The sequence below is a fragment of the Erpetoichthys calabaricus genome, chromosome 4, assembly GCF_900747795.2.
Source record: "Erpetoichthys calabaricus chromosome 4, fErpCal1.3, whole genome shotgun sequence".
In the NCBI taxonomy this organism is placed as follows: domain Eukaryota; kingdom Metazoa; phylum Chordata; class Cladistia; order Polypteriformes; family Polypteridae; genus Erpetoichthys; species Erpetoichthys calabaricus.
In genome coordinates this window covers 62,109,272-62,253,450 of record NC_041397.2, presented here as the reverse complement: position 1 = coordinate 62,253,450, position 144,179 = coordinate 62,109,272, and the positions used below count along the sequence as shown (strand labels likewise).

General features: G+C 38.0%; 2 protein-coding genes and 2 non-coding genes across 5 annotated transcripts; 1 reads left to right on the top strand and 3 right to left on the bottom strand.

The window, feature by feature from the left end:
* Nucleotides 1-23,825: 23,825 nt before the first annotated feature.
* Nucleotides 23,826-105,157, bottom strand: mpzl1l (myelin protein zero-like 1 like). 2 transcript variants are annotated; one of them, XM_028799524.2, is made up of 6 exons: nucleotides 105,034-105,157; nucleotides 52,413-52,579; nucleotides 49,820-50,033; nucleotides 42,984-43,116; nucleotides 32,094-32,199; nucleotides 23,826-26,775 (listed from the first exon to the last, which is right to left on the bottom strand). In XM_028799524.2, exons 1-6 carry the CDS (start codon nucleotides 105,101-105,103, stop codon nucleotides 26,674-26,676), a joined length of 792 nt encoding a protein of 263 aa, XP_028655357.2. In that variant the 5' UTR covers nucleotides 105,104-105,157; the 3' UTR covers nucleotides 23,826-26,673. The 2 variants fall into 2 exon arrangements, with proteins under 2 accessions (XP_028655357.2, XP_028655358.2); XM_028799525.2 differs by lacking the exon at nucleotides 32,094-32,199.
* Nucleotides 105,158-105,632: 475 nt separating this feature from the next.
* On the top strand, nucleotides 105,633-105,704 carry trnap-agg (transfer RNA proline (anticodon AGG)). Its single transcript has one exon. It is a non-coding gene; the product is annotated as a tRNA-Pro (tRNA).
* A 288-nt stretch (nucleotides 105,705-105,992) lies between these two features.
* Nucleotides 105,993-106,064, bottom strand: trnap-cgg (transfer RNA proline (anticodon CGG)). The gene has a single exon. It is a non-coding gene; the product is annotated as a tRNA-Pro (tRNA).
* Nucleotides 106,065-126,222: 20,158 nt separating this feature from the next.
* On the bottom strand, nucleotides 126,223-142,848 carry LOC127527532 (odorant receptor 131-2-like). Its single transcript, XM_051926594.1, has 2 exons — nucleotides 142,736-142,848; nucleotides 126,223-127,216 (listed from the first exon to the last, which is right to left on the bottom strand). Exons 1-2 carry the CDS (start codon nucleotides 142,846-142,848, stop codon nucleotides 126,223-126,225), a joined length of 1,107 nt encoding a protein of 368 aa, XP_051782554.1.
* Between the last annotated feature and the right edge of the window lie 1,331 nt (nucleotides 142,849-144,179).

Sequence of the window (144,179 nt, the reverse complement as noted above, 5' to 3'; positions counted from 1 at the left end):
TCAGCCGCCAAGCATTTTCTAATCGCCTCTTGATAACTGCATGCACCAGACATGATTTATATCACAAACTGGCACAGAGCAAGTAAAAACTTACACCTCGTCATTGACAATCTCCTATCTTCTTTCCAGCATGGCTTTTAAATGGGTAGAAAATTGAAATGAACCAGGACCTCTTCACTATTTTACCACTATGAAAACAACACAGTTTTATTATTCATGTGTCTAGAGTGCAGGCAAATTCAAATACTCACTGAAATCAAGGAAGCCTGGGGTTTGAACAAACACCTCTAGTCACTAATATCTGACTGAACAAATGTTTACTCATCCTGGTGTTTGTTATCAAAACCCTACTGGATACTCATGTAGTTACTGTACACCCATGCATAGTGAGCAGCACGAAGCTGGCCCTGCACCCACAAAAGATACTGATGCAGACCAGATTACGGTTAGGAAGGGTCATTTAATAACAATAAATAATTACAAGGGAATAAAAAAAGGAAGGAGAAAAGATATAAAAAGTACCAAATGGTGCCCCTTGGGCCTTCCTATATTCCTCTGAGCACTTTCCTTTCTACCTCTTTCTATAACTCTGAAAAATGCCAGCTTCCTTTTTCTTCTCTCTAAATCCAAACCCCTCTAACTGAGGAGTTAGGTTATTCCGGGAAGAACTTCTGGTGCCACTGAAACCCCCTGGGGTGCCATCCTGGGTCACTGTAACTCAGACAGAAATTCTGGCAAATACCACAATGGCTAGAAATCTGCAACCTCCTTAAATGCCACAGCAGAGAAGTGCTGCTGCCTGCTGGCATTCAAGGCCATAAAGCATCGCTAGGGCTTGACCCCAGCCAAACACCAGCTGAGATGTGTACTGCCATACATGACCTTCTGTCTGATTATATGGTATCTCACAAAGTGAGTGCACCCCTCACATTTTTGTAAATATTTTATTATATCTTTTCATGGGACAACACTGAAGATATGACACTTTGATACAATGTAAGGTAGTCAGTGTACAGCTTGTATAACAGTGTGAATTTGTTGTCCCCTCAAAATAACTCAACACACAGCCATTAATGTCTAAACCGCTGGCAACAAAAGTGAGTGCACCCCTAAGTGAAAAATGTCCAAATTGTGCATAATTAGCCATTTTCCCTCCCCAGTGTCATGTGACTCGCTAGTGTTACAAGGTCTCAGGTGTGAATGGGGAGCAGGTGTGTTAAATTTGGAGTTCTCGCTCTCACACTCTCTCATACTGGACACTAGAAGTTCAACATGGCACCTCATGGCAAAGAACTCTCTGAGGATCTGAAAAAAAGAATTGTTGCTCTACATAAAGATGGCCTAAGCTATAAGAAGATGGCCAACACCCTGAAACTGAGCTGCAGCACGGTGGACATGACTATACAGAAGTTTAACAGGACAGGTTCCACTCAGAACAGGCCTCGCCATGGTCGACCAAAGAAGTTGAGTGCACGTGCTCAGCGTCATATCCAGAGGTTGTCTTTTGAAAATAGACATAGGAGTGCTGCCAGCATTGCTGCAGAGGTTGAAGGGGTGAGGGGTCAGCCTGTCAGTGCTCAGACCATACGCTGCACACTGCATCAAATTGGTCTGCATGGCTGTCGTCCCAGAAGGAAGCCTCTTCTAAAGAAGATGCACAAGAAAGCCCGCAAACAGTTTGCTGAAGACAAGCAGACTAAGGACATGGATTACTGGAACCATGTCCTGTGGTCTGATGAGACCAAGATAAACTTATTTGGTTCAGATGGTGTCAAGCGTGTGTAGCGGCAACCAGGTGAGGAGTACAAAGACAAGTGTGTCTTGCCTACAGTCAAGCATGGTGGTGGGAGTGTCATGGTTTGGGGCTTCATGAGTGCTGCCGGCACTGGGGAGCTACAGTTCATTGAGGGTCCCTCAAGGCTCTGTCCTCGGTCCTCTGCTTTTCTGTATTTACATGCTTCCCCTTGGCCATATTATCCGTAGCTACGGACTGGGTTATCATTTTTATGCAGATGATACTCAACTCTACTTCAATGTTAAAAGTGGAACTTCATCAGAGCTTTCTCAGCTCACAATCTGCCTTAGTGAAATTAAAACCTGGATGGAGCAGAACTCTTTAAAATTAAATTACAACAAAACTGAACTCCTGCAAATTGGGACTAAAATGCAACTTAATAAAATGAGCTCCTTCCCAGTCCATCTTGGCAGTGATCTCATCAGACCTGCCTCTACTGTAAAAAATCTTGGTGTCATTTTTGATTCCTCCCTCTCTTATTCCGCCCACATAAATCACATTAAGAAACTTTCTTACTTTCACCTCCGTAACATATCCCATGTTCGCTCCTTCCTCTCCTTTTCTAACACTGAAGCATCATCACATGTTTTTATCACATCCCGCATCGATTATTGTAATTCCCTACTGGCAGGTGCCCCTTCTAATCTTATATCACAGCTCCAGCTTATTCAAAACTCAGCTGCAAGAGTCCTTACTCAAACCAGCAGCAGCGAGCACATCACACCCATCCTGCTCCGTCTCCACTGGCTCCCTGTGTCTTACAGAATCGAATATAAAATCCTACTAATAACCTACAAAGCCTTAAATAACCTCGCGCCAAACTACATAACTGACCTTCTCCATCACTATGTGCCTGCCCGCCCACTAAGGTCCTCTGATTCTGGCAATCTTGTTGTGCCCCTCACTAATCTACACTCCATGGGTGACAGGGCCTTCAGCTGTATAGTGCCCACACTCTGGAATGACCTACCGAAATTAATCAGGTCAGCTGACTCCACGAATTCTTTTAAAAAACAACTCAAAACTCATCTGTTCAGGAAGGCTTTTAGCTCTACTTGACTTTATTACCCTTCTCTCAGTTTACTTCTCTATCAAGATGCTAATGTAACCTGTGTGTGTGTATGCGAGAACATCAATTATGTTGTCTGTTTCTTTTGGTTTTTTTTTCTTCAGAATTCACTGTCTTAATCTTCTTTATTTATTTATCTGGTTTGTACAATGCTATATACTGTATACGCTGCCGTTCTTTATTATATTCTGTAAGTGCCTTGAGCATGGGAAAAGCGCTATATAAATAAAATGTATTATTATTATTATTATTATTAACCATGAATGCCAACATATACTGTGACATATTGAAGCAGAGCATGATCCCCTCCCTTCGGAAACTGGGCCACTGGGCAGTATTGCAACATGAATATAATGAATATACATACTTAGGAACTTACCTAGATAACAATCTTAACTGGAATACAAATACAAAAAAATTATTTTCTAAGTGCAACCAGCGCTTATTTCTCCTCCATAAACTCAAACTATTTAAAGTAGACAAGGACCTCATGTTGTCCTTCTATCGTAGTATGATCCAGTCCATGATCACTTTCAGTTTCATTGCCTGGTTTAATAGTCTGACAAACCAAAACTCAAAAAAGCTCCAGCAGATTACGAAGTATGCAGCTAAAGTTATTGGGGCTGATGTAGATGATTTGACTAGTGTGTGTCAGAGGGTAATGCTAAAGAAACTGGAAATCATCTCAACTGATGATAGTTGCTTTGAAAACCCACACAAATCGCTCCAGAAACTCCTTTCTTCCTAGTGCCATACGACTTTTCAATAAGAAATATCGGAGATAATGTTTAAGGTTTTGATATATATCCTGTTACCTTTTTTTTTTTTTTTGGTATAGCTATGTTTTATCTAACTGCCTTACCTTAACCTTTCTTATTTCTATTTGTATGTTTTATTTCATTCTGTCTGTTACTTGTTATTAGATGCAACTGAGAAGGCAAATTTCATGTTTTCCTGTGTAAACATGACCAAATAAAGAAACCTAACCTAAACCTAACCTATGATAATGACCCCAAACACACCTCCAAGATGACCACTGCCTTGCTAAAGAAACTGAGGGTAAAGGTGCTGGACTGGCCAAGCATGTCTTCAGACCTAAACCCTATTGAGCATCTGTGGGGCATCCTCAAATGGAAGGTGGAGGAGGGCAAGGTCTCTAACATCCACCAGCTCCGTGATATTGTCATGGAGGAGTGGAAGAGGATTCCAGTGGCAACCTGTGAAGCTCTAGTGAACTCCATGCCCAAGAGACTTAAGGCAGTGCTGGAAAATAATGGTGGCCACACAAAATATTGACACTTTGGGCACAATTTGGACATTTTTCACTTAGGGGTGTACTCACTTTTGTTGCCAGTGGTTTAGACATTAATGGCTGTGTGTTGAGTTACTTTGAGGGGACAGCAAATTCACACTACTATACAAGCTGTACACTGACTACTTTACATTGTATCAAAGTATCATATCTTCAGTGTTGTCCTATGAAAAGATATAATAAAATATTTACAAAAATGTGAGGGGTGTACTCATTTTTGTGAGATACTGTATATTTATGTATGAATGGAAAAATATCTGGAATGAGACATGAACTGAGCCTTGGCACAGAAAAAGCACTTTTGGCAGAACTGAAAAGAAGCTAGTAATCGGGCCTCCCCAGCTATGTCTTTCCTTCTTTGACATTATCAATTCTTTGATGTAAAGATTAAATAGGAATGTCATCCGATACCACAAATACAAGGGTCAAGCGGTGTTCTGTGGAATCAGGCATGTTTTGTTACTGTATGCAAATCAGCAACAACAAGGAACTGAGAGATTCAAGTGACCGAGGATTCACCTTCAGCAGGATCTGCTCTTACACGCTCACGGAGTCTTGTGACACAGCAGGACACACGCTGGAAAAACTTTAAATAAAACTTACAATCTAGTATTTCAGTGGCCTCTCCACAGTTAGGCACAGTTCATCTGTTTTGTTTTACTTTTCATGTATTGATGGCTGATGTTGTATTATGAAGTGCTGTTCGCAAAAAAAAAACAACATCCAAAGCAGTTCAAGTTTCATTTTGGAACTGTTCACCCTAGTCATGGTTGTGGGCGCCTAAACCAATTCCAAAATCAATGGGATTACGGTGCCGGCCCATTCCAGACTGCACACAAAACACCAGAATAATTTCAAGTTGCTACTCAATGAGATAATGGGATGAAGCTGTCATGATCAGGGCTGAATTTTAGGGTCTTATGGCCTTTTTTGATACTAGACGCCATTTTGTGCAACCGTCATTAGGGTCGCCTCTCGTGTTTCTAGGGGAGTGAACTCTGGTGTTGTGACCTTCAATTCAACAGCACACAGGGATTAAAGGTCAGTGTTTGCACCAAGCTTTATCCAATCTGCAGATGAATCCTTTAAACTTTAAGAGAAACACATTGTTATTGCTCTTCGTGTCTTGTCTGGTCTTGCCTCTCGTCTGGGTTTCACTAACTTTGTTTATATTTTATTTGCTTTGCTTTGCTTTGTCTTTTGCACGCATCTTCTAGTTTGACTCAAAAAATGAGTTACCTGTTTCCTGCCAAGCCCAGTGAGAAGCAGGAGTCCTTAAATGAAACTGATATCAACAAAGGTCAGACAAACAAACTCTACATAAAATATATTCTACCATAAATTCCAAAATGGCCTCAAGAACTGTGAAGTTGCGAAAGGTGAAGGCGGCTACAGTAGTGGACCACCGCTGCTGCACTCACTCTGCACCTCATCCTGTTTCTCCAGTGGTGACTGCTGTTGTTAGGCCATGGCAGCAGAGAAGCCAATATGGCAGTGGAGATGTCAAATCACTTAGTTTAGCATTATAGTGATGATGGAATTCCCCTGACCTGAAGAAAGGTTCCTTTAGCTAAGAAGACTTACATTCTACTGCAACAGAGGAGCTGTGAGTGGAACGACTGGCTCATATTGGTTTAGTCTGAGGCCCCGGTTCAATGCGCTACCTTACGCTCATCAGGCAGGGCCATCTTAACAGCATCACAGGCCCCCGAACAAAGTAGTGCACGGGGGCCCCTCTTTTGATAGCAAAACAGAAACATACATAGGCATCAGAAACGTTGTGTGCTCCTGGGGCCCCCAGCCAGTGCCCATTGTGTCCATACGTTAAGACAGCCCTGTGCTCATGCCAGCTAAAATGATTTAACTCTGATATCCACTGTAGTACTGTATAAAGTACCCAGCAGCCCAACTTGTGTAAAAGTAGACATAAGGCAGGGGACTTGAGTGAAAGTTACAGGTCAGGTCAGGTTGGGGAGCAGGGACTGGTACAGTGCATTGATGCACCCACCGCACGACTAAACAGCTTGGGATCCTGGTTGGCAACCCCCCAAGCAGACACTCAGTCTAGTCCCACCCTCTGGAAATGACCCTCTATCTGCACAAGCCAGGTGTTACGTGGGCATACCCTTGGCCTGGTCCAGCCACTCGGGTCCCCAACAATGAGGATCCTGCGAGCCGGATCACCCTCAGGGAATCGTACCACATGGCCAAAGTGCTAACTGACGCTCCCTCGCAATGCAGGTAATGTGCCTCATTCAGGACTCCATCAGCAACCGCTCATTTGACAAAAGGTCAAACCAGCGATACCCAAGGATTCTTCAAAGAGAGACGGTACTGAAGGAGTCCAATCTTCATCTCAGGTCACTGGATAGCGTCCATGTCTCACAACCATATAGCAAGACAGGAAGCACCAGAACTCTAAAGACTTGGGCCTTCGTCCTTTTGCATAGATATTGGGAGCGTCACACACCCCTTTCCAGCCATCACATGACCACCCCATGCTCTCCCAATCCGTCTACTGACTTAATAGGAAGAATCACCAGAGACATGAATGTCGTTGCTGAGATAAGTAAACCTCTCAACAAGGTTGACATTCTCTCCAAAGACAGACCCATTGCCAATGGCTCTGCCTAAGAGGTCATTAAAGGCCTGGATCTTGGTTTTTATTCAGGACGCTCACAAGCCCAGACACCCAGACTCCTTGCTCAGTCTCTCTTGAGCCCCGATCAGAGCCTTCTTTGACTCCGTGAAGATCACAGCATCATCAGCAAAGTCAAGATCCATGAATCTTTCTTCTCCAACAGATGCCCCACAGCCACTGGACCTCATGACCTTGCCCAACACCCAGTCCATACAAGCATTGAACAGAATTGGAGCAAAATCACACTCCTGACAAACCCCAGAATGAACTAGAAAAAACGCAGAGGTTCTGCCTCCACTCCGCACAGCACTCACAGTACCAGTGTATGGGCCAGCCATGATATCCATCAGCTTTGAAGGGATAACGAGAAGTTTCTTTATGTCTCACAGGGCAGCTCGATCAACTGAGTAGAACGCTCTATGAAAATCAACAAACCTGCAAAGAAACTGCCGATATTCGCATTTGCGCTCCATGAGAACCCCCAGTGCCAGGATGTAGTCGATGGTAGACTTCTTAGGCGTAAAACCAGACTGTTCGGATTGCTGGTAGGTGAACAAGTCATCACGGATCCTATTGAGGACAATCCTAGCAAGGACCTTACCCGGCACCGAGAGCAGTGCTATCCCCCTGTAGTTGCCGCAATCCAGGTGATCACACTTCCCTTTCCAGATAGGGACGACAAGTCCCATTTTTGACTCAGTTGCACTTACCCATAAAACTACTCAAGAAGAAGTTTTAACGTATCTGATATTTATTGTGCTTAAGCATTGAAAGTATACAGTAAGTAAATGCAGGATCTCTCTGTTTTATATATACAGTGATCCCTCGCTATATCGCGCTTCGCCTTTCGCAGCTTCATTCCATCGCGGATTTTATATGTAAGCATATTTAAATATATATCGCGGATTTTTTGCTGGTTCGCGGATTTCTGCGGACAATGGGTCTTTTAATTTGTGGTACATGCTTCCTCAGTTGGTTTGTCCAGTTGATTTCATACAAGGGACGCTATTGGCAGATGGCTGAGAAGCTAGATTGCTTACTTTTCTCTCTTTCTTGCGCTGACTTTCTCTGATCCTGACGTAGGGGGATTGAGCAGGGGGGCTGTTCCCACACCTAGACGATACGGACGCTCGTCTAAAAATGCTGAAAGATTATCTTCACGTTGCTATCTTTTGTCAGCTGCTTCCTGAAACGACATGCTGCACGGTGCTTCACATACTTAAAAGCTCGAAGGGCACGTATTGATTTTTGACTGAAAAACAAACTCTGTCTCTCTCTCTCTCTCTCTCTCTCTCTCCCTGCTCCTGACGGAGGGGGTGTGAACTGCCGCCTTCAACAGCTTTGTCTTTTAAGTATGCGAAGCACCGCGGCACAAACAGCCCTATTGATTTGTTTGCTTTCCTCTCTGTTTCCTTTGAAGAGGAAGATATGTTTGCATTCTTTTAATTGTGAGACAGAACTGTCATCTCTGTCTTGTCATGGAGCACAGTTTAAACTTTTGAAAAAGAGACAAATGTTTGTTTGCAGTGTTTGAATAACGTTCCTGTCTTTCTACAACCTCCTGTGTTTCTGCGCAAATCTGTGACCCAAGCATGACAATATAAAAATAACCATATAAACATATGGTTTCTACTTCGCGGATTTTCTTATTTCGCGGGTGGCTCTGGAACACAACCCCCGCGATGGAGGGATTACTGTACTCAGAAAAAAGTTTGACAGACCAAAGATAATTGAAGTTGTCTCCATTTTGTGTGTGAGTCATATTACAATCACTGAAACATTAGCCCAGTGACTTCAACTTGAAGCAGAGACATTCAGCCTGAGCGGCAATCTTACAGGGTAAGTTTGGTACTTTACAAATCAAAGTTATTTCTTCACAATCACAGCATATATTAGTTTGCCACGTGAAATGACATCATAAAGTGACGCATGTTTCATAAATTAAAAAATCAAAAATTAACCCACTCATTAGAGTACCGGAGTCCCAATACGTCCATTTTTCATGGCAAAGGTGTTTTAAAGTGTTGATCCGTGATCAAGAACATCAACTTCACATAGAAGTGGGAAAAGATGAAGAGGAAGTAGAAGACTTGCCTTTCTATACTCGTTAATTCTTATAGATGGACGAGGGTTGGATTACAAATGCATGCTCTGTTATCATTTAAGTGGAGGCAGCATAGACTTTACCTGCGTTGGACTAAAACTTTGAACTGATCTGCAGGAAAATGAAATGAATGCCTCATGAATTTTATTTCAAACACAGCTAAACACTTGTTTTAATTTGTTAGTCTAAAGTGAAGTTGCAGTGTAATCACTAAGCACCCTGCATGTTAGCACTTTTTCTGCCCAGCTTTTCGTTTGACAGGTATGGATTGTGCAACGCTGTTATTTTGTCTGCAATGCTATTCCCTTTAATTTCAGTCTGGCAGAGGCCAGTTCACGTGTATCATTTGTCTGCTCATGCGTGTATCTTTCATACCACAAACATTTGGCTGTCAGTGGTAGTGAATGCACAGCCTCTCAGAGATAACATTAAAATGTAAACCCTGTTGCTAGGAATGCGTGAACAATGTTATATGTTTGTAACTTTCAAACCAATCAGAAATAACAATTAACATTGGATTAAGTATTTTGTCTCGTTCTGGATGTGTACAAATACATATCAAACATTTAAAGTTTGTATACACTTACTGAGTAAATTATTAGGAACTCCTATATACTATACAATTATCTAATCAGCCAATCTTCTGCAGCAACTCAATGCTTACGTTACATACATACATCGATCAGGAGCTTTACTTAATGTTTACATCAAACACCAGAATGGAGAAAAAATGTGACCTTAGTGATTTCAACCGTGTCATGATTGCTGGTGCCAGAAAGGCTGGTTTGAGTTAGCCTAGAATTTTCCACGCACAACAATCTCTAGAGTTAACTCAGAATGGGACAGAAAACATGAATTGAGCGTCAGTTCTGTGGACAGAAACACCTTGTTGATGAACAAGGTCAGAGGAAAACGAAACAGACTGATCTGAGGTGACAGAAATGCTACAGTAACTCAGATGACCACTCTATACAACTGTGGGGAGGAGAAGAGCATCTCCGAATCTAGGACATGTCAAACCCTGAGGAGTATGGACAACAGTAGCAGAAGACCACGTCGGATTCCATCTCTGTCAGCTTAGAAAATAAAGCTGGACAGATGAAGACTGGGAAAATGCAGCCTGGTCTGATGAATCTCAATTTCTTCTCAGGTGCACAGATGGTAGGGTCATAATTTGTCCCCAACAGCATGAATCCATCCTCCCATCATTAAAAAAATGCTTTAGTTACCTCACATTTTTATGCAATCGTTTTGTTCACCCCACTGAATTAAAGCTGAAAGTCTGCACTTCAGCTGCATCTGAGTTGTTTCATTTAAAATTCATTGTGGTAATGTACAGAACCAAAATTAGAAAAACGTTGTCTCTGTCCAAATATTTATGGACCTAACTGTATACAAATGTGGATGATCCCTCGAATGCTGAAGAGGCTGACTGTGCCTTCATATGAATGAGCGATCAGCCAGTTACCCCATCAACACCCCAGGGCTGACCAGCCTCTCTACCGCATGCACCTCCAAGGGCCTGAGCACAGCATTTTAAATATAAACACCCACTCTGCCACAGACCCCTAAATGCGCTTTACCACGTGCCTGTTTAGTAAAATGGGCACATGGTATGCTGGTAAGTCCATCTGTTTTGATTGCATTGTGCATTTTGGAACCTCCATTCACCGAATATGTTAGCCCTTTTGTCCCTTTTTCTTTGTGCGTCTTTTGCCTTTATTCATCGGAAATTGCAGCCCTTATGTGTTTAACCAAATCTTTGCCTGTATGTCTGCAAGCATTAATCAATGAATAAGTATATGTCCAAGATACTTTCAAACCATAAAGTGAGAGATATTGTAATATCTTAACTCGTAATTTGAAGGTTCAGTATAGCTCGCTGATGTTGACCTTACTGTCAGTAACATGCAGATGTGACTGAGGAACAAAAGAGAAGTGTTGTACAATATTAGAGGGCAGAAGGTATTTGAAAATTTACACCTGTCAATATATGCAGTACAGGCACAAAGCTTCACTCATCCATCCATTTTCCAACCCGCTATATCCTAACACAGGGTCACGGGGGTCTGCTGGAGCCAATCCCAGCCAACACAGGGCACAAGGCAGGAACCAATCCCAGGCAGGGTGCCAACCCACCGCAGGCTTCACTCATCAGAGTGCAAATAGAAGTCCAAACATGGTCAGACTAGTGTGTTGGAAGCAAGCTGAGCAGCATTATCAAGCACTCATGACTGGCAGGAAGAAGCTAAGGCCATTGTTCTCACTAACAGCTGGGCAACGAGAAAGAAAATCACATTAAAATTAGGACAGGGTGTCAATTTGCAAGTGATGATGAAGTGTAAGTGTAGAGTTTAAATAATCCCTTGAGTCTCATTGGGCTATGTGTTGCAATCCAAAATACAAATATAAATCAGGTTAATCAGAGACTCTGAATTGTTTTAGTGAGTGTGACTATGAGAGTAACACAGTCATGGACTACAAAAAGAGCGATGGGGCGAACGGGTTAGGAAAAGGATGGCCCTTTATATCGGTTAGCTGACATGTGAATTTCCCCTTGGGATTAATAAAGTATCTATCTATCTATCTATCTATCTATCTATCTATCTATCTATCTATCTATCTATCTATCTATCTATCTATCTATCTATCTATCTATCTATCTATCTATCTATGCTCATATCTAACATACTAGCTCGCACAAAAAGATGTGGATGTACTGTAAGGTAAACCATGCAGTGTATTGAAATTGTACATTGAAAAAACTTTGTTAATATCATGAAGTTACAATTTCACTAAATGTCATAATTTAAAAGGGTGTTGTTAAATTCCAATTATAACTGCCTACTGTACAAAATAAAAAGCTTTTCCATTACTTTTTGTACTCTAACAGCCAGGCTAAATTCTCACTTGGATCCTGATTTCTACTAATGAAGTCACTTGCCTTTCATGTAGCATTTCCAACACTCCTATAAAAACAAATAATAATAATAAATTGCACCATCCAACTCCTTGTTTAATTTTTAGTAGTTTCTTTTACAGGTTAATCACCAGCATTCAAAACTGTGACAGGAATCTTCCACTCTTCTCCCAAATTCAAATTGCATGTAAAGATGAGGATTCTAATTTCCAATGTGTGAGGTTTATGTTTTTAAGCAACATGGCCAATTAACTCTTTCTATAGAAGAAAGAAAGCCCCAAAATGTACATTCTCAGAGAAAAGAAACTCACATTAAAGACGTCCACAGGGCCTGTCCAGCGCACTTCATTTGGAGCTTCAGTCTTTATGTGTATCAAACATGTAACAGCTTTAGAATCTCTGAACCCTGGCATACAACATATTAAAGAATGGCAGAAAACCAAATATTCAATTCATGCTGTGCATGTTGATACTGAAAAAGCATAGCATGCTAGGGGCTAACATGATTAGAAAGGCAATTATGTGCCTGGTTTCTTTTTTGAAAATGTAAAAAATTCTTGGACAGGAGGATGAGTGGAGCAAACCCACTATATACTACCGAACCACATGCATTTTCAGTTGTTAATCTTGTTTCAGACTACTGTATTAAAGTCGAAGGACAGCATTCGGCTCTGTTTCAGAATATTAAAGTCGAAGGTCGAAGGTCAGCATTCAGCTCTATTTCAGAATATTAAAGTCGAAGGTCAGCATTCGGCTCTATTTCAGAATATTAAAGTCGAAGGTCAGCATTCGGCTCTGTTTCAGAATATTAAAGTCGAAGGTCAGCATTCGGCTCTATTTCAGAATATTAAAGTCGAAGGTCAGCATTCGGCTCTATTTCAGAATATTAAAGTCGAAGGTCAGCATTCGGCTCAATTTCAGAATATTAAAGTCGAAGGTCAGCATTCGGCTCTATTTCAGAATATTAAAGTCGAAGGTCAGCATTCGGCTCAATTTCAGAATATTAAAGTCGAAGGTCAGCATTCGGCTCAATTTCAGAATATTAAAGTCGAAGGTCAGCATTCGGCTCAATTTCAGAATATTAAAGTCGAAGGTCAGCATTCGGCTCTATTTTAGAATATTAAAGTCGAAGGTCAGCATTCGGCTCAATTTCAGAATATTAAAGTCGAAGGTCAGCATTCGGCTCTATTTTAGAATATTAAAGTCGAAGGTCAGCATTCGGCTCAATTTCAGAATATTAAAGTCGAAGGTGAGCATTCGGCTCAATTTCAGAATATTAAAGTCGAAGGTCAGCATTCGGCTCTATTTTAGAATATTAAAGTCGAAGGTCAGCATTCGGCTCTGTTTTAGAATATTAAAGTCGAAGGTGAGCATTCGGCTCTATTTCAGAATATTAAAGTCGAAGGTCAGCATTCGGCTCTGTTTTAGAATATTAAAGTCGAAGGTGAGCATTTGGCTCAATTTCAGAATATTAAAGTCGAAGGTCAGCATTCGGCTCTATTTTAGAATATTAAAGTCGAAGGTCAGCATTCGGCTCTGTTTTAGAATATTAAAGTCGAAGGTCAGCATTCGGCTCTGTTTTAGAATATTAAAGTCGAAGGTGAGCATTCGGCTCAATTTCAGAATATTAAAGTCGAAGGTCAGCATTCGGCTCTATTTTAGAATATTAAAGTCGAAGGTCAGCATTCGGCTCTGTTTTAGAATATTAAAGTCGAAGGTGAGCATTCGGCTCTATTTCAGAATATTACAGTCGAAGGTGAGCATTCAGCTCTATTTCAGAATATTAAAGTCGAAGGTCAGCATTCGGCTCTATTTTAGAATATTAAAGTCGAAGGTCAGCATTCGGCTCTATTTTAGAATATTAAAGTCGAAGGTCAGTATTCAGCTCTATTTTAGAATATTAAAGTCAAAGGTCAGCATTCGGCTCAAGGTCAGCATTCGGCTCTATCTCAGAATATTAAAGTTGAGGGTCAGCATTCGGCTCTATTTCAGAATATTAAAGTTGAGGGTCAGCATTCGACTCTGTTCCAGAATATTAAAGTCAAGGGTCAGTATTCTGTGCCTGAACTTGAGCCTAACAGCAGAAAGGAGCTGAAGGCCATTAAAAACGAGCTGTGTGCTGGACAAACCTGACACCTTGTGGTACATGTGTGAACTGCAGTTCTATATATGGCCTACTGATGGAGCAATGTAATTATTCTTGAATAATAACTGAAACTCTGTAAATTTACTTTTAAACATTAAATGACAATTGAGATGTTTCAAATAAAATAGTAAAAATGTTAAGATCAGTTTTACTGACAACTACCATAAAATTAACAACTGTGAAGTAACAGTACATTTACTCAAAAACTACAAACATTCATTTGAAAGCAAACAAGCAAAATTATTTATTAGTTTTTATAATAAAAAACTGAGATGATTTGTAGCTAAGTATACCTAGTAGCCACAGAAGTACCATAAATAAATGTCAGTTTAATTTAGTTTAAAGAATGCAGAGGCTTCATTGATGTAAATAACAAGAAAGAAATTTTGACAAATGAGAGGACAGCATTCAGTTTATCAAATTCAGCTAATAGCTAAGCTGTCCACCCATCCATGGGGAGTCAGCAGTCTAATCAAAGATGGCCATTCATCCCTTTTCCTTGCTACTTCCTCCAACTCCTCTGGGGAGATACTGAGATGTTCCCAGACAAGCCGAGAAATATCATCTTGCCAGCATGTCTTTAGTTTGCATCAGGACCTCTTGCTGGTTGGACATACCTCCTTAGAGAAGCATCCTTATCAGATTCCTGAGCTACCTCGGCTAGCTCCTGTCAATGCATCCCTACTCTGAGTTCCTCCACAATGTCTGTGCTACTCATCCTATTTCTAAGGCTAAGCCAATGCACTCTGTGAAGAAAACTTATTTTTGATGCTTGTATGATCATAGGTAAGAGGAAGAACGTAGATTGACCAGTAAATTGAGAACTTTTCCTTTTGGCTCTGGTCACTTTTCACCACGACTGACCTGTACAATGTCCACATGACTCCAGAAACTGCTTTGATCCTCCTGTCGATCTCCTTCTCCCTTCTTCCCTCACTCATGAACAAGATCCCAAGATACTTAAACTCATCTGATTGAGACAGCACCTCATCCTTGCATTTCTTTATATTTTTGGAGTGAAGAATGCCAGCCAAATGAGAATCCATGTAAGTCCTTGATATTTTGGCAAGCAGGTGACCTGAGGCTGCCCTTTAATTGGTTGCTTTCAGACTTTTCCAGGTACACAGATATCTCTGCACCCCAGACACTCCCACATTTAGTGGCAGCGAATCAGTATTGTCTAATGTTTTTTAATCTAATGTGATTGAACAACCATCAACGCACTATTTCATGTTAATGTCAATGGTTCACAGTTCACACTCACCTTTAACATTATGTGACTACAGATGAGCAAGCGCGACTTTGATGGCAACTTCAAGTGGAACTTCAGAAATCAAAGGAAATGTGGTTATTTGTTTAACAAAACACCCCTTCATAAATCGTTCACTTGAAGAAAAAAAGAAGATAAAGGAGATTCGAGCAGACAAACCTGACTTAAGAATTCAGCAGCAGGCAAGTGATTAAGGATGAGCTTACACAAGGAACCTTTTCCAGCTGTTGTTATGACAAACGGAGCTGACTAACTGGGTGCCATTTTTTGCTATCCCTGTTTGCTGTTTCAAAGTGTTGGTACTGAAGCGTTGTGGACAACGACAGGGGCGTGAGATCTAAAACATCTTTCTGAAAAATGCAAGAGGCTTGAAAGTAGCCACAGTCATCTAGAGAGCATGAGGCTAATTTTTTTGGCTGGTGTGGTATTGCTGAACACCTTTATGAAGGCTACATGACTGGCATTAGAAGGCACAACGAAGAGGTAACCAAAAATGGAGACATCCTGTCCAAAACAATAGATGATTATATAATGTGTTAGGGGTTAATAGAATAGTGGTGTGTCTTTGGGTGATTTTAGTTACAGAAAGTGAGCCACTACAGGAAATAAGGTTGGGAGACACTGATCGAGACACTCGGATGTGGCTGTCTTTGTTTGGCAGGCTTAGTGAAATGAATCAATTTAATCAAAAAGTAACTGAGAAATTCTCAGGCCTGACGTTTACATTCAAGGAAATATAGGTATCCTGATCGTAAAGGCAGAGTAAGATTTAGGCTGGATTTGTCCTGGGGGTGTAGAACAAGACAGTTTGGGGGGTGATTTATGTGTTAAGATGTGGGGGTCTGTGGATCTTATAATGTGAATTTGTGCCCAGGTGAAGTAAGCCTGTCAGACTTGCATAGGATTGGGCAGACTGGCAGAATAAAATTAGGGTGGGAAAGAGTCTATGGGTGTGGTAAATGATAAACTGGGTTGCAAGACTTGAGAAAAATCAGAGGAGTAGTGGTTACATGACATGGATGTATGGAGTACAGTGGGAATATCCAAGGATTGGACACTCTATTAGTAGAGACAGAGCAAGGTTTGGATTGGACTTACGCTGTGGATGTGTTATAGGACAGACAGACATCCACATTATTGGAAGATGGGGGTGCAGATATTGTGGTGTGGGTTTTGGCAGAATGGGGAACTGGGCAAGTTGGCAGAGGATTGGACAATTTAGAGACATGTGTGGTATAAAATTTGGGTGGCAGGTGCACCTGTTCCTTTCCACATTTATAGAGCAAGTTTTGGGAAGAATGAGGGGACTGTGGATGTCACCGACTGAAGTTTTAGAGCACAATAGAAATGGGAAAGCTGGTATCAGATTGAGCAGCATGGTGCAAAGGGTCTAATACATTTTAGTCTGGATTTGTCCTGTGAGTCTGGTACTGGACAGGCCAAGATGAACAATGACACTATGATGAGGACCACGAGAGCATGTGGAATGACCAGAAAGGTAGATATGTAAAGGCATTATATAATAAATAGATGTAAAAGGCACTATATAATAGATAGATAGATAGATAGATAGATAGATAGATAGATAGATAGATAGATAGATAGATAGATAGATAGATGTGAAAGGCACTATATACAGTATAATAATAGATATGCACTGCTTCAATTTGTCCCACCAAAAGCTATGCCCCCACCCAAATTTTTTTCATCAGATGACACTGGACCACATCATTCACAAAAAAGAAGAGATGTAATCCTGAGGTCACAAAACTGGACCTCATCCCTCCTTGGTTGCACCTAGAAATTCTGCTCATAAAAATTATGAATAGAATTGGTAACAAAGGGCAGTCTTGGTGGAGTCTTACATCCACAAGTAACAAGTCTAACTTACTGCCAGCAATGCAAATCAAGCTTTTGCTCCGGTTGTACAGTACAGGGACTGAACAGCCCACAGCTGGACTTGCTGGGCATACTCCAATGAACCCCCCAAAAAACCCTGATACCTTGTGATGGTACAAAGCTGGTCCTCTGTTAAGTGCCAGAGTTGAAATCCGCATTGTTCCTCCTGAACCTGAGGCTCAACTAACAGCCGGATTCTCCTTTCCAGAACCTTACGATCACTCTAAAGTTGGAACACACTCTCCAGTTCCCTTTCTTAAAGATGGCAACCACCACCCCAGAGGATATGTCCCCGACCTCCACACAATGTTGAAGTGGTGTGTCAAGCAAGACAACCCAAAAACATCCAGAGCCTGTCTTATTATCTCATCCTGATTCTTCTTAAAGGTTGTCAAGGTTTCTACTTCAACTCCATGTCATGGTATTTTATTCCAGAGTCCCATAACTCTTTGTATAAAGAGAGTTTTCAGGCTTCAATCCTATATACACTTCCCCTTAATTACCACTGGTGTCCTCAAATACATCCATCCATCCATCCATTATCCAACCCGCTGAATCCAAACACAGGGTCACGGGGGTCTGCTGGAGCCAATCCCAGCCAACACAGGGCACAAGGCAGGAACCAATCCTGGGCAGGGTGCCAACCCACCGCAGGACACACACCCACACACCAAGCACACACTAGGGCCAATTTAGAATCGCCAATCCACCTAACCTGCATGTCTTTGGACTGTGGGAGGAAACCGGAGCGCCCGGAGGAAACCCACGCAGACACAGGGAGAACATGCAAAGTCCACGCAGGGAGGACCCGGGAAGTGAACCCGGGTCTCCTAACTGCGAGGCAGCAGCGCTACCCACTGCGCCACCGTGCCGCCCCCTCAAATACATGATACCCCTTAAGTAAAAAATCGTTCTGCTGGATCTTTTTTATCAACACCTTTGAGAATTTTGAAGACCTGGATTAGCTTGGCATGAAGCATATTTGATTTAAAATCTGTGAACTTGGTTTTTAAATTCTGCAAGGAGCAATCCATGTGTATCTTCCTTTACAAACACTTGGGTGAAATATTTGTTCAGGTCATTTGCTGTTTTCATTGATATATGATAGCAACAGATATATTTACATACTGATTATGAATATTATAATACTCGGTGGGGCAGTGGTAGCGCTGCTGCCTCGCAGTAAGGAGACCTGAGTTTGCTTCCTGGGTCCTCCCTGTGTAGAATTTGCATGTTCTCCCCGTGTCTTTCCTCCCACACTCCAAAGACATGCAGGTTAGGTTCATTGGTGATCCTAAATTGTCACTAGTGTGTGGGTGTGTACCCTGCGGTGGGCTGGCATCCTGCCCGGGGATTTATTCCTGCCTTACGCCCCGTGATGGCTGGGATTGACTCCAGCAGACCCCCATGACCCTGTGTTAGGATATAGCGGGTTGGATAATGACTGACTGACTATACTTTGTGTCGATTGTCTCCCAATTTAATTTATGGAATTATATAATTTACCATAGTGGGCGGACATTAGTGCTGCCGCATTCTCCATACCTGATCATTGTCCATGTGGGGTTCATCTCAGGTATTCAGCTTAGTAGACTTTAATAAAGAAAACTGACACCTGACATGTGGAACTAAATTCTCTGGCAAGATAGGTGAGCTGGAGGACATGCGAGAGGCCTATATACAGCATTACACAGATATAATCCAGCTCACCTCTTCAAACAATATGACCTCTACAACCACACATGTCGATCAAGGGATTGTCTCTCTGCTTCTCTGGTGGTGTCCCATAAGAGAGGTGCCAGACAAGCATGGGGACACTTGCCACTATCTCCCATCCCCACTGGGTCCCATACACTTGGGGTTTATTCAATCAAGTGAAAGACAGAATCTTCCCAATACGACTTTGAGTTCCTGAATAGAAAGCATTGACTGTTGTTTCAAGTATACACCTAACAACTAGTCAAAGTATTCTGCCTTTTTATGCATATTGGACTCAGACCTTAAGAGCGTTATCATCTATAGACCCTGTACTCCTACTGACAAGCTACAGCACTAACAATGGGAAATCCAGGAGAGCGGAATTGGGGTACCCTGATAAAGTTAGGAATTCACATTCCTTTTGATGACAGCAAGCTGTCCATCCAGGCCCCTAGTCAACAGAGTAGCCCCAAATCCTGATGTTCCCTCCACTGTACTTCACTGTTGGGACAATGTTTTTTTAACAATACTTACATATAATGACATTTCTAATTTTATTTAAGTACATATTGATTTTTTTGTATGTTATTTATTATCTAATCTTGTTTTTCTTTACATGTATCTATAACTTTGACATCTTGTAAAGCATTTTGAACTACATCCTATGTATGCAAATGTGCTATAGAAGTAAATGTTGTTTATATACAGTACACTGCCTTTTTAATGTCATATGTACTGCTGCATATTCTTCCTTAACAATTCAGTCTACAAAACATCTTCCTAATGGCACTTTGAAATGTCAAGATGGTCTTTAGCAAACATTAGGCCACACAGTAATATTTTTTTTTTTTGGAGAGCGGTGGATTCCTTCTTGGTGTCCTGCTATGAATGAACACCATGCCTGATCAATGTTTCGTGTATGGTAGACTCATGAACATAGATGTTCGCCTTTTCCAATGATTCCTTCAAGCCTTTAGCTGTTAGTTGCTTTGCCTTTCAAGATCATCTTGGTAGGGCAGCCACTTCTAGGAAGAACAGCCTCAGTACTAAATCATCTCCATTTATACACCGTTTGTCTAACTGTGAATGGAGGATTATATCTAAACTGTTTCAAATTATTTTGTAACCCTTTCCAGCTTTGCAAATGAACAATTCTTGAGCGTAGTTCTTTTTAGTGAGGCACCAAACAGATGCTCCTTCTAAATAGTAAACTCAATACATTTCAGTTTTTTATAGGTTAATGTAGCTCCAAACTACCACCTCCCATCTCATTTCATTGAATGGCCGCCAGGTTTAATAAGCATTTGCTGAAGTCATCAGTGTATGGGCTCCTGGCCAAGTGATAAAAGGGACTACTAAGGAGGTACCGAGTGATTTAAAAATTGTAGAGGGAGAAGTACTGCTTAGATTACATAGGCTGATCCAAACAAATCTTCAGAACCAGATAATATTTACTCTCGAGTTCTTGAGGTTAACGAGTACATATATAAATCCTTGACACGTATTTTTAGGAAATCACTGCACACTGGGAAAATTCCAAGAACTATAAAATGGCAAATATTACCCCATTATATAAAAAGGGTGACCAGGCAGATCCAAGCAACTATAGACCAGTAAGCTTAACGTGCAGCACTAGAAAATTAATAGAAGGAATTATTAAGGATAAGATTGAGCAGCACATGGCAAGAACAGGAGTTTTACTGGATAGTCAGCATGGGTTCAGAATGCTGGAATTCTATGAGGAAGCAACATGAGGTATGATCAAAGTTGCACATATGAAGTAAAAATGAATACACAATGGGAGGTCTGAAAATCGAAAGTACACCTTATGAGAAGGATTTAGGTGTCACAGTGGACTTACTTCATCCATCCATCCATTATCCAACCCACTATATCATTAACACAGGGTCATGGAGGTCTGCTGGAGCCAATCCCAGCTAACACAGGGCGCAAGGCAGGGACAAATCCCTGGGCAGGGTGCCATCCCACCGCAGGGCTCACACTAGGGACAATTTAGAATCGTCAATGCACCTAACCTGCATGTCTTTGGACCATGGGAGGAAACCGGAGCGCCCGGAGGAAACCCACACAGACACGGGGAGAACATGCAAATTCCACACAGGGAGGACCTGAGAAGCGAACTCGAGTCTCCTGTGATGCAGCAGCGCTACCACTGCGCCACCGTGCCACCCACAGTGGACTTGTCACTGTCAACTTCCAGACACTGTTCAGAAGCCATTAAGAAGGCTAACAGAATGTTAAGTTATATAGCATGATGTGTACAGTACAAGTCCAAGGAGGTTCTGCTCTACCTTTATAATGTACTGGTGAGGTCTCATCTTGAGTACTGTGTGCAGTTTTGGTCTCTAGGCTACAAAAAGGACATAGCAGTGCTAGAAAAGGTCCAGAGAAGAGCAACTAGGCTGATTCCAGGGCTACAGGGGAAGAATTATGAGGAAATATTAAAAGAGCTGAACCTATACAGTTTAAGCAAAAGACAATTAAGAGGTGACATGACTGAAGTGTTTAAAATTATGAAGGAAGTTAGTACAGTGGAACGAGACTGTTATTTGAAAATAAGTTCATCAAGAAGACAGGGACACAGTTAGAAACTTGTTAAGGGTTAATTTCGTACAAACATTAGGAAGTTTTTCTTTACACAGAGAACCACAGACACTTGGAATAAGCTACCAAGTAGTGTAGTAGACAGTAAGACTTTACGGACTTTCAAAACTTGACTTGATGTTATTTTAGAAGAATTAAGTGGATAGGACTGGCGAGCTTTGTTGGGCTGAATGGCCTGTTCTCTAGATCAGGGGTAGGCAACGTCGGTCCTGGAGTGCCAAAGTATGTGCAGGTTTTTGTTCCAACCCAGTTCCTTAACGAGAACTCAATTATTGCTGATGAAGCACATATTGCTTAAGTGACATTTTAATGCTTCATTTTAGTGATCTCACTTGTTAAGGTTCTCCAACCTTAATTGCTTATTTCAATCTTAAACTGCTGCATTCAGTGTTTTAATTGCTCCTTATTAGCAATAAGATGTAAAAGACAAAGCAGCCAGCAGTTCTCCAGCTAGATTTTTTCCAATTACATCTGTGTGTGTTCATCATGCACGGTTTGATTTAATAAAACACTTAATAGAAAAATGTGACAGACTGAAAATGATCTGTTTTAGGCTTCAAATCATTTGGATGATATCCTTGGAAAGGAAAAAAATCTACGATATAAAAGCCTTACATTGCACAGACTAACAAGCCATAAAATTAAATAAGGTCTGAGATTGGCAATGATTGGTTTCTAATTAAGCAATTGGGTTGGAATGAAAACCTGTAGCCACTGCGGCTCACCAGGACCGACATTGCCTACCCCTGTTTTACATCTTATTGCTAATAAGGAGCAATTAAAACACTGAATGCAGCAGTTTAAGATTGAAATAAGCAATTAAGGTTGGAGAACCTTAACAAGTGAGATCACTAAAATGAAGCATTAAAATGTCACTTAAGCAATATGTGCTTCATCAGCAATAATTGAGTTCTCGTTAAGGAACTGGGTTGGAACAAAAACCTGCACATACTGTGGCACTCGAGGACCGACGTTGCCTACCCCTGCTCTAGATTATTCTAATGTCCTAATACACTTCCTCCCAACCTACAACCATGAATGTTTGAATTGTTTATTCAATATGTACAGGTACAATAAAAATGTGTGTTATTGGTTAAAACAGATTGTGTTTGTTCATTACTGAATTTCAGATGAAAATCAGGCCATACTGTATTTATACAAATTTATAAATACAGTAATCCCTCCTCCATCGCGGGGGTTGCATTCCAGAGCCACCCGTGAAATAAGAAAATCCGCGAAGTAGAAACCATATGTTTATATGGTTATTTTTATATTGTCATGCTTGGGTCACAGATTTGCGCAGAAACTCAGGAGGTTGTAGAGAGACAGGAACGTTATTCAAACACTGCAAACAAACATTTGTCTCTTTTTCAAAAGTTTAAACTGTGCTCCATGACAAGACAGAGATGACAGTTCTGTCTTACAATTAAAAGAATGCAAACATATCTTCCTCTTCAAAGGAGTGCGTGTCAGGAGCACAGAATGTCACATAGATAGAGAAAACAATCTCTAGCAAACAAATCAATGGTGCTGTTTGGCTTTTAAGTATGCGAAGCACCGTGGCACAAAGCTGTTGAAGGCGGCAGCTCACACCCCCTCCGTCAGGAGCAGGGAGAGAGATAAAGAGAGACCGAGAAAAACAAACATGCAAAAATCAATACGTGCCCTTCGAGCTTTTAAGTATGTGAAGCACCGTGCAGCATGTCGCGTCACTAAGCAGCTGCACAGAAGGTAGCAACGTGAAGATAATCTTTCAGCATTTTTAGACGAGCGTCCGTATCATCTAGGTGTGCGAACAGCCCCCCTGCTCACAACCCTTACGTCAGGATCAAAGAAAGCGCAAGAGAGAGAAAGAGAAAAGTAAGTTGGGTAGCTTCTCAGCCATCTGCCAATAGCGTCCCTTGTATGAAATCAACTGGGCAAACCAACTGAGGAAGCATGTACCAGAAATTAAAAGACCCATTGTCCTCAGAAATCCGCGAACCAGCAAAAAATCTGCGATATATATTTATATATGCTTACATATAAAATCCGCGATAGAGTGAAGCCGCGAAAGGCGAAGCGCGATATAGCGAGGGATCACTGTATACTTTATCTTGCCACTATACATTAGGCCAATTTTATAATCACCAATTAATCCACCTTAGACCTATTTAGCAAAAGAAAAACGAACAGGAGAAAAATCACACTGACGAGTGGAAATGTGCAACCTCCATGTAGAAATTCAGTCCCTAATAATAACAACAATTTATGTTTTCTTTCTTTTCTGGAAATCACTATAGCTCATATTCATACATATCACCATATTAACCTAAGTCAGAAATACAGAAAAAATGTTTGACACCATTATATACAAGAATGAATTTTAATACATAAAAAAATCATACAGTATTTTGGAGACAAAAGTATAAGAAATTAAAGACAGCATTTTTAGAGTAAAGAATCTGCTATATACAATACACATACAGTCAGAAAACACGGACACTCTGACATTGATGAAAAGAAAATAAAGCACATTATAGCATTCCAGTTTTATCCAAAAGATAACCATCATCAGCATACAGTGGCACAAACTACGGAAGACAAACAACTCCCACTAAGCAGTCAAATGTTATTTCATGTTATACTCAAAAGTAAAACACTGTGCAATGTGATTAGCAAAAAGCCCAGATATATTTTAATAACTTTAGTTAAATGACTGAATGCTACAAGTACGTTCAAATATAATTTTACATAACTTTTTCTTATATGCTTTTTAAAGTTCTTTAACTTTCAAGGCAGCAACAAATTTTTTGTAAGAACTTACTGAGGATTCAAAATCCAGCATTTTTATTCTATCCAACGAGTGTGCTATTTACAGTCAAGACATTAGCCTTTAACAGTTATATTTATGGTTAAAAACAAAATACACTTTTATCTCGGTTAAAATATTCATGTGAAGGATCACCATGACTCACATTCCTTGTCATAAAAACAACAGTGTAAAGAGTGGATAGTACTATTTTAAATTTGTGAAGATATCTGAATATGATTTTCTTTAGGTCAAAACAACCACATTTTAGGCACAAAGAGCAAATGTGTAAACAAATGAACTTAATTAAAAGAAAACCTCATCATGCTAAACAATGTGTGTTCATATTGGAAAAGAACAATTGTTCAAGTGGTAGAACCTGAAAATTCACAGACTGTGACTGGACGCTCGGACGCACAATCTGCTCTCTACCATTGCTTTTTGGTTTTGCACAAAAGTGACAAAGTGGTGACCGACACAAAGACAAAATACAGTATATTAGATGTGACTGTTCTTGCTAACATTTCTGATATCACGTTAGCCTTGGCATTCAACATGCACAAAGGTTTTACATTCTATTATATAAAATAGCGATACATTTAACTAATCATTTAAGGTTATTAAAATATTTCATATCATGTATCATGTTGCACGGAATGACTGTCAAATGCTGCACAAGTCTTATACAATATATAAGTAATATTTTTCTGTTATTGTCAGAATAGAAATGTAACCTCTTTAAAAGAAATGGCCTACTGTACATTTGTGTTTAACGTTGGTTATAGACATAACCCAAAAGCATTTCATTGCAGTAACAAAGAAAGATCTGCAATTATAAAACTGTTGAAATAACATCTCAATAAGGTGTAAAAGAAATTTCAGTTTTTTTACAATATATCAAAGCATTACTTCCAGTTCATGTTTTTAATAAATGTTCAAATAACACTATTTCCAGCAATAAGAAAAAAAATATGTTCAAGACTAAATTGTAATTGAAGTCAAATTTGAAGAGTATCTTCACTGAGCACAACACACAGTAACCTGCAGTCTTTAACAAGTACCACATAGTATTTTGGCAGTATTTTATTATAGTCATTAGTGTTTTATGCACCAGATATTGGGGATCTTGATTGTTCAATAAAATTAGTATAGAACAAGAATTAAAAAATAGATTTCTATTGAATAAGGTTCCTAAAAAAAAAAAAAAAGTCTTTTTAAAAGACATGATGAATACAAAAATGTAAACGAAAAGACAAACATCAGTAAAGCATTCTCACTAGGTAACTTGGAAGTTAACAATTTCATTTAACATTTTGACTTGCTGAATTGTCAATTTAATTTTACCACATGAAAATGCAATGAAAAGGCTAAAGACTCTCCACAAAGAAACTTAATGTACATACAATCAAGGCGCTGCCTTCTATAACATTAAGAGCGAGGCGTTCTTAAGTATGTACAAAATGTCAGATGGCAGATAAGCAGCTATAAGATAAAGAGCCTCTATTTCATGAATGTCAGCACAAAAATGTCTTATTTTCTTTTAAACTCTTGTACATTTACTTTCCAAAACAATGTAGCCAGATGTTAACAATGGTCACCATTCAATGCTTTCAATTTACTAAACAACAAGTGAAACATCTAAACATCCTCAGCAATATTCATTAAAATATTGCTATAAATTACTTCCAAAGAATACAAAGTTGAAACTCAAAATGAATAGCACTAGGGGGAAAATGACAAACAAAAAACAGTTTTAATGAAAGTAATAACTAGACCATTGTTATAAATGACAAGGGTTTTTTATTTCCTTCATTTCTACTTTGTAAACAATATGTATTAGTGGTTCTTGGAAATTGTACTATTCAGGAGATGCCTGCTTGCACCCAAAAACAAACAAGATTCACAAACCATACCCTAATTTTTCAAAGAGCAGGCAGAGTAAAACATTAGGCAGAATTTTTTTCACGGACATACAAAATACACCATAAAATGACATTATGGATTGGTAGCTGCAGAGTCAGCTTCACAACTTTTGAAGACACTTATAATAACCAAAACTTTACTTAGTACCACACTGAAATGAAGCTATGATGTTTGCCACGCAGGATGGTAATATTCAGTACGGATGCTCAACTATGTATTATTTTGGATAATTTATCCTAACATCCTGTACACCATTATAGTAGTAATATGAATAAATTAAGGTGCAACCAGGAAGAAGACTCCCCAAAGAAAGGTCACTTTTCAACATACTTGACATTTCATTACATGCACTATCCTTCTGCAGAAAACTATGCTGTTTTTATTGACACATATTTGCACATGCATTGATTGACCCCAACTTGTTCATACATTAGAAATTATAAATGCATATGGGTTGGTCAGTCTTTTCCAGGTCCTTAATTAGTTCTTTCGGATATCAGCATATACCACTGGTTCAGATTTGTAGATGGCATTGGAGGAGTTGTTCCCTGAATGGTCCAGCTGAGCATATATTACTGGGCCCTGAAGGAAAAATGAAAAGAATTAAAAGTAGAAAACTTGTGAATATTATTTTTATTAATATTACTGAATATATAGAATACTTTGCCAAAATACAGTCACTAAAAAACAAAGTTAATGTATAAAATAAAAATGACCATTTAAAAGTTGTCACAGACTACATAATTTCTTTTATATAACAAGACAATATATAACAATTTTAACCTCCAAACACCCCCCACCCGACAACTTAGTGACCAGCCGAGAGTCATATAATTTATAAAGAAACCATGCTCTGTGCAAGAGAATGGGTCACACTGTGCATATTTTAATAAATACATTTTTCTGTTGATTAAGAATTTGAAAGTATGTTTGTCTGAAACTCCATGTCTAAACATTTTGTCTGAATCTGAAATTGTGCATGTCAAACAAAGAAGCTGATTGGTGAAAACTATAGACAATTTCCGTTTGCTTTTCTAGCATTGGATTAAAACAATGCACACAACAACGAATAGTTCCAAGAAGTACATCAGAAAAAGAGATTATTAATAAAGAAAGAAATTAAAGTACAGAAACTGTAATGTGGAGAGACATGCAACGACAAAGTGTTAAAAAATGTTTATCTTAGCTATGTAGAATAATAGGTACAAAATCTACACACACACACACAAACACACAAATTATGCCTATATTTTGCATCATTTTAATGCTAAATAGTGCTTTAAATGCTATGCAACTAGAAAGGCTTAGTAAAAATCAACATTTGAAATACTGCAAACAAGCAACATGCTTTGGTTATATTGAGACAATCTGCAAATTATGGGTGGAAGAACAGTTTTGACAGTCTGGCATTTGTGACAAATACATTCCTGTTATAGGTTTGCTTTGGAAAATGCAGCTTGAATTTAGATGCACTCTTTTTATGATGACTGCACTTACTGATGATAGAAATGCACTTTGCCAGTCTGCAAACAGCTCCAGCTTCTCTGCACACAATTTGTGGAATACTGCTGTCAGTTTATTTTGATTTAGTGACCTTATTTTGTGGCAAGAAATTCCCGCATAGGAAGGATGTGTGGGAACATATCACATGAGAAATTGTTACAGATACATACTCGATTTGTGTTCCACATAAACAAAGCAAATGGATGAGAAAAACCCTCATGCACCACTGTGATCAATGCAAAGAGAAAAATGGAAAAAGAAAGTTAAGACTGCTTGACATAACGAAAAGTTACATCTGGCCAAGATTAGTATCTCTGACTTCATTTTAGAACAAACAGCTTTAAGAATAAACACCATATTCATTTTAAGGTAACATTTATAAAAAAATTGTTATGGAATGGTCCATACAGTACTTCAGCTGCAAATTTCACTTTAGTTATACTGCAAGATTTTATAATACAATAAAACTAATTATACTGTGCAATAACATAGAATCAAGTACAGTATGTTAATTTTTGTAATATTTAGTATGAACAAAAATAAATGTAGAATAAAATGAACAGAAAATTGAATAAAGTGACCAACTTAAATAATATTTAATTTGAAACTAATCACATTGGGAAAAATTAAATAAACAAGCTGCAAAAACAGATAGATTGGTACAACGGTGGCTTAATGCCTCTACCCATGTTCATCTTTACTTGTCCGTTGCGTGTTCATTACTTTCTCTTCATTATCCAGCACATGCTCAAGAAGGGCAAACACCCTGTCACCTATCTTCATTTATAAATTTATTTGAGTGTGTGAGTGCGCTCGCATATGCCTCTATGTACTTCCAAGTGTGCATACATGTATACATATATTTGTATGTATTTAAATAAATTATGTATGTCAAAAAGTAGTTGTGCAAAGAATTTACAAATCAAGAGGTCTAACCCCATGACTTAATGGGAAAAACTGCAAAAAATCTCAGTTAAAAAATTCCTACAGCAGTTATCACTGAACACAAATCAAACCATATGTGAAGGATATGGGGATAAACACTGGACCAAATTGGATGAAAAACAACATGCCTGAACCCTGTAACAACACAACACGATGCAATATTTTGAAAAAGATCGGTCAATTTCTCAATGTTCAGGGTAGATTTACGTGGCAGTAACTGTGAAAAACTTACTGAAGTTTGCAATACGGCAATGCTGCGGTTTCATATACAGAGTGAATCAAAATTATGTTAACACTAATGGATTATTTTAATCTCGACAACTTTCCAGGCCAATGCATAGGTCGTGGTGGACCAATGCCATGGCCTACACACTCCACTGATTTGACAACCTGTGATTTCTGGTTATGGGGTATGGTGAAGGAGCACGTGTATAGCAGGAAAGTTCATGATATCAATGACCTGAAGGACAGAAAATGGACTGTGGTATCATATATTCCCCGCTAAATGTGTGTTCGGGCTTTAAATGGTATTGTTGCTCGTTGGTTTTTGCGTGAGTAACAAGATGGCGAACAGGTTGAGACATTCCTGTAAATCATCTTCATCCATCCATCCATCCATCCATCCATTGTCTCCCGCTTATCCGAGGTCGGGTCGCGGGGGCAGCAGCTTGAGCAGAGATGCCCAGACTTCCCTCTCCCCGGCCACTTCTTCTAGCTCTTCCGGGAGAATCCCAAGGCGTTCCCAGGCCAGTCGAGAGACATAGTCCCTCCAGCGTGTCCTGGGTCTTCCCCGGGGCCTCCTCCCGGTTGGACGTGCCCGGAACACCTCACCAGGGAGGCGTCCAGGAGGCATCCTGATCAGATGCCCGAGCCACCTCATCTGACTCCTCTCGATGCGGAGGAGCAGCGGCTCTACTCTAAGCCCCTCCCGGATGACTGAGCTTCTCACCCTATCTTTAAGGGAAAGCCCAGACACCCTGCGGAGGAAACTCATTTCAGCCGCTTGTATTCGCAATCTCATTCTTTCGGTCACTACCCATAGCTCATGACCATAGGTGAGGGTAGGAACATAGATCGACTGGTAAATTGAGAGCTTCGCCTTGCGGCTCAGCTCCTTTTTCACCACGACAGACCGATGCAACGCCCGCATTACTGCGGATGCCGCACCGATCCGCCTGTCGATCTCACGCTCCATTCTTCCCTCACTCGTGAACAAGACCCCGAGATACTTGAACTCCTCCACTTGGGGCAGGATCTCGCTACCAACCCTGAGAGGGCACTCCACCCTTTTCCGGTTGAGGACCATGGTCTCGGATTTGGAGGTGCTGATTCTCATCCCAGCCGCTTCACACTCGGCTGCGAACCGATCCAGAGAGAGCTGAAGATCACGGCCTGATGAAGCAAACAGGACAACATCATCTGCAAAAAGCAGTGACCCAATCCTGAGCCCACCAAACCGGACCCCCTCAACACCCTGGCTGCGCCTAGAAATTCTGTCCATAAAAGTTATGGACAGAATCGGTGACAAAGGGCAGCCCTGGCGGAGTCCAACTCTCACTGGAAACGGGTTCGACTTACTGCCGGCAATGCGGACCAAGCTCTGGCACTGATCGTACAGGGACTGAACAGCCCTTATCAGGGGGGCCGGTACCCCATACTCTCGGAGTACCCCCCACAGGATTCCCCGATGGTCACGGTCGAATGCCTTTTCTAAGTCCACAAAACACATGTAGACTGGTTGGGCAAACTCCCATGCACCCTCCAGGACCCTGCTAAGGGTATAGAGCTGGTCCACTGTTCCGCGACCAGGACGAAAACCACACTGTTCCTCCTGAATCCGAGGCTCGACTATCCGACGGACCCTCCTCTCCAGGACCCCTGAATAGACTCTTCCAGGGAGGCTGAGGAGTGTGATCCCTCTGTAGTTGGAACACACCCTCCGATCCCCCTTCTTAAAGAGGGGGACCACCACCCCGGTCTGCCAATCCAGAGGCACTGTCCCTGATGTCCATGCGATGTTGCAGAGGCGTGTCAGCCAAGACAGTCCTACAACATCCAGAGCCTTGAGGAACTCCGGGCGTATCTCATCCACCCCCGGGGCCCTGCCACCAAGGAGTTTTTTGACCACCTCGGTGACCTCAGTCCCAGAGATGGGGGAGCCCACCTCTGAGTCCCCAGGCTCTGCTTCCTCATTGGAAGGCATGTTAATGGGATTGAGGAGGTCTTCGAAGTATTCCCCCCACCGACCCACAACGTCCCGAGTCGAGGTCAGCAGCGCACCATCCCCACCATATACAGTGTTGACACTGCACTGCTTCCCCTTCCTGAGACGCCGGATGGTGGACCAGAATCTCCTCGAAGCCGTCCGAAAGTCATTCTCCATGGCCTCCCCAAACTCCTCCCACGCCCGAGTTTTTTGCCTCAGCAACCACCAAAGCCGCATTCCGCTTGGCCTGCCGGTACCTATCAGCTGCCTCCGGGGTCCCACAGGACAAAAGGGTCCTGTAGGACTCCTTCTTCAGCTTGACGGCATCCTTCACCGCCGGTGTCCACCAGCGGGTTCGGGGATTGCCGCCACGACAGGCACCGACCACCTTACGGCCACAGCTCCGGTCAGCTGCCTCATTGTTTCTGCCTTTCAAATGTTAACATAATTTTGACTCACCCTGTATTTATGAAAAAAAATGTAATTTGGATATGCATTCCCCTAAAGATGCCCTCACTTATAAATTCATTTCTCTTAGCTTGGATAAACCTCAAATAACCCCTTCCCCATCATCAATTTCCCAAACATCAAGAGCAAGAGAATACACAGAGATGGACTCCCAAAATTATGGACTCACATTCTCAATCTCTGGCCAGACATGATGTATAGCCAGGAGTACAATTCATAAGAGATACAAAAAACATTTTTTTAAAGTGTAAATTTACCAAAGTGTGGTCATAATGCTAAGTTTTATATCTTTCAGCAGGCATGAGGAGAATAACCTTGATCAGAGTACTGTGCAGCCAGCCGCCTGTGATGCTGGAATGAAAGTAAAAACCAGTGCATCAAATAATCTAGAGCGAAGCTTTAACAGAAACTACTTAAGCATATCTATGTTAGGTAAAATGCCCAGAGGATGAGGGGCATTCTTTTGACCTTTGAACTCCCGCAGTTTTGTTTTCTCTAGCATCTAGCCCCTGGAATTTTTTCGTTCTGTCCACCCTGGCCATCTGACCACAGCATACAATTTATCATTACAGACTTAAAAATTAACCTGTCTTTAACATACAGTACATCAGCATTCATGGTCATCTGTAAAAATGCATACTGATAATACTAACTAGTATGTGCAGTCCCACAAGAAGAATCGTTTAATTGTGTAAAGTTATTTTATAATTACAACCAGTTAATGAAAGAGTGTTAACCACCAAAAATTTCCCATTAGAAAAGATAAGAAATGTCATACCTGGAGAGGAGCAGAGGGGCTGCTACATCGCGACCACTCTTTAACTGATTCTGGCTTCTTCACAGGCAGAGTCACTTGAGGGACCACACTTTCAGAAGAACTGCAGCTATTGGTTCATATTTTGTTTTTTTTTTTATTTTAATTTTTTTTTGGAGGGTGCATGATGATGTGTACAAAATGGGGATGTTTTAACCAGCAAATGGCACAATGAAGCAGACAAGAAAGAATTGGCAGAAAGCGGCATAAAAAAGGCAAAAAAGACAAAATGAAGTGAATTATGAGAACAAAATAGTCATCTGTCACACAGCACAAATATTCAATTACACAAGGCATTTACCTTCAAATAAGCTGAAAAGCACACAAACATAAAATGACACCACATACATGAAAATGAAAAACATGCTTTCAACAATGACATGAATATTAATAATGGTTATAATATTAATGATCAAGTTACTTTTTCTTGGCAAACACCTTTCAAGATGGTAAATTACAAATCTTGGTCTGCCCATTCATCCTTTGCATCTTGCTTTTAGATATTCTTGTTTAATAAAGAAAATTTAGCCTATCTGTGGTTTGCAGTAAGATACTTTCTAAACCAGTTACAGTGGAACCTCGAGATACGATCACCTCTGTATACGAGAAATTCAAAATACGAGGAAAGTATGAGCGAAAAATTCAGATCTAAATACGAGCATTGGCTCGCGTAACGAGCCACGAGCCAGGCTGTGGGTATTGCTGGCGGCTTAGCAAGGGGGCGTGGTAGCAGTTGCGAGCCGCGATCTGCGGTGTCTGCGTTTCTCACTTAAGTGCACAGGTGGGAAACTGCCCACATCCATGATTGTTCCTGTGGCTGATGGGCTGCAGCTGCCATGTCCTCCCCGCATATATAGAGAAGCGCGAGCCGGTTAAGGGGGAGAAAAAGTAAAAGAAGAGAGAGGAGAGAGAGAGAGAGAGAGAGAGAGAGAGAGAGAGAGAGAGAGAGAGAGAGAGAGAGAGAGAGAGAGAGAGAGAGAGAGAGAGAGCGCGAGCACAAGCACAAGCAGGCAGGCGGGCGGGCGAGTGAGTGCAGGCTCGCGTGTAGCTGAACAGTGAGCTGAACAGGCGAGCCAAACAGCTGAAGCAGGACGGTGTAGAGAAGGTCAGTTGCATTAAGAGTGTCTCGCCTGTTGCAGAGCCCGCAGGTGAGACGCTAACAGAGAAGAAGCACCGGGGATTGTCATCTGTTTTTTAAAGACGGCATCCTTTTGACGTTTTAAATTCGTGTTAAATGATTGTTATTCTTGTGTATTTTAAACCTCCACTTCACAACTGTTTTAAGGATTATTTATTTAAACATTTATTGAATGCTCTACTGCACTTTGGACACCTGTTTTGATTCTTTTAATAATCAGTTATATTATTTACCAGTGTTATTTATTAAAGGTAGACTACAGTATATATAATTTATCAGTGTTATTTGTTAGGAAAATTGATTTTTATGTTAATATATTTGGGGTGCAGAACGGATTAACTGGATTTCCATTATTTTCAATGGGGAAGTTTGTTCTAGATACGAGAAATTCGCTATACAAGCTCAGTGCTGGAACGAATTAAACTCGTATCTAGAGGTTCCACTGTATTATGTAACACATGTGTTCTATCAAGTTTACACTTAACACAAAATAAATCCCTTTCTTGTTAGTGCAAGTTACATAGAAAATGAATTTTTACCAATCATTTAAAATGTTGGTTTCTTTAAAAAATTACTGAATGCTTAACAAAGAACTGAATTTACCCACCCATTCTGCGGCTGCTAACTTCTGGAAGCATCCTTCTTAACCAAACTACGGTCAACACTCACTGACCATTTATTTATTTATATTAATTTAATCCATATCCTCTAACAACGCTTTCCAAACATTTGTCTAAAGGTACTTTTGAAAGCTCCTTGGTGCTAGATGTCGAGTCTATACTTTTAGAGGCAAAGAAAACCTAGACTAAGTCTCACTTCAGACTGCACATATGTAAGAATGAAGACTTTACTGAGGGAAAACTATAGACAGTAATTTGCCACTCCATTGTTTCGGCTGTAAATTCAAATATGATTCAATCCTAAATGGGGGGAGAATTCTTTCCTGTGTGAAAAATTTACTTTAGACTAAGCAGTCAGTTTTAAATAAAACATTGCAAATGGTATCAGTAATAATGCTTTGATGTTTAAGAAAAAGACATAAGTTTCTGAATGGTTAACAAGAGACACAAAGAGCAGATGAATGGAAAAATTACACTCAAGACACAAGCACATTACTAATGTTAGTACTTGGTGTTAGTATTGGTGAGCACATGGTCACATTGATAATGCTGTGAGAAAATGGTAGCAGTAACAAGCTTTGCAATACATTAACACAGAATTTAAAATGTATAGAAGAAGGTTAACAGAATTCCATGCCAAAGGCCACTACAGAAATTCAAAAATAAAACTGACACTTTGTAAATCACAAAAACCGAACTGGAGGTATTTATTGTCCTACATTTGTACGACAAAAATAAACATTTATACAAAGATCTTAAAATTACATAATGCATGGCTATATTGTATGTGTGCTAAAATTCTCAACTTATTGTATGTGTGCTAAAACTCTCAACTTAAATCTTATATCAAGCTTCGAGGCCTGTCATAAGAAGTAGGCATTATCTTGAATTAAAACCCTTTCAAATCGTTACTTGTAGCTGGCTACAATATCAACTGTTAAATAAGAGAGTGCAAAAATACATCAAGGCTGACAGATGACTAAACTGTGCAAGCAGTAATGTGCTTTTTAATGTGACTATCCTGAGGAAATAATGCAAACAGTGGAATGTGCACAGACAGGGAAATCAATAACGCACATATTTTGAATGTTTCTAATTTCACCTACATGCAAACTTCTATTTATAATTTATTCAGATTCACTGTAAATGAAGCAACCAACCACCACGGTATAAGGTGGAAACATACTGTGAACAAATCCACTTAGTATTTATGAAGCAAGTCAGGAATATATTTGTTAAGCTTACTCCTATGTTGCAGAGTATAATGCGGTATGTTCATATTTCTTTGGTTGCAGTCTTAATCTGCTTTCATTAAATGTGGTTTGAACACCTGTATTGGCTATTGTCTGGGTTGAAAAATGCTGGATAAAAAGTTGGGTGGAGGAGCTATGGTGAGTTAACTACAAAATTAGCAATTTGTTATTGCATTACTCAAAAATGTCTGGGTTGAGTTACATTATATGTTGTATTTATCCAGCCGAGACAGGCACATGTCACTCGTCTCTTCAGGTCACTGCATTGGTCTGATGATGCCGCCTCTGCCTGGTGTCAAGTCTCAATCCAGAATCTTTTGCTGTGTAGTTGCTAGTTGGTGGAATGAGCTACCCACCTCCATCTGTACTTCTGACTCTCTCAAAGTATGTATGAAGCATCTGAAAACCCATCTGTTCCCTCAAATATCTGTCCAATTGAAGGAAAAAAACAACTTTGCCCTGTGATATTTTATATTGTTGGTAAATTTGTTGTTACACTGTTTAATTGCTATTCTGATGGTAATAGATGATTGCATATTCATTATTTATTACATCTTTTTCACTTATTGCAATCAACTTTTTGTTACCTGTCCTATTACACTTTCTGAACAAACAGGCTCTAGCCTAATGCTACTCAATTATGTTTATCTCTTTTGTAAGTTGCTTTGGAAAAAAAGCGTCTGCCAAGCAAATAAATGGAAATGGAAATATAATCGTTAAACAGAATCAATTGAAAGATGGTCTAAAATTTAGACCAAAATACGTTTTGCCCATCATTTTGGGAATCTTCAATATACTGAGAACCAATATAGATTTGTTTCCTGCCTTGTATTTGATGAGGTTGGATTAAGCAAGAACAGTAAATGAACTGTAGATTTGAAAAAAATTGTGGGCTTGAAACAACAATGAACAATGTTTAAAATTTACTAAGCAACGGGGCACCAGTTTAAGGGAAAACTCTCACACAACATTTTCATTAAAATGTAACTTTCACACCTATAATGTCATCCAATTATCTTTTTCATTTTAAATGCCACCAGCTCTCTGTCACCATTTGAATTTATCTGTGCCCAGCACATAAAAATAAAAACTACGATAGAAGGAAATGCTACACAAACATTACCTGGTCAATTTACATATGTTTCATAGTTTTGACTATTGTTCTGTTGCCTTAAACATTAAATGATGTTACTGTTTACTCGGAACAAAGAAAAGACATTTAGTTCCACCATAGTAGTCCTTCATAGGCTATGTTTCTGCGGACGATACACTAATATCCCTTTAATAATTTAAGAATCAATTATTAAATGGTATCTACAACAGCCTACACTATGTGTAAAGAATGTGTATGTTAGTTTTTTGTTTTTTTTTTTTTAAATGTAATGGTGTTATTAATTTGAGAAACACAGCATACATAATACATTATTATTATGGTTTATGTATTTTTTCCCATTCATGTATAAGTTTTTAACTTTCTAATGATATATTTTCTTTTTTGAAAACTATTATGTGGCTGAATACCGCGTTTCCCCAAAAAGAAGACCGGGTCTTAAATTAATTTTTGCTCCAAAAGATGCACTAGGGCTTATTTTCAGTGATATCTTATATTTACTCATGTACAACAATATACATTATCCAAATACAGTTATGTCACCTTCTTCTGGAATATCGTCATAACTCTCCACATTTCAACCCTGAATTCCTGCCTGAATTTCTTGCTAATCCAGCCACTTTTAGGATCCTCCAGGACTGATGTGCGTGCTTCAGTGTTTGATGAATGGTTCGATGTGGTGAAGCAAAATGCCGATATACAAATGTATTCATGTTGCCTTTATAATCAAGCGTCACATATTCCCCAAAGTAATGACACGATATATTTTAAAAGTCTCACATACCATCTTCTGTGCTGTCTTTTTTTTTTTTGCACCTTGTACCATCAGAATGTACAGCGGCGTATTTGAGCCACAGAGAAAAATAAATAAGGACATAATAAAAATGTCTATTTTGTGATTAAAGTGGAAATTTCGGCTTTAACCTTGAAATGTCCACTTTAACCTTGTAGTTTATCATTAAAGCAAACCGCCGTAAACATCATCTTAAAACCGACCCGATTGTTAAATCACTACGCGCTTCTGGTGCTTCCTCCAGACCCGACAGCAGAGGCAAGCAGCAAAAGATCGCTGCACAGAACACATTACATTTAAAATATTCCAGCATTATTAACTTTGTTTAAATAATGAATACTGTTAATAGCTACAGATAGGGGGGTGGCACGGTGTTAGCGCTGCTGTCTCGCAGGGAGTCACGTTCCTTGTGATCCCTGCCTTGAGTTTGCATGTTTTCCTGGTGGGGTTCCACAGTGTGCTCAGTTTTCCATCCAAAGACATGAAGGTTTGGGGATTTGGTGAAGCTACAATGACGCCAGTGTATGTGTGTGCTTGTGTTCACCTTGCGATGAGCTGATGCCCCGTGCAGGGATTTTGATTCTGTCTTGCACCGATGCTGCTGGAATGGGCGCATCCCCGAATTGATGGATGTAATCATTAAACATCATTTTCAGAGATATTGTGGCAAGGTGTCCTCGGAATTTAATGGATGTTTCGGGCACACGCATCACATCGGGTTAAGTATAAACCTGGCCTTAGCCACCTTACTTTTCAGCTGACGATCTTGACTAGGGCTTATTTTTGGGGTAGGGCTTATATAACAGAGCAGCCTGAAAATCATGCTAGGGCTTATTTTCAGAGTTGGTCTTATTTTCGGGGAAACACGGTATGTACATTACTGTATATTACAGAGCAGCTTTTGAACTAGGCTCTTTGTGTTCCTTTTTCAGAGAAAAAACACATATCACACTTCTCCAAAATTTTAAAATGCTGATTGATTCCTAGTGTACTGTAAGAGTTACTTCTGTTATAGGCATTATTTAGTGACTTTGCTGCTTTTAAACTTTGACACAAAATAAACATTAGTGCATTTCTAAGGAAAGGTATTTAAATATTAAATGTATTTATGTGAAAAGTAATCTTTACACTATTGTAAACCTCAATAATCTTGATTACTTTTAAAACTTTTATAATTATGCAATATAAAAATGGAAACAAGTTTTTGACAAAACAGACCTGAACAACAGAGTTTAAATTTTGTGATGACAATTGAAAATGTAGAAAAATTACTATAAACACTGCTACTGGTTACACCTTATATAGTTACACCTGCTTAAACCAATTCAGGCTCACAGGGGTTCAGAACCAATCCTTGAAACTGATGACCAATAAATAAAGCCACCTTATGCAGGATGATGTATGATTCAATAATGCAACAAGCAATAAGGATCATGAATTTTACAAACTAATCTAAAACTTAGATCGTCTTGTCTGCTTTATGAGTAAGAAAAAAAGGACAGTTACTACATTTACATACTATTCTATGTAGAACAAGACTGCAGTTTGTGTTGGGTGTTACTCTGAGATCCAATGTTTAAAATATGCTCCTTTTATCTAAATGAACTATAATGTAAGCAGACCTTTTACGTTTGTACAACAGCATAAGGAACAGTTTTTAAAAGAACCTGCCTATACTGCAGTCTAACAAGGCCCATCGGTATTCTACATAATCACATTTGTGAAGTTAAAAAGCATTATTATGCAAGTAGCCTAATGGTTTCCATTATAAGCTGGAGCTGTGGTGGTAGAGGAGTGGTGGTTTTAAAACACACAGCTCTTGAAAATTGTTGGCACTGACCCAATAAAAGTATTTCAGTATGGTTTATCAAAATAAAAAAATGCTACATTGAAGTTTGAATTTTTACATTCATATTAACTGTATAAAAAAATTAAAAAAAGAACTCTGGGAGTCCCCTTCCCCTCACACAGTACTGAAAATTTGTGCTTGAATACGCAGCTACTTAATGAAGTAAAAATAAAAAACACTGTACAGAAAACTATCTAAATGCATTTGAAAGTCATGGAGTGCTGGAGCCTATTCCAGCACTATAGACAACAGATAGGGCAGCAGTCCATCACATATAATGCGGTAGATATTAAATACATATATGCACTTTTTCAGATTTCAACTATACAGTTCACTTTTAAAATATAAAGTTTAAGCACCAGTGTTCTAACTAGCTAAAACTTCAGCCCTCATGTATAATAACCAGTGTTGCCTGTACTTGCATTCCTGAAATGTTTGCTAAAATAGAACAGCAGGACAAAATAAGAAAACATTATAAAGTCTCAAGTGTCTGCCCTCTAAACAGAGTATTACAATTTCATTATGAATTATAGTGTACAGTGTACAATATAAAATTCTCCTAGTTTTCTTGTTTAAAATATTAGGACAATAAATAGCTTCAATGTGCACGTAACAGGAAAAGCTTAGGGCAACTTTGTGACCACAATTCCTTAACAGGACTTTGAAAAGAGTATATTTCAAACAAACCTGACTAAATTAGCTAAAACTTGTGACTTAATTTTGTATCATAATGTTTGCTACTGAACAAATATGGCATTTTACTTGATGTATAAATTTAGTTATTCTTAGTGAAAGATGACTTCAAATACATATTCCACTGTAAGGATTCCTGTTTTCATAATAAAACAATGATCTTCTCAAAATCACCTTACTTTTGCCATTTTTCAACTCACTGACTTATTGTATTATTTAGCATATAATTAATACTGAGGGAATATGAAGTTGTACTGTTACAGCTAATGTATGGAGTTTGCACCTTTCTCCATGTCACTTTGAATTTTTCTTCAACAGTCCAGTTTCCTCATTCATGTGGAAATTTGCCAAGTGGTGACTGTGAAGTGGTAGTGAGAATGAGTGTGTGCTGCGCAAAATATGGGTTGGTTCCGGACGTATGTTCAATTTGTCAGTACTGGCATCAAGATTGGGCATAAATATATATCAATAAGCAACAAACAAGTTAGTGAACATTACAACTGTGACAAGAACAGGCCATTCAGCCCAACAAGCTTGCCAATATTATTCACCTGGATTCTCCAAGTGACCAATTTATTTACAGATGCTGAACACAGAATCATTTTGTGTATGTGTGTGTGTATGTATGTGTGTGTGTGTGTATATATGTGTGTGTGCGTCTGCTAGTGTTTTATGGTTCTGTATCACTTTTCAAAACTCTATACAAAGTGCAAATTAAAAATTATTAACTATATAATAAATACAATATCAATTCTATGTAATTAAATGTGATTTTGAGTACAGAAAAAAAACATTAAAAATGTTTACATTAATAAGACCATTTTTCTGTGTTCTCTACTGACAAAACACTTACGGCACCTTTTCCAAAAAGGCTTTTGTATTAATTTGAATCAACAAACCTGTGCAATATGACGAATACTCCATTTAATTCATTCAAACTTATTTGCAACAGTAAAACCCTCATTTTATGCATAAAATGTATCATTTAAAAACATAGAGAAAAGCCAAGCAAAATGACACCTTTTATTGGCTAACTAGAAAGATTACAATATGCAAGCTTTCGAGGCAACTCAGGCCCCTTCTTCAGGCAAGATTTAATACAGAAACTGAAGTTTCCTATGTTTATATAACACTGAAAAATGTATTTCCTGAACCTCCCCTCCTGGCATACAGACAACCACCAAACCTTCAACAATTAATTGTCCGAGGCTCCCTAAGTGAACCAACAGAAAATGGCACATCTCCATGCCTACAGAAAAGATGCAAAACATGTGCCCACATCTATGATACAGACCGTATAGTTATACCACACTGCCGACTCGAACATCACATCAAGGGATCATTTTCCTGCAGATCATCTAATGTAGTCTACCTAATTTTCTGCATGAAATGTCCTGACACTGCACTCTATGTGGGAGAAACTGGACAAACACTCCGCCAGAGAATGAACTTACACAGGTTCCATATTAAACATGGCAACACAGATGTTCCTGTGGCGGCCCACTTCAACAGCCATGGACACTGTGAGAAGGACTTTAAGGTCACAGTGCTTATGGGCAACTTCAAAACACAGCAAGAGAGAAAAGAATGGGAAGTTAAACTCATGCTAAAATTTAATACTTTACAACATGGATTGAATAAAGACAAGAGTTTTATGGCCAGATATGAGGATTGTTTACATCTCTCAGAATGACAGACAACCTGTTTACAGACCCACATTGTTTTGAAAAACTCATTACAAACTTCAAAAGACTTTGTTGGACAGTTATCTTATCCAGAGATCTTGACAATACATTGTTCTTTTCTCTCTTGCTAAATTAACCCTAGCCTGAATGAATCTATTAATTTTTTACATACAAAATCTCTCATTTAAAGATTTACCAATGTTGTTTCTTGTCCTAGAGTGTGTATATAAACATAGGAAACTTCAGTTTCTGTATTACATCTTGCCTGAAGAAGGGGCCTGAGTTGCCTCGAAAGCTTGCATATTGTAATCTTTCTAGTTAGCCAATAAAAGGTGTCATTTTGCTTGGCTTTTCTCTACATTCATAATGGCTAACACGGTACAACACCCTAGTACTATTTAAAAACATTAAATAAATAGTGATACTGTAGTTCCTTAATTGCAATAGAACTTGGCAATCTAGATTGTAAAGTTGATTAAAAGAAGCTTGCTCATTTTTAATATACTTCTACACAGAAGGGGAAGCTGAAACCAGTCTGTCTTTTTCTTTTTGACCTCACTGTCAGTGCAAATGTCCTGTGCCAGTTGAATATATCAATCATTACAGTACCCTTTGTTGCTCCAGTTCTGTAAAGTGGGACTATCCTATTAATTAATCTTAAACTGTGCCATAAAGAAAATGTTCACATGCAAGAAAACAATGATTAGAAGAGACACGGCTTAATTTAAATGGGACTAAAGTAAAACATTACAGATACAACTTGTTAATAGATTTGACAGCTGACATTTACAAGTATGTTAACTGTTAAAAACATGCAGTTAACTCTTAGTCTTCTGTAAAGCACAACGTCCCATTTATTTACCAGTAATATACTGTACATCATATTAAATGTTCTAATATTTTTTATCTGCTTTAATAATTATAATCTATCCTCATTAATTATTAGAACAAAAAGGATACAAATTAAAAGACAAAAAACAAACTACTTGGCAAATAAATTTTCTGCAATGTCAATGTTGCATGATTTTCAAAATGAACTAGTTCATTTTCTCTTTGAAATCTCACAACAATAAAATCTAAATATACAGTATTTTAACAAAAATGTGTAAAATAGGACCTCAAAATGCAGCATTTTTAAACACTCAGCAGAAGTAACGAAAAGTGGTAGTTGTTATTAATTCTTCATGCACTTATTTTTTTTTTTAACCAAACAGAACACTGAACAGCATACATTTTCACGAGTGTTATGAAACTTACCGATAGGCTAGCATAGATAGGTAAACCATATCATCTTTAAGATACATGTCCTGTTAAGTCCAAAGATTATGAAATACCCACATGTAAATAAAGTCCCACAGAAAGACCATACACTATGTAAAGATTTAAAGCTTAAATAAGATTAATGAGACTAAAATCAAATACATATAGATATAGATTTTCTATTCAAAATAAAATTATTTTAACAAATTCTAAAACAGTAAAGAGCAGTACCAGTTTTCTACCTTGCAGAATAATGCTAATTTATTTTTATAATTTAGTTAGCTGGGAATAATGTGTTGTAATACATATTTCATTCATTACACGTTATTTGTGTAGGCAGTTGATATAAATATGTTTAGAATTGTTTGATAATTTTAGAGGCAGGATGCAGAACTTCACCGTACTATGCTGCATTAACAGTATGAATAGAAGGGTTAATACAATTAGCATACCCCATGTATTCATTTCTGGATCGATTCCTCCTGTACACCAAACAGGACACAATGATCACAATTAAAAGAACTCCAAGAATGGCTCCACTTACAGCTCCAACAATCAGCCAGGCATTTGATTTAGGAAGACCCGCTGAAAAATAAACAAATAAACAAACAAATAAATAAAATATTTTTGTCAAAGTGAAGTTTGTAAAAATGTTTAATGAAATCAAAAGATGGTAGAAGTATGTTATTGCCTCTTCTTCCAAAAGGCTGTTAATCTTGAAATCTTAGGCTGTCACATATTACAATAAATTGCCCAATGGGCAAGGGGTGTCCCCTACCCTCCATGAATAATGTAACTGATGTTACACAAAATTAGTTATACAGTAGACATTATTTAACTGTATGAAGCACAGAAATTTACAGATTTAATACTTTAGTTTACTTTTAAGAATTTTCTAAACCTGTTTTTTTTTTTTTTTAAATTAACCCTTCAACATGTATTTTATACACCTATATATAGTACATTTGTACCTGTCACTTTCATACAGTAAATTTATATGTCTAAACAGTTATTAGGAAGTAGTCAACGTATAAAGAAGAGAGAGTAATAATGTGTCCTACATAATGACACCTAATCAAAGGTCATGTGCATCTAAGGTTGTGAACAATAATGTTATGAGGTTGTAAATATTACAAGAATTTCGTGCATTAAAAATATTTATGAGCTTGGGATTTGTTTCCTCATTTTGTTATGTTGTCAAGCTTTAAGTAATCAGATTTTTTTTTTCTTAAACATTATTTACTAACAACTATAATGTTCTGAGTTAGAACAAAAAATAATAAAAACAGAATATACAGTAAAAAATGGTAAAAAACAAACACCAAACAAATACTTAAATTATTAATACTGTGTACCATCATAAGTTAAACTGAAGGAAAGGACAAAAAAAAAAAAAATAAAAACAAAAAAAAAAAAAAAAGACAAGTTAACTTAATTTTAATTTAAATCTGTACTTGGTGCATATACTGTATATTGATCAGGCTGTTTTTATCTAGCTTTATCAATACCATAATATAGCACTCTTTAGAGACTGGCTTTTTCTCAGGAGCTCAGGTTTTGGATCGGATTCCCACTCCTGGAAGACTTTCTTTTGGAGGTGGAGTGAAACAAATGATCAATCCAATCTCTTTTCAAGCTGATCCCTTCAAAATCTGGTGTCAAAGAACTGAGATAGGAGAACACCTTTTCTTTTAAGGTTCTGATCAAAACTTTTATTGTTCCAGCTAACTACCTTAATGTGTAATCACTGTTAAGTAAACTATTTTTTAGAGGTACCACAATAATGAAACACATATCACACTGGTCCTTTCATGCCATCCTAAACTTCTATTTCTTCCATGTGTCATTAAACAAAATTTCTCAGTTGTTCAGACTAATTCTTTCACGGAAGCCCTTTTTTCTGAACCCTACACCTTGATCTTCTTCCTTCAACAACTTAACCTACACAAACTTCTCATGTGGAGCTCAACTTCACAGAGTGTACCCACATTCCTCACCAGGCACTTTGACCTGTAACAAGAGCCACTATGTCACTTGAAAATATGTCATGAATAATACCTTTTTATCTGGTGCCTCTGGTAAATTCAATATTAAACAACAGGCCTCATCGCAGTCTAAAAATCTGATTTACTGCATTTCTTTTAAGACGTGTCCAGCTATCTACATAGATGAAAACAAGGAGAGGGCTAGTAGACCGCTTCAGAAAGCATGTTTGTGCCATTAACAAACACCTCACAAAGTATACTGTAGAACACTTCATATCCTGTGATCGTAGCCACCCTTATCTTTCTGTTTGTGTTTTTTTATAGGGTTTCAAAGATCCTAATCAATGAAAAACAGAAGAACCTAATGTCATTCCCAATTTGGAATTGCATATATCTCCAGGCCTTAAGAACTAACTTTTTTCCTCCCTCTATGTCTGAGTCAATTCTACACCCATCTAAAAACATCACCCTAAACTCCCACTTCTTTTAGCTTGATGCCCAACCTCTCATGTGGCACTTTATCAAATGCTTTCTGAAAGTCAAGATAAATAATATCATATGCTCCACTTTGATCATATCCTTTTGTTGCCTCCTCATAGAATTCCAGCATGTTAGTAAAACATGACCTCTGTCTTCTGAATCCATGCTGACTGTTCCGAAAAACTCCTGTTCTTGCCAAGTGTTGCTCAATCTTATCTTTAATAATTCCATCCATTAATTTTCCTGTGATGCATGTTAAGCTTACTGGCCTATAGTTGCTTGGATCTGCCCTGTCACCCCTTTTATATAATGGAATGATATTTGCCTAGGGTGCCTCAATTAATGTACAGTAATTTTATTGGTATTTATTTTGATTATTGAAACTTACCAGTAGCTGCTGTATTTCCCACCCTAAGCTTATACTCGAGTCAATATGTTTTTCCAGTTTTTGTAGGTAGAATTACGTACCTCGGCTTATATTTGGGTCATCTTATACTCGAGTATATACGGTATGCGAATGAATATGAATAATATGAATAATGTTGCATCCGTGCCACAAGGTTTTCCGAAATGTACTATACAGGTCATAAAATGAATAATTCCAAATATCATATATACCTATGTCTTTTTTTTTTCTTTGACATCACAGAAGTGACGGTGAGATACGAAGAAGGCAGATTCACCGGCGTTTGTGTGTCAGCTTTTATGAATCAGAGAATGTCCAGTTCCATTATCTCAAAACACCACTCATATCTACAGTTACTCCCAGTTTCAAATAAAAACTAACAGCGTCAGATCCCTAGGGCGGTAATATATATCGTGATTGCGACTGAGAGAATAAAAGTGAAGAAAAAAAATAAAAATAAAACAGTAACTTTCACAAGTCCTATAAATTTACATTGCAAACCAAATGTGTGTACTGTGTAATATTAACAATAAGAGCAGCTCACTCCTGAAAACGGCAAATACGGAGGCAGACAGGATCGAAACGGGGACTCTTGATTACAAGTCAGCAAATCTTACCGCTACGCCACGGAAGCTTTTGTGAAAGTGTTTATTTGATCTTTGGACTTCAGGCTTCACATTATATAGTTTATGCCAACATTTTGTCATTTACTACTAAAATATGACAAACATATCTGTTTTAACAATGTGTCTGTTTTAACAATGTGTTTACACAGATTATTGTAGAAACGGAATGCACATGAAGTACATGTGTTCCAAATAACGATCTATTATTTCCACTCTAAAATTCCAGCATTTCACTCCCAGATAATCAATCAAGGCATGAGCTGGGAGAACTTTGTGCACTTTCAGTGGCAGTTGGGGATAGAATAGCAGGCTGCTTGCTGCTTGTCTTAATTGGCACATTTACAGAACAAAAGACGCTGAGGGAGAGGTGCGAACGGATTTAAGGTGGGCCGGATCTACAAGTTTTTTCGTAGGCTTTGGTAATCCTAGTGTTAAGAACTCTAGGGTAAATATTATCTGGTACTGGTGATTTTTTAATTTCACTCTTTTTAATCTGAGCAGCACTTCTCCCTCTACAATTTCTAAATCCCCCAGTACCTCCTGTTTACCTCTGGGAGGTTATCCACTTCCCCACTTGTGAAGACCTCAAAAAAATGCAAGTTTAGGGCATCCGATATTTCACTGTCTGTATCTTTTAATTCGCCTGTACTATTTCTGATGCACTTCACCTCCTGCTATACTGTTCTTTTACTACTAAAATACTTAAAGAATCTTTTAGGGTCTTCTTTCGCCTTATCTGCTATATTCCTCTCCAACTGTCTTTTTCCTTTAAAGCTTCTTTATTAAATCTGTATTAATCCCCTGTGGGGTTTTTTAAAACCTCCCTTTAACTCTAAATTTAGGTATATATCTGTCCTGCATCACACATAAAACATTTTTAAACCTGTTCCACTGCTCCTCGACTGTCTCCACACTTAAAAGCTTATCCCAGTCTATCCCCCTTTGACTCTGTCGCATCTGCTCAAAATTTGCCTTACCAAAGTTCAACTTAACAATTATAGCTTTTGCATCTGCACTCTTACAAAATGCTGAGAATTGTATTATATTATGGACACTTGACCTTAGTGGTTCAATCACCTCTACACTCTCTATTCTGTCTTGATTATTACAAAATACTAAACCTAGACAAGATTCAACCCGTGTTGGTGCTTTAACATACTGTGTTAAAAAAATAGTCACTGATTACTTCTAAAAACTCCTGCTCAAGTGCTCCTCCATCTGCAAGATTATCCCAGTTAATATTTGGATAATTAAATGTCCCCCATGACTATAATATCTTCCTGTAAACTTGCCTTTTTGATATTACTAAAAAGATGTTGTTGAAATTACTGTTTGAATTGGGTGGTCTATAACACACTCCCAAAATAAGACCTTCCCCCCCCCCCCTTAATGTTTTCCAGGTGAAGTCACATGTCCTCACTAAGATGGGACTCATCGCCCATTAAATTCTGTTTGACATAAACAACAACCCCAGTTCGTTTTTTGTTCCGTCTATCCTGCCTATAAAATGTGTATCATCTTCATCTTTGTTATTTAGCCAGGTTTTCCGTTATTGCTATAAAATCATAATTAAGCTCTGCTACATACAGCTTCAACTCACTTACCTTATTTTTTATACTTCTAGAATTAAGGCAAGCTATTTTTAGCTTGTATTACTCCATCTACATTTAAATGTTGGGTTAGAATTTATATTACTATGCATTTTTATTTCTACACCGTTGTTTGTTCCTCCATGTACAAATCTAAACCTGGCCTGTCCTAAACTCCCTGCCCTCCCCATTGCCTAGTTTAAACAATCCTCAACTACTCATATACCTCCCCAAAACATTGGTGCCCCTCTGGTTCATCTGTTCCAAAAGGAGTCCCAATGCCCCATAAACCTATACCCTTCCACCCTGCACCAAGATTTAAGCCACATGTTAAGCCTTGTGATCTCCTCAATCTTACCTGGACTGGTGCGTGGCACAGGCCGAACTTCAGAGAAGACTACCTTATCAGTTCTGCTCCTCAGCCTGTCACCTAACTCTTTGAATTTGGATTGCGGAACTGACAGGCTATCCTTATGTAATGTCATTTGATCCAATATAGACAATGACAACTGGATCCACCCCCTGCTCTGGCCAAGAGCCTACCCATCCTTCCAGAGAGGTCCCCCACCTGTGCACCCGGAAGGCAATACACTGTGCGAGACTCTCTCTGAAACACACCTGTGTTTCAATCCTCCTAATGATTGAGTCCCCAACTATCACTACCTCTCTCTTTCTGGGAACTGGTTTTGAGGTGGCCCATTGGGGCTCTTCATCCCTGCCTACGAATCATCAGAGACACCGTCCAGCTCCACAAAGACCTGATAATTGTTTGACACTTTTAATTCTGGGGTTGATGCCCCTAGGACAGTGTACACCCTTTACCTTACGCCTTGTGACCGTGACCCACCTATTTCTACCTGTCTGGTCTGGAATCTCCTCCCGCACCACCTTAAGGGTGCACACTCTCACTCTAAAGGACACCTGGGCCAGGTCAGCTAATTCTCTACTACAACACAGGCTAGCCAATTCCCCCTCAAGTTCAGTGACCCTGAGCTCAAGGTGTTGGATCAGCTGGCATCTCCTGCAGATGTAGCCCTCACAGACAACTGGCTCCTCCAAGCCATCTTCTAATTAGTATGTGCATGGAAGAATTATTTTAATTTGTTCCCTGTATATAAAACTATAAGCAGCTTTGTTTAATCTGATTATAACTGGCCCTCTTTTTAACAGTTCCCACAGGAAAGCCTGAAAAAATACAAATCCAATTGTTTTGGAAGAAAATATATCCATCATTCCAGAAACTTAGTAACACATGTCCTTTTATCAGAGTTCACTTAAAGTTGCCCTTGTAGAGCATTTGCCAGGTAAGCGACATACTCCATCTAGTTCCACTCAGTAATGATTATCACCTAGCAGTTTGAGGAGAAAGTCAGAGATGAATGTAGTGGGGTAGACTCTCAAACCTCCAAAATTTTTTTTTCTTCTTGCTAGGTTTACATTAATTTTCTATGGCAACCACTCTTTCATCCATAGAATCCATTATATGTTCCAGCTGTTTTACATGGAAGGTTTGTGTATATTTCACATTTTCAAGTTAGGCACTGGGCAAGTAGATGTCATTCTTCATTTTTCTCATTTAATTATGTATTTTTAAAATTTTATTCTCAAATGTTTATCTAATTTATCAATAATATTCTCCATGCTCTTTTCCCATTTTCTCCAAGATATGCCCATTGCGCTCATAACATTTATATGAGCATGTCCTTTCATCTGTCATTTCCTGCTGAATTTCAGTTATAATCTATGTCAGCTTGATTCCTGGCTCTCTTAAATCTGGAGAATTTTAATATTCTTAAACACAACTCTTGCTTTTGGCTTCACTTTTGCTAAACGCCTCACTGGGAGCTTGGCTGCTGTCAGATCTGGGCTGGACTGATGGAGTTGAATGCACAACTTCAGTACACTGTGGCATCAGAGCCTATATCAAACTAAATCATGTCATCCACTTACACTTACGCTGCTCTTTCGCTTTCACTTTAAAAGGTTCATTTATCAGAGACATGTAATGCCCAGAGTCACAAGGAATCATACCAGGAGTTTTAAACACAGAAATGTTAGAAATCAAAATAAAATAACAATATTAAATTACTAGCACTGGAGAAGATGTTTCCTTACAATTGAGATCAACAAGGAATATTAATGTGCAATTAAATATTTCAGATTATACTGTAAATAAAGCAGCCGAAAATAGATTTGACTTACCTTTCTCCACAACACGCAACTTTATGAATCCAGGAGTTACTTCAATATCTGGTGGATTCTTCACATCACAGATATAAGTACCATTATCAGTAAACTGTAATTTGTCTATTTTGATGGAAGCATCTTTCTTGTTTAGGTCACCAGCCCATGAAATGCGATCTTTGAACTGCTGATTGAGACTACCATATGGCTTTCCAGCTGAATAATAAAAGAACTGAAAAGATAAATAGAATTTAAACTAAGAATGAAAACTGGATCTAGCTGATGAACATAATAAAAAGGATCCATCAGAAAGCAATGCACAAGCCTGAAATGTGTATTTTGAAAGATTAGTGTTTACATATTGTTTCAACAGCCTATGAACTGTACTTTATAAACTGTACTGTTTAGTGCATAACACAAACAGTAATCAATTAAATTCAGTGTAATTTAGCATGGATACTTTTCTTGTGGACAAAACGTGAGCTTTTTTTCTACCTCAAAATATTCAGTCTTCTTTACAATACATGTCTCAAATGGAGACCACTGAAATTAAATTAAAAAATTATCAAAATTCCAGTAAAATTAGTCAAAATTTGATACCTACTCCTGAAGAAATTTTTCACTTCTACAGCAATACTGTTGAACTCAACTAGTGTGTAAACATAAGGAGAATAGTGGTATAGTGAACTGATTGGACTTCATAATCACATGGTTTTTATTCAACTAAACAAAGTGAAGTACAGTGATCCCTCGCTATATCGCGCTTCGCCTTTCGCGGCTTCACTCCATCGCGGATTTTATATGTAAGCATATTTAAATATATATCGCGGATTTTTCGCTGCTTCGCGGGTTTCTGCGGACAATAGGTCTTTTAATTTCTGGTACATGCTTCCTCAGTTGGTTTGCCCAGTTGATTTCATACAAGGGACGCTATTGGCAGATGGCTGAGAAGCTATCCAGCTTACTTTCTCTCTCCCTCTCTCTCTCTCTCTCTTGCGCTGACGTAGGGGGGTGTGAGCAGGGGGGCTGTGTGCAGCTGCTTCCTGAAGGACAGGCTGCACGGAGCTTCGCATACTTAAAAGCTCAAAGGGCACGTATTGATTTTTTTTATCTGTCTCTCTCTATCTCTCTCTCTCTTCCTGCTCCTGACGGAGGGGGTGTGAGCTGCCGCCTTCAACAGCTTTGTACCGGCGGTGCTTCGCATACTTAAAAGCCAAAAAGCCCTATTGATTTTTTTTTTGACTGCTTGCTTTGCACTCCTTTGAAAAGGAAGATATGTTTGCATTCTTTTAATTGTGAGACAGAACTGTCATCTCTGTCTGGTCATGGAGCACAGTTTAAACTTTTGAAAAAGAGACAAATGTTTGTTTGCAGTGTTTGAATAACGTTCCTGTCTCTCTACAACCTCCTGTGTTTCTGCGCAAATCTGTGACCCAAGCATGACAATATAAAAATAACCATATAAACATATGGTTTCTACTTCGCGGATTTTCCTATTTCGCGGGTGGCTCTGGAACGCAACCCCCACGATGGAGGAGGGATTACTGTATATTAGCAATTCCAAACTGTCCTGGTGTGAATGGGCATGTGATATATGGAGGTGTGCTTGTGTAATAGGCTGGCTGGTCTCTACCTTGAACCTATTGAATATTAAATAGGCTCCAACTTCCCGTTAAAGTAAGGTAAAAAACTATATTTCAAAAATGCACATATGTACAATAAAATTGTACTTCATTTTAGGCAGAAACATTTTACAAAACAGTGCATTAATCGATAAGTCAATAATCAATATAAGGAGGTTAATGCTCACCACATGCATTTGGTATATTAACTTTTAGAGATTTTGAGTCTAGTAAGGCCACCTTATGCATGTTTCCATGTGAATTATTTTGGGTTTCATGGTTTGTATCATTTCAGGTTAGTTTTGTTTATAGAATACTTTAAGAGTTACTAAATGCCTTCAAACACATTTTGGCAAGCTGCTAGTTTAAGTTGAATTTCTATCATTTCTTACCTGTACAGTAACATTCTTTGAGATAATTCAATTAATGCTCTCTCAAGTTAGAAAATACATGGAGCTTGCAGAAGGCATTCCTGGTGGAGTTTCACTCCTGTATTACTAAAGTTGCTTTAATTTATTATTATGTGAATTCAAGTAAAGTGGACAACTTGCTGAAATGCTCCATGAAGAAAGTCACTTATTCTGATAAAATAATAAACACCACCTATTCAGGTCAGCCAAAAAAAGGTATCCACGCTTTAGAAAAAGTACAAATCAGTAAAAAGCCAAAGAGCAGAGGCCATGAATGAAGTGACAAACCTTGAATGTGGTGCCAGGTACATTAATTAACCATACAGACATGTTTTGGTTAAGCAAGTTAAGTCCACCATTCTAAAAATTAAATAAAATCTATTTGTTGTTATGTACAGTACAAAAGATGAACAATGCGAATTTTGGCAGCATGATGGATTATTGGACAATATTAATGCAACATCTGGAACACTGAAATAAAACTTCACTGTGTATTGTAATCTATGGAACCAAATGTTACACATTAAGAAAATTATTAAAATTAAATGTGTAGTAGATTAATATGAAAAAAATGCTTACAGAAGCATGATTTGAGCCTCCCTCTGGAATAAAGCTCCAGGACACTGTAGCTTCATTCTTTATCACCTCTGTTGAGGAAAAGGTGCAGTGAAGGGTTCCCTGTGTCCCATTTTCAAAGAAAACCTCTTTAGGTGTAAACACCTCTAATGCATGTACTTGAAAAAAGGCTATACAAGAAAAAGGAACAGAGACAAATCAAAAAACACAGTTAGACATATGTAAAAACATTATTAATGTTCATTTCTAAAATAAAGCTTTCCATCATTAAACTGACACAGGTTCACAATGGCCAGAATCTATATTGGCAGCATTGTACATAAGGCAGGAATCAGGTGAGAGTAGGAAACCAACTTATTACAAGGGCCCTTTTTATGAGGCACACATACATACACTCAGTCAGTCAGTCAAGTAAAGCTAACTGATATAATCAGTTTACTTTATTTGCATGTCTTCATGTTTCCAGCTGGAGCACAGGCATGTGAAGTGGCTTGCTCATGGTCACAAAGTGTTAGTAGCAGGATCTGAACTCACAACCTCAGGTTCTGAACTCCAAACCTTTAACCATTATGCCACGGCTCAGTCCTGTACCTCCTCATGAGTCAAGCCCCTTTCCTTAAAATCTTCTTTTACTTTATCCACCTCCTCCATTTTGACCTCTCTTGCTTTCTCCTCTGCGGTTTCCATTCCCATTACACTTTTGAACAGATTCGTCTCTCCTCATCAAATGTCCATATCTCTTCAACCTATTTTCCTGTATACTTTCTTAGATATTTCTCCCACTTTGTTGTACCTCTAATTTTCTCATTTCTTATTTAATCCTTCTTTGTAGCTCCACATATCAATTTCAACATTCTCATTTCTCATTGCAAGATGTTCTTGCAGGTCTTTGGAGGTGATCTGTGGGTTGTCTGTAACCATTCTCACAATCCTGCGCATATGCCGCTCCTGTATTTTTCTTGGCCTGCCAGACCTGGGTTTAACAGCAACTGTGCCTGTGGCCTTCCATTTCCTGATTACATTCCTTACAGTTGAAACTGACAGTTTAAACCTCTGAGATAGCTTTTTGTAGCCTTCCCCTAAACCATGATACTGAACAATCTCTGTTTTCAGATCTTTTGAGAGTTGCTTTGAAGATCCCATGCTGTCACTCTTCAGAGGAGATTCAAAGGGAAGCACAACTTGCAACTGACCACCTTAAGTACCCTTTCTCATGATTGGACACACCGGTCTATGAAGTTCAAGGCTTAACGAGCTAATCCAACCAGTTCAGTGTTTCAAGTAATCAGTATTGAGCAGTTACATGCATTCAAATCAGCAAAATTACAAGGGGACCCACATTTTTGCACAGCCAGTTTTTCACATTTGATTTAATTTCATACAACTAAATACTGCTGCACTAAAAATCTTTGTTCGGAAAACACCCCAGTACTCAGATGTTCCTAGGAAATGAAAGACATACCACAGTTATCTTTTTTGTTGAAAGTACAGGCTGAGAGGGCTTCCCAAACTTTTTCATATTGACTGTATATGTTAACAATACTCATTTTTTTCGTCTAAAACAAAGCAACAACAAGGTAGGAAACGTATGCATGGTTTAACATTTTGGTGCATTTGGGCACATAGTTCACTGATTTGAAAGTAGAAGCTTTGTAGCTCAATGCCAGAGATCCACAATACTGTATATGGTATACCGCAAGGATTAACTCAGGGCCCGCTCTTTGTCTCAGTCTTCATGCTCCCATTAATGCCAGATAATTCCAAAACACATGATGAACTGCAAAAACTATGCAGACAAAACAATGCTTTACTTATCTGTAACACAAGATGACCCTGTAGCTTTAAGCACTCTCATCCAGTGCCTTACTAGCATTACATGAATAGAAGAGTATTAATTTGCTTATACTAAACAAGAGAAAAAATGATATTGCTGAAATAAAGAGTGAGGCTCTTAGAAATAAATCTGGGAGTTTTAGTGTTGTTTATAATTACAAATCTTAACTGTTTCTGTGATATATGGGATCCATTCTGATTGAATAGAGTTTTTATATCTTGTAGTTTTGTTGTACTGAAATTTATTTTATATATGTTATAAAAAAACTATATTTATATTTTGGAGTGTTTGTCCCCTTACACTCCCAATAACAATCTTAGTTCCTCAAACACTGGTTTGCTCATTACTTTGAAAGCAAAGTACAAAAGAAGTGGTGAGGCAGCCTTTTCCTGTAATGCACCAAAAATCTGGAATGTTGTACTGATACAGACACACTAGACTAATATAAAAGGACAGTTTTAACAATTTATTAAAAACAATTTCCTTAATTTGCATTTTTACAGTTCCTTGTTTCTTGCATCAATTGTAATATATTTTAACAGGCACTTGTCACTAACCACTGCTTTTCTGTTTTCTTTTCCTATTTTTTACTGTTATATCCTGTGTCACTGCCACCTGCTGAAAATACTCTGCCTTGTCCTCACAGGTGGCGCAGTGGTAGTGCTGCTGCTTTGCAGTAAGGAGACTGTGGAAGATTGTGGGTTCGCTTCCCGGTTCCTCCCTGTGTGGATAGCACTTTGAGTACTGAGAAAAGCGCTATATAAATGTAATGAATTATTATTATTATTATTAAATACTGAAATGAATACGGATGCTCCGACTATTGATGTGACCCAATGCATTTAACCTTCTAGGATGTTGGCTTTTTACAATAAAGAATACTTTATATTTATGTTTTGTAGATTGCCCAGTGGAGGCTGGAAGATCTTTTGGCCTCAATTTGTTATCACTAACATTCTGGTGGTGGGAATTTTTGCCTTCCTCCTTGGCAATCTGACACTTACACTTACTACAGACCACCACTGACTTAAAAAGCTTATTGTTTAGCCAATAATTACCTAAGCTATTCTCAGAGACTCTTCCATTTCTATTACTTATTAATTTTTAACTATGCATTTTTTAAATCTTTTTTTTGTATGTGTAATTATTTTACTTCTTTATTTTACTGTAATTATAATTCTTTCTTTTACCATTATTTTTTTTAATCAAAGTGTGTTGCCATAGCTTTACTGCTTGACAATACACAGCCAAATGGGTACCTGAATAAATAACATGGTAAACACTAGTTACTTATTGTTACTGATAGTTACTTATTGTAAAGCACATGTTCACCCGAAAAGTTCAGGTAATGCCACTTTAAAGAGCTCAGTTTCCCCTTTCATCAATGCGAGGCAGCAGCAACAAGCAGCAGAGTAAGCTAATGATGCAGGAATGGAAATATCATGGAAACCGGTTTTTGCCCTTCTACAAACAGCACTCAACCAAGTGTTGAGGAGGAACAGAGGAAGTAATCCTTGGTGAACTGTGTAAACCTAGTGCTCAAGTGTTTTTTACTGACTGTCAGGGTTGTTGACGCCCGATTGGTTTATTGTTTACCACAGCTGAACCCATATTTGTTAAAAAAAAACAGCACTGGACATTCAACAAATTATACTTGGCTACTTAATACAACACTTTTTTACAAGTGCATGGGACAAAAACCACAGACATAGAAATACGTCTAGTGAGAGACCCTGGGAAAAAGACAAAGATTTTAAAAATTGCTGGGCATATAAAGCACAGCCATATCCATTTTTGATAATATAACATTTCCAAATATGCATTTTACTGCCACAAAATGATGAAGAAATGTTGGCTTGAGAGTCTGTCTATAGGATCTACATCCAGTTTAAAGAGATTCACTATAAACTACACTGACTTGCGTTTAAAAAGGGATGGTAGTCACATTGAGAAAAAAAAAAATATTTATTTTGATGATTAATATTAATACAGTAAAAGGTAGGATATGGCGTAAGCTGCCTTGTGACACGCACTCTAAAAAAGAGCTTTATGAGAGAGAGAGAGAGAGAGAGAGAGAGAGAGAAACTTCTCTGTGTAAACTAAGGCTCAGCTGACAATAACAGGACAATAAATAATACGAGGGGCCGTGAAAAAGCTCCTGGAATTGTGATATAGCGGGAGAGTAAGAGATTATGACACAATGTAATATGACAATAAAGAAGCCTCAATGCTGTCTAGTTGTGCCTAGGATATAGTACAAAAGCTCTGCTCTGTTGACAATATTTAGAGATGAAACTTCATAAAATTTAACTTAAGGATATTCTCCCAAAGGGTCTTTCTTTGGGTGTCCCCATTATTCTCCACATACTCAAACAGATCTGGTATGTTATTCGGAAATTCAAAGTGATAAGTGCTTTAACCCAAAAATGCAAACACAGATTGAAAACCATAAAGTGCACAAATAGTGCAATGCCAATCTATAAATAATCCAATAAAGTATCATGAAATGTAGAGGTTAAAAAGTCAAACAAATACTCAAAATATAATACTTGAAACAAGGTAAAAAACAAAGGCAAATCATCTCCTCCACTAAAACCACGAGCCCCAATTCTTCTTTCTAAACTTTGGCATCTTCTCTGTTTGTCCCTTCAGGGCCTTACAGCAAAAGGAGACACCCACCAGCAGGTGCAGTCAACCATTAAACCTGGCTCGGCTCCTTGATTCTTCAGCATTCATGGGTGGTTTCACCAAGCTGCACACACCACCCTCCAACCAGTCCTTTGCTATATGTGGGAGACCCCTCACAATCGGTCACTCCTACTCCCACATGTCGCTCAACAGGAGTGCCCTCTTCAGCCCGAAAGAGAACAGGTCCCATGCTCGGCCCTTAAGGGCTCTCTCTCTTCCTACTGCCTGCCTCCACTTTATTCAGCATTGGCTCTCCTATTCCTGCCACTTTCTTCTTTCTTAACATCCATTCATTCAGTTTCTCCCCTTCCAACCTCCCCTTAATTTTCTATCTGGGTGCAGGTGCTGCAATCACCAACTCCAAGGTGTTAGTGAAGCACTTGATTGACCCGCTCACACTTGCACGTGAATGCATGATCAGCCAAGCACCCCAATCACCCTTGGAGCAGCTTGCCACAAACCTTTCTCATCACACTTTTATGGGGATTGTTATTGCTAGCAAGAAAGTCACACTGTCCCTAAACAGAAGATGTGAGACTATAACATGGTTCATTTTTAACGTGACAATCAGAATTTCTTATACACTGTGCATGAGCATTGGGCATATACCTTGAGTGACTACTTTTTAGATATACCAAACGTTTTAAACACACTACAGCATCTAACAAAATACCTTGCAAATAAAAGAGGAGAATGGAGGAAAGAATGGCCAGATGTGTCCAAGTGAACAGACAGGTCACCATACTCAAACACCGGCTACTTACAACATAATGTGTGCAGATGGGGCATCTCTGAAGACTGGGCTACAGCAGCTGAAGACAAAACCAGGTTTCACTCCTGCCAGCTAAGTACAGGAATTACAGGATAAAATGGGTATGTGATCACCAAACTGGATGACTGAAGATTTTAAAAATATCACCTGGTGTAGCAAATAACAATTTTAGTTCTGCAAAATGTAGAGAGCAGATTCAGAATTTTGCACAATCATAATGGATACACAGATTGGTCCTGCCTTGTGTCAGTCAGAGAAACCCCTCCCTCATGGACCCTGTGATTATCAGAGGTGACTGTGTGCAGAGGGTACAGACCTATAAATACCTGGGAGTGCAGCTGGATGATAAATTGGACTGGACTGCCAATACTGATGCTCTGTGCAAGAGAGGACAGAGATGACTATACTTCCTTAGAAGGCTGGCATCTTTCACCATCTGCAATAAGATGCTGCAGATGTTCTATCAGACGGTTGTGACGAGCACCCTCTTCTACGCGATGGTATGCTAGGGAGGCAGCATAAAGAGGAGGGACGCCTCATGCCTGGACAAACTGGTGAGGAAGGCAGGCTCTATTGTAGGCATGGAGCTGGACAGTTTGACATCCGTGGCAGAGCGACGGGGACTGAGCAGGCTCCTGTCAGTCATGGAGAATCCTCTGCATCCACTAAACAGTGTCATCTCCAGACAGAGGAGCAGCTTCAGCAACAGACTGCTGTCACTGTCCTGCTCCACTGACAGACTGAGGAGATCGTTCCTCCCCCACACTATGCGACTCGTCAGTTCCACTCGGTGGGGGTGGGGGGGGATTAAACGTTAACATACAAAGTTATTGTCTGTTATACCTGTATTTTTATCACTCTTTAATTTAATATTGTTTTTTATCAGTATGCTGCTGCTGGAGTATGCAAATTTCCCCTTGGGATTAATAAAGTATCTATCTTTCTATCTAAATAGCCCTGGATAGGGTCCAGCCCACTGTTAAGCCCATTTGTGCAAACACCCACAATCACACTCATATCGACTAAAAGTCGACAAATAACATAACCAGCACATCACTGATGACACTGGATAAAAACCATGCAGACATTTTGATCTTGGTATCAATATCAGCTTTAGTACCTCAGAACCAACTCCAAAAATGATACCAAAGCTTATAAAGAATAACTAGGAATTAAAAAAAAAAAAGAAAATGCAAAATGAATTGACAATTAACGATTAGTACAGTGAACACAGGTGCAAATAAAACTGAATGCTAGAGGGTAGCAGGTACTTAAGTGTTTTCACTTCTGTTCTTATTAGGGAATAATGGTTTAAATAACCTGAACATTAAAGAAAAGGAAAAATATTAAACAAGATAAAAATTAGTTCATTTCTGTCTTACACATGTTTAAACAGGGCTTCTGTGGGTTCGTTTACACATAGCTCATAAATAAAATAAAGAAGCAGAGCAGGTTAGCGTGGAGAATATGTCGACTTTATTCAATGTTAGTGCAAAGACAACATCACCTGTGAATCTCCTTTATATGCACTTACTTCAATAACAAAACTGGAAGAGCCACTCTGTTCTTAACCTAGCACAAGCCCAAGGGGATAAAATGCTTCTAGTACTTAGTCTTAGGTTCCTCGGAGTCACCCTCACCGATGACCTTAAATGGTCAAGTCACACTGCGGCAGTAGTCAAGAAAGCAACAATGCCTGTACTTCCTCAGGAGACGGAGTAAAGCCCGGATGTCCCCCACAACCCTGTGCAGATTCTACAGGTTTACTGTGGAATCCATCCTGACAGGATGCATTACATCCTGGTACAGCAACTGCTCAGTTCAGGACTGCAGAGCTCTGCAGCTCCCTGCGATCCATGACATCCACACTACACGCTGCGGGACCCCAGCCACCCTGCACTGTCACTTTTCACCATCCTCCCATCTGGGAAGTGACTAAAGTCCATTCGGACGTGCACCTGCAGGTTCAGGAACAGTTTCTACCCAACTGCAATCAGACTCATGAACAATCAGTAACCTTGTGTCACCTCCACTGCTACCTGCACATATACTTCTGCCACTGTCTCTACTTATTCCTAGGATTCTGGTTTTATTTACATTCATTTATTTATTTATTGTGTGTGTGTTTTATTTTGTCTATGTTCCCTGTCTGTGGGGGCACATGCAAGCAAGCATTTCAGTGTACAAGTGTACACATGCCAATAAAGAATTGAATTGAATATAAAGCTAAACCCACATCTAGTAACTTTAGTCTTATAAAGCTAAACCCACTCTAGAAACACAAGTTACATCAGCCAGGGATGAGACACCAAGTTGATGAGCTGGCATTACGTCATCAATAGCAGGAGCGTCTATAAAAACGGCAACTCTGCACAATCGGAGGTGCATTATCGAAACTAGTGCAGCAAAAGGCAAGCAGTCCTTTTAAGGATAGTGAACTACCTCAAAGAGCCATGTAAAGAGCACATAATCCATCCATTGTGGTGCTTGGTGCTGATGTTACAGTACAATGTAGGAAGGTAATCACGTAGATGACAGCTTGCTTAAACGAATACTCCATCCACATTGCATAATATACATGTCACTTATCTAGTCCTATGCACAAAACGTAAGTTTTATGGCTAAAATATTGCTAAATAGTTATTTCCAGAATTCCACATCATAAATAGGAAGTGTAAATTATTGTGGGAATAGTGTTTTTGAATTGACCTGCCTCTGTGCCTCACTTGTTGGCCAAGACTGCTGTCTTTCATTTTAAAATTTGAACTTTGAGCATGCCACTTGTCAATACTGCATAGTGATGGGCATTCCGGTGTTCAAACTTTTTCAGTTTGGCGAAAACTTACTAACACATGAATCTGATCATGTATTTCCTCAAGTAAAGAAGAATTTCATCCATATCCTACCCCACCATCCTCACAGCACGGTCAAAGTGGCCTATCAGTGAATCATGTGCTTTTTAGTGATAATGAAGCCTACTATGATAATGTGCACTTATTTATATCACTTGCATGTAGGTGTATGGCAAGTAGTTCAGAGAATTCAATTTATTTAGTGCAAAATAACTGGGAATGTTATCAGTGCCAATTCTGTACATTTTTTGCATGCCACACCCACCCCTTCTGTATTTTATATTAACATAGCTTTTACATTGTGTATGTGCTGTTGGTTTTCTGACACTTTGGTTTTGTAAAGCATGTGGTCATGCGTGGTTGGTTTAGGAAAGGTTTTAAACAAAATTAAAAAAAGTTCTGCCCCACGCTAAAAAAAGTTAGTAATAAAAATTTATAATATAAAATTATACTAAGGAAATCTGTTACTATATATTTAGAATTCTGAATGTTATGTTTCTCCTTGGATTGCTCAGCCCATGACAAGTCAAGTCAAGTTGGGGAGCATGCACTGGTACAGTGCGTTGCCGTACCCACTACACAACGAAACAACTTGGATCCCGGTTGGCAACCCCCCAGGCAGACACGCAGTCCAGTCCCACCCTCCAGAAATGACCCTCTATCTGCCGCAGCCAGGTGTTATGTGGGTGACCCCTTGGTCTGGTCCAGCCACTCAGGTCTCCAACAATGAGGATATTACAAGCTGGATCACCTTCGTGGAAACACGCCACATGGCCGTAGTGCCGTAACTGACGCTCCCTCACAATGCAGGTAATGTGCCTCATTCGGGACTCCATGAGCAACCACTCATTCGACACAAAGTCAAACCAACGGTACCCAAGGATTTTCCAGAGAGACACAGTACCAAAGGAGTCCAGTCTTCATCTCAGGTCACTGGATCAGAGAATGAGAGTCTCTGTACACTGCCACTGAAAAAGAGATCAAGAGCTACTTGCAGTGACGTAAATTCACTTGAGTGGTGGAACAAACAATAAGTACATTTACAAAAATTGGGGAAACTTGTACCTTAAGTGTTTTCACTTCTGTTCTTATATTATAACAAAAAAGTACTTGTTCATCCCTGCAGCCTTTTTGTGAGGGCTTTCAGCACTGGGGGAAATGTTGTAACATGTAACTGTGCTTCTCTGAAACCAGACGCTGTGAACAAACTGGTGATTCTGTCACACACAAAGTTTCCTCACTCAAATTTCACAATTGATTTGTTTTTTTCTGGTATCTTTGTGCAATATTGGACAGAACTTGAAGTTAGTAATTTGTTTAAAAATGTTATAGATTTGGGTTTTTTGTAACTTTGTGCAATATGTGACAGAACTTGGGATTTTTACGCTATAATACAGTATGTTATATTTTTGTTCTTGCTTGTAGGCTGCACAATTCATATGACAGCAGAACAGTTTATCCACACTGTAATGTTCATGCCCTTTATTTTAGTTATGATAAATAATTGTCTTCTAGTTATAAACCAATCAGACAATTACACAATATGAATAAAAATTGGCTTTCCATTTGAAAACAGCTGCCTGAATGGTGAACCCATCAATATGCCATTTTTAAGACACACAGACAGAGCTTGGCCAAGTCCTCACCTTTTATAATTTCTCTTGTGACCTCTTATAGCTACATTCTTTGAATTTCTTACATAATAAGTTGTCCAAAGTGTTGTCTATAGAAATATTATTAACTCTAGGATTTGTTTAACTATTTATACATATCGCATATACTGTATTCACTTTTTTGGTATGTGCTTTATGAAGCACAACACACTTCTCTTTCTACTCACATTACATAGCTTAATTTTTAAAACACATGTCTCCTAGCTTCTTGTGCCATTTGCAATGAATTCTGTACACTTGAATTACTTCACTGAAGCCCACCTAGTTCCTTTCTGCCTTGGTCTTTGGAACTTCTTAAAGACATACACTGTAAGTCAATTTTATCTATATTACTAACCGAGAATGGTAAACCGTATATGGACGCAGGTACATGCCCGTGGACGCAGGAGACATAGTGCGCAGGCGCCACACAAAGGCCCCCCTCCCCAGAGTGAAGCGGGAGAGACTACGAACGTGCACAGGCGCCACACAAAGCCACCCCCCCCCCCCCCCACCCCACAGTGAAGCGGGAGAGAAGTAATTTGGAAGCAGGTACATACCCATGGACGCAGGAGACATAGTAAAACAAGAGGAGTCAACGCCCCGCCCCAGAGTGAAACGGGACACACTACGGAGTCCACAAAGGTTCATACATCAAACCCGAGATAGTACGGACACGCGTCTGAAACCGCGGAAGCAAAACTGTCTCAGCTCCAAAACAACGAAACAGCTCGAGTGACCAAGATAAGTTCACAATATCGCAAACAAATTGAAATTATTACTCGAAAGAGGGAAAATATAATCACCACGGACCAGGTGTCATTGAAACAAAAGCAGGATAAAGCGAGGTCAGAAATGCAAGACAGAGTAGAAAACAAAGTAAAACGTCATAAAGAGGTTAAACAAGGGGGCCAAACACATGGAAAGCAGGTTACAGATAATGAAAACCGGAGTTCAAAGGCTTCAAAAACAAGAACTCGACTGACCGATATACAAAGTGGAACGGGAAACACTACGGAGTCCGCAGTGGTCCACAATGCATCGCATAATAGTACGGACGGAGCTCCGTATTAACAGTGGGAGACCCCAGAGTGACACGGGCGAAAGCTCCGTATTAAACGTGCGTCATCCTCACACGTCCAAACTATACAGCATAGGTGAATCACATTACAGTGATGCATTATTAACTACAACGCGCGTCTCAAACCGCAGAAGCAGGGCAAGCACGGGTTCAAAACAACGCAGGCTCCTACAACGCGCGTCTGAAACTACGGCTGCCCAGCAGGCACGGGTTCAAAACGCCGGGGGTAGGCGAGCGAAGCGAGCAGGGGGCAGAGCCCCCTTGTACAATAATAGTAAAGAAATGTAACCAAGTGGATCTCAAATTTTAAGTTGCTTTGGATAAAGGTGTCAGCCAAATAAATACTAGTATACATTTACATTTATGAACAATCAATACATTTGGTATTAATGTTTTTTGCATTTGTCTGTAAATGTTTTAAATCATTCTTTTCTGCCATTTGGTTTTATTTCTTAAATAGTTGCACATTTTTTGTTTTTGGTCCAGAGGAGATATTACATTTCATCGGTTCTGAGTTTTTTTTCCCACACAGAAAAAACTGTGACAATCCTACTGTATGTTTTTAGTTACCTTTAATGGAATATACATATATATTTAACATGTCCTAAAACATGAAAATCCACCCTAAAAAGAACTTGACTGTGGTCACAGTTCTTGATCCACAAAACACACTGAATACTAGAATCTGCAATACATTAGAAGGTGTGATTCTGAATGTCTAAACAGTAACTAATTAATGCCAAAGGCAAAGCTGCCTCTTAACAAGCAGTTATTTTCAAACAAAGCAATCAGATCTCACTTCTCCATGCTAATGACAAAACAGCATCTAACTTGGCTTTTCAATTCATCATACTCTATTTACGTTAATAGTGGAAGAGTCAGAAAAGCACTGGCTTTAGACATCACAATATTGAAAAAGGGTTGCATTCTTGGAAACACAAATATTTTGATGTGACCTAAAAAGAATGGTATACTCATTATACAAATAAAACAATTTTCCAGATGCTAAAGTAGAACTCTTAATGATGTCTCTGCAAATTTAAGTATATTTAAAAATAAATAAATTGTACTTTCTAAACTAATGAGCATAGTCATGAAATCCATCTTGTAAAAATTTAAACAGACTTAATTAAATAAAAAGTCAGAACTAGATTTGTAATAAACCTAGGATTCCACTGTAAAATCTGACCTCAAGCACCATTCCCACACTCAACAAACTGGAAGGAAAAAAAATGGCCCACTTATCTGATGAGTAAAACATCCATGTTTAAGCATGCAGCACCTGAATAGTTATTCAGCAAGAAATCTTTAGAAGATACAACTGACAAATAAACAACATTACAACATAAATAAAACATACAATTGCAATTTATGTCATAGTCCTATAAAAAGTACCCTAATAAAGTCATTTCTGTTCTTAATAATTAAATTTAATTAAATTCAGCCGCAAGAATTCTAGTAGAAAGGAGTGAAAAATATAAGCTGGATCTTTTTTACAGAATCAATCCCTTAAGATAGAATTCAGCATTTAGAGGCAGGACTGCAAAGGCTTTGCTTTAAAATATGAATTCAAAAACTTGCCCTTCTTCCATTACAAAAACTTAAAAACACATTATAATCCACAATCTGAAAGAATTTTACATTTTCATAAATGGTGGTGTGACGCAAAACTCAGTTAACAATAAGAGAACCTAAATAACCAGATGCAACAAAAGCAATAATTAATTTATGCTTTCTCCTATAACATGCTATGTGTTATTAAGAGAACAGAGAAAACACATTATCTTGATGAATGGTGATCAGAATATTTGGAATAAACATGGGGAGAGGCAGGTTAAATGGTATTATTGTCCTAAATCAATATTTCTAGGACAAAATATAAATAAAGTAGCTGCATGTGGTCTTCAGGACAAAAAACAACTCAAAGACTCACTAGCAGTTTTTCTATATTATTGCTGAACGTGCAGAGGCACAAGCTAAGTGGGTCGGGTCAGACTGTATCTTGTCTGAAACAGACGTTTAGACGAGTGCAGCTGTGGCACAAATTGAGCGGGACAGGCTGGAACCAGTCTCAGGCAAGGTATGGTAGCTCATTGTCTGAACATAGAATGTACATGAACCACAAAGCTGAATTTGACTGCTTGGGTTGAATGTGAAGTGAGGAGCATGCAAGTGACCAAAAAACTTAAAAGTGCATACATGTGACACCTCACCAAGTGCAAGTCACACTTGTAAAAGCTTCTACATCTTACATAGAGTTCACACCAACTCCCATGGCTGTGGTTGAGCCTGAGCAGAGCGGATTGCTCTGCTCCATACACACACACACACATTTGTACATGTCTAATAATCAAATGCTGCTATCTGTCTAACAGTTTTAGCACTCCAATGAAAACAATTTTTAAAGTCAGTTATTTGGGAAGTAATACTTTAATTACTTGTGAAAAACCTATATATAGTTAAATAAATTACAAATAAACACTGATAAAATAAGTTTTTCTTGTAATTTTTAATATTTAAATATTTATTGATATTTTTTTGGAGGGTTAGAGCAATACTGTTTTAATTTCTAACATTTTCTTAAGATATCCCAGCTATTCCACATTTGTATTGAATTCCACTAACAAGTATACTGCATCATAATTTAAAATCAACACATAGTTTAAGATAAAGAGACAGGCATTATTTTTCCTCAGGGAGAAATCTGGCTTTTTACAGAAGCTCATTAAAAATAAATAAATAAATAAATGTGCACACACACACACACACACTACAATGACTAAAAACATTGAGCATTTCTGACTTGGCAGTCACAGTGAGGCAGTAGTGTTTCTTGACACATTTCTGCTGAATAATTTGTTGGCTGAAAGTACTCTGTGTTCATGTGTCAGAGAGAACATATGCAGTGGCACTCTGCTTTGTTTTCATTCTCTCCTTTGCTAGTACCTCCATGAGGTCAAGAGTGTGTCCTGTAACTGACCTTGGCTTTTTAAATAAGCATGTCTGATTTGAAGAGCTTCTCTTGAAATGTTGTTACCAACCCAGCAAAAACCACACGGGCCATCACAGAATTATAGAATATGTGAAGGATATCAATACCCACATTACCTTGCCTGATGAAGGGGCCTTAGCTGCCTCGAAAGCTTGCATTTGTAATCTATTTAGTTAGCCAATAAAAAGTGTCATTTCACCCTATTTTCTCCTGTACTCACATAAAGTAACACAGCCCTCCTAAAAATAATAGTCTGCTCTGCTCTTTGTTATATAGTTCCACAGAGTTATGAGACCAGTGCAGTCAGTCACTGATGTAGAGCCCCCAAGTACTTATAGCAATGCATTACCTTTACATAAACTCCCTGAATAGTAATTGGGTGTAGAGACTCTTTGATATGGCGAAAGTCAATAACCAAATCCCTGGTTCTGCTGATGTTAAGCTGCAGACAATTCTTTCTGCACCAAGAAACATCGTTCACCACCTGACTCGAATACTGTCTCACCGTCCTTGTCAATACACCCCAATAAGTGCATTTCACATTCTAAGTTATCCGTGCTTTTAGTTGACCTCGAGTGTCCAAGAAATTTGACAGATAATTCTGAAAACTGTTAACAGGTGATACAGAAGTGGCATCTCCCCTGCATAGCCTGTTACCACCATGAGTCTCACTAGGACAATGTGGTTCAGTCTATGAAACATCAATATAAAAATTTACCAAAGTAGTATGCGGTTTATGTTTGCTTTGTTTTACATGTTATACGATACTTAAAGTAACAGAAAGACAATTGGAAAATGTAGGGTACTTTTTTTATTAAACAATCACAATAGATACAATAATTAGATTTCACTTTCAGTGGCTTCATGTAATGCATTTTAAGATCATTACATTAGTTTATTATATTTCCCAGTTTGCAACAAGAGCTGGAATATAGCATTTGCAGCTAGGAGTTTAAATTCTTACTCTGCTCTCAGTTTTCATAAAACAAGCCTAACCTAGTGAAAGCTAATTGTGTAGATCCATCATCTCTCTCTCCAGAATGTGTTCTCTTTACAGCTGCACACAAACCTTACACTGCATGGTGACGTGAAATTGCACTCTACTAACAGAGTCAGTGAACCCAGCAAATTGTATAAAATGTGTGTGCAAAATCACACAGGAAAGTGAGGAGCCAAGGCAGATGAGGATTTTTTTTCCCCATCATTTATGTAATATTGTTGATTTGGAATATAAAACCACATGTGCCCCATGTGGACATTCCTTCTCCTCTGAGTTGTGTTTGCAGACTTATGAATGCACGGTAACAAACTCGCCCATCAATTTCTGTACTACTATAACCCAACAAAATACTGATATTATTTATTATGTGTTTTTAAGTATATACAGCCTTTTTGATATCTCCCCCCACCCCCATCATCAACCAAATGAACAAGCTCTTGCAAATTAAGTATGATAACATGGACAATCTACCTAGCCCTGAAAATAACTAAAAAAAAAAAAAAGAATTGTTTTGTAGATGTTGAGAATAACTGTTAGTACACGTTTGGCAGTTGAAAAACACTAATACAAATTTGGCATTCTAGATCATTTAAATGTAGCCATTCGGAATATGCAATTTTAAAACAGATATACTGAAATATGTTGACTGTTCAAGCAGCAAAGAAATATATACATTCTTGTTAAAAAAGGAATTTGGATTTACTTTGTAGCACAAGCAGGAATAAAGCCTGAGCCTCCAATGTTTAATCTCATGCAAAAGAAAGAAGGCAGAAGGCATTTGAAGAATACAACTTTGGATTGACCATAGACTTCACTTAAACACATGAACACTAAAATGATTCACTTAAATTATTTTTTATCCTTTAGAAACAGCAAGACTTTTTTGAGTAAACAAAAACAAGTGTATTAAAGTAAAAAAATTATATCTATGCGTATCGGCAGTCACTGACAATTATATTTATTTTAAAAACACGTAGAAATCATTCTTTAAAAGATTTTTGAAGACAAAAAAATTAAATACAGTAAATAGCCAATAGAGTTTCTGATGCCCAGCACAGTCTCCTATTAAAGGCTGACTGGTTGACTGATGAACCCAGGTGGAGAAGACACAACACTGATGAACCCAGGTGGAGAAGACACAAATATAAATGTTAATATTATAAGAGAGAATTGTTTGGTACAATTCTGTGCCCACTCATTTTCACATCCATTTACAGTAATTCAGTTTAAGGTATTGAGAGACGATTCTAGCAACAATGAGCTCAAAGCAAAGACCAACCCTAGATGAGGTACCAGTATTTCAGAGTGCACAAGCGCTCACACTATGGACAATTTACAGTTGTCAATTAACCTAAAGTGGATGTCCTTGAAATGTGCGAAGGAAAATCTTAAGAGAAAACACGCAGGCATGCAAAGAATGTGCAAACACCACAGAAACAGCAACTGTGCCAGGATTTAAGTGTGTGTAGTTTTTGTCAAATTAACAGTCTCCTGTGTCAGAACTTTGGAGTTGTACTTGATTCCATGACAAGATACAAGACAGAGGAGCAAGCAAATCACTGCAAAAACCAAAGTTCTTTTGATAAAACTTGTAAAAGATGAGCCACAGATCAGTTTATTAAAGCAGTTCAGTCCAAAAACATGCAGCCTTAGAGCCAATGCTTATTACAGTTAAAGAACAAGTTGGCGAGCTTGAAAAACAAATGATTTAATTGTGAAGACAGCACTGAAGTAAAAAACTCTTGAGTTGAAGATTCACGTGGGGCATTGTCAAAAGAAAACCTACAAAAGAAATCTTGAGTGGAGTTATGCATTTTCAAGCTCTGAAAATAATGAAGGAATTGTCACACTGAGATAACTACTGCATGCCAAATCTTGCCAGTGGTTATATTGCCCAGTGTGGAATGTGCATATTCTTTCTGTGTGCTCTTGCGTGTTCCATTAAATCATTAAAAATGAGTAGGTAGTTTAACTGGGGACTCTGTGGCCCCAGTGTGCGCACATTCGTGTGTAAACACCCTATATGCGCTCTCACCTTGCCCAGAGTTGTTTCTACCTTACGCCAAAGTGCTGCCGGAATCGGCTCTGACTTCCTCAACCCCCACCCTGCTGAGAAGGTATGTACTGCACGACAAACCAAGATAACCTTTAGCTATACATGTAAAATTAAATCTTACCACCAAGTTTTTTTTTTCCCATTAACTGAAATAAACAACCACATAGCAATTTTAATCAGATCACATGCTCCCAAAATGTGACTTAGTATATTTGATGGATCAGTTTTATAATAAAATAAGAACTTCAGAATATATTCCTTTGCTGTCAGGACTTCTCTCCTTATCAACTACCTGTGGTTTTTAGTATGTGCACACTCAAAGGGAAAACAGAAAGAAAAAAATCTGTGCAGATGATCTTCAAATGTGTATAGGGAAACCTGACCTTTTGTCTACACTAATATCCATCCATTATCCAGCCCGTTATCTAACTACAGGGTCACGGGGGTCTACTGGAGCCAATTCCAGCCAACACAGGGCGCAAGGCAGGAAACAAACCCCGGGCAGAGCGCCAGCCCACCACAGGGGCACACACACACACACACACCAGGTACACACTAGGGACAATTTAGGATCGCCAATGCACCTAACCTGCATGTCTTTGACTGTGGAAGGAAACCGGAGCCCCCGAAGGAAACCCACGCAGACACGGGGAGAACATGCAAACATGCAGGGAGGACACGGGAAGCGAACCCAGGTCTCCTTACTGCGAGGCAGCAGAGCTACCACTGCGCCACCGTGCCACCCCCTACACTAATATAATTATCAAAATCTTGGTTGGGCCAAGAGTAATTTTCTATTGGGATGGCGCACATAGTAAACAGTTTTTTTTTTAAATATCTTGTTTACCTGGCCATTGACAAACAGTCATTATGTATTTGACTGTAATACATAGACAGGAATATAAGTTACATTCTAAATTAATTTACTTGGGACATGAGGCAAAGTTTCAAAATAGTCAGAAATCAGTAATAATTTTGCAGTTCTAGTTTAACAGACCAACTTCCAGATAGGTATATTTAGTGTTTTATTTGTACCAAAAGGGAAACTTAGTTTTTCAAAGAAACTCATTTAATATTATAAATAAGAAATAACCAACAACAACCACCCTCAATTACACACAAAAGAAAAATCCTCTGTAGCATTTTTGAAACACGTCAGATGAATAATTTGTTGTCCAAAAGTACTTAATGATAATGTGTTACAGAGCGGATGTAAAGTATTCATAATGGCATTCAGTTTTGTGTTAATTTTTCCCTTTGCTACTCCTTCCAGGGGCCCCAGAGTGTACCTATTAACTGAGCCTGCCCTCTTAATTAGCTGGTTGATTTGGTGGGCCTCTCTTCAAGTGATGTTACTGACCCAGCACACCACAGCATAGAAAAATCACACTGTCCATCACAGAGTTTGAGAATGTGTTATGGATGTCCCTACCCACATTAACCTGCTTAGTGTAAGACCCGAGCATCACTCAGGCTGTAAAAACAGTGTGAAAACCATTAGTCCTAAGTGTCACTTGGGCAATAACCTTTTATTTCACCTTTGGACTCTGGTACCCTTATAGTCCCATTATAAACTGCAAGAACAGCCAAAGTATTTTTAAATTTATAAAAAAAATTATTCAGTTTAGAACACAATTTCAAGGACAAATTAAGAAATAACTGACTTTAAAATAGGCAAAATTGTTCTTTACGTTTACACCAAGTATTGCGCTTTCTTTCCCACTACTAATCATTCATTACCTATTTTTGTGAAATGAATCATAACGGAACTTCATGTTCATAGCATTTTCAATCCATGTTTTAACCTTAATATTTTACTTCATGTTCTAAAAAAGTCAAGAAAAACTGGTAAGAAAGTTACTCAGCTCAGACACTTAGACAATGACAAATCTCTGAAAACAGAGCACTAATTTTAAGGCAAGTGTTTTTAAAGATTACTCTATTAAGTATATTATATCGCATCAAGTACTGAACTATTATGGAAGAATGGCTGAGATCTTTTATTACAATTCATGCTACAACAAAAATAAAAGTAGTGTCTGGAGCTACTGCTCTTTTTATACAATACATGAGGATCATGCAATGGTAGTAAAGCTGGGCTGCTAGCAAGGAAGGTGACAGGGAACAGTAGGAGCTGCTCATTTTAGGACCACTGCCATTTTCACTATCACACTCCCATATTTTTCTGGATTTTCAAGCACACACAGTCCCACACAGTACTGTGTATGTCATACCCTCATCTGTCAAGTTCAATAGTCTTTCTAAAGAAAGAGGGGCAGCACCTGCTTATAAAAACAGTAAACCTTTTAAGAACTAGACTATATTGGGTGTAAAATGGAGGACCAAGATTCAAACTACAATTCTTAAACATATTTTCAATACGTTTAAAACAAAAAAATCATAAAAAAAGGGAGAGTATGAGAATTTCACTATTTTGGCAACAGCAGGCTTAAAGCAGGAAGCAGCATGGAATGGAATGCAAGTCCACCAATGAGGACATCACACTTTGAACGTTTCTAAACTTTATCCATTTTAACAACAAACAAGCATCAAGTCTACAAAACAGGTACACTTCCGGGATAACACAAGGATCAAAGGCAGGATGTGGTAAAAAGAAATACAAAGAAAATAAAAGGACATTTATTTCCACAATTTGTTTCTACTAAGGGCCTTCTTGTAATGCTGCTCTTTCATCGTGAATCTGATGAACTGTCTGCTGTTTCCTTTATAAATTCCAGGTTTCCTGGAATTTAACACCATCCTGTTTCCTTTACAAGTTTCTATTTTGTGTAAGTAGACTCCTAAAATATGAGTTTATGTTATGTACAAAATAAAAAAAAAATTATCTAAACATCTTTTGAGTTATCTTTCATCTTAGCATGTTTATGTTTCTTCTTAGAAAAAATAGTTGCACTCATAATATGTATTTTTTTGACATTTTGAAACTTTTTTTTATTAAAATGATGCTCTTTAATATAGGTATTTCTCCATTTTAAGATCCACAGATACTGATTACACAGCACATTTCAAAATTATTTGATAGTACTTATAAGTTTGAATATATGGCAATCTTCAAAAAATGATTACTTAGATAACGTTAAGCCATACATAAACTTTTTCTCACTAAAGTAAGGCACCAATTTGTGGTGAAGATTGCAACGTAGAACATAGTTCTGCACTTTCTGGAAGTTTTAAAAAGAGTAACTACTGTTTGCAAAGAAAGAGTAATAGGAGGGGGGATAAGAAGCAATTCTGTAACTGAACTACTGAAGTGTTTTACCAATATATCTGCAAATATTTTTGGTGGACATGACTTTTAATGAGTCATATATACCCACATACATACAACTTTATCACCTTGAATCACTTAAGGTACAATGTTTGTTTACCAATTGGAGCACAAGCAAGTGAAATGCTTTATTCATGGTCACACACAGAGGCAGTAGTGAGATTTGAACCCACAACCTCAGGGACTGAGGACCAAAACCTTAACCACTACACCACACTGCCTGACCTATACATATAAAAACACAAATGCACACACACATGAAAGACAGGCGGAGTGTGTGTGTGTGTGTATACTGTATATATTGTATACACACATAGTGCATAACTAAATAAATACCTTATTTTAGTCCTGGGAAAAGCCACCTACCTTTATGAAATGTACTATACAATTATTAAAATAGAAGGGAAATAAATACTATGCATAATTTTATCATAATGTTACAATATGTTATAGTTGTATGTCTGTTCCATGCACATTTTCCCCAAAAAATTGCCTCTTTGTTCTACTGTACAAACATTCATTGCTTACACTGCATGATTTTGGTAGCATAATTTGTATGGCTTTTCAATATCCTGTGAATATCATTTTACAATAATATGATAAAAGAAATCTGAACTTGACCTGTTGTCTAATGAAGCTAGTGGAGCTCCATAACAAAACAGTGAACAGCTGTGATTACAAGAAACAAAACAGAAAAATCCAGTACTTTTATTCCGCATTCACAGCTGCATCATCCTGGAAATCTAGTAGTCACATACTGAATATTCTTCTTTGCATGAATAATTACAACAGAAAACAAATTCTTCTGAATCGATTTAATGATCTTTTTCAAATTGAATGGAAAAATTATAAAATAATAATAAATTGTAAAAGTTCACTGAATATCCTACAGTTTCAACTGTATAAAATGTATACAGTCACCACCATTACACTACTTACTTTTGGTTATTACAACTTGAAACAGAGGATGCTTTATATATCACTTGGAATGAACCTAAGAACAGTGGATGTCGCATTTGAGGCTGTGCTACACTCCTCTACCTTCCCCGGCAGTAAAACAGATTTTTTTCCCCTAAAAAATGTAGGCTCTGAATCATATTAGATGTTTTACATATTTATTTGCTTTACAGAAGTCAAGAAAGAACTCTGTTATTTTGGTGACATACAGAAGGAAAGAAAAACAAAGCTGTTAATAAAATTAACGTTATTAAATTTATTCAATTATGATAATTTTTCTGCTTTTTATTTAAGTATCAAATCAGAACCTGTACTGCAAAAGTAATTATAATGCCACCCACGACCACCAGATTAAAAGTAAAGAGTCAAAACTAGCCAAATAAAAAATATTTTACTGACAAAACAAACAGACCATACCACCAGACATCTATCTAAAACTACAACTGTCCCCTTTAAATGTTTAAGAAGCTAAATTCTGTGGATTTGCTGCTCTGAGATAATAAAATGGCTGTTAAACAGGCAGAGGGAAAGGGAGTAGAAAACTAAAAGTTGCAAACTTATTGTCTAGGAAAACAAAGAGTACATACTAATATTTGTGTAGCTTTTCTTGCACAGCTTCATTACAGGTTAGGTGAAATTTGATGCATTATTTAGCAGATAAATATCACTGCTCAGAGCAAAGCTGTAAGTGATTCTTACAAGTATGAAGTGCACATAGTTTGAGGCTGTCACTTAAAAGAAGAGAATGAACATTGCAGTTCTCATAATGGTGCTACACAGCACCGAGTACTCAGCACTCAGATGACTGTTGTAAATATTCAGTAGCAACAGAGAAGGGTAACCATGAGTAATTAAAATAGTTTAATGGCTGTGTGGTGATTTTTGGTTATTTATGAACAATGCCACTCATTCCTTTTTCCAAAAAAAATCCAGTTGTATCACTGACTATGATAATCAAGATTAGTTTTACTGGATAAAGTTCAGACTCCCATGCTTTACCTTGGATTACGTCAACGTGCATTATAGCAGGTAGTACTCAAAATCTTAAAGAAGCATCCATCATTCTTTAAAGGCTACCCTCCTTGACAGGTTTACTTTTGAGATTAGAGAGTTATTTACTGGCTGGTTTCCCCCATTGAAAACATTAGGGGCATGGCATCAAGCCACAATGAATCTCCATAAAGCAGTCTGCATTTCAAATGAAAAAGTCTGCTCTTTCTCATTTTACAGAGAGCTGTCAATTTCATTGATGACCACTAATGGTGCACAGTACACTGGTAGATATTTGTCAATCCAGAGAAAGTATGTCATTTTCACCATGGTTTAGCACATCAGGAAGACACTTTTATTACTTATCAGCAAAGCTTCACTACCTTCTGACGTCACGCAGCATATGGCAGTGCAACTGTGGAGAAGGAAAAAAGATGAACACCGAATTGCCAAGGCTGCCTCACATCCACATGACGAACGAAATGAGGAGCCAGCTAGGAAATAAGGTGCACGCTCAGTGTACAGGCTTCAACATGCCATAGCTAAACTGGAATGTTCACATGCAATTAAGTACTGCTTACCCTACATGTCCTAAAACTGACAGTGTGTTAATTTCATTTTTTGATTGAAATTACATAAACACATGTGTACTGCAGAAAATGCATGCTATAATAATAATACTCGTGAACAGTGCGATTAGATGGCAGTAGGGCACTGCTACTTTTTGTTTTATTAATGTTTTATTTTGTACTGTTATATTTTGTACACTGCAAAATGTGATGACAACATACTTTTTTCTCATCAAAACTTAAAACTGTTGATTTTTTTAAAGGGGTCTGTTGCAGCTGCGTGGCTACTGCACTATCAAGTCATTGTTTCCGCAGAATACTCATGTATGCATTTTACAAACGTCAAACAACTAAATAATTAAAAATAATGCAGAGATATAAAAAATTTGGAGTGCAAAGTACTACAATCAAATTGTCGCGAGTGCTACCAACAGAATATAAATCTGCTCTATAATAATGTATGCATGCAGATACTTTAATAAGGTAGCCTTGGATTAAGCATTAAGTAAAATATGCATATGCTTAGAGCACCAAGGGAAAGAGGCACCACAGCAATTTTAAAAAGTTGGAGGAAACTTTAAATATAAATGAAAAAGTATTAGGCAACAAGAAAGCATTTTTTATACAGTGCATCCGGAAAGTATTCACAGCGCATCACTTTTTCCACATTTTGTTATGTTACAAGCCTTATTCCAAAATGGGTTCAATTAATTTTTTTCCTCATAATTCTACATACAACACCCCCATAATGACAACATGAAAAAAAGTTTACTTGAGATTTTTGCAAATTTATTAAAAATAAAAACATTGAGAAAGCACATGTACATAAGTATTCACAGCCTTTGCTATGAAGCTCAAAATTGAGCTCAGGTGCATCCTGTTTCCCCTGATCATCCTTGATACGTTTCTACAGCTTAATTGGAGTCCACCTGTGGTAAATTCAGTTGACTGGACATGATTTGGAAAGGCACACACCTGTCTATATAAGGTCCCACAGTTGACAGTTCATGTCAGAGCACAAACCAAGCATGAAGTCAAAGGAATTGTCTGTAGACCTCCGAGACAGGATTGTCTCGAGGCACAAATCTGGGGAAGGTTACAGAAACATTTCTGCTGCTTTGAAGGTCCCAATGAGCACAGTGGCCTCCATCATCCATAAGTGGAAGAAGTTCGAAACCACCAGGACTCTTCCTAGAGCTGGCCGGCCATTTAAAACTGAGCAATCGGGGGGAGAAAGGCCTTAGTCAGGGAGGTGACCAAGAACCCGATGGTCACTCTGTCAGAGCTCCAGAGGTCCTCTGTGGAGAGAGGAGAACCTTCCAGAAGGACAACCATCTCTGCAGCAATCCACCAATCAGGCTTGTATGGTAGAGTGGCCAGACGGAAGCCACTCATTAGTAAAAGGCACATGGCAGCCCGCCTGGAGTTTGCCAAAAGGAACCTGAAGGACTCTCAGACCATGAGAAAGAAAATTCTCTGGTCTGATGAGACAAAGATTGAACTCTTTGGTGTGAATGCCAGGCGTCACGTTTGGAGGAAACCAGGCACCGCTCATCACCAGGCCAATACCATCCCTACAGTGAAGCATGGTGGTGGCAGCATCATGCTGTGGGGATGTTTTTCAGCGGCAGGGGACTGGGAGACTAGTCAGGATAAAGGGAAAAATGACTGCAGCAATGTACAGAGACATCCTGGATGAAAACCTGCTTTAGAGCGCTCTTGACCTCAGACTGGGGCGACGGTTCATCTTTCAGCAGGACAACGACCCTAAGTACACAGCCAAGATATCAAAGGAGTGGCTTCAGGACAACTCTGTGAATGTCCTTGAGTGGCCCAGCCAGAGCCCAGACTTGAATCCGATTGAACATCTCTGGGGAGATCTTAAAATGGCTGTGCACCGACACTTCCCATGCAACCTGATGGAGCTTGAGAGGTGCTGCAAAGAGGAATGGGCAAAACTGGCCAAGGATAGGTGTGCCAAGCTTGTGGCATCATATTCAAAAAGACTTGAGGCTGTAATTGCTGCCAAAGGTGCATCGACAAAGTATTGAGCAAAGGCTGTGAATACTTATGTACATGTGATTTCTCAGTTTTTTTATTTTTAATAAATTTGCAAAAACCTCAAGTAAACTTTTTCACATCATTATGGGGTGTTTTGTGTAGAATTCTGAGGAAAAAAAATGAATTTAATCCATTTTGGAATAAGGCTGTAACATAACAAAATGTGGAAAAAGTGATGTGCTGTGAATACTTTCTGGATTCACTGTATCTTTTGATCAAAGTATGTTTAAATACTATATATATTAAAGGTTAGATAAAAACGCAATGGAAGATTTTTTGTTTCATACAAATAATATTTCCTTATATAAATATCTTTTTTTTTTTTTTTAAAGACTGTCCACCAAGATGAGGACATTTGAAAATATCGAAAATTTTCTTTAGCAGGCTAGCACCTTGCATCACCCCAGTCCCAAAGGTATCATGTCCTGGTGAGCTGAATGACTTCCGGCCTGTCGCTCTGACTTCACATGTGATGAAGACCTTGGAGCGGCTGCTGCTTCACCACCTGAGGCCACAGGTTCGCCACGTCCTCGACCCTCTGAAGTTCGCATACCAGGAGAAGGTGAGAGCAGAGGATGCCATCATCTACATGCTACACCAATCCCTCTCCCACTTGGAGGCAGTGGTGCTGTAAGAATTATGTTTCTGGACTTCTCTAGCACCTTCAACACCATCCAACCTTGGCTCCTTAGTGACAAGCTGACAGAGATGGGAGTAGATTCATACCTGGTGGCATGGATCGTGGACTATCTTACAGACAGACCTCAGTAGGTGCGTCTCGGGAACTGCAGGTCTGACATTGTGGTCAGCAGCACATGAGTGTCGCAGGGAACTGTACTTTTTCCGGTCCTGTTCAGCCTATATACATCGGACTTCCAATACAACTCGGAGTCCTGCCACGTGCAAAAGTTCACTGACGACACTGCTATCGTGGGCTGCATCAGGAGTGGGCAGGAGGAGGAGAATAGCAACCTAATCAACAGACTTTGTTAAATGGTGCAACTCAAACCACCTACACCTGAATACCAGCAAAACCAAGGAGCTATGGTGGATTTTAGGAGGCCCAGGCCCCTCCCGGACCCCGTGATTATCAGAGGTGACTGTGTGCAGAGGGTGCAGACCTATAAATACCTGGGAGTGCAGCTGGATGATAAATTGGACTGGACTGCCAATACTGATGCTCTGTGTAAGAGAGGACAGAGCTGACTATACTTCCTTAGAAGGCTGGTGTCCTTCAACATCTGCAATAAGATGCTGCAGATGCTCTATCAGACGGTTGTGGCGAGCGCCCTCTTCTACGTGGTGGTGTGCTGTGGAGGCAGCATAAAGAAGAGGGACGCCTCACGCCTGGACAAACTGGTGAGGAAGGCAGGCTCTATTGTAGGCACGGACCCGGACAGTCTGACATCTGTGGTGGAGCGACGGGCGCTGAGCAGGCTCCTGTCAATCATGGAGAATCCACTGCATTCACTGAACAGTATCATCTCCAGACAGAGGAGCAGCTTCAGCGACAAACTGCTGTCACTGTCCTGCTCCACTGACAGACTGAGATCGTTCCTTCCCCAAACTATGCGATTCTTCAATTCCGTCCAGGGGGGTAAGATTGTTGTCTATTAATCCTGCCTTGCACTCTGCACCTTGCTTTTCTGCACCTTGCTTTTTTTTTTTTTTTTAAACTTGCACTGCATTTTTATCACTGTTTAATTTAATATTGTTTTTAGCAGTATGCTGCTGCTGGAGTATGTGAATTTCCCTTTGGGGATTAATAAAGTATCTATCTATCTATCTTGATAGTATTCTATCAATGTAGACATACACTTTCTTTGGTTAGTCTTTATATAATTTTTCTTCAAATTCACAAACATGTATGGAAAGGCAATACTAAATTAAATCTAATTTGGTTCTCCATTGAATAAAAACAAGCAAACCTAAGGATTTGGGAAGAACAGCTCTTTGAATACTTACATTTTTTATGAATCTGGTTTTATTTTTTACTGTACAGTCTACACAGTACACTTTTTAAACATTCTGTGTGTTAAAGGGCATGTGCAATTATTTATTCCTTCTTCCATTCTTCTTATTTTATTATTTTGGATTATAAAATATATTTTGGAATTACTTCAGTTGATTCAAATGGTCCTCATAAAAAGAAACAATACAGTAGAACTACCCAATGTTAACCTATGAAATTGGGCCAACAGAAGCATCTAAACTGGATTGAGTCTGAAAATAAAATGCATATAGATTACATCATGATACATACCGTAACAGTGATAATTATTTTCACATAAGCTAACCAAAAAACAGAATGTTACTAAATACGATGTGAAAAAAGTTAAACTGTAATCTGAAAATTCCCACTGAAACTACATTTTCTAACATACTACAGATATGGATGTGACATTTAATTGTTAGGCATTCTGATATTAAGAACTCAAGTGCAATCTACAAATAATCTCTACTTATAAAACAGTGTTCGAGAATAAGAAAGGGTTAATTAAGGGTTAAAAGAGGATAAATTCATCTGATATCAAGACTTTTTGAAGCTCTGACTTAAGACGTTTCATCTTCATTCACATGAGTTTTCAGTCACACTTTTGAGAGAACGACAAGGACTTCTGTTGATCTGCTACTTGGTCTGCAAAAATGCAATCAAAGATAAGCTGTTATTTTTATAAAATTAAAGGTAAAACTAAACATATTTAAAGGTATATCATGTTACTCCAAATGCAATTTGACTACAAAAAAAAAATCTGGTTGACCAGGTTATCCATATTACTAAACGAGAATGGTAAACCGGATGGACGCAGGGACATCCGGCCATGGGCCGTGGACGCAAAAGACGTACTGCGCAGGCGCCCCCACAAAACTCCCCCCTCCAAGCAACGGAAACCGGATGGAAAGCAACGTAAAATAAGAAATGAGGCGCCGAACGGAACACACACAAAGAAGAGGATTGAGACCCACGACACACAAAGCCCCCCTCCAGTAACTGAAATAAGAAATGAGGCGACGCGCCCCTAGAAAACCAAAAAGAAAGGAGTCAGACGCAAGCGCCACATAGCACAAGAAACGGTACGCACACAAAAAAGAGGATTCAGACCCACCACACACAAACACCCCCTCCACTAACAGAGATAAAAAAAAGTGAGGCTACGCGCCAAGAAAAAATGTCTCGGCTCCAAAAACGCAAAGCTCAAATAAGCAAGGGTTCAAAACGAAACACCTCGCGTCTCACAGATACAAAAACGGCAGCAAAGGGACAAAATAAATAAACGCAGACGTCTACAACGCGCATCTGAAATGCCGGAAAACAAGCAGGTAACGCTCCAAAAACAGAAAGCTCGACTAACCGACATACAAAAACGGGCAAGGCTCAATACAAACAATGAACGCCGTAAACTGCAACGGGCTTCTCACACAGCACAGGCAAATCGATTACAGCTCCAGAATAGCACGTCCCAAATCCTGCACATACAACGACGCGCCTCTCAAACGGCACAAGCAAAACATACACGTCAAGGACATCAACGACAGACACCTGCTAAACGATTGCGCCAGTTAGCTGACAATGCGTTCAATAATAAGTCCACTATTCATGAAAATTCATTGGGATTAATGAATGTCATTTGCAATCATTGTCATTCACTTAACTTCCCTGAAGAAACAACTGGCAATACAAGTAATGAATTTACACGTTGTTGTCAAAAGGGTCAAATTAGACTGCCTCCTTTACATTCATATACTGCATATCTACAGAAGCTTCTAACTAACGAAGTACCTGAAAGTAAAAACCTTACGAACTGCATTAGATCCTACAATAGTTCATTTGCTTTTGCATATACCGGAGTAAATATCAGGCCACCAAAAGGCAATGGCCCATACTGCTGTCGCGTATGTGGACAAATATTACATCACATTGGAACAGTGCACCCTGAAACAAATCAAGAACACAAATATGCACAAATCACGTCGGCACCTACAACGCGTTTCTGAAACCGCGGAAGAAAAAATGTCTCGGCTCCAAAAACACATGTCACTCCTCATTTAAAATACCGGTCCCAATCACAGAGACATCGGTATCCACTATGAAAATGAACAGTAACAATGCACATGACATCCGTCTTACCACACTATTAATTATAGATGAATTTACAATGGCATCCAGTCACTTACTCAACACCATTGATAAACTTCTACAAACGTTGATAAATAATAATATTCCCTTTGGAGGAAAGGTACTGTTATTAGGAGGAGATTTTAGACAGTGCTTAACTATTGCTCCACATGCCATGCGCTCAGCTATTGTTCAGTCCACCTTAAAATACGCGACAACGTCATACATAAACAACAAGAGAGCGAACTACAATACATATACAGGCGCGAGACCTGATTGGTGATAATACGAAGAAACGAACAGTCCGCATATTAACAGTGAGTGCGATCCTCCTTATTACTTATCCATATTCCCAACGATAAAGATCAAACAAGTCATCAATTCACGATCACGGGTACAAAACTAGACGGCTCGAGTAACGGGACCACAAACACGCACCCACATCAAAAAAAAAAAAAAATTCACGTCGGCACCTACAACGCGCTTCAAAAAAATGTTACGCGGACAATTGGCATTGCTTTCAAAAGATACACTTAGTACAAAACATGCGATGTCCAGATCCGAATATAACAATTGCTTATTACAACTGGGAGATGGTACACTCACCAATACAGATGTACTTCACCCAGATATTATTACAATTCCTCAACCCTTTATCTGCGACGAGTTACTTACGGAGATATTTGGAACAGCAATCTCATTAGACCAAATACCCCTTTTAACACAACGGACTATATTATGTCCAAAAAAATATTAATGTTGATCACATTAATAACCAGGTCATTTCATTGCTTCCTGGAGAGGCATGGCTCTTTCTAACCTCTGACAAACTTGACTCTGATGACGACAATGACCATCTTAATTTCCCCTTAACACCTTTAGTCGTCAACACCATGCCACACGATGTTATTCAAGCAACAGTTCTTACAGGATCACATGCTAACAATACTGTTCTAATTCCTAGAATTGACCTTACAAGTTCTAACCTGGAATTACCTTTTACACTTTAACGGCGACAGTTCCCCATTAGACCTGCCTTTGCCATGACCATCAACAAATCACAAGGACAAACCATGGACAAGGTTGGCATCTACCTCTCTGAGCCCGTTTTTGGACATGGGCAACTTTATGTGGCCTTCTCACGAGTTCGACGTTCATCTGACGTTAAAGTTAAGGTCATAAATGCTCCATGCCAAGGAATACTCATTCAAGGACAAGACACCATCTTTTCTACTAATGTTGTGTACAAAGAAATTTTCCAATAAACCTTTACACTGTACCAAACACTTTATTGTTTGCTTCCTATATGCGTCATCTACACCTTCACACTATGCTATATCTCATTCATACATCACGCTCTTTGTAATTTCCCAACACCAGGGGTTGGCGAGCGAAGCGAGCAGGGGGCAGAGCCCCCTAGTAATTTATATAATTTAAGGTGAAAGTTCTGCATTACATCACAGTTTGGATAATCTGGACAGTGTTGCTTTCTCAAAATTGTCAGAAACTGAGCTTCAACTTCATACGGCATTTACATGAACTTTCAAACTTGCAAATTTGGATTTTACATCTGTCAGATAGCACGTGAATGCACAAAAGCACCACATTAGCAAATTGGTAGTATGGGCAAGTACAGACCGCTCAGAGTACGACATGTTCTGATAATACTATAACGTGAACCTGAAAGGAATCATCTGAGACAGTGACAGTGAGGAACCGAGTAGAGACACAGGACAAGGGTGCTACTAAAAATAAGTAAGAGGCCCTAAATGACCAGCAAGAGTTTGGTACAGTGATCCCTCGCTATATCGCGCTTCGCCTTTCGCGGCTTCACTCTATCGCGGATTTTATATGTAGGCATATTTAAATATATATCGCGGATTTTTTGCTGGTTCGCGGATTTCTGCGGACAATGGGTCTTTTAATTTCTGGTACATGCTTCCTCAGTTGGTTTGCCCAGTTGATTTCATACAAGGGACGCTACTGGCAGATGGCTGAGAAGCTACCCAGCTTACTTTTCTCTATCTCTCTCTCTCTCTTGCGCGGACTTTTTCTGATCCTGACGTAGGGGGATTGAGCAGGGGGGCTGTTCGCACACCTAGACGATACGGGACGCTCGTCTAAAAATGCTGAAAGATTATCTTCACGTTGGCTACCTTCTGTGCAGCTGCTTCGTGAAGTGACATGTTGCACGGTGCTTCGCATACTTAAAAGCACGAAGGGCACGTATTGATTTTTTTATCTCTCTCTCTCTCTCTCTCTCTCTCTCCTCCTGACGGAGGGGGTGTGAGCTGCCGCCTTCAACAGCTTTGTGCCGCGGTGCTTCACATACTTAAAAACCAAACAGCCCTATTGATTTGTTTGCTCCTTTGAAGAGGAAGATATGTTAATTGTGAGACTGAACTGTCATCTCTGTCTTGTCATGGAGCACAGTTTAAACTTTTGAAAAAAGAGACAAATGTTTCTTTGCAGTGTTTGAATAACGTTCCTGTCTCTCTACAACCTCCTGCGTTTCTGCGCAAATCTGTGACCCAAGCATGACAATATAAAAATAACCATATAAACATATGGTTTCTACTTTGCGGATTTTCTTATTTCGCGGGTGGCTCTGGAACGCAACCCCCGCGATGGAGGAGGGATTACTGTACATCACTTCCAAGCTGAAAATTAAGGCTTAGTTCACAATTACACAAACAAATTTCTGAATGGCATTTGTTTTAAACATCTTACTGAAATGCCAGAAGAACAATGAAAAAACAAACTGGTCTTATTTAACTGGACAAATAATGAAGTTGAATAAAGTTTACAAATAAGTATAAAGTTGCCAATACAATTAATGACATTGAAAAGTTGAAAGGCCCAAGCCTGGGAAGCCTTCTGGAAGTTAAAAAGTATCTGGCAAACCAACCAACCTACCAAATGAACTCAAGATCCGGATATTTAATGCCTCATGCCTGAGCATTCTTCTGTGCGGTAATGAAACTTGGACTCTGAGCAAACAAATCACGAGAACCATACACAACAAACTGATACAGAATCATGCCAAAAATAAAGCATACTGACAACATCTTAAACACTGAAATCTACAGTCATCTAAGCCTAAAAACCAGTATCAGAAACTGTCATCAAATGGCTACTCATATGGATAAGACACAAGCTCCGACGAAACCCTGAACAACCATTAAGACAGTACGCCCCACACAAACCATCGGAGAGGCTCGGAAGGCCTAAAGTCGGTTGCCCAATAACAACATATGAGCAGCACATCGCCAGTATCATCAATCACAATATTTAACTGTCACCAACTGAAATCAAACAAGAGTACAAACTCTGTTTAATGACAGCAGCAACGAACCTCCGACCGATGATGATGAAAGACATGGAAAATAAGAATACAGTAAAAGTGTTTTTGGCTATAGTACCCATTGGCTGATGCAGAGAATTTACAAAAGAACTATAACCACAGAGGAGATTTCAAAGGACATTATCACAACAAAACTAAAGTCAGTGCTTAATTAGAAAACAATTATTTAGTGGCACTTTCAAAAGCTTAGTTTCCCCATACAGACTGCTATCCAAGAAGAACTGTTCACATTTTTACACTTTGAAGGATGTTTCTGAGGTGTCTACATTTTGGTGGTTAAAACCTCTTATTTCAATGCTGATGGAAGGCCAAAATAATTTTTAAAAATTACTGTGTTTTGTTTGTAATGTGTTTTTCAAGTTTATTTGTGCTTGTGTGGGCAAAGTCTAAAAGCAGTAGATTTCACATGTTCTGGTTGGACTTTTGTGCCTTAATGTAATGACCAGCATTAAATGCCTCAACATTTAAAGGCATTTATGACACAAAGGTACAGGGATATCAAGAACAGGCAAACTAATATGAGTGAATAATGCTTTGATTTTATTTACATTCACACCAAATCCAAATTATCAAAACCACATCCCTCTGTATCTTTACACATTTAAGCTATGATTAAACTTCATGCAGTCCTCAAGCCAATTAAAAAACTTATATTACTGTACAATTACTTTGAAGAAAAAAAAAGTACAGTGAAATTAAAGTGAAAAAATGGGTTAGGGCTTAGGTCATTTGATCTCGTCGGTTTCAGGTTTGATCATCTAGACCTCAGTAACACAATTTTTAAGTACTATATTTCTACCAGAAACATGAAAGGTGCTTTGCCTAGCATTCATTCATTTAAGTTAATACCATATATAGAACTGAGGAAAGCTCACAAATGTAATGAAAAAAAAAAATCAGAAACAAACAAAAATACAGTATGTACACACATGTATTTATATATAAAAGCAGAATGTGTTAACAAAACATTGATTAACAATAATTATAATATCATTAAATAAAAGACATCTCTACATGCCTCCAACACATACACACAAACCAAACAGAACACAGAGGGCAGGACTTTTCTTTCCAACACAAACCACATCAAGGAACAATCTGACTGCCACATCTTGCATTGTCTGTAATGAGGCCAAAACAAATGTTTACATTCTGTAGGTAATTTAGGTCTACAGTATAAGGTATTATGAGAGAATAATAGTTATTTAAGGGGTCACGATTATTTAGGGGAAATGTAGTTATTGTCCATATTAATATCTAGCATTTACTTTAAAAGTAGCATAAAGGGCTAAGCAAGCCAGGTTGTGTGAGGAACAAGGAGATATACAATGTTCGATAAATTGGCTGATGTCATGTTCTTTCATGTACCCAGTTAAGACTTGACAGCTATTGTGTACACAGAAAATTTCATAAAAGAAGGGAATAGCTGAACTTAAGAAATATGGAGGAGAACAAGAATACAGTGGAATGAGACTTTTACTTTGGGGTATTTAAACTGGTTTTCAACAGAGAGCATGGCATCTTGTCTTTTAACCAATTAGAGCAAATGTCAGGATTAATTTGGCACTGTTATGTAATTTCAGTTGTCAGTAAAAGCAAGAGCCTCGGTCTTTGTTCAGTGCCCATTACCTCACATGCTGCTGTGATGGAGTGTATCACCATTCATGAAGAAAAAATAAAGATGCAATGAACAGCTTCCTCCCATCTGATTTCTGACTCAAAGAGGCCCTGGTTGAGGGCAAAATTTCTTTTAACATATTTCCACTTTACTTCTTCCACAGTATGTCTGTAGGTCTTTTTAAATATAAAACATGGGGAGATTACAGCCAATTTAATTACAGTAAATCTACAGTGGATTCAGTCAGTATTCAGTTTTTCAGATCTAGTCATTTTCTATACACTTTGTGTTGCAGATTTCATTTTAAATTCAGCACTTTTTACCCACCAATCTACACTAAATAACCCTCAATAACACAGTGAAAACATTTTCAGAGAGGTTTGTAGAGAAAAGCCAAGCAAAATGACACCTTTTATTGGCTAACTAGAAAGATTACAATATGCAAGCTTTCGAGGCAACTCAGGCCCCTTCTTCAGGCAAGATGGGCCTGAGTTGCCTCGAAAGCTTGCATATTGTAATCTTTCTAGTTAGCCAATAAAAGGTGTCATTTTGCTTGGCTTTTCTCTACATTCATAATGGCTAACACGGTACAACACCCTAGTACAGGGGTCGGCAACCCGCGGCTCTGGAGCCGCATGCGGCTCTTCAGCCTCCTTGTAATGGCTCCTTTTGGCCTTGACAAAAAAAAAAAAAAAACATGAAAATGAATAACGGCAATTTCTTAATTTAATTTGTATATAATATATGTAATATATATATAATGTTTATTTACTACTACTACTGTTATACACTTTAACATCTAATTTTTATTTTTATTTATAATTTGTCAACTAAAATATGCGTCACATCTACGTCTATAGCCCTCGCCTTTACCTGCAGGTGGCTTCTGGAGTGTGCGACCCCTGCACTAACCATGAATAAATCCCAAAAATGAAAAATCCCAGAAGAGAACAGAGAGTTTAATTCTGCATGGACAGAAGCATTTGCCTTCACCGCCAACGACGCTGGCTTACCGGTGTGCTTAATATGTGGCGATAAATTATCGAACAACAAAAAATGTAACGTTGAAAGACATTTTCGAAACAAGCACTCAGCATTCACTGAAAAATACCCAAGTGAAGATGAGCGAAAGAGAGCAATTTCGGAACTGCAACGGAAAGCTGAACAGAGCAAACATACTTTCAAAAAGTGGATCACTTCTCCACAATCAACTACAGCTGCTAGTTTTGTGGCAGCTCAAGAGATCATAAGGAGGGGGTAAGCCGTTCACAGACGGAGAATACATGAAAGAATCGTTCATAAAAATATCAGAGCATCTATTCTCTGACTTTAAATGTTTTGGTGTTTGAGCGCATGATGACAGTGTTTGCCAGAGATGTACAGAAAGGTACACTCTCTCACTTCCCCTCCCTGAGAGAGTTCAAAGCAGTGAACATTCACATAAATTGTGATTATTTCCACCGTACAATTATTGCAATGCAAGCTGCATTTAGAGAAAGATTCAGTGAGTTCAGAAAGAAAAAAAACACTCTCTCCTTCCCTGGACATCGACCCATCCCTGCTGAACACATCCGCATTCACAGGAGTAAGTAAGCCCGATCTAGAAATTGAACTGGCCGCATAGCGGATAAAGATTTATGGGTGTCCAAGTTCGAATGCCTGACAGCGGATCTTGAAGAAGTCGCCCGTCAGAAGGCTACTCTCGCTAAAGAGCACAAATGGACTGATATTGAAAACCTCCCCAAACCCGACAAACTTGTTTTCAATACATGGAGTGCCATTCCCGAAACATATATGAACATGAAAAAATATGCATTTGGAGTCCTGTCCATCTTTGGCTCAACATACTTATGTGAGCAAGTTTTCTCAAGAATGAACTTCATAAAGTCCAAATATCTCTCCCACCTCACACATGAGCCTGCAGTCCTGTGTGAAGGTCAAAGTCACATCGTATAGCCCCGACATAGAACAACAACAACATTTATTTATATAGCACATTTTCATACAAAAAGTAGCTCAAAGTGCTAGAGATGATCTGCAGCGAACTTCAGAAACAGAAGTCACATTAAACAGGTGAGAACAATAGCATTTAATAGGCTAATATTTAAAAAAAAAACAAAAAAAAACACATTTATTTCAGACCCGGAGCTGATGTAGGTTTTTTTGTATGTTCAGGTGCTTCAGTTTGATTGCTGGCTGAGAGGGAAACCTGAAGAGGATGAGAGCACACTGAAATGGAATTTTATGTTTACTTTTTTAAAGCTGCTAAGCTACAGCTAAATGTTTTATTTATATTAAAGTGGGCTAGTTTTTATTTTAATTTTATACAGGTATAGGAAGGACTCAAATAGGCCTGCAGAGTTCAGTTAAATTTATTTCAAAGTAGGCCTACACATGCACACTGCACTTCTGTTTGTTGTATTCCGTGGTTGTAACATGTAAAATCTAAAAAAAGATTAAAACTTTTAAAAGTTTATAAGCTGTGTTATGTTTTGCGGCTCCAGACTATTTTTCTTTGGAGGAAGAGGGAGCAAAATGGCTCTTTTGATAGTGAAGGTTGCAGACCCCTGCCCTAGTACTACAGAGAGGTTTGAAAATTTATTAAACATCAAATCTGTCATTTATATAAGTATTCAGACCCTTTGCTGTGCCACTCCAAATTTTGGTCAGGGTCATCCTGTTGGATTTAACTATCCTTGAGATACGTCTAGAACTTGAACTTATTCCTCATATCCCAGAGGTTTCATGTTGAAGCTGGATCTTGTCCTTGGACATTTTTAAAGCCGCCACCTTCATCAATATTCAAAACATGTTACATGCAGCCTGCAATGGCTGTTCATTTTCACAAAGACTTCCTTTAACATGTGTTTTATATATCATATATTAATCATTATATATTAATACAATAACTTAAAAATGTTTTAATGACATAATGTATTTTGGTTAAAATATATTTATTTACTTATTCCCTGATGAAAAAGTAGTTCAATCAAACAATCTTTAAATATGCATGATATCCTTTCTGATTTCAAATGAAGAGCATTCAATAATTTTGACAGCCATGGGTTTTGGGATAAAAATATCAGTGAAATACATTTATTTGGAAATATTAAAAAAAAAACAAAAAAAAAACTATAATTTAATTGTGTTTTATTCTTTATTAAAGTTTGCTTAAAACTGAGATCACTATCAGTACTTTTTCAATTGCTTCCAGGTGTTACACCTAACCTAACTGCTGTATATGTTTAAGGAGACACTGAAAAAGAACTTAAGTATTCATTCAAAGTTCCTTCACTAATAAATTTTACACTGCCTTGATTTAGAAAGTCTGTAAATACACTTTCAAAAAATGTGTAGTATTCGGATCATACAGGAGATTCCATTTAACAATCAGAAAGTTAAAACATTTTTTTTTAACCAAAGAAAATATTTTCATTAATATTTGCACAACACTATTTGGTTTCTTGCAAACTTTAAAAGGGGCAGGAAATTTCCTGTCCCTTACTGGCTTCATTTTAAAACTCCCAGTGAATAACAGGACAGTGTTCAAAAAGACAAGTCATTATACAATTGTAGCCATTGATTTCTGCAGTTCTGGCAATGTGGATGTTGGCATCATTCTGGCATCTCTAACCAGTTTCCATTTTACCAGGCTACTTAAGAAACATGGCTTGATCAATGCAGCATTTAAGCTACAAATACAGTCTGCCTTTCTAAAAGACTGATTGCACCATGCTTGAAGGTTTAAGGTTTTATAAAATAGCTTTCATTATGTGTGCCTTTCCACAAATTACTTCCTACTTATTTTGATATTTATTTAGTTTCACAACTGAATCCATCCTACAAATACACTATGTCTGAGGGAGCTTAAAAAGGAACGTATTCTAAAACCACTCATTCTCTAAAACAAATTGTTCTCTTTGACGGTCAATGGATGCTGGGGCTGAGCACATCAGGACTTGGGCAGAAACGGGGTGGATTTGAAGGCTTAAGCCAGGAACCACAGAAATACGAAAATTAAATGTCAATGCTTAAGAGTCAAACAGACTTGAATATCCATTACACAAGAACAGCAAATAGTGTGAGAGTATGTAGTAGGTGTAAGGATAACCACAAAAACTGTAGAAACAGAATCTGAGATGATAATCAATTAAACACACATGCATATTTATATATCCCCCTATTATAAAAAAAAATGTTGCGATGATACAAGTTTTTTCCTGCAACGAGACGTGATCTTTGGAAGAGAGATCTTTTGAAGAGAGTCAGAGAGACACTTTCACGTCCCGCGAGACGGACAAGTCAACTTACAACCTTTGGAAGCAAGTCCCGTGATACACATGCAGAGTAGGTTAGAGATAATTAAAGTAGGAAAATTCAAAAGTCTCAAAAAAATGAGAGAAAAGATCGCATTAGCGCAAACAAATGTAAAATATTACTTGGTGAAATAACAGAGCGGCGAAAAGAGATCGCATAGTGTTTGAGAAACGTTCGAAGCGCCGCCAAAAAAAAATGCAGATCACGTGGCACGGCAGCAGCAGCAAGCCAGCAGCTGATCGAGCAAAGAGGATGTAAAAAAAAAAAAAAACTATTTGTTTCCTATTGTATCATCGTTAATTGTTCAGCAGAGATACTTTCAACTTAGTATAATTAATATGAGGTACTTATTGCTTCATTACCTGATGAATTTTCCAAATCATGAGTGATCTGTCAACAACCACATTCTGCTCAAGTATGTAAACCGCAAAGAATCTCTATATCAGTGTTCCAAAGAGCAGTTCTGAAATTATTTATCATTACCATTTCTTACCACTCCTGCAAAGTGATAGACAAGTATTTGTCAACTAAATTCAAACTTCTGAGAAGAAAGCTAAAAACATTTATCACTCACGATCTGTTATACCGAAGGAATTTCATGTAAAGGTTATATTGGCCGGACCATTTCTAGTTCAGCTTTACAAATTATGCTTCGATATAACAAGAAGTACAAAGAAAGCCAGCAGCTGGACATAAACTGAAACAAAACTTACAAGGTGCAAGGTCCTGATACATTGGTCTTGTACCCTGGAAATCTGGTGAATGTCAGCTTTGAAAGTTGCCCAACACTCTTGTTATACTAGACATGCATAGTTTACCGATTTAGTCCAGTCATCACTTCCATATGCTTTAAAATCAGAGGCCCTGAGTTGCCACGTAAGCTTGCATATTATAATCTTTTTAGCTAGCCAATAAAAGATGTCATTTTGCTTGACTTCTCACTATGTTCATAATGGCTAACACGGTACAACACCCTAGTACTACTATAACACAGTAAAGTTGCTTTTCACTTCAAGCAATTCATGTTACGACAGCCCATATTCAGCTCCCCCTGCCACTGCAAATGCTGTTCCAACAGCCAACCTCAGTCATGTGGGATGACAGTGTGTGCAACTAAATGTGTAAACGCTATCTCAGAGACAATGTAAAGGGGTCAAAAAGTACTTGATTTGCCTAATGGCAGGAATATTTCTTTAAAAACAAAGAAAAAATATTTTTCATACATATTGATTAATTTCAGGGTTTGGCTGATGTTGACAACTGCTGTAAAAACTCTGAACTCCAAAAGCTGGAAGCTAAATAGTTAAGAGTTCACCCAAAATCAAATCAGCTCCTAAGACTAAGGAGTACAAGTAGCCCACAAAGCTTTTTATCATACAAACACGCATCTTTCTAAAAATGTCCTAAACATGTTCTAGGGATGTAAAAACTCAGCAGCTGATCGAGCAAAGAGGAGGTACAAAAAACTTTATTTGTTTCCCATTGTAACTTTGTAACATTGTAGCTCAAGCGCGTGCATAAGGAACTCCGAGTCCAGCTCAGGGCGGCGAAGGAGCAGTACAGGAGAAAGCTGGAGCAGAAGTTGCAGAATAACAGCATGAAGGAAGTGTGGGATGGGATGAAGATCATCACTGGCTGCAGCTGGAAGCGGGGTGCCACCATTGAGAGGGACATGGAGAGAGCAAACCAGATGAACAACTTCTTTAACAGGTTTGACCACCGTAACCCACTCTCACCTCGGAGTACTGATACCAGCATAGGAGAGAGTTTCCCCCAACCCACAATTACAGCAGCCCAGGTAAGCAGAGAGCTGAGGAGACTTCGTGCCAGCAAAGCAGCGGGTCCAGATAGAGTATTCCACAACTGCTGAAGGCCTATGCGTTGGAGCTGGGGAGTCCTCTACAGCGCATCTTCAACCTGAGCCTAGAACAGAGGAGAGTCCCGAGGCTTTGGAAAACATCTTGCATCACCCCAGTCCCAAGGTATCACATCCTAGTGAGCTGAATGACTTCCGGCCTGTCACTCTGACTTCACATGTGATGAAGACCATGGAGTGGCTGCTGCTTCACCACCTGAGGCCACAGGTCCGCCACGCACTCGACCCTCTGCAGTTAGCATACCAGGAGAAAATGGGAGCGGAGGATGCCATCATCTACATGCTACACCGATCACTCTGCCACTTGGACAGAGGCAGTGGTGCTGTAAGAATTATGTTTCTGGACTTCTCTAGCGCCTTCAACACCATCCAACCTGTGCTCCTCAGGGACAAGCTGACAGATATGGGAATAGATTCATACCTGGTGGCATGGATCATGGACTATCTTACAGACAGACCTCAGTATGTGTGTCTCTGGAACTGCAAGTCTGACATTGTGGTCAGCAACACAGGAGCGCCGCAGGGGACTGTACTTTCTCCGGTCCTGTTCAGCCTACATACATCGGACTTCCAATACAACTTGGAGTCCTGCCACGTGCAAAAGTTCACTGACAACACTGCTATCGTGGGCTGCATCAGGAGTGGGCAGGAGGAGGAGTATAGGTACCTAATCAAGGACTTTGTTAAATGGTGCGACTCAAACCACCTACAACTGAACACCAGCAAAACCAAAGAGCTGGTGGTGGATTTTAGGAGGACCTGGCCCCTCATGGACCCCGTGATCATCAGAGGTGACTGTGTGCAGACATATAAATACCTGGGAGTGCAACTGGATGATAAATTGGACTTGACTGCCAATACTGATGCTCTGTGTAAGAAAGGACAAAGCCGACTATACTTCCTTAGAAGGCTGGCATCCTTCAACATCTGCAATAAGATGATGCAGATGTTCTATCAGACGGTTGTGGCGTCTCTTCTACGCGGTGGTGTGCTGGGGAGGCAGCATAAAGAAGAGGGACCCCTCGCGCCTGGACAAACTGGTGAGGAAGGCAGGCTCTATTGTAGGCATGGCGCTGGACAGTTTGATATCCGTGGCAGAGCGACGGGCACTGAGCAGACTCCTGTCAATCATGGAGAATCCACTGCATCCACTAAACAGTGTCATCTCCAGACAGAGGAGCAGCTTCAGCAACAGACTGCTGTCACTTTCCTGCTCCACTGACAGACTGAGATTAACATTACACAAAGATATTGTCTGTCTGTATACCTGCATTGTTATCACTCTTTTAATTTAATATTGTTCTTTATCAGTATGCTGCTGCTGGAGTATGTGAATTTCCCCTTGGGATTAATAAAGTATCTATCTAAAAATTTTATTCCATTGAAAATTAGAAGAGTTTTTTTTTTCATAAAAATGATACTTCCTCTGTATATGGAGAAAGTAAAAATAATCAGCATGCTCTTCTGTATCCAAAAAAAAAAAACATATGGGAGAATGTCCTGCTGTGTATCCATATCAGAGTCTTACAGAGATTTAATTTTTAGAAGTCATATCCACACCATACCTCCAACAATAAAGCTAAATTGAGAGCTATAAATAAATGCTGAATAGTCGTGGACTTTGATTCATTATGATAATCTAAGAATCATTATCTGAGTCACGCCCTGACACACTCTTTATAAAGAAAATGGACAAGAGATCAAGTATAAGAAATGTAATTTGTAAATTTTTACTTTATTAAGTAAGAAATAAAAAAAAAAGATTACAAATATTAAATGAAACATGTTGTGAGATAGCAGGACCTGTCAAGTACCTATTCTTCTCTTTCTGTCTCCACACAAGAAGATGAGCGTTTTGAAAACATAGCACTCTATTGCTTAATAGCAAAATGTTCTGCAAAATGTACACATCAAAAATATATACTTTACCTTATCCAATTATATTTTACTAAAACACAATGGCACAAACATACATACAAAATACATACTGAAACCTTTACATGAATCATTCACATCTACAGCTCCATAAAAATTACTTGGAATTTTAAACAGATATAATATATGGCCATGTATCCTATCTTAACCCTTTAATAATAAACTTCATTGCATGACCAGGTTATTGCTTAACTGCATCCAGAACCCAGAACAGCAATTTTTCTTCTTTTCTTAATGGAGAATTAGGTTTACGGAGTTTCTATACATTATGCCCCATAACTGAACTAAAAAATAACATGTAGTTTCCAGCACAGGCTAAACTTCCCGCTGTCACATTAGAAAGAGTAAAAACACGAACTATAACAGAAATAACAATATGTTATTATTGCTTTTATTTATTTGTAGTATTTAAAATTCAACCCACAAGAATAAAAGGTCCCAAAATTCATATGCAAGCTACATTTGCTGCAAGTCCCTGAAAAATGTACAGCTACGTCTGTAATAAATAAAAACCAGGAGACCACATGAACCTTGGCAATGAATGAACGCACGCTAGGATAGCTGTCTAGGGCCACTTGTTTTTCCCCAGTGTTACACATTATTGCCCCAAAACGCAATGCAAATACTTTAACAGATTCCAATGGCACCATCAGCTAAAAGATCCCACACAGAATCATCAAGCCAAGTGTAGAAAATTCATCAGCATCAGGTGAACACTTTTTGGTTGTTTTTACTTTTTTTGCATTTGCAAAAACTTTTTACCTCGACAAATTGTCTTCTATGGCCATTATTGACATTAGTGAACATTGTTTTCCAGAAGTGAATTGCTGTTTATTTTCAGACAACTATGAAATAATCAATGAAAGAAAAGCCACACTGATAATCACTCACACTGTTTCACTATGCGTGATGAAGGAAAAAAATTAATCTGAAAAACTCTTTGCACTCCATTTATTTCTGTTAGGTAAACAATGACTACAAACTCACTTGAAATACCATTACAATATTTTCCACACCCTGTGGAATACAAAGTACAAATCTAACATGAATATGATGTGAGGAAGGGAGAACATGCAAAATGGCACATATTGCCAGCTCACACACAATTTTCACAGAAGTCCTGACAATGAACACAAATGTGAGGATAAAAGGTTGACTTTCTTCCTTAAAAATGGAAGGACTAATGTAGGGTGGTAGCCTACTTGACTATAAACGATTTGCTGGTTCATATACAGTATTACACACACATACAAACAACCTCACACATATTTAATCACATATTTGATTCAATGGGAGGTGCATACACAAACACAAAGAAATACATCAAACACCTGGCACACTTACTACATACTATTCTTATCTGGAGAAAGATCACATTCAATTGACAGGGAAAGACAGTGGGAATGCTGATGCGACTCAAGAGCTTTTCACGGGCAATGTGAGAAAAGTAATTGCACTTTAAATAGCAAGCAAGTTACTTGCTCAAAATACAAGTCTACTCTGTACTGAACTGTAAACAAAATGAGATGTTCTTTTGTTTTTCCTTTTTTTGCCTATGGGGCTATGTAATGTTCCAGAAATAAAAATAAAAGTTACACGTTTTGAAAATAAAAAATACATTTTTTTATCTATTTATTTATTTATGTAATTTTGAGTTATTTTCCTCCAAAATAATATTCCACTCCAAAAAGAATTTTGTTTGAGCTTCTTTTAGAATCTAAAAAACCATATTTTACATATTAAAATTTTTTTTTGTAAAGAAATACTGCAGTCCATTTTCCTTACTCATGGGAGCAGGACAGGGAGTAGAAGAGGAAGAGCTGCACACCGACCGCCTCTGGGTCTGCTCGCTCTTCTGTAGCTGTGGGCTTTTCCATCAATCATAAGTCATAACACTGGAAAATTGAGATTTAAAAATGGTATTTGTCTACGCAAAAAGCTTTCTGAATGCCAGCAGGACCAGCTTTTTGTCATGAGCGGAGTCAAATGACTTGATTCACTAAAAAACATCAGCACGTCCTTCAATGCCCTATCTTTTCTTCATTTTTACTTCTGTTTATACAGATCCAGTAAGGACCAGGTAATACACAGTATGACAAAAAAATAAATAAATAAACCAAGACATTTTCATAATAGCTCTGAGTAAATGTAAACATATCTGCTTTTTAAGGATGTATGCCACATAATGCACACTAAGAAACAACTGTTCGTTTTACAAGTCCAAATAAATTCACACCTCACAAGACATTTTGAGGAAGTTTCTTATATGCATAAAAAGTGCAATTCAAGTAAGAGCCAGAGTAATAAATTTGGGCTCTTCTGGAAAAAAGGACTTCAGTTAAAACTGCTGGTTTGAAAAAAAATGCTAGTGAGTTGCTGTGCATTCATTGACAATAAAATTGTTCTATCAAGCAAATGCTGCAATTACAGAGGCAAGTTTGCATTCCTTAGAAGGCCAAACCTCTGCTCTGATAGACTGAGCATTTCTAAAATCAAACTGAATAACAACCTGCAAATCATTTTGATAAAAAAAAAAAAAAAATGATGCTGGAATACTGTAGTGGTGAATGCTTATTTGTAAATTTGAAGAAGGGGCCGGCGTGGCCTCGAAAGCTTGGATATTGTAATCTTTTTAGTTAAAAGGTGTCATTTTGCTTGACTTCTCATTGCATCCTTTGTAAAAATTTGCCTTACTGTCAGTCCCAGTGATAATTAAAGGTCCATTCACGCCAAATTTCCAACATTTGTTTAATGTTTTCCAAGCTTTTAATGGCTTTTTGCAACTGTTTTTCAGGCTTTTTGGGGACTTACCAGGTACAGTATTTTTTCAAGGCATTTTTAAAGTGTTTTGCATGGAAAATATGATTGACATAATTTCCATTTTGTAGGTTGTGAGGTGTTGTCATGTTGTGAGGTGACTGTTGTGTCTCCAGAATGTTTTCTATGACTTTAGGACTGTTAATGGACTTTTAACTGTACTGAAGAGCAGATGTTGTCAGCATTATGTCTGCATATATCAGGTTCACTCTGTTCTTCAGCTAAGAGAGTTGAGAGGACAATTCTCGACTCTATATGAAGCAGGCAGCATTATGAAAAAAAAGCACAGTGTTGATAACCATGTAGGCAGTGATATGTGGGGCAAAAAAAAATCATTAGGTAATTTCGCAAAAAAAAAAAAAAAAAAAAATTTCAAAAAAAGCATGTGATCTGGTCATCTGTTTAGTTAGGAAGTGGTTATCGTGCACACCATTAATCAACTCAAAAAGAACTGAACATATGTTGTATTCATATACAATACATTTAATCCTGAATGTGCTAAGGGGTTAATTTGAGCCAGTGATTATTGTTGCAGCACTGTACACAAGGCAAAAAGCAAATGTGGTTGACAGTGCACTGTCCTTTTCAGTGCTCAATTGCACAGCCACGAGTATATATACATAAGAAATTTTACAAAACGAAAAGGAACCATTCAGTCCATCAAGCCCATTTGTTTAACTAAAAGCTAAGGTGCCCCAATATCTCATCCTGATACTTCTTAAAGGTTGTCAGTGTTTCTGATTTAACTACATGTCTCAGTAGTTTGTTCCAGATTTCCACAACTTTTTGCATAAAGAAGTGCTTCCTGGTGTCTTAAATGCACTCTCTTAATTTCTACTGATGTCCTCCAGTACATGATTCACCCTTAAGCTGAAAGAATTCAGCTGGATATTCATTATCAATTCCTATGAGGATTTTAAATAAATGGATTAGGCCTCCACACTCTCTCTTCTACTCAAGACAAAACTGGTTTCATTCTCTAAGTTTGTTGGTGTAGGACATGTACTTAAAAATTTCAGGGATGTACTTGCTCTCCTCTGCACAACTTCAACTGTTGTCATGTCTTTCTTATACTTTGGTGAACAGAACTGCACACAATACTCCAGAAGCAGTCTTGCTAGTGCATAATATAGTTAGAGCATAAGGTCCCTTGACTTACAGTATATTCAACAGTTTTAATTATATAACCTAACACTGAATTGCTTCTGTATATTGCTTATTCGAGGAACTTTCTGTATGACAGTGTCTCCCACCTTGTATTTATAATTGTAGTCTAGCAACAGAAACCTATTACAGGTCAAATATCCCAAATCCGGGCGGCACGGTGGCACAGTGGGTAGCGCTGGGTTCACTTCCCAGGTCCTCCCTGCGTGGAGTTTGCATGTTCTCCCTGTGTCTGCGTGGGTTTCCTCCGGGCGCTCCAGTTTCCTCCCACAGTCCAAAGACATGCAGGTTAGGTGGATTGGCGATTCTAAATTGGCCCTAGTGTGTGCTTGGTGTGTGGGTGTGTTTGTGTGTGTCCTGCGGTGGGTTGGCACCCTGCCCGGGATTGGTTCCTGCCTTGTGCCCTGTGTTGGCTGGGATTGGCTCCAGCAGACCCCCGTGACCCTGTGTTCGGATTTAGCGGGTTGGAAAATGGATGGATGGATGGATGGATATCCCAAATCCAAAATGTTTGGGACCAAAGGTATTTCAGATTTGGAACAGGGGCATCTACTTGTACATAATGAGGTATCTTAGAGACATCCTTAATCAAGTAAGGAAATGTAGCCAAAGTGTAATGATTATTCATATCATTGAGTCATTACTGATGTAACAAACATATTAAACCCTCAGGAGAGAATAATATGATGTATACATTCTAAGTTCTGCAATTGTTTATTTGCACTGAAAAACCAAAATGTGTGTATGCATCTTTCCAAGAAACTTTCAGTTTTATAAACCTGACCATGGGTTGTTGTCTTTTACCAGCTGTTTTAAAAACACTGATATCATTTTTACTGAAAACGCTCAAAAACTGCTGCGTGCAGAAGTTTTCTAAACCACTCGCTGCTAAAACGTGTCATTGAAAACAAAGACAGATAACTTTTAATTAGTTTGGGAGTGTCCTAGTCTAGTACTAAAGTGGTAAAAAAAATGGTTAGGTGTGAATGAGCCCTAATGCAGGCAAGGTTGGGCATTTTGCAGTACGTGGAATTGTCAAGCATGTCCAGTGTTAATGCTTGATTCATTACTGTGCATACGAGTCAAGGGGAGTAGCTTTTGAAAGGGAGGTCTTTTCCACTAGGAAAACTCCCAAGACATGGTACATGATATGAAAGCTTTTCCTCAAATTTCCTCCTAGTTGGTAATACAACGTTGTTTAAGAATTAGGATAAATGACAAACAAATCATGTAGTTATGAAAATTCTAAATTAAATGAGGGGAAAAAAGTTGGCCTCTACAGGTTTGAGAAATGGCTATAAAAATAGTAACGCTGACCGAGTTTTGAATAACAAAATACAAGCTTTGCTAACTTTTTGCCAAGGTCATAAGAAAACATATTGACATACACAGTACGTACAGTGACTGCTTAGTTTACAAAGATTAAATTAGGTTTGACTGACACTTTATTATATACTTGTGTAATTTTACATGAATGGTTTTCAGCATAAATACATAATCTGTAGTGGCATGTGGTTAGTGTCAAGAAGCTACAAGTGAAAATCTTATCCCTATAAGCAATACATGAAATTGCTCTAGAAGATACAGGACAATCAGTCTCTCACCTAGTAAAAAGTAGAAAACATCTGAACTGTCACATTCATTTAAAAAAATATATAACTGGTGCATAATTAAGGTAATTAAGTTAAGCCTTAACAGGAAATGCATATGTTTGATTTTGACAAAGCCACAAAATAAAAATTAAAAGATAAAGTAATGCAAAAATAAAATGGAACCAGCATATTTAATGTAGTGGCTGGCCATGATATCCAGCAACCTTGAGGGGATCCCGTGAAGTCTCAGGATGTCCCACAGGGCAGCTCAATCAACTGAATCGAAGGCTTTAGGAAAATTGACAAAGGCTGCAAGGAAACACTGCTGTTATTCGTGTTTGTGCTTGGCTGGCCTGTACACTGGTACTGTGAATGCTGTGGAGAGTAGTGGAGGCAAAACCTCTGCGTTTTTCCCAGTTGATTCTGGGGTTCATCAGGGGTGAGTTTTTGATCCTACTCTGTTCAATGCGTTCATGGACTGGGTGTTGGGCAAGGTCATGGGGCATCTGTTGGAGAAGAAAGATTCACTGATCTTGACTTTGCCAATGATGTGATAAGAGAGTGTCAACCTTGTTGAGAGGTTTACTTACCTCGGCAGTGACAGGACTCTTCCTAAGAAGTCAGTAGGTGGATTGGGAGAGCATGGGGGGGTCATGAGGTCGCTAGAAAGGGGTGTGTAGCGCTCCTGATATCTATGCAAAAGGGCAAAGGTCCAAGTCTTTAGAGTCGTGGTACTTCCTGTCTTGCTATATGGTTGTGAGACATGGACGCTATCCAGTGACCTGAGACGAAGACTGGACTCCTTTGGTACTGTGTCTCTTTGGAAAATCCTTGGTTACTGCTGGTTTGACTTTGTGTCGGATGAGTGGTTGCTCATGGAGTCCCGAATGAGGCACATTACCTGAATTGTGAGGAAGCATCAGTTATGGCACTACGGCCATGTGACGCGATTCCCCGAGGATGATCTGGCTTTTAAGATCCTCATTGTTGGGGACCCGAGTGGCTGGACCAGGCCAAGGGGTCACCCACGTAACACCTGGCTGCAGCAGATACAGGGTCATTTCTGGAAGATGGGACTGGACAGTGTCTTCCTGGGGGGTTTTCCAACCAGGATCCCAAGCTGCTTTGTTGTGTGATGGGTGCGGCAACACACTGTACCAGTGCATGTTCCACAACCTGACCTGATATTTAATGTGTGTGTATACAGAAATATTTGTAATATTTATCCAACTCGTTCTTCTATTAGACTACACACAGATAAATCGCAATTATACTCGATACTGTAAAAATACATATCTTAATAAAAGGCAACATTTGTTTATTTGCTGTACAACTAAATTTAATTCATTAAAATATTGGACTCCAATGGCAATAACATTAAATAAATGCCACTTATACTTTTTTTTCATTTCTGGTTATCCTCTAAAACCTTTTTATGCAGTATTCAACTGATTCCTGTGTTTCCATAGTTCCACAGCAATAATCTCCGAATTTAACATCATGTCCTTTGAAAAATCCATACAGCATTTCTCAGTGTTACTTATTTTAGCTTTTGTTACAGCACAATTGTACTCCTTATTCTTTCAATTTGCTATTACACTATTCTGGAAAAGTGTCTTGTGAATGTACAAGTTAATCATAGCACAATTCAGATGTTTTTACTTACTTGCTGGGCGTTTCCTCACCTTATTCTATACTCATCACTAATCTGTCTTTTCAAAATTGTCTTCAAAAGCTTTGACCAAAAGGATGTCAGAAAGGTACTTAAACAAAAATCAAAAAAGCTCGGGTTCAGACAGAATAAGTGGCCATCTGCTTTATTACTGTGCAGAGGAGCTCTCTCCAATATTCACTCCATATATGAAATGTCCTTGGATGTATCACAAGTGCCCAGCCTATGGAAACGGGCAACTGTTATTCCATTATTCCATTGGCAAAAACTGCACACCCCAAAGCATGAAATGACTTTAGATCATTGGCATTAGCTTCTCATAACATGAAATCCTTTGAGAAGTTAATTAAGAAACAACTACTTAACAAAATTGAAGCTCTTCTGGACCCTCACCAATGTAAAAACAGAGCAAAGAGGGGTGTGGAGGATGCCTCATCAGCACTTTTGAATTCATTGTATGAGCACTTGGAAGGATCAAAAAACCATGCAAGATTGCGGTTTACAGACTTTTTGCCAGCTTTTAACACAATCCAGCCCCATGTTTTACTTGAGAAACTGATAGATCAATTCTGTTTGGACCCTAACTTGTTGAGGTGGACTCTTAAACAAACAAGAGCACAAAGAGTAGGTGTCAATGGCTGTTTCTCAGATAGCCCAAGTATATCTGTGAGCACTCTAAGGTTGTTGCTTACCTCCTCTTTTGTTTATCCTGTATACAAATGACTTCAGGAGTTTACACAAGGACAGACATATCCTGAAATTTTCAGACGACTCTCATTGTGAATCTTCTACATGTTAAGGAAGACAGCCTATTGTCAATGAGTTTGTACAATGGTGTGATCACTCAAATTTACGACTCAAAATTTCAAAGACAAAAGATATGGTTGTAGATTTCAGGTGCTCTCCACCATCCACTGTCTCCCCTTTAATTAAAGTTGAAACAGTAGAGATTATAGAACAATACAAATACCTGGGAACAATCATCAATAACAAACTAAACTTTAAACGTAACTCAAATTTGTAAAAGAAGGGCAGTCACAACTTTTCTTTTTTGGGAAATTCAGTTGTTTTAAAGTGGACAACCATAATGACACATTTTTATGTCCTTTACTGAATCCATTGTTACATTTGCTTTTATCTGTTGATTTGGCAACCTCAGCAGTTAAGAATATAAATGATCTGAACAACATTATAAAAATGTGCAGTCAGATTATTGGTTCACAGCAGACGTCTTTCACTGAAATGTACTGGAAACGGGTTAGAAAGAAAGCCAAGTTAATTCTGTCAGACAGTAGCCATCCTCTTTGCTCTACATTGTAGCTGTTGCCATTAGACTGCAGATTTAGGTTTCCAAAGGTAAAGAGCAACAGATTTAAGAACTCCTATTCCTAGAGCTATAAGCATTTTAAATTCTGTTACTTGTAGGGATGCTGCTAAATGTTAAATTCTGCATTATTACTTTGTGTACTGTTGATAGTAATTATGCGTCTTTGTATTGATCGAGTGTGTGTTCATGCAATAATACTGGTTGTCAAATGTTGCGTCTTTATTTGTCCATTGGGTCTCTTTTATAATGTCTTCTCTTTTTGTACTTTCCTGCTGCCAAAAACATTCCCTCTGGGAAAATAATGTCTACCTATACCTAAACCTAAACCCGTAACAAACCTAATTAATGATTTGTAAAATGATGGCAGAACTATTTCAATTGACAACAAATACAGGTCTGTTGGGACTTGAATGTCATTTTATGTTTAAATAATTAAAAACAAAAAAGCAGAATTTAACACAATAATAGCAAGTACAAAGTATGTTACTAATCTAAAAAGTGTTAGCAAGAATTGATGCTATATGGCAAACAATCACTGAACCCTGACAATATTTATTGCACTCACACAGCTTTCACCATGACAACAACAAAAATAGCAACACAAGACTTCGATCTTAACAAAATGAAAGAGTGACAAGTCTGATGAGATTTCCTGCCATGACACGTGGAGTCTTTTGTACCCTCTAAAGAGACCTGGACTGTTTCCACCCTCATCACTGCACAGCCAATCATGCCAACACCTTACACATCACCCGGTCTGTTTAATGCACACTGCCCATAACCTTTAATCATTGCAAAACTGCCACTTAAGTAATTAGTTGCTGTCATCACCTGTGATACCACTGCAGAATGCCAGCTGTGCCAGAGTAATTGCCATCTTCAGTGATCCCACTCTTAAGAGTTGAGAGACAGCAAACACATTTCAGTTATTCCCTATTGGTTACCAAAATATCTACTGTGTTAATAACAGAGTGTGACTTTTATATGCGGAGACCAGTTTGGTTATTAAATTGCTGCAGATACATTATGCCTAAGTAAGACATTTTCTGATTAAACATTTAAAATATATAATATACAGGACCTCTTGCATTTTAACCATTGTTGCAGTCTCCAGCAAGGTTTAGGGAAAAGAAAGTGTCCTCTTCTTGTCACACACAACTACACTTTGAAATGGTACACTTACACGGGACAATGTAATTTATACTGATAAAATCTCTCACACGTAACAGGAAACAACCTTGTTTGCAAAAGTTGTATGACATAATAGATCCATTTGGTGTACCTAAGAACCATTACTCAAGCAAGTCATCAATCTTGACAAACTCACTGACGACGAGGCTAGGCCCGTATACACAAAAAATCATAAGCATAAAAACAAGCATTTATGACACGACACCAAGCCATATTTGGCAACGAATAAGCTCCAGAGATTATAAGCAGCTACACGAAATATCATAAATGTAAACCGCAAGAAAATGTGCATCAGAAGTAGTACAACTTTAGAGATCTCAAAAGCTACCTAAGTAAAAAGGGAAAGCACATTTACAGAAAAAGTAACATAAAACAATGTAATAGAACTGAATGCGTTGTTTCTTGTTTATACCACCTTCGAAAACACTGCCGGTTAAAAGTTTAATGGTGCTGCTGTTTTAATGTATTTCCCAAAGAACTCGTTATCTCGCGCACTCATTCACTCACTAGCCAACGCTTCTCACCTGAAACCGGCTCAACCAGTCGTCAGTCACAGTAACGTTGTATCTATCTTTTCCTAAAGGCACTCCGGCATTTAAGTCTCCGTAAGGATCGCCATTATTTTGCGTACATTTTTGTAACTCCTAAATGCAGCAACAATGTGGCAGAAAATATAAATTACACTACGATGACTTGAGTTAAAAGAGAAAATCATCATGAGCCATCTTACACCGAGTGCATAGTGTAGATTTATCTATTAAAAATTGATCAAAATACAAATATACATACCAAATCAGTCACATTTCAATACCGATATGATCAGTGATCTTAAAGTACTTACCAAGAAAAAACAATTGTATTCCAACGTATAATCCCAATATCTGAGACAAATACGAAGTCTTCGTCTCCATTGTGCAACTACAACCCAGGCTCTTTCCTGCCTTTTTTCTCCACCCCTACCAGTGTGTTTTCCCATGAAAAGATATTGATTGGTGGATAGCATTACGGCTATTGGTGTCTTCGTATGTCAATCAAATAACCCTGGGCATTTTTGGTTCGGATCCCAAAACCCATCAAAAATGCAATCTGGAAAATACATTACGGCTATTGGTGTCTTCGTATGTCAATCAAATAACCCTGGGCATTTTTGGTTCGGATCCCAAAACCCATCAAAAATGCAATCTGGAAAATATAAAAAAAAATGAATATTTTATATTCACGACAGGTCGAAGCAGTGTAATTAAAATACACAATTTTTATCAACGCCATATTAATTTAACCTATAAGATTCTCAGAAAATAAATGCAATTAAATTAAAACCACATTGTACTATATTGTTTTTTTCTGGAATATAATGTTTGCGATTAAAATACACCAGACACACAAAATAAAAGAAACATATATATATATATATTACATATACAAGCTTGCTACAAGCTCGGCTCGTTGGTCTAGGGGTATGATTCTCGCTTAGGGTGCGAGAGGTCCCGGGTTCAAATCCCGGACGAGCCCTTCTTTTAACAATTTTGAAAATAAAAAATGTTTGAATTATTCGTTCCAAATTAAAACAAAAAAATTCTAGGTACTATTGAAAACTCAACAACATACAAAGCAACATTTCATTATTCCTTAACTGACCTAATAGGTCTCGGAGCGACACACGTTTCATAATTAGACATATCACTTAATCGTGCGAATTAACTACTATACAATTTTTTACATGCACACTAAATTTACAATAACTTTCAAGACTTTCAGAGTAATATCCACAAATGTACAAATAAAAACAAAAAATGTTTTGGGCTCGTCCGGGATTTGAACCCGGGACCTCTCGCACCCGAAGCGAGAATCATACCCCTAGACCAACGAGCCGCTATGAAAGAAATCTTCATTTCATGGCTTTTCAGTACAGTATACATTTTTATATGAATTACTTTTATTTAACAATTGACAGTTTTACATTTAACCAGCTAATCATATTTTTAATCAACTTCCTTTAACTAAAATGTGATTGCTCACGTTTTTCCATTTTGACAACCATTTATTTATTCCCCTGTCATTGGTGCGTTAATTTTTTTGTCGAGAATACCGCTAAAATCGATTTTAGAAATGTTCGCGCACCTCGTTATGTTGGAGCATTAAGAATGAAGACCTGCAAAACGAAAACGAGGCGGGAAGAATAATCATGGACCCTACCGGCTTTTTTTCTTTACTTTTCGAATTAATGAACGTTTGAACTGGATACCAGACGCTAACCGTTTTCCCAATTGCTTAAAAAATTCTAACAATTCATGGCCTGTTTAACGTACGATAGGAATATATCTATTATAAAACTACTAATGCAAATCACAAACAACAAGTATACACCAATCGCAGTAAAACAATTTATAAAAAATGCAACAGTTTGCGATTAACCACACGTGCTACGGAATATTTTAAAATGGCTAACTTTTAAAAGGATGTGCAGCTTTTATATTTAAAATTAAATTTGGTTAAAGAACAGATTTCCTTTCATCCCCTTATTTAAACCCATGGCCCCAGTTCATGGAGCTTTCAAACTTTCCACTTCAAGCACTCCAATAGCGATAACCTGAAGACAAGACACCCTGACACCCCACACAGTCAGCGACCGGAGACACTTTGAGGCCCGTAAAATGACGCTGCAGTTTGATGCGTCTCGTTTTTTCCTCCATTGATAGATAGATAGATAGATAGATAGATAGATAGATAGATAGATACTTTATTAATCCCAATGGGAAATTCACAAAAAAAAACCCGATCCTTTATTTGTAGATGGGTATATTGCGCAACCCCTTTGCATTTATTTCTTGCAAACCCACCACCAAAAAACTGGATGGCTTTAACTCTAAATTGCGCTGCGCTCTGAAATGTTTTTCCTTTGGCAATAAGTTCTAGTTAAGAATCTATCTATATACTGTAATACTGTAATGTCTTAATTTTCTACAATTTTCAACGCCAAAGTGGCGTGTAACGTGTCACTGGTATATGGGCCAATCAAGCCTTTCTGATGATTAAGACGCTTTTTAGAGTTCTGTACCAACCAGACAATTCCCAAGCCCAGCAAGCATATCTACTGTACATTGCAACATTGTGTAAAAGATAAATAAAGCAGAAAACTTAAAACCTCCCAAACCCCAGTTCATTATTCAATCCAATGTTTTCCGTAGCGGGGTCCGCATGAAATTCCAACAGATAGTTGAAGCAACGCTTGACCACATGCCATAGCCAAAGATGGAGCCGATACCTTTTCAACAAGACCCTTCAGAACACCCAGACTTTTGTGAGTGACCCCGTTGTCGGTATCAGCCCCATCCTTTTGTCACAAGAATGCCACAAACTATATTCCCCACACTGATTTTTCAATAAAAGTACTTTCAAATTTATGCATAAAACGTTGACCTTTTATATTCTCATATTATTATTTGGAATTTGAAATTAGTTTGCAGTGTAAAACTACTAGAATAAATGTAGAATTTTAAGTAATTTTAAAAGTAACAACATAAAATAAACATTGACAGCTCACAGACTTTAATCTCCAATAAGATCCCTGTGGAAAGGGGAGTTGTGCCTTTACTACCATATAGCATACCATATATGCCTTCGACTTAATAAATAGGCCTACTCATTTTGATTAATTACTACTTTTTCTGCCATTTAAGTATTTAGAATGAAGATCTTGAATAGGAGAACAATGCTTTTAATTTGATAGATACAACAGAAAGTACATTTTATATTCTACTACAGTGTCACAAAAATTGATGGCATATACTATTGTTAGAAGCCTCTGTGCTCAGGTTAAATGTTGTTTTAAGTCTCAAGGATAACATTTTTTTTAAAGTGGAGGTTGGACATTTGTGAACCTGTAGTACTCAGTAATGCAAACGTATATTCTTTGATAAATGATCTGGCTTTTACTATGTTGTCACATTTTAGTTTTTACACCAATGAACATTACTTAGGCTTTGAAAACAACTTTTTTTGTTTGCCGGTTCATTTTTAACAATGAAATATGCTGTTTCAGTAGGACCTCTAAACATATGTCTTTTCAATTACGCACATCCATTAACATATTGCTGTTATGATTGTGTTTTTATTTTTAATCATATTTACTTATGGTTTGGCACCATGCAGAATATAATTCTATTATTATTTTTTACTTCTGAATTGGTTTTTGACTTAGTTAAAATATTTTCTTATATATTTCTATTATTACATGCTGCCATTTTGATTTTGAATGATGCAGACATCCTCTGAATTTATTTTTTGTGATTGCCACCTTAGTTGTAACCATGACAGAACAAGATGTATGGAATATTTGAATCTACATTGTCTAAGACTTAGAATCTTGGAATTTAATAATCTGCTATAAATGTTTCTAGAGTTTAAGGTTTAGATGGCTGTTTTTGCCTATCCAGTCTTCAAAAAAATGCTTCACTACAAAAAGTAGGCCACATTGCTTCAGTGAGATCTACGTTGTAGACACAAAATTAACCTGGCCCTAAACTCAAGAAGCATGCCTTATATATTTCTTGAATGTATTAAATCAAGTTTAATTACAATTACAAAAAGCAAACAATAAGAAAATTGTTAAAAATGCTCATGAAAGTGTTTTAGAATATCAGGAACAAAAATACGCAAAGCAAAAAATATATAACAAGCTTATTATTATATAGGGCAGTCCGACAGCTGCAGAGGACTCCATCCCCCTAAAAAGGACAATGAACAGACCTAAAAAATAAACAATCAACATAATATAATAAAACAATATTTAATCTACTTTCTATATATAAAATCCTAAGCCTAAAAGTGCAACGATTTTGTGCAACAATTTTATGTAATGTTTTTATGTGACTTTTTGTGTCACGCTTTAAATCGGGCTTATTTTAAAACCTACATATATATGTTTTGTATCATTCTTTTCAGAATTTATCGAACTTTAATGTGATGTTGTTAGATTTTCAGATTCTTATTCGGTTTTTAAATTATAAACTAAAAAATATCAAGAACTCACGTCCTGCGAGACGAGACTTTGTGCCAGCAGATTTAACCACACCCGGGGCCGGAAATAATAGACAAAGAGTAGATGACAAAGACAGCTGCTGTACAGGCTTTTAAATGTTAGAAGCACAGCGCAAGATGCAGATTATGCGGCACAGCAGCAGCAGCAAGTCAGTAGCTGATTGAGCAAAGAGGAGGTAAAAAAAAAAAACAACTATTTGTTTCCTATTGTATCACCGTTTAAGAGGGGGTTTTGGAGGGGCGACCGTGTCTCCTTGGGGTGCATTCAGCGGCAGAGACGCAAAGTGGCTGGTGCGTAGCACACCCTGGGGGGGTTGGCAAGTGAAGCAACCAGGGGCGAACCCCCTAGTAACACATAATAAAATACAAACAGAATGAAAACACAGTTTACTAAATAATACTTTAAAGAAAAAGAAAAGAGTACATAAAAAGAAAAGACATTTCGATATCTCATAAAACTTCTTGGCTGAACCATTCAATGTAGTGTTTTTAGAGAGAGATGCTATGTGCTTCAAAGCATTCCGAGTTGAGCCACACAAATGTCTGGTCAATGTGGAAGCTCTGAACTAAATCAATTTTATTTTAGTATGAACATATGAAATTGCTAATTTTATCTCCATTGTAGACTAACCACTGGTAAAGAGTGTCACAATAACCAGACATAAGAGTCGTGAAAAGGTTTGGGGCAGCCACCCGTATAATTTGGTTTCCTGGCTGCAATTTTGCTTTCAACAGATATAGCACTGATGTGCACAAAGCCGAGTCCAAAACAGAACTGAGGGAACAGGGAAAAGGTGGAGACTTTTAAAGGGGAAGACAGGAAGTGAAGTCAAAGGGGTCGGGCTCATGAAGGTCTTCCGTCATTGGTGCGAGCCTGGACGTGACATCACAGGGGCCAGAGCTGGCAAGATCTCCTTCCATTGGCTCGGTCCCGGAAGTGACGTCAAGAGGACCAGGTGGGAACTCCCGTGAATGGTCTGCAGGCAAGGGAGAAAAAGAGTCAGTGCACTCTGCCATATCCTGGTATGTCTCGGAACTGCCCTTACTCAAGCCCTTTAGCTGCCTCCCATGCGCACGTGTGTGACAAGAGATAGCCACTTTATTTAAAACTGTAAAGAGATAGCCACTTTATTTAAAACTGTAAAGAGATAGTCACTTTATTTAAAACTCTCTTTGATTTTTATTTGCTACAGCTATAGCTGGCACTGCTTGTATTTTCCTTCCACATCATAAAGCCATGCAAGTTAGATTATCTGATGACTCTAAATGTAACTGTCTCAAACTTGGTGCAGGAAACTGCTTCCAGGCCCAATGTACTAGAATGGGTGGCTGGACAGACAACTAGAACCATGTACATTACAAGTAATGAATAAATGCAAAATCTCTCTTTTCAGGCTACTAATGACACTGGATTAAAAACCAATTCATCTTGTCATCATTTTAACTTCCTCATTCAAATGCATGCCATTACAAGTTAAAAGGATTATAATTTACAGCTGAATGGCTCACTTTTAAAGCATGCCTGAATCATTTATTTTTCTATCTGAACTTATTCCATAGTGGGTAAAACTGTACTAATGAAAGTATTTTTGGTCTTGAAAGAGAAGCTGAACTTTCCTGCTTTATTAATTTAAACCTAGTGGGATATTCGAGTAATAAGTGAGATTCCAGTAATTCTGCACTAAAATCCAAGCCCTGGCTTATATAGGAGATATAAATGTGAACAGCAAAGGTATTTAAATATTGCTGCTTTTGCAAACATAATTAAAACACATCAATACAGCTGATAGAAGTTGCTGCTATAAAGCAAAATTTTTAACAAGAGCATATTGGCATAGGTAGAAGCTAATAAAGGAACATTACATACATGTTTGAAAACATTTCTCCATGTAGAGAACAGTACATTCAAGACAGAAGAAAATAATAAATATGTTTAGCTATACTGTATTGCCACTGAAACTTTCATTAAGTACTGAATTCAGCAGCTAAAAAGGACATTATGACAATTCTATTTAAAGCAATGAATTCACAAGCTGAATTTGAAAAAAATGTAGCATTCTTTTGTTCTCTTGGGTGTCACAATATCATTTGTATGGAAAACTATACGAAGCTTTAAAATATGATAATAATCCTAAAATAGTTGGGGATTGCTAACATACTCTTTATTTACTATTAAATGTCCCTTTATGGAACATTCAAACCCCCCCCCCCTGCCTTTTTGCTTGATATTCCGCTCCACAGACCTCTTACAAAATGCTAGTAAACACAATTTGAAATTTGCATAGAGGATGGCTTGACTACAATATGTCATCAACAAGCCTGTTTTCCTCACACAATATAATTTTATAAATTAATGGTCTGCCCCTTGTGGAGGTATGCACAGTAAATGCTAGCTCAGTGCAGCTTCTCATACTCATAGTAGACTAGAAAAGGACTTGACTAACAATAAATCTGAAAGATCTCTGTTTCTGAAAAGAAGATCTACATGTAATACTCAGGGACATGTCTAGGAAATCACACTCTGCATACAAAGCAGCTTCAACAGTCTTTTCTTTAAGTGTTTGCTAGATATCAATTTCACATACTTTGGTTGCCAACTTCGATATCAACATTATAACAATTCTATTTAAAGCAATCAATTCATAAGCTTTATTTCAAATTACAGTTAGGTCCATAAATATTTGGACAGAGACAACATGCTTTAGTTGCCTCACATTTTTATGTAATCGTTTTGTTCACCCCACTGAATTAAAGCTGAAAGTCTGCACTTCAACTGCATCTGAGTTGTTTCATTTAAAATTCATTGTGGTAATGTACAGAACCAAAACTAGAAAAAAGTTGTCTCTGTCCAAATATTTATGGACCTAACTGTAAATGTAACCTGTAAATGTAAATGTAAATTGGCAAACTCTTTCATATTAAAGATGCTAATCAATCTAAAATTGACATCTTTACAATAAAACTAGAGAATGTGAAAACTCTACAGAGGTGGGGATGACAACAGGTCCCTGCAAAAATAAGGTAGCATCAGTAGAATAATTTGGTCATCTACATTTAATTGTGCTACATAAATATACAGGGCTATTCAAAATGAAAAAGCAGATTTCAAAAATTTATTTCAAACAAACTGTATAAGACAGAAACACATTCCGCACATCACTGGATAGAGGAAAGTTCAAAGTTTGCTCCTATGGTCCTGGAGGTTGCATTCACTCAACATGACTACCATGTGCAGAGCGACAAACATCAAAACGGTAGACCATTTCTTGCCACACACGAGTCAACTGGTCCCTAGTTACAGAATTCACAGCTTCCTCAATTTGATGTCGCAAAACTTGAAGATTAGCGGGCATAGGTTGAACACTCTTTTTTTAATATAACCCCATCGATAAAAAAGGGTGTGGATAAGGTCTGGAGACCTGGGAGGCCATAGACGATGAGCAAGATCTTGTTGTCCACCTCTTCCAATCCAATGGACTCATACTTCGCAAACTGCAGCACACAGAATGATTTTTCTTGTGGTGTTGTCGCCATTTTACTATAAACGAGAAACAGCGCTCGGTGGCATTCACTGGTACTTCTAGGCAGGCTTTTAAACTTGGAACTTTCCTCTATCCAGTGAAGTGCGGAATGTGTTTCTGTCTTAAACAGTTTGTTTGAAATACATTTTTGAAATCTGCTCTTACATTTTGAATAGCCCTGTATATAAAGGCAATCATGATGACCCACCACATACTCTAAAGACTTTAGCCAGCCCAAACTAACCTTTCTTTGTGTTTATGTGCAAGTCTGATTATTTATGGAAAGTCAGTACAGCCTCTAAGTGGTGCAAGTGCTCTTCCCAGGTGCTGGAAAAGAGACAATAATGTCATCCAGACAGACAGCACTCTTGTCTCCATGCGACTCTACCAGTCTCTCTACCAGATGCTGGAACGATACCAGTGCACCAGGGGGCCCAAAGTTACACGGTATTGTCAATGTATTCCGTGGGAGGTAAACATGGTCTTTTTCCCTGGAGTCAAGGGAATCTGGCAATATCTCTTAGTCATATGACCTGGCATGTTTTGGTCCCAGAATGGTGGGGCTATATCATAGACTGGTACTCTCTTTCATACCCCAAGGCCTAACTTTTTTTTTTTTACTTCTTTGACTGCTTAGGGAGATGATAAGGTAATTCCTGCCTTATCATTAGAAATATAACAATATCATTAGAAATCAACAGAGTAAGGTCAGGATTAATGGCTACATTATCTTCTTCTATATTTAATATCTGTTGAATAGTCTGTCAGCATGAGGATGTACAGTATTTATGCTCCTGTACGATGGGCTCATGAGGTCCTACAATATATGCACCTAGCCTGTCAGAGAGTACGTAAATCAACAAATAATTTTTAATTTTACATACTCTGCACTGTTACAGGAGGGTTCTGCAGTCACTGCTTTTTCACAATGCTGTTGTCTATGAAAATAATGGCAGTCAGGACAATCGCCTATACTGTATGTCTAAGTCTGTATGAGAAAGAACAACATCTTTCTCTGTAAGATCTGATATTCATATTTATGGTGTAGCAGTTAAGGCTTTTGTCCACCTCTTGAACCCTCAGGTACCACTCCAAACACCAGGTGAATGTACAAGACTTCTTTATTTTCTTATAAAACAGTGCACCAATCACCCTCCACTCCACACTACTCATATAAATCAACTCTCTCACAATAATACTCTTTCCTCCTCGCCCAGACACTTAGCCACCCTACCTCCCAGCTCAGCTCAGTGTACTGGGCTTTCCCAGAGTCTTTTATACACCCTGACCCGGAGGTGTTCCTGCCCAACAGTCCACAAGTCCTTATTCCTTCCGGGTCAGGGTAAACAGTCCTTATCTTCAACCTGGAAGCACGTCATCTCTCCTGCTCACGTGACCAGGATGTACTTCCAGGTTATAGGGCACACATAAGTCCACGGGCTTCCCGACAGCGACTCCCAGTGGTCCCCAAGGTATCCAGCTACATGTATGTGTATACAAACTACATAATCCATGAGGCCCTGCTGGAACTCGGGGCACGTCCATGCTGTTGGGAGAGCTCCTCCTGGCGGCCTGGGGGTGAGGGCCAGAATAGGAAGCCGGCGATCCACCACAATGGCATTTTGCAGGTGGTGTAGAGTATTAGCCTTCCTGCTGAGAAAAGGATGGAATAGAAGTGATTCCAGTCCTCTCCCATTTGGTTTTCCTCCATTCAATAATGGGAAACAGAGACTGAAAGAATAACTGTTCAACTCCATTCCTACTAACCCAGTTAACTCTTAAAATAAGAGATTCACTATGTATTTTTGTTGATAAAAATGAAAATGAATAAATACAAACATTCTATTTTTTCTTTAAAACAAAAGCTAACATTCAGGTTAAGAAAAAATGCACTTGAATAATTTTAATATTTCTGTACACATAGTTTGATTACCGAAGGAGTGAATTTTATTGTGCTAAAGTTAATTTTAGGTTGGTTTAAGGTGATCTCCACTAGACTACTTCCAGAATTTGTATCAGCGGAACCTCTAACAGTAGCTTTATGATTGTTACATATTCTTTTGTTAATCTGTCTTTATCTCTTTACTTCTATAAAACTACTGCAAACTCTTCTGTAAACTGCATATGGATGAATTGCTTGTTTTTTAAAACCTTCAAAAGTTATGTTTGTGACATTCTTAAGGGCCCTGGACTCAAAATGAATGCCGGCTGGAGAAACTACTCGCTATCCTAAAGCAAAAGAAAAATTCACCTTTCTGCTTTTGTCAAGATTCACCAGACATATAGGTCTAGCTAAATACAGCTTATCAACATTCTCAGAAATTAGAGTAGGATTGCACCAGAAAAGGAGATTTAAACAAAAAATTTTTTCCACACTAAAAAAAAAATTAAAAAAGAAGGTTGCAACAAAGGAAGTTTTGGCTGTTGAGCCTTCATTATATACTATTGGTTTAGTGTTTCTCATACTGATTTGTTACCAGAAGCAAAGGGCAAGTATGAGTAGGAAAGATACTGCCATTTTAAACCAACATGATCCGTATTAATGGTAAACTCCTTTTTTAGGTGTGCACAATTTGCTCTTTGTCTTATGGCAAGTACTTTCCTAACTACCACATGCACACCTTTATTTTTCTCTTTGCTATTACTATGCATGTTCCAAGCATTTTATTTCTCCTTATAACCTTTAGTAATATGGTGTTTAAACTGGTTGTTGTGCCTGTTCCTTTAGAGAGAGAACATGGAAAGTGCTGCTGGTTTTCAATGCATCTTTTTTCATTTACAGTCAAGCAAAATTAGAGGAGTTTAACAGGACTCAGTACTTGACTCATACTTGACCTGAAACCTTCCTTTTTCCATATCTGAATTAAACTTTTTCTTTCCCATCACACCACTGAGGCACTTACACATGTTTTTGTCATTTATCATCTTGATTATTACAATGCTCTACTTTTTGGTGTTTGGAAGAAAGTACTAAACAGATTATAGCACGATTAAATCTCTGCAGATACAATTTTAACTGGAACAAAATTTTGTTCATGCACTTACACTTATTGTCTGTTAAATGCAGTATATCGTATGAGATATAATTCACAACAGTGGTCCCCTCTATATCTGATACATTATGACACACCACACTGCAATTTGGGCTCTTCTAATGATGAATTATTTATTGATCATCAGGCCAAACAAAAAGTCACAGACATTCATGTGTTAATTGCAACTTATTGTAATTTGATTGTTTTATCTTATCTATGTACTTGAGTGTCAGGAAAGGTGTTTATAAATAAAAATATTAATATGATTATAATTATTATTATTGAAGAATTACAATTTCCTTATATCTCACATATATCCTGCTATCATACATTCAGCATAACTTAACATTCACACAAGAAGTATGACATGAACGTGTAGACTAAATATTTCAAAAAAAGACCTCCTTACATTTAGATTACACTGCCTCCCCTTACAAAAAATGAGAGGTAAAAACAGCACTCAGAAGTAACAAAACCGTATACTACCAAAACATAATAATTTACAACCAGCATAAAAATATAGCTGCTACATAAACACTAATTTAAACTATCCATAGTAGGTATTCATCTCAGTTAAAGGAACAATAGAAGACTTGTGAATTCATCATGACTCATCAGTCTTACTGAGAGTTTGGAGCACATTTTAACTGAGTCATCTGGGGAAGGTTTGGAATAAAAAAACATGTTTGTTTGGAAAAGAGACAAGTTTGTTTTCAATGCATCCATAAATATGCAATTAATAATAGCACTACTCCCTCGTAAAATGAAGCTTCAGTGTGTAAGGAATATACAGAAAGCAACAATATAAGGGTAATTAGTTTGACTCAGAACATACAAGTCACAACTGGCAGATACACATTATTAACATGGCCTATCAAATTTTTTAATAGTTGCAAATTATACTGCTGAATACACCCAAAAACTGAAACTCCATTATATGTTGCCTTTTTTTCTCAATACACAAAAATGGATAAACCAAAATAAATCAACTTCAAGGAATTAAGGGATGTTTACTATGACTACATGATAACCAGAAAACGATTCACAAAAAATGTGTTTAGTGATAAAAGGAAGCATCATAGATTTTCTAATTTAATAGATTTTACTCTTATGTCATGAAACACAACTACACAGAGCAAACTAACCACAAAAATGGGAAATCTTGAATTTAATTCACTCACAATTCTACCTTAATGTCCAATGACTTAAAATGCTTTTGCAGCCTTGCAATGTGTCCCCAAGAGAGAATTAAACTTTACAGAAGCTTGAGGAAAATCATTATATATATATATATATATATATATATATATATATATATATATATATATATATATATATATATATATTGTGATAAAAACACAGACCAGACATTATAAAAAGGTTTGGGACAGCCACCCGTATAATATCCCTGGCTGCAAAAGGTTTTTAAAGTTGACAGCGATGTTCGCAATACTGAGTCCAAAACAGAACTGATTTCTTGGTGGTAAGATGCCAGCTTTAAAGGCCCATATAGGAAGTGACATCATTGTCTGGGCCTGACCTGGAAGTGTTGTCATCGAGGGGGACAGACCCGGAAGTGACATCATCGCGGGGGCCCCAAAAATGGTGTCATCGAGGGAGCCGCAACCTGGCAGGATTTCTCATGAACGGTCTGCAGGGAACTGAGAAACACAGTTAGTGCACCCCGCCGCCCCCTGGTCGGATGTGGTATTACCATTACTTAAGCCCTTCAGCTGCCTCCTACTCGCACGTGTGTGACAGTATATATGCTATAATGGAGGGGCTGGCATTCTTACTGGGATGGAGGACATAATGAAAGGACAATATGAATGGAGGAGCAACCCAGTGCTCAGGATGAAAGAGTAATGATATAATGGATGGATGGCGGGAGCCGAATGAACAGTGGGTATCAAAAACAGTTCATCCCCCAGTATGAGAAGTAGTAGTGCTCCTCAGGACCAGTCCCAGTTTGGACACCTGCTGGTTTGAATGGGACTTGTAGTTCAGAAGGACAGTCATGTCAGGGTCCTTGGTTGCTGGCAGAGGGAACTGCTGGGATAGGATCTCTCTGTTTTAAGGAACTTCTACATAACCCAGAATTGCTTCTATAATGCAATGCCATTGCACTAGAAGTATTCCCTGGTCAATTATAAAAGGAGCCATCTCACCTCACTCAAGGAGTCTGAGTTAGGAGAAAGCAGATTATGCTCTTTGAGGAGGAGCGGAAGGAGATGGAAAGTATTTATTGTATTTTATTGTGCCGTGCTGGACTGAGAAAAGCCTGTTAAGGTACTGTTATAAAATAAAAATAAATTTATTTAAACCTAATATCGTGTATTTGGGTCACTATATACAGTGTATAATATACAAATAATATAACATACAACAATCCCCCAGGCACATATAAGAACTTCTGGCTTGGATACAGAGGAGCTGCTGCTGTCAATAACAGACTTGTATGTAACAGAAAGATGGTCAGACCTGTCCTGATGTACATTTGAAGGCAATAACATTTGAATACAGCAGGTTCAGCTTGTTGAAGATGAAATTAATAATTGGTTTAGTAATGTGGACTTAATATTATACCATAAAAAGTTAATCCTACATTAGCAAAAATTTAGAACTTACTCAAGAGAAAGATTATTTCAAGTGGTATTATAATATTCTGAACAGGTGTTTCCTGTTTTAAGCTAAAGTGTTCAAGACACACTAATTGTTACAAACATCTTTTATTTCAAAGAAAACTATTCTCATAACAGAAGCTAATAATAGTATTTTTTAAATATACCATGATATATTTATTTAACCATTAATTTTCATTTGATATAATGCCTTTTGTCAGGGAATCCTGTCACTGGTTACAAGCAGAATGTAGCTTATACATTAGTAGATTCTGAGAAATGGCAAATTTTTGTGATACCCTTAGGCTTATTCAGTGAATCAAGGAAGGTTAATACTACTAGATATAGATTTCAGCTTTTTGAACAAAGAATATTTGAATTGGAAGCATCAAACAAACACCTCTGATTTTCACAAAGACAATGGAAATCACAAACTGCAAATGCCCTCATATAAAATAAAGTTCTATCTAGCTATATGCATATCCATTAACATTTTTTCTGTCCACAGAATTTATTTTGTGCATATTTAAATGAAATTAACTGAAGACCTTCAACTCCTAGGCACATTTTCTGAATGTTAATATACAACTAAAGAAACCTGGTTATAAAATGTAGCAGTGGACTTGGTAATTTGATCTTCTAGCAGATTGTCCTAGACCAAATCCTTAAGTTCAGAGGCAAATTTGCTATGTGTTGGTTTCAGTTCATTACAACAGAATTTATATTCAATCAGCAATTATCTCATTATAATTTTGTGACAAATACATGAGGCATTTAGCCACTCGTCTCTGCTCAAGATGTCCCCTATTTTTAAGTATCTTGCATAAGAGGAGTAGCTGGTGCCCATCACTTTTAATAACGCCATTTATGGCAGCTCTCACAAAGTGTCTACCAATTTTCCCAGGCAGAACAAGTTGAAGAATTACTGAAGGTGTCACAGTTTTTAAACCAAAACCCATCCAAGCTTATTGTGTCTTCTTTCAATCCTTGACCACACTGATCTGTCTGTTTATATTACATTTAAAGAAAAAGAGTGTATGCAAATCTTAATGCTAAATTTAGTTTGCCAATTAAAACATTAATCTCTCTCATATTTTTAATTAAATGATCCACTTTCAAAGTAACCACTGGTTACTTTCTTGTTACCCTGTCTTTGTTATATTCTTTTTTCCCAATCATCTATCACCTTTTTGTTACATACTCTAGCACATACTAGATGGTGGCCAAAATACTACATTTTAGGCTTTTCTTTTTTTACTATGGAATTATCTTTCACTTTTTGTGTATCAATACTGTTCTACTTAAAATCTTAAAAAAAAATCAGTTTGTTTGGAAAGCTTATATGCAGTAATAGTAAAGTACTACATATGAACAATTTTAACTCTTTGAGGGCTGAATATTTTTTCCAAAAAAAACATAGTTTCTGAAAAGCAATGGTTTCACACAGAAATCAACATAAAACGTCTGTTGCTGCATGCTGTGGCTTCAAGTTTGCCAAGAATGTGCAGCAGGCTTGCGGCCAGGCTCTTTGTATGGCTGGGACACGGTCACAGTGCATTGCAATCTGGTTTCTACCTATCATTGTTAAGTGGCAGTCCTCCCTGGCGAACATTGTCAGTACAACGATTAGCTGGGGACCAATCAGCTGAAGCTGGAACGTCACATTCGTTTTCAATCACTTGTATCAAAATCTGAGTCTGACAAGTCATAGTCCAGTTCAGAGATAATAGGCAAAACGTCGTCCACAGAGTATTTTGCTTTATGAATTCGCTTTATTCTCTCGCCAGATGTCAGTGCCATTTTTGCTGTTGTTTGTGCCTTGCTACTCATGTGAGCGCAGGAAATCTCGGTCAAACCAATTAATCTAACTTTCCTTCCTTTCCTTTCATGTGCTCTGACCTTTCTGAAAATTATATCAGTTGAAAGACTTATGGCTAGCTCAAAAGTAACATTACAATCAAATATAGTGAAAATGTACAGCTCAATACATGCTGTGTTTGTTATTGTTTAGGACTACAACAGTATTTTCAGTATTTCAAATATACTCCACAAGCTTTACCATAATTATTAAAAAACACTAAGTCATGGTGACATTAATTTTGGTGTCTCAATGGGGTTCTCATAACCTACAATTAAGCTAAATACAGATATCACAAGATCCTAATTATCTCCAATGGGAGAAATGAGTAAATAATCTCACAGCTGCTATTTGCACTGTTTATTATTTTTTTTGCTTTCCTTGTAAATAAGCATTCAAGAAAATATAGAATAGAGTTCTATTCATTAAGTTGAACAGAAAATAAACTTCTCCATCCAATTCTTTTTTTTTCCATTTGCAAGTCTGATTCCTTTAAAACAAAAACAATACCATATAGTATTTGTAATAAAGACACTGAAATGATTGCTTTTTCTCGTTATGTTTACTTTTGTTTTTACATCAGCAACTTGTGTAATCATTGCCTATTTCATTATTGTTATACATTTCAGTACATGCTCCCAATCTCCTATTACTCCTCCTCTGGTCAACACAACATCTAAATTCTGGTTGGTCAGTCGGTCAGTCTGTCTGTCTGTCTATCTCTCTAAAAAACTTTTGCAGTAAAGCCAAAATATTCCCTGGGGACTAATAAAGTTGAATTTATTCTACACACTTCAGTTAAAATGTAACCAACAAAAGAACCAAATAAGAAAGCATGTTACATCCATTGTTTCAGCCAGAATGATTGCGCATAATTTAACCTTTGTCCTGAATACGTGAGAAGCAGACAGTTCTTTATTTGGACTAAACCATGATTATACAAACATCATGAGGTATTGTTAGAAAATTATTTGGCAGTAACAGTAATTAAATATTTTAGTATACTCTCATATAACATCTGCAATATCCTAGAAGTACAAAAGGGTTAATAACTGTCAGAAACTTGTTCAGGCATATCAGGAAACCAGATAAAGGTCAAGTGAACAACAGAGACAAGGATGCATCAGTAGAAGGTTGATGTAATAGTCCAAATGTACAAAAATATGACTAAGAGATCAGCAGATGTCCTGTAAACTGGACAGTTTGCATACACACAGAGATTTCAAGGGCAATAACTGAACATTATGGATATGAGAAAAACAAGAGTGTAATAAAATACTTTTATTTTAAAATATGTTTCCTCTATCTATCCATTTTAAATTTACATGTTAAGCTTTCGGTTGCAAACACCTGTGATATATCCCAGTAGCATGATATATTCCAGCAGCACCAGGTTCTAGTGGGTGATGAACCCTACACAGGACACCAGCCCATGACAAGCCACCCACACACACACTTCCCACTCACGGAGTTACATTAGACTCAACAATTAATCTAATGTCTTTAAATCTAATCTTATTACTTAATGGAAAAGCTTGCAGAATTCAAAAAAATAACAGATTTTCTTTAATTTTAAATGTGCATTTATCCCCACAACCCATATACTGGATAAATGTTAAAAAATTGATGGACAGACAGATTGTGCAATTATTTTCCATTTTTCGGTTCTTCTTTTTTAACCCAATATAAGAGAAAGAGCAAAAACATTTCCAAATTTCCAAGCAACTTTAAGCAATAGTTATAAAAGTGTGTTCTAGCACTTAACATACTTATTTTATGTACACTAAGTTTCCTTGTACTTTTCTACCATTCCAGCAACCAGAAAACTTACTTTTAAAACTGCTGATATAAAAATCTGATTTTTAGAGAATATAACTAGAATAATGGTGCACTAACTATACTCACAGTCTAACTGTGCCTTGAGCCTAAAGATCTCTGAAGTGAGTTCTGAAAATGAATGGATGACTAATTTGCAATCATTTGTGTCCCAGAAATATTCATTGACAAATGTAGTGCTTTGGAAAAAAAGTTTTGTATTCACTTTGATTCTTTATGGGCACATTCTTCATGTATGTTTAGCAGAACAACCCAAAGTAAATTTCTCTTTGCCCCTTTCATCAAAGGTACTTGTACATTTATGAAGAATGTAATTGGTGTTGTACCATAAACAAAAGACAAGCATCTAAATAAGGAGTTGCAGGTATTTTCCATTGCAAAATAGTCACATTTTTGATAAGTGAAATTTAATGCAAAAGTTTACATACAAAAAGCCAAGATACAGAAATAAACTTCCATTAATCTCTAGTACCTAAAACAAAGCAAAAAAACTGTTCAAAGAACATAACAGAAGGTTCTTAATGACTATATTTTTCACTCATTCAGTTGCACAACTGCTTATTCCAATGCAGGGATCCTGTGGACAAAATAATATTGGCTGCATGACAGAAACCAAGCCTGGAGAGAGCATCTGTCCATGGCAGTGTGCACTCACTCATATACTTACACTCGGCCAATTTAGAATGTCAGTCAGCCTGAGCTATATGATCTTTGAGATGTGGAAAGGAAACAGAGAACATGGAGATTATCCACACTCTGGATCTGAGAGGTAGCAGCAGTGGTATAAGCAAAGGTCTGTCAGAGGTTTAATTTGGAAAATTTGGTTACCACTTTATGAACTTCTTCACATGGTAAACACATACAGAGACATACAGTATTCCAATGATGTCACTCTTGTTAGGGGCCATGTAGTCTTTTAAAGCTGCAAAATATGAACTCCCCATAAGCTGCAAAAAGCCACAAAATAGGAAATCTGGCATGTCATTCCCCAGCTCCTAGTCCTGTTGTGATTCTATTTGAAACACTTAGGTAGTCCAGTATACAACTGCAGAAATACTGCACTGGGTATCTGAAAGAATATGAGAACCAGAATAGATCCCTATAGAATTTGAGGAGAGTCTAGTTTAAAAATGTTATCTAAAAAGGTGATCTTAGTCAGTGCCACAGAGTGCTACAGAGCTCCCAATGATTTCTAGAAAGATACTGAACTAATGTTGAACAGGTTCATTTTACAAAGATTAAAGGAGGTAGATGAAACTTTATGATACCAAGAGGCAGGTTTTAATAAAAACTGGTCAAATATCGATAAAATAACAACTTTGAACTTTATAATAGGGGAGTTCATTGCATGGAACTCACCACTTCATATAAAGTTTGTTGACTTCAAAAAGGCTTTAGATAGTGTAAACAGAGAAACACGGTGGAAACTTATGAAACACTATGGAAGTCCCAAAAAACTAATGGATTTGATATAGAATTTGTATAAATGTGCAGTATATCCTGCACAGTGAATAATAAAAGTCATCTTATGATGAGTTTCCAGGTCAAGACAAGAGTACAACAAGTATAGAAAAATAAAATATCATGTATTAGCACAAATAGATATTAATTTAATAAGAGCTATTGTAAGCATTAAAACTTAGTGTGGATTAGATTTCTTTTTTAGTTAAAGCTCAGAGCAAAACCACCAATATTGAGTAACTCAGAAAGACAGAGAAGGAAGAGAATGACATACAGAAACTGTCTGAGGACAAAGAAGGGGGAACAGCGGGAACACCTGTTATTTGAAGGACAGTTACGAAATAAGGGAAGCAAGGAAAGAAAGTAAGAGATAAACTGAGAACAATATTGGTAGCCAAGAAAGGGCATGTGAGAAGCCAGCTGAAGTAAAGAGTCAGAATAGACAGCAAAGGCATTGTTTCAAACAAGGTCAAGATTATATAAACTGTGATTTTTGGCTTGTTCAGGGCTCAGCTCAGTTTGGCTGAGCTCTAATGAAGGCTTTTTTTCCACGTGTCTTTCAGTTTGTAGGTTTATGAACACTAATTTTTGCTGAAAAAAGAGAAGCCTATGGTTCATTTTCAGAATCCTTTGTGACTCTTCCATTTGAAGATTATGACTGTCACTGTGATTTGGTGGCTAAGCAGCCCTTTACAGTGTGTTAGCTATCAATATTTTTTCTGGTCTCTTCAGAAATTTCCTTTGAGTGTGGCATTATGTGTTTGTTGGATTTGTGTTATGGCCACTTGATTCAGATGATAAGGTTCAAAATAAGTGATGTTTATCTTGAGCAGGATTGGCTCTAATCAAGGCCGGCTGTGTCCCATCAGCTGACTCTCATTATCCCTAATTAGGTTAAGTTACTTAGAGGATATAACTTTGTTCATTAAATAAATGAAATAAAAACACATGGTAGTAGATTATTAGTTTGGTTGAAGACCTAAAAACAGTTAGTGTCAGATATTTTAGTCACCTACTTGAGATGTATGAGTTAGTCATTCCGTTACTCTTTTGACTGCCTTATCTTGTGAGGGCCATAAGGTATCCCTTACAAAGTTGCAGTTTTGTTCATCTTCCATTACCTATTTAGTTAGGTTTTCAGTTTGATGGCCCAACTCATGGCATTACAGCTAAATGTATATCTGCCATATTAGCCGTTTCTGTGATTAACACCCACCAACGTCATCAATTTTTGGGACTTTGCAATTATTTTCATAATTGGTTCTCAGACTATGCCCTCCTAACACAACCCCACAACTGCAAATTCCAAAACTGAAGCTAGGGAGGTGTTCACACTGCTGAAAGTCTTTATTCTCAGATCCTGCCTTTGGCCTCCTTAATTACTCCCTTCTGTTCCATCTGTTTGGTCATGAGGAGCAAGGCTTTTCCCATTCAGTATTGGTCCAGACACATGGTGGATCATATCATTCCACTGCATACTTCAAAAATGGCTAGATCTCAGGATGTCTGAAAGCTGTAGTTGCCACCTATATAGCTGTCAGATCCTGTCAACCCATGCTACAAGGCTGTCCTTGCACCTTACACACCCCACACTCTGTGTCAGTTCTACTCACAGCTAATACTTGTCAATATCTAACTTCTGTTCAATTTATCAGTTATTATGTTACTTTGGTCATGATCCTACCCTCACCATTCAATGCTGTATCATCTGGAAATCAGCTGCTCTCTTACTGCTTTCATCAGATGGAGAAAAATATGACTGTCTACAAGTTATTGATTTGATGACAACGCCTAGGTTCCTACTTGTGATGCATCCCACTGACCAATCCAGACCTGGAATACTTTGCTGGTGGTTCCTGTTATAATTTGCCCTCCAGCCAATGCATTACAGGTTGTGCAAGCTCCTTTCATGATGACACTGTTTAGGCAGCTTCATTGCCCCCTTCCTCCTCTGACTTAGTCAGAGCTGCAAATATCAATTACTTAAGCATAAGTGAATATGAATATATATATATATATGTTTTCCCTTACACAGGTAATCAGGAATGAGGAAATAATTTTTTGTAGTACTATAACTCTCAAGGGCATGAATTGAATGTTTTGTGTTCAAGCATTGCACTTAGGTCTTGTCTGTGTGGGGTTTATCTATCCTTCCCAAGTCTCTTTTTTTCTCTCCAGTAACTTATTTTTTTTTCTCACATCCTAAAGATGTCTATATGTGAGTCTAAATTGTGAGTCTTTTTGTCAGAGTGGGTGTATACTGTACATGTCTGAGCCCTTGGTGCCCTGTCTGGAGATTTTGTTAACTTGTACCCAATGCTGGTGGACGAGTTCCTGCTCCACCTGAAAAGAATTAAATTGCCCTGAGAATGATATGTTACGTCTTTGTATTTCACAGAATGGTTATGTTCAATCACTACAGCAAAAGGTCAAATAAGAAGAAGATAAAGTCTCAAGCATGTAAAATCAAACCTCATTACTACTTTAGTTTACTTTGTGACCCTATGTGAGTCAAATTATTTTCATATTTAGAAACTGTACTATGTTGTCAGTTCTAGAAACATGTTAAGATCTTTGGAATGGAGATACAAACATACAGTAAATTCTTTACTTCAATAAAAATTCTATAAACATTAAGCAAATTGGTAGTTTCTGTTTCTATTTACTATTCACATTCAAAGGTCTGACATTGTTTGTGAAACAGGAAAGATGAAACTTTAAATATTTTTTGAAGTTTTCGTCACGGGCTCCATAAATCAGTGGGCTCAGTATTTTTGGCAGCAAGTTGGTCAAAAAGTAGGAGATGAAGCGAGTGTGATGTAGGACATAAGCTGGAGCAGACGAGAAGCAAAGCTCAAGAAGAGGCAGGCAGAAATAAGTCATGCACAGTAACATCTGAATTCCATGCAAGAAGACTGTTTTTTGTGCCTTGGAAAGGGATGATGAATCTCCTGCTGCTCGCTTAGCTTCAATCATAATGCAGAAATAAGTATAAATAATGACAATCCACACTGGTACAAAAAACATCAGATAAAATACAATTCGGGCTGTGTTCTGAGATGGGGAATTGATGAAGACTTCGCGAGTACAGTATTTATATGTAAAAAAGGCTGATAGTGGCTGTTCTGATGTAAACAACGAGAACACCACAACATTAGGTATTTCACCAATGAAAAAGATGGTGCAGAGTACAATGCAAACCCATTTATTGCTACAGATCTGCACATGTCTCAAAGGATTACAGACAGCAATGTATCGCTCCATAGCCATTGCTGCAAGAAACAAAGGAGAGTAAAAGCTAGTAGCAGAAATAAAAGAAAAAAAGACTGCACAAACTAAAGAAAGCATGGTTGCCCCTTGACTTAAATAAATGTACAGAAGGATTGACAAGAAAGATTGAATGGTTTCATTAACAAGAAAGTTAATAAACAAAATGTATCGTGCATTTTGCCGAAAATAGTGTTCTTTAAAGAAAATAAACACCATCAATGCATTAATGTAAAAAAATACAGCAAACACCACACCATAGAAAGATGCATGTAGCTGAACAACCCAGCGTTCAACTGGGAAATTGTAGTCAGAGGGTCCTTCTGAAAATGCACTGGTAGAATTCATCAAAGAGCTTATGTTGAAAGACATGATGATACTATTCCTGCCAAGAGAAAAAGAAAGTAAGACAAAAAAAAAGAAATTGCTAAATTTTCAAGAACTCACTGAGTATGCAAAAAGATTTGTCATTTTAAAAACCAGGAAAAATTAATTCCTGACAAAATTACTATTTTAAGAAGCACAGGGTCAAAGGTCGATAGAAATGAATATGATTCTCTTCCTAGTGACTGTCTGAGTGGAGTTTGAACATTATTCCTTCAAGTCTGTATTGGCTTTCTCCAGATAACCCTGTTCCATCCCGTATCTGCCACATATGATGAGTGACACTGATAAATAGACCAGCATGTGTGAGCGTATGCAAGGGTGCCTTGAAGAGGACTAACAATCCATGCAGAGTTCATTTCTCCAGCATCCCACAACTTACCAATGACCATATAAGCATTCGGAAAATGGATAGATGAAGCAAAAGGAGAATTTCAAAGGTGATGACAGGAAAATGCAGTTCATTCCATAATTTGCTTTTGAAAAACTATTGCAAGCATTGGAACGATAATGTCTAATTTTGATTTATTAACCTTAAGATAAAACAAAACCAATTGTGTTGTTGGGATGAGACATTCTAAAGAGGGCTAGAATCAATCTCTGAACATTTCTCAAACTCATGGTCACATGTGCTTCCTCCATGTCAGCTACTAGAGAACAGCTTGTGTCAAAGCCAATAGGCAAATCTTCCTGCTTGAATCCACAAGTATTTGGCTGGTGGTCTTCAAAGCCCAAGTACCGTTACACACATGTTTTCAAGTTAGAAAAGGGCCCAGTCAAGGATTCTCACTGGATCTCTATCTCTGTTTCTCTCAGTCATTCTGCAAAGTCTCGTAATTTCCTGGAATAAAGTTCACTCAAAGAATCAAGCCGCATTTGCTCAGGTGTGATGGGGATTGAAGACATTTTCACTTTATAAATATTTCATATTTTATTTTTCATACATTTAAAAGTATTTTACTGCTTTAGACAGAAACAGCAGGTTTTTAAAGGAATATTTCACTAAAATATATTTTATGTTACTTATACCATGTATTTTGTCTTCACAGCTGAGACAAATTGTTAATCTCACGATTTCATGATTTTCAAAGTTTCTGATAGAAAGGGTCAAAATACTGATAAATGTTGAACAACAGCAAACAATATAAAAAGTCCATGAAAAAAAACTCACAAATCATCCAATCATATGTTCAGAACAGGCAAAAACACATGTATTTTTTGCTAAAATATTGTTAAATAACTTCAAAAAATAAAAATAGTGCATAAACAGGAAGCTCAGTCATATAAAGTCATGCTTATTAATCGCTATTGTTCAGGGTCAGTCACTTTTGGGCCCCAATCTATCAGTAACTTTATGTCTTTTCTCGACATAAACATGAGATTAGAAATTGTTCTTAGCCTCCACTACAACCTACATTGGATAGCTTACATATAAAAGAGATCATTTTTGGGTGAAGTATTTCTTTAAATGGGAACAGACCAGAAGATGAAACACAGTCAAAAGAAAGCAGGCAGGGGCCAAAACCAGAAAGTCAAAATCCAAATAAAATTCTAAATTAAAGTCAAAAGACAACACTAAAGCTCTTGTATCAGGAAATGTTAACCAATACACTTAATTTTAAGGGAATTTATTCGTAGCCTTGGATACAAGGAAGTGAATTATACGTTGGCCTTTTGCCCCAGTGAGTTACAAAATGGTGGCATCCACGAAATACAAAATGGCATTAGGAAAAACAGAAAAGCATAGCATAAAATTTGGTGGGGTTAATTAAACAAATCGATATTATAACAAGTACAAGTAGTGCTACAATGTTTTATTAATACCATCAACAGCAAATTTCCATTCCACTGGGTTAACTACAGTATGATATTTTAGGAGATTTTTCACCGGAAGCTATAAGGTATTTGATAAGCTCAGTTTCCTATTGGCACACTTGAATCTAGCCTCAAGGTCAAGACAAGTTTATTCTTTACTTCTCCTTGGCTCAGAGTATGGTATACATTTTGAACTGACATGCAATTCTTGCTATTAAGAAATCTGAATTGCTCCTACAGCTACTAAGACTAATAACCTACTCCACTCATACATTAGGAATAAAGGTGCTGGGGTACTTGGTGATGTGCCCCTCTGTGAGCTACAATAAAATGGGTACAATTGTTTGCCTTCATTGTATAATATTCTAGGAAATTAGAAAGCCTCATATTTTGCGTTTTTTTAATTAAACTTCACCCACAATTACTCTAGATTAGATTATAGTTTCTATAGCTGAATTATGAATAATGAGTTCAGGTTACAGATAAAGATTAAAAAAATGTTACAGATACAGTATTAAGCAAATCCAAAGCCACTGGTAATATATTACCTCAGAGGAAAAGCTAATATAACAACAAGCATATGAAGCTTTTGGAAGCACAGTGTTACATTCTTAAGGGTGGAGTGCTGCACCACACCTACGTATGTACTGTACAGATTTGTTTTATTCACTGCTTATTTTTTTTCTCAGGATACTCCAGTTTCCTCCCATGTCTTAAATATGCACATAATAAGATATTTGGAAACTCTAAATTTACTAGTCCCCGTGACCCTGTGTTCGGATTCAGCGGGTTGGAAAATGGATGGATGGAAATTTACTAGTTAGAATGTGTGCATTGTGTTCATTGAAGACTTCTGCTCATGATGTCCTATACTGCATTAAGCAAGTTAAACAAAACAAATGTTCATGCACTTGATGTAAAGTAATTTTGACTCACTCTGTATTTGTATTATTTATCTAACAACTAACATCTCTAACATTTAACATTGCTGTTCTTATTTCACGCCATCCTAAAATTTTTAGGGCTTGCGTTTTGGGATGGAATTGCGAGAATTGTACCTATTATTTAAAAATCTCCCATGGTTTAACTTAATAAAAGGGGGAGATCCAGTTGCACTTTCAAGGTAAAAAAGGTTTTCATTAATTTCATGTTAATCCTATTGTGGAATTAATTGACAAATAAAGATACATGATGCTTGCAAGTTTTTGTGAGTGCAATGATGTGATCAATCAGCTGTCAGTTGGAGTCATTTTTATTTGTAATGTGATGCATTTAAATTAAGGAGTTGAAAAGATGGTTAAATTAATTTCTTTTTAATACAGCACTAAATATGGCCCTATAAAAAAATGCGTGCTTCACCTTCACCCTAAGATTATCACGAACATGGCTACAGTAGCCTTTCACTTAAACATTTTCTATGTGGCTTTTCCAGTTGTTGGTTACTGAGTGCAGGTGCCTTTCTCAGCTACACTGGGTGAGAGGCAGGAACCAACTTGGATGTTGCATGACCCTCACTCACACAAATACATCCCTCTACAACAGTGCTGAAAGGAGGTATTCCATAAGTTAACTACATCATAAAAGTTAGTATTCTAAACTGTAGACATTGGTCTGGCAGCTTGAAATGCTTTGAAGTACACAACAAATATCTCTAATGATATAAATGTAATGCATTAAAAGAAGAGCATAGTCTCAAAGAGGTACAACTAGTGGGGCAGCTAAAACAGCATATTTCATTGCTGAAAAGAAAACAGAAAAAATAAAATTTGTGTCATTAGTTAAATAATTTCGATTAGTATAACAACAAAAAGTGACAAAAGATATTGAAAGCACTTATGACTCGTAGTATGCGAGCAAGTGGGATGGGATGCAGTCTCCAGCTATGAGGAATTAATTTAAATACAATCAGTCAACACAATGGCACGTTCTAGATTAGTACACAGGCATAAGCAATATCAGAGTCTGATTATTTATTTGAAGCACCTTAAAACAAAAGAACAAAGGCTACTTTACAAAAATTCTGAAAAAGTGGATTGATCTTCGACTGCATAATTTGATTTCATAAAGGTAACCTTAAACTTGGGTTAAATCTAAAAAATCAGGGAGATTGTAGAATTTAAAACCATAACGAATCTATGACAGTTGAAATAATAATGAATTTGACTGTCATTTAAATAGTACTCTTCAGTTTTATTAACCAGGTATTTTTACTCCAAGTAATATTGTAAATAAACCTTAGTAACAGCAATATCTCTACCCTGACAAAATGATTTTCTAAAAAAACTGATCTGAAAACTGACAGCTTTTAAGACTTTTTATATTTTTAATCATCTTGGTATTTTTTTCATATTGCAATGACATAATAATGTTTTTATTTTTAGTATTGATTTAAGCAGTATTTATTTTTTTATTTAACAGACAGAAAATGTAATTGAAAATATTTTGTATGTACACATGCTAAGATTAACCATTTAGTCCATTGCGATCATATCATTCTTTACAAACCTTACTTTGAATCCCTGCCAAGCCAATACAATTCCCCCATTTATTGTTACAGGTCAGGTCAGGTTGGGAAGCATGCACTGGTACGGCATGTTGCTGCACCCACCACACAACAAAACAGCTCAGGATCTTGGTTGGCAACCCCCCAGGCAGACACATGGTCCAGTCCCACCTTACAGAAATTACCATCTATCTACCATATCAAGGTGTCACGTGGGAGTCCTCTTGGCCTGGTTCGGTCACTCAGGTCCTAAATAATGAGGATCCTTTAAGCCAGATTACACTCTCTACTGCTGTAACTGATGCTCCCTCACAATGCGGGTAATGTGCCTCATTCCATAATCCATGAGCAACTGCTCATTCAACGCAAAGTCAAACCAGCAGTACCCAAGGATTCTCATCATTGGGTACCACATAGCAAAAGATATGGGGAGCAGCACAAACCCCTTTCCAGTGACCTCATGACCCCCCATGCTCTCCCAATCCGTCTACTGACTTCATAAAAAAAGTCACCAGAGACATGAGTGTTACTGCCGAGGTAAATAAACCTCTCAACAAGGTTGATGCTCTCTCCGCAGACAGACATGCTACTGATGTCTTTGTTCAAGAGGTCATTAAAGGCCTAGATTTTGTTTTATCCAGGACAATCGCAAATCCAGACACTCAGACGTGTCGCTCAGTCTCTTGAGAGCCCCGATCAAAGCCTCCATTGACTCCGCGAAGATCACAACATTGTTAGCAAAGTTAAGATCCGTGAATCTTTCTTCACCAACAGACGCCCCACAACCCTGACCAACACCCAGTCCGTGCAAGCACTGAACAGAGTAGGAGCAAGAAAACAGCCCTGACAAACCCCAGAATCAACTGGGAAAAACACATAGGTTCTGCCTCCAATCTGCACAGCACTCACAGTACCAGTGTTACGTTGGAGGAAAATCCCATCTGCCACACATGAAATTCAAGCCCTGCAAAATATAAAATAACCCTAAAAATAAACAAATATTAATTCTTTCCTATTTAAGCAAGATCATAGTTCATAATAAATATCAGATTTTGCACCATCAAGGACAGAATTCCTTGCAATGTAAAATATTGAAGTTAAATCTAAAAGTTAAAGTTAAAAGTCTAAAGTTAACTGTCAATATCTTTTACTTTTCACAATAAAAGACTGTATATCAAAATATTAACAATGTATAACAAATGCAACAAATTATGTTCATCAATCCTACTGCAAACCTGAAATGAATATTCAATTTAATTGTAGGGAGATTGATATTAATAAATATGAACAGAATCAGATAAAATCTAATAAATTCATATATTTAATTTTAATTTCTCATAATATTTTTGCACTTGTTTCTTAAGCAAAATACATCACTACTAATGTTAAAACATTTATCCAAAATCCAATTTACAACATTAAATAACAAGTAGTTTAACCTAAATATGAGAAATGATAAAGAAGCAATAATATAGTACATTAAGTAAACCAGTTAACATCATGTATCAATAATCTTTATTATTAAAATACTACTGTAAAAAACTACTAAAATAATTTACCTGCCAGGTGAGTGCTGCTATAGATTTTTGAAACTAAGATCGGTGCTTAATAAAGGAGAAAAACTTCAAATGTCTTCACTGAATATCATTTTAAAGCTTTAAGGGACATGTACTGTATAAACCCTGGTAAAGGACATTCCTTAGGGTGCAGATAACAGAGAAATGCGTGTTTGTGAGTTGTACAAGATCCCAAGGGCCAGCTCAGGATTCATGAAAATAGTTTTTTTATGAGAAAGTATAACCTAGAGAATTTTCCAACAGCAATTTAATGATAGTCTTTTCTCAAGAGCAAAATAAATCAATATCCACAAGGGTAAGATGGTGATTAACTAAGGTCTAAAAATTACTTTTCGTTATGAACGCTTCCTACTTACTTCACCTTGCAAGTGCTTTTTAACTAAATGTAAACATTAGTTCATAACAATATACTGTTAATATTCACAGAACAAGCAATTTAGAAAACATATGTATCAAATTTATACTGGATTCATATTTAATTGTAAAATTTTAATTTAGGTAAAAATATTTATATATGGGTGGCGCAGTGGTAGCGCTGCTGCCTCACAGTTAGGAGACCTGGGTTCGCTTCCCAGGTCCTCCCTGTGTGGAGTTTGCATGTTCTCCCCGTGTCTGTGTGGGTTTCCTCCGGGCGCTCTGGTTTCCTCCCACAGTCCAAAGACATGCAGGTTAGGTGGATTGGCGATTCTAAATTGGCCCTAGTGGGTGCTTGGTGTGTGGATGTGTTTGTGTGTGTCCTGCGATGGGTTGGCACCCTGCTCGGGATTGGTTCCTGCCTTGTGCCCTGTGTTGGCTGGGATTGGCTCCAGCAGACCCCCGTGACCCTGTGTTAGGATTCAGTGGGTTGGAAAATAGATGGATGGATGTTCATATATACATTATATACGTATATATATATATATATATACTATATATATATATATATATATATATATATATATATATATATATATATATATATATATATATATATACATACATATATGTAGGTGTCCACCCAAATAATCAGATTGTGATCATACCTATATATAAATATAATATATATATCTACTCTATATATATAAAATCCGAAGCCTAAAAGTGCAACGATTTTATGTGACTTTTTATGTCATGTTTTTTGTCACACTTTAAATCGGGCTTATTTTAAAACCTACATATATACGTTTGGTATCATTCTTTTCAGAATTTATCGAAGTTTAATGTGATGTTGTTAGACTTTCAGATTCTTATTCCGTTTTTAAATTATAAACTAAAAAATATCAAGAACTCACGTCCTGTGAGATGAGACTTACAGATTTAACCACGCCTGGGGCCAGAAATAAAAGACAAAGAGTAGGACAGCTGCTGTACAGGCTTTTAAATGTTCGAAGTACCGTGTGAGTTGCAGATCATGCAGCACGGCAACGGCAGGAAGCCAGCAGCTGATTGAGCAAAGAGGAGATGTAGGAGTTGTATTTGTTTCTCATTGTATCACCATTTAAGAGGGGGTTTTCGGAGGAGCGACCGCGTCTCCTTGGGGTATGTTCAGCCCCCCCTGTTCACAACATGAGCAGAAAACTGGCCGCAATTGGGGGTTGGGCGCAGAAGCCGCCAGGGGGGCTTGTCCCGCTAGTACACATATATATATATTTTGATGAGTGAGTCACTGTCTTGCACCCCAAAACACGAGGCTGAGTCTCAGTACATTGGGGGGGGGGGGTCCTAAAAGAGTTTGGAAACCTCAAAATATATCTATCTATATCTCCATGTACATACAGTATTCTGTATATACTGTATGAGATGGCTGAAGGTTGAGTATTGTAATGTTTTTCATCATAATATATCATCAACCTGAAACAACTAAATTGGAATGAAAAAGCAGCATAATTTAATTATATGCATTAGTAAATGCATTCCATTTGTTATGTTTCAGTCAGGGTGTGTTCCAAGGCTTATGCTTAGTTTCCTTTTCTGCATCTTTTCTGTTTGTTGCAAAGTATTATTTCTTGTTGTAAAAAATTATTAAGATTTGCTTTACAAATTTCTTTCCAGAAAGATGCATTGTTTAATCTATTTTGGGACATTTAAGGTATTTTTGAACTTTTGAAATCAAGAATTCCTAATAAACTAAAAAATATATAAAAAAACAATACTAGCATGTTGTGACTCAACTATGGGGATAGTATTGTATCATATGGTCTCTGGCAATTCCCAGTATATTATATAATGGTGGCACAGTGACACACTGGTTAGCGCTTTTACTTCACCTATCCAGCTTCTTTGGTCAGAATCCTGGGTGCAGTCTTTGCCTGTGTGGACTACATAAGCTCTCCATGTATTTGCATATGTTTTCCACTTACATCCACAAAGATGTGTGTGATAGATTAATTGCAAAGTATAAATGGGCCATATTTGAGTATGGGTGTATTTATTTGCATAAATAGTTTCTGTAATGAATTGGCACCTTGCTGACTTCTGGTTTCGGACTTGAGCCTGAAGGAACCAGGATAGATAGGAACCACCTGACCCCTGTATTGAATCTTTTAGTGCAATTAGTAGAATTTTATGCCATGTTATTTCTCAAATTGGCCATATTCAACTATTACAGCCAGACAAAGGGGAAAATGAAATCATTCCTTTGTGCAATAATGCCTCAGCACTAGCTCACTTTGAGACCCTGAGTCATATACTGTTATGAAAAAACATAAGATTTCTAAGGGATGATTTCATGGCATCCTCATATCTAGATGAATGCCACAGATAACCCAATTTATTAAAAACATAGGCCCTGTTCATCAGGAAAATTCCAGAACATAGACAAGCAAAAGGAGAACTTAAAATGTCACAAACAGAATAGTAAAGAATAACCATGCTGCTTATGTGGACTTAATGTGGCTACAGGGTTTTAAATCTCTGTCTAGTTTGCCCACTTGTCTATCATTTTGTGGTAGTTCAACATGCTTCCTCTTATACTCCCTGACACTTATTCAATGATTCTTTTCACCCAACGAGTAAAATGCTTGTCTAAGGCCCACCTGCCAATTCTATGCAGCCTGAGGCACAGACCATAAGGTGGACTTCCACTAGATACCTGCATTTCTATGGTAATTCCGAAGAAATTTACTTAATTCTTTGTAGCACTGGAAGCAATTTTAGTACTGTGGGTGTAAGAAAAGGGTCAAGGAATATGATGCTGGATTAATGTTATCTAAGTCTTTAAAAACATTTCTGTTTTTTCACTTGCAACATTAATCTGAATCATTGTTTTTAAGATACACTTTGATGTTTTATGCAGTGTGTTTCAATTAAGCCAATAAGAACAAAGAAAATGATGCACATTCCTGTCAAGCGGAAAGTTATAGATAGATAAATGTGAAACTGAATGTTGGAGGAGGATGCAGAAACAGCTCAAAAGCCAATGTCAAAGACAAGCTAAACTGACATTCACAACCAACACAAATAGGGAAAGTGATCTAAAAATAAAAAGTGTGGATTTTATTTGTCAGCCTATATGATCATATGACAAACTCTGGTGAATGTTTTATTGAATTTCTGCAGCACTTTAACACATATAGGCATGCATTCTGGAGGGAGTCCCATGGGGCTTAACTTAATACTTTGCATCACAGGAAATCATTTTTTAATGCTGCGGAAGAAAGCGGTCAAATTGATTCACTGCAGTAGTTGGAAGGATACTAATGGGAATTGGATTTAAAAAATTAGTCCCATGAAACCCTTTACTTTTAAAATTCATATTTGATTAAAACTGTTAGATGGGAATTTTCCTAATTGTTAGGACATTATAGATAATATACTGCATAATATAAGAATTGTAAGGTTATTTTTGATGAAAATAAATAAATAACTCACTTTACCATAAACAACACTCTTAAACGGGTGCTAAACATAATGGAACTAAAGAGCACAAAACAAAGTCATGAGCAGCAGAGAGTTGACAGTTGTCTGACAAGTAGTCCTTGAAAAAAAATTTATCAAAAAAATCCACATTTTTCATATACTGCAAGAATAAAATTTTAAATAGAGGTACCTCAGGTATGAATATCACTGTTGTAGTTAACAGGAACCTAATTTAAATTATTATTGAGCAGTAGAAAAAGTTGTGTTTGTTACAAGAGAGAAACACCAAATTAACATGTAACATCTATGGCCCAAAGCATAAATCAGTTTTTTGTTTTTTTTTATATACATGAGTCACTTGCAGTAATTGTATTTAATCAACCAATCATCTAAATGAATTGCTTTAGATAAAAAAGGTTGACAAACAATTTGAACAGTTGCATAATTGCAAATACAGTATGTGTAGGAAATCTGACTGCCAATAATGTGCACAGACCTTTTGGTCACCTCTCGGGAATCGAACCTCGGTGCCAGAGGCGATGCCCCTAACGTTGCGCCACGGCGTGTGGTTCGTTGAGGGAGTGCAGTGGAGTTTGTACGCCTGATGAGCCCAGAATGAGGGCGAAACACGTGTCGCGTACTCTTTGCATTTATTTGACAGTAAACTATTTCAACCATTCTATGATCTGCTCCTCACAAACTGAGGGCACCGTGGTGGATGTTAGCAGACTGCTGGCCAACCACAAGCGTTACCTGGTGGGTAACCACCCATACAATCAGATTGTGACACAGACTACAAATGCCGTGAATGTAATTACCCCGATCTACATGCTGTCAAATAAACGAACCACACGCCGTGGCGCAACGTTAGGGGCATCGCCTCTGGCGCTGACGTCCGAGGTTCGATTCCCGAGAGGGAGTGCGGTGGAGTTTGTACGCCTGATGAGCCCAGAATGAGGGCGAAACACGTGTCGCGTACTCTTTGCATTTATTTGACAGTAAACTATTTCAACCATATATATATATGCTGTAAGTACAAAAGCAAACATTCTAGGTGTTGTGATAAAAGCTATTATCTTAGATCTGACTTCTGCCTCCTTAAACTAGAAGAAATCAATGAATATAAAGAAAACAGAACCACATATAAAAATAATGATAACAAGTTCACTCATTCAAACAGAACCCTTAATATACAAAACAAATCAAACTATCAAAAGTGCATCTCTCAAAAACTCCTGCTCCCTAATTCACTATGTAAGCATGCAGATATGGCTTTGTATATTTAGAGTTCAATGGCATTTGGTAGTCATTTGAACATCAACAAATTATTTGCTCATTATATTATAGGAAATAGCTTTGTTGCATCTAACTGTTTTTAAATTAATTTTTAATTAATTAACACTGTTATACTTATCTTTTTAAGATGCTCCTCTGCTTCTCAGTAAGTGTCTTTTTGTTAAAACGGAGAAACAAATCATCCCACCTGCTACTATATTGTGTCTCTCTACTACAGTCTATGCTACCAACAACACTTGTAAGATAGTCTAATTTTAGACTGAATGTCAATATAAATTCTGATTTTATGGAAAGGTTTTTCCCTTGCAACAGGTTATGTTTAATTTTAACATGTGCAATGTACTCTCTACACATGTGACACACAATTATATATCGAAAAGGGTTTTTTTAGGTGATTTTTTGGCTGGTGTCAATTCATCATAATCAAGAAGCAAGCTCTCTGTCAGACCATGTCAACAGGAGCACATCTTCACTCTGCAATTCAAAACCACTACCCCTACTTTGAGAGCTGTCTTCATGACACATTAGATTGGTTTAGAAATGTGACAATAAGTGAGCTGTCTAATTGTTCCCACCCAGTTTTAAGCAAAATTCACTCTTGGTTTCGTATATATAACATAATCCTATGGAGCCCCGAAAGGGGCTTCAGCAAGAATATAAAATGTCACTCAGTGGCAAATCATTTAGTTCAATTAGCTGTCAAGACTCAACACTTTCCTGAAAAAAGTTCCTCTTACGATCTCCTGAGAACTTGTCTGCTTGCATTTTAAAGAGCACTGGTAGATAACTAAAGTCCTTTGTAGCACGTTTTCATTTGAAACTGCCTAAACACTGCATTTTTGTACCACAATAGTTTGTTAGTTTCTCTAGTTTATTTACTGCAAATGTAATTAAGGCAATGCTTTCACCTGCACCAATGGGTACCTTATTGAACCTGCACTCATGGAAAACTCATATTGAAAAGCATTTCAGCTAAACGGAAGAAAATGTTGTGCGCTGTGATAAACAGGGAATAGTGGAACATGGATGAAAAACCATAACAAGCAAACAAATAATGCAGGCATTATAATTAAATTCAATATGCGCGAATTGAGCTAAGACATTATAAATACCTTCTACGCCATAGCGTCATGCAAGACAACACAACCAGCGCACTAATTCTTCTTATAGATTATTATTATTATTTTTTGCTTTGTTTTTGTGAAATTGATAGTAACAACTATAGACCATAAACAACTGCCTACCTTGCTTTAGCAAAGGATGTATTTAAGATGGCATTTTCTCTGTTTGTTACAAGGAAAAAGGAGTGCACCCTTGTGCTCTGGTCCTAACAGGAGAAAGGGGAACTTCAGTAAATAATGGGAACAGCAAAGGGGATCGAGCCAATTGCAGCCATCCCTCAGTAATGTGCATTTAGATTCATTGTACTGATAAGATTCTTTCAAACTGCGTTTAAGTGAATTGATTCTTTTGATTCATTTGATTTGTTCAATTCATTTACAGATTGGTGTATACAGAAAGTCCAGGTTTTCCCTCTGATCACATCACAAATATATAATTGAATAATTCAAACATTGCTTTGATACACAGTATATGTTTTTCTGTATATAAATAATATCATGATTTATTGATTTATATATAACTGAATATATTGTAACAGCACTGACAAGTCACATCAGCCTTGATGAGTCACCTAAATATGAGGTAGTATTACATCAGCAGTGGCAGGGACACCATATAAATGACAAGCCTGCAAAGTCGCATGCTTTTCCACCTGGTGCAACAAAAGGTGGGCACTACTTTTAAGGACTATGAGCCACCTCAAAGAGCTATGTAAAGAGCAGAGAATGTATCCATTGCGGTGCTCAGTGCTGACGCTACAATGTATACAATCACATATATATAATTAAGTATATATAATTATTTATATACAATTATTTATATACTTAACATGATAATTCATATGCCATTGTCCTGTTTCCATACACAAAACATGCTAAAACATTTATAATACATAATTAAAATATGATGTTCAGTTACAAAATCAGAAGTGAATGAGAATTGTGCAACTCATAATGATTCGTTCACAAATCAAACAAACAAAACTGGTTAAACTGATTCTCATAATGAAGAATCAAATGAACGAGAATCATTAGACTGATTCTCGGGTAATGACTTGTTCACAAATCAAATGGGTCAACACTTAGCATTCAGGTGGATTTTGCCCATGCACTTTAAATATCTATCAGTGAAAGATGCTGATGACATCATACTAAAAGGAGTAATTCGCTTTAGCACTCCTATATAGCTCCACAGAAGTGATTCATTCGTGCTCAGTAAATGGCTCATATGATTCACTGAAAAGAGTTGTTCAAAAAGAACGAATCATTAGCGAATCACCTATTATCTATATGCATGCTGCTGGTAGCCACTTTGCAGTCAAGTCAAGTTGGGGAGCATGCACTGGTACAGTGCGTTGCTGCACCCACTACACAAAGAAACAATGCGGATCCCAGTAGGCAACCCCCCAGGCAGACACGCGGTCCAGTCCCACCCTCCGGAAATGACCCTCTATCTGCCGCAGCCAGGTGTTAAGTGGGCGACCCCTTGGCCTGGTTCCAGCCACTCGGGTCCCCAACAATGAGGATCTTACCAGCTGGATCACCCTCTGGGAAACGCGCCACATGGCCATAGTGCCGTAACTGATGCTCCCTCACAATGCAGGTAATGTGCCTCATTCGAGACTCCATGAGCAACTGCTCATTTCGACACAAAGTCCCAAGGATTTTCCGGAGAGACACAGTACCAAAGGAGTCCAGTCTTCATCTCAGGTCACTGGATAGCGTCCATGTCTTACAACCATATAGCAAGACAAGAAGCACCAAACCTCCAAATCTGAATATAGAACTTTCTCCAAAACTATGTCATAATTAACAATGTGCAAAACCTTACTAGTAAAATAAACAATGAGGAGCCACTGCCTTCCTCACTGTAGGTTGTACAAGACCTGATCATTCTGATTCAATCACAAACTAACATAACATACCGGATTAGAGCCTTCATTCCACAACCTAGGTTGTCAGTTTGGAGGGATTGGAAATTGGAAAGAAACTGGGAATGGGGCAACATTTTAAAATAACTTTAAAATTTAAAACCCCTGACCTTACTATCTACTCAATTTATAAAAAAATGCATTCTTCATCTGATTGCCCAAAACCTATGCAGATTTACCTTAATATATATATATATATATATATATATATATACTGCTCAAAAAAATAAAAGAAACACTTTTTAATCAGAGTATAGCATCAAGTCAATGAAACTTCTGGAATATTGATCTGGTCAGTTAAGTAGCTGAGGGGGTTGTTAATCAGTTTGGGCTGCTTTGGTGTTAATGAAATTAACAACAGGTGCACTAGAGGGGAAACAATGAGACAACCCCCAAAACAGGAATGGTTTAACAGGTGGAAGCCAGACATTTTTGCGTCCTCATCTTTTCTGGCTGTTTTTCACTAGTTTTGCATTTGGCTATGGTCAATGTCACTACTGGTAGCATGAGGCGATACCTGGACCCTACAGAGGTGGCACAGGTAGTCCAACTTCTCCAGGATGGCACATCAATACGTGCCGTTGCCAGAAGGTTTGCTGTGTCTCCCAACACAGTCTCAAGGGCATTGAGGACATTCCAGGAGACAGGCAGTTAGGAGAGCTGGACAGGGCCTTGGAAGGTCCTTAACCCATCGGCAGGACTGGTGCATGCTGGTGCAGTGGGTCCTGGGTTCCTCCTGGTGCACGACAATGCCCAGTCTCATGTGACGAGAGTATGCAGGCAGTTCCTGGAGGATGAAGGAATTGATACTGCTGACTGGCCCCCACGCTCGCCTGACCCAAATCCAATAGAACACCTCGGGGACATTATGTTTCGGTCCATCCAACACCGCCAGGTTACACCTCAGACTGTCCAGCAGCTCAGCGATGTCCTGGTCCAGATCTGGGAGGAGATCCCCAAGGACACCATCCATCGTCTCATTAGGTGCATGCCCCAACGTTGGGGGCCATACAAACTACTGAGTACGATTTTGAATTGCTGCAATGAAAATGGACTCGCATGCCACATCATTTTTTCACTTTGATTTTTGGGGTGTCTTTGAATTCAGCCCTCTATAGGTTGATAATTTTCATTTCCATCAAACAATGTGGCATCCTTTCGTTCCTTACACATTACCCAGTCCATATCAGTAGAGATATCCAGCATATTTTTTTCCATTGAGATCTGATGTGTTTTCAAAGTGTTCCTTTAATTGTTTTGAGCAGTTTTATATATATGTATGTCATAACATACATCCCTCAAACTGGAGATAAAGAGCACAAAACTAATAACATCATCTTCAAATCACATCTTTCTTCACGCTTTCTGAGTCTTGCATACTGTTTGGAGCTTCCACCTTAATGATCAGTCCTGGGCCCACCGTTCAGATTATTCACTTACCTTAAACTCGCACACACCTCGGTGTTATTAAATCTGTGGGATTCATTTGAACGATCTCCATCCGGACATTTGGATTCTTCTGGCCTTGCTGATATTTCAACGCTGAATGCCATGTCGTACATTAAACTACACCTATTTTTGCCTTTTCTAAGACAGAGTCACCCATCTTCTATTAGATTTTCTTCTCACCTCAGCATCTACAAGTATTTCTTTCTTGCCATATACATATAAAAGATGTCTTGAATCAAAATCTCATCTTCGATAAATGATAAGAATGGATGGCAGTTGTAAGAAAGTGTCCCTTTCTCTGTCTTAAAACACACTTGTATTTTTGCAGCAAGATGAAAAGCCATGCGAAAAAAAATGATGCATAACAAAAGCTAATTTCTGCATTCTTGAAGCAGCTGAAAATGCAGGTGTACTTCTTAAAGATTATGGCTAAGAAACCTATATTATTATAACCAGCTCCATATCCTTTGGTGTGAGCGACATCAGCGGTCCATGGTCACTTTGACGGGCTTCTGCTGCTACGATACCACGCACATAAACGGAGTGGCACAGGCTTGTAACGATGTTAATTACAGATATTTTATCTCCTCTGATTTGAAAAAAAGATTCTCTAATTAAAAAAATTTACACAGCGAGCCCCCTACTGCTGGAGTGACACCTTCAAATACTGCCGTTAAAACAAATGGTTCAACATCACCTGACAATGCAACGCTGTTCCTTTTTAAATATGAAAGTCGAATTGCCAGGAGGAATGGCGTGCATAACGTGATGAATGCAGCAAGGCAGAGGACGATCACACATTCCGGCAAATGCTCCACTCATGAAGCGAGTTGAGAGTTTTCATGGAAAACAAAATAACAATAAAGTGCGACTGTACAGATTTAGCAGAAATTACTTTGTATTCAGCTAAACCTATGCGTACCAATTTCAATTGCGTGTTGTATGTTACAAAAACTAGATGGCTAGATGACTTCAAAGCCCGTCACGGTATCTGATTGTGCGTAGTTTTCATGTTTTCTCAGTGTCTGGGTTTTCCTCAACACATTTTTAAGAAGTGACGGTTAGATTAAATTAGAAAGTCTGAATCGGACGGCTAAATTTGTGTGCATGCGTTTTGAAACTTGCGGTTGGGGGATTTCATGAAGGTTTCTGTGCGTTGAGGAATCCAGTGGCGCAGGCGCACTAAGGTGTGATAGTTACGGATATCCTCGTGTTCAGCCATGCTTGCGCGCGTTTTCGCTTTTAATTTAACGCATATTCCGTGCAAAATGCCGGCCTATCTGTCAATAAACATGCAGGCGCAGTCACCAGCCCGTTGTTTTTGCTTTTAGCGCAGCCTTATTAAGGCGTGATTGTTTTCTGTCTGTTCAAGCGTACGCTCCCTCCCCGCTGTAGCCCGCAGTTTTAAATTTACTGTACAGGACGGCAGTAAGAC

What these genes read in the sequence shown, in the direction of transcription:
- mpzl1l (XM_028799524.2), bottom strand. Translation starts at nt 105,103, where the DNA reads ATGGAGACGAAGACTTCGTATTTGTCTCAGATATTGGGATTATACGTT. An exon ending in GTTGCGTGTTGTGGAGAAAG is followed by an intron (nt 43,117 to 49,819) that starts GTAAGTCAAATC and finishes TTTATTTTTCAG; the next exon opens with CGGGTCTTCCTAAATCAAAT. An exon ending in GCCCCTCTGCTCCTCTCCAG is followed by an intron (nt 26,776 to 32,093) that starts GTATGACATTTC and finishes TTTTTCCTTCAG; the next exon opens with GGCCCAGTAATATATGCTCA.
- LOC127527532 (XM_051926594.1), bottom strand. Translation starts at nt 142,848, where the DNA reads ATGGCATTCAGCGTTGAAATATCAGCAAGGCCAGAAGAATCCAAATGT. An exon ending in GAGGTGTGTGCGAGTTTAAG is followed by an intron (nt 127,217 to 142,735) that starts GTAAGTGAATAA and finishes TTCTCTTGGCAG; the next exon opens with GAATAGTATCATCATGTCTT.